We start from the raw sequence: 126,817 nt of genomic DNA, 5'->3' as shown, positions 1-126,817 counted from the left end.
TTGTGCCCGTAAAAATACTCTAATACCATTGCTCTCTATGGGCCCAATTCTTTCCTACGTATGCTTTTCTTATGCACTTCCTATGCAGGTGCTTTACTGGCTTTGCAGGTGTAGTTCCATTGCATGCGCTGAATAAATGGAATTCAACCTCCCACTTGCTGGTCAACAGACTTTCTCATGGAGTTTTAATTTAATAGCATTTTCAGTACATTTATGTAAGATCGTCCCTTTAAATTTGGTGTACATTTAATTAGATTTTTTTTTTGACAGACTCACTAGAATATATGGAGAGAATGTTCAGAATATTAGGGATCAAATGAAAGAAAGCCACAAATACAGGCATATATCTCATTTTCAGCACCAATTGGTAGGTAAGAAAATACTCTGATATTGTATAGTATTTAGGATTAGGAAAGTATTTGAAAAACATTAAAACATTAAACAGGTTTGGAGAGCCTTTATGCACAATATATATAAAGTACCAGTCAAAGGTTTGAACACACCTACTCATTACTATTTTCTACATTGTGGAATAACAGTGAAGACATCAAAACTATGAAACAGTTAGTTAAATGGTTACCAGGACAATTTACATTGACCCCCTTCATTATTTATTTATTTATCTTAATTGTTTTTCACTAACACCCTTGCACTGGCTCTATTTACACTCACTAGACTCTACCCACACACTCAAAAATATTACACACACACACACACACACACACACACACACACACACACACACACACACACACACACACGCCACACACTCACACATAGACATACTTTCACACTTGACATATGGTGCTAGTTGTCATGAACCCGTGCACTTGGTTTAAACTGCTATGTATGGTCTGTGTTCCATAATGATTCAAATAGACAACATGTCCCAAATTATTACACAACTTATAATACGTTAGCCTAATACACTATTGCTAGCATTTTACAGCTGCACTATCGAGAGCATGGTCGCATCACCGCCTGGTTTGGTCGCATCACCGCCTGGTGGTCGCATCACCGCCTGGTTTGGCAGCTGCTCAGCATTTGACCATAAGACGATACAGAGGGTGGTGTGTACAGCCCAGTACATCACTGGGCCAAGCTTGCTACCATCCAGGACCTATCTACTAGGCGATGTCAGAGGAAGGCACAAAAAATTGTCAAAGACTTCAGTCACCCAAGTCATAGACTGTTCTCTCTGCTACCGCACGGCAAGCGATACAAGAATGCCAAGTCTAGGTCCAAAAGGCTCCTTAACAGCTTCTATCCCCAAGCCTGCTGAACAATGAATCAAATAGCCACCCGGACTATTTGCATTGAACCCCCCACCATTTGTTTTTACACTGCTGCTACTCGCTGTTTATTATCTATGCATAGTCACTTTACCCCTGCCTACATGTACAAACTACCTCGACTAACCTGAACCCCCGCACATTGACTCGGTACCGGTACCCCTGCATATAGCCTCATTGTTGTTATTTTATGTTTTTTTTTAAAACTTTAGTTTATTTATTAAAGATTTTCTTAACTCTATTTTCTTAAAATTGCATTGAAAGTAAGCATTTCACAGTAAGTTATTGTCACGCTCTGATGTGTTTCACCTGTTCTTGTTATCGTCGCCAACCCCTCCAGGTGTCGCTTGTTTTCCCCAGTGTATTTATCCCTGTGTTTCCCGTCTCTCTGTGCCAGTTTGTGTTGTATGTTTTCAAGTCAACCAGCATGTTTTTCCTGTGCTCCTGTTTTCTATTCTCTTTTTCTAGTCTTCCCGGGTTTTGAACCTTACCTGTTTTTTCTGGACTCCGTTCCCGCGTGCCTGACCCTTCTGCCTGCCCTGACATTGAGTCTGTCTGCCAAGCTTTACCTCTTGTACTCAGTACTGGTTTTGACCTTTTTCCTGTCCACGACCATTCTCTTGTCTACTCTTTTTGGATTGTAACTAAACAACAAAGACTCTAACCATCTGCCTCCTGTGTCTGCATCTGGGTCTTGCCTTGTGTCCTTATAGTACGAACTGGCCATGACAGACCCAGCAGACTTGGACCAGCTCCGCCACGCTGTCTCCCTGCAAGGAGCCACTATGAGGAGCTGTTACAGGACCATCTGGATGGGCTCCGTTCCTTGACGGAACGACACGAGCAAGGGTTTAAGGAGATTATGGAGCAAATCAGGGAGTTACCCCGGCTCCCGGAGAACCCCGTTTACCTCCTCCGGAGCGATATTCTGGGAATCCTGGTATCATCTGGGGTTTTCTGTCTCAGTGCTCTCTCATTTTTGAGCTACAGCCATCTTCCTTCAGACCGATCTAAGATAGCATATGTTATTACGCTAATGTCGGGAAGGGCTCTTTCCTGGGCTACGGTAGTTTGGGAGTAACAATCCGCCATTGGTTGTCATCTGGAGGATTTCATGGCAGAAGTGAGGAAGGTATTCGATTCTCCGGCATCGGGGAGAGAGGCGGCCAGTAAACTTCTTGAATTACATCAAGACTCCCATAGTGTGGCAGACTACACGGTTGATTTTCGCACGTTGGCCGCCGAGAGTGCCTGGAATCCAGAGTCTCTTTTCAATACTTTTCTTCACGGATTATCTGAGGTGGTAAAAGATGAGCTAGCTGCTCGGGAAGTACCGGTGGACCTCGACTCCCTCATCGCCCCCACCATTAGAATTGATGGATGCCTAAGGGAATGCAGGAGTGAGAGGAGGTCTGGTCTCGGGCACACTCGTTCATCCGCAGTGGCTTGCACACCTTCGAGAGGACCCGAAGCCACCCGAGCTCCCCCGAGAATCATCGACGACAGGTGACACCAGAACCTATGGAACTGGGAAGAGCTAGATTATCACCTAGGGAACGTTCACATAGGCTAAGCTCCAACAGTTGTCTGTATTGCGGTGCTGCAGGGCATTTCATTGCTACCTGTCCAGTGAGGAGACCTAGATCATTAGCAGGTATAAATACTCTAGTGAGTCACACTGGGAATTCCCTAATTCCTATTACCTGTACCCCTTTTGCTGTTATTCTGCAGTGGGGAGACCAGTCAAAGTCTTTTCGCTTGCTCATTGACTCTGGGGCTGATGAAAGTTTAATGACGCTACCCTGGTATCTGAACTAGGTATTCCCACTCAACCCATTTCCATTACCATGGATGCCAGAGCACTGGACGGCTGTTCCATTGGCAGAGTCACTCACAGCACTGTTCCCATGACTCTGTGGATATCTGGTAATCACAGCAAGTCAATACAGCTGCTTCTCATTGAGTCTCCTCACATCCCTGTGATTTGGGCACCACACCGCCTTGAGTCCGGATTTATTCCCTGTCTGGCTCTGAGACCAAGGCCATGGAGGAGTACATTGATACATTTCTGGCGGCTGTAAGTATTCGCCCTTTGGCCTCTCCTCCCGGCGCAAGGTTCTTCTTTGTGGGAAAGAAGGACAAGAGCCTGTGTCCATGTATTGATCACCGGGGTCTCAATGACATCACGATCAAGAACCGGTACCACTCCTCTCCTCCGCTTTCAAACCTCTCCAGGGGGCAACCATCTTTTCTAAACTGGACCTCCAGAATGCATACGACCTTGTTCGGATACGCGAAGGAGACAAGTGGAAGACTGCTTTCAATACAGCAAGTGGACACTATAAGTACCTGGTCATGCCGTTTGGACTCACTAACGCTCCTGCTGTGTTCCACGATGTGCTCCAGGACATGTTGAATCAGTTTGTTTTTGTATACTTCGATGACATTCTAGTTTTCTCCCGTTCTGCCCAGGAACACGTTCTCTTTGACAAGTTCTTCAGTGCATTCTGTTAAAATGGAGAAGTGAGAGTTCCACCGTTCCACAATCACTTTTCTGGGATACATCATCTCTGAAGGGAATGTTCAGATGTATCTGGAAAAAGTGAGAGCGGTGGTGGATTGGCCCCAACCCACATCCAGGGTGCAGCTACAGCAGTTTTTGGGGTTTGTTCATTTTTACCTCCATTTCATTCGGGGCTACAGCAACCTGGTGATGGCCCCCTCTTCACTCACCTCTCCCAAGGTACCGTTCACATGGTCACCAGCAGCAAACAAGGCTTTTTGGGATTTGAAGCAACCACTGCCCCCATCCTCATCCATCCAAATCCGACTCGTCAGTTTGTGGTGGAGGTTGACGCTTCCGACGTGGGAGTAGGGTCCATTCTTTCCCAGAGATCTGTCTAGGACCATAAGCTTCATCCCTGTGCCTTCATGTCCCGTCGTCTCAACTCAGCGGAGAGGAACTATGACATTGGCAACTGGGAATTCCTAACAGTAAAGATGGCCCTGGAGGAGTGAAGGCATTTGCTGGAAGGGGCGGAGCATCCATTTTTGGTTTGGACCGACCACAAGAATTTGGAATATCTCCGCACAGCTAAGCGCCTTAACTCTAGGCAGGCCCGGTGGGCTCTGTCTTTGACTAGGTTTAATTTCACCATCTCCTACCGCCCAGGGTCCAAAAATGTGAATCCGGACACCCTTTCCCGCCTGTGCAGTTCCGCTGCCACACCCTCGGAATCAGAGACCATTCTCCCTGCCTCATGTTTGGCAGCTGCGGTTGTCTGGGGTATTGAGTCTCTGGTTCGCAAAGCACAATGTTACCAGACGAACCCTGGGGAAGGCCTGGCTAACCTGGCTGTTCGCTCCTGATTCGGTTTGGTCCCAAGTCCTGGAATGTGCTCATTCCTCCAGGCTTACCTGTCACCCTGGTGCTCGTCGTACCCTGGCTTTCCTCCAACAGCGCTTCTGGTGGCCAACCATGGCTCCTAATGTCTCGGCCTTTGTCGCTGCATGCATGGTGTGTGCTCAAAGCAAGACTCCACGGCAAGCTCCGTCTGGTCTCCTTCAGCCATTTCTTGTTCCTCATCGCCCCTGGTCCCATATTTCCCTAGATTTCGTCACTGGGCCTCCTCCGTCAAATGGCAACACCACCATCCTGATGGTGGTTGACAGGTTTTCTTTTTCTAGTCTTCTCAGTTTTGACCCTTGCCTGTTTTTTCTGGACTCCGTACTCACCTGCCTGACCCTTCTGCCTGCCCTGACATCGAGCCTGTCTGCCACTCTTTACCTCTTGGACTCAGTACTGTTTTTAAAATGTTTATTTAATCTTTATTTGACTAGGCAAGTCAGTTAAGAACAAATTCTTATTTTCAATGACGGCCTACCAAAAGGCAAAAGGCCTCCTGCGGGGACAGGAGGCTGGGATTCAAAATTTAAAATAAATTCAATAAAAATATAGGACAAAACACACATTACGAAGAGACAACACAACACTACATAAAAAGCATGATAACAACACAACATCACAACAACATGGTAGCAACACAACATGGCAGAAGCACAACATGGTGGCAACACAAAACAGGGTACTGTCAAGTCTGCTCCTGCTCCTCCCCTCCGGCGTACAACGTCCAGAGTACTAACCACCGGTCCTGGGATTCATCATTACGCACACCTGGCACTCATTACGCGCACCTGTAAATCTTTATGATTCACGTCTGGACTCCATTACTTTCACAATTTCCATTCTCCCATGTTCACTCACCAGTTGGTATTGTTCTTGTGTATCGGCGGTCTACCTTATGTTAATGTTGTGTTCTTTGTTTTGTTGTTTAATTAAAACGTTTCACCTGCTTCTGACTCACTCAACTGTCCAGTTTGAGTATTTGTTGCAGCTCGTTCCAGTCGCTAGCTGCAGTGAACAGGGATGTGTGTGCTTTGGGGACCTTTAACAGAATGGGTGTTGAATGTGGAGGATGAGGGCTGCAGTAGATATCTCAGATAGGGGGGAGTGAGGCCTAAGAGGGTTTTATAAATAAGCATTAACCAGTGGGTCTTGTGATGGGTATACAGAGATGACCAGTTTACAGAAGAGTATAGAGAGCAATGGTCTGTCCTATAAGGAGCATTGGTGGCAAATCTGATGGCCGACTGGTAAAGGACGTCTAGCCGCTCGAGCACTCTTACCTGCCGATCTATAAATTACATCTCCGTAATCTAGCATGGGTAGAATGGTCATATAAATCAGGGTTAGTTTGGTAGCTGGGGTGAAAAAGGAGCGATTACAATAGAGGAAATAAATTCTAGATTTAAATTTAACCTACAGCTTTGATATGTGCTGAGAGAAGGACAGTGCACCGTCTAGCCATACTCCCAAGTACTTCTATGAGGTGACCTCATTGTTTTGGAGGTGTTCGGAACAAGGTTAAGGGGCAGAGATAGATTGTTGGACACTAAGAAAGTTTTGTTGTAGAGTGTTTAACACAAAATCCGGGGAGGGGTCAGTGGAGTATAAGGCTGTATCATCCACAATGGGGGAGAGAGCTTCCTACTTCCTGAGCTATGTTGTTGATGTAAACTGACAAGAGTGTGGGGCCTAGGATCGAGCTTTGTTGTACACCCTTGGTGACAGGCAGTGGCTGAGACAGCAGATGTTCTGACTTTATACACTTCACTCTTTGAGAGAGGTAGTTAGCAAACCAGGCCAAAGACCCCTCCCCAGCCAAGCATACGCCTGTTGTATTCGGAGCATGTGATAAATGAAATTTGATTTTGATCCTTAGAAACAACCACACAGAGGAAAGAAAGGCAAACCAACGATGTAATGTAATGATGCAAAACATAGGGAAACTAACGCTAAGGGGATAGACTATTGATATTCTTCAGTTTGCTGCCATTTTTTCTGGTTTCACATTTGTCTTCAGTGATCATAAGGTAAAATGTATCTAAAACAATTGTAATTTATATTTACAATACCCTTATCCAAAGGTTTTGGATAAGGGTATTGTACCTAGCTCTATCAATAGCTCTTCTCAATTTGTAAATTACAGTACATGGATAATGGTGTTATTTCATTGGAAAAAAGAAATATGTTGTTCCACTTGCAACCAACAGTTTGCTAGACCTTATTGAACGTTTCATCTCACATAAAGATAGTGGAATTATGATAGAAATAAATCAAGTCAGAATACAACATATCTGTAGACACACCTCCACCACACCTCCATTTCTATGATCTCCACCCGCTACGAGTAGCAGGTGAATGGCATGCTATTCTCATGTTAAAATTCATGGTCAGAATAGGAGTAGAGAGAAGTGCACAAAAAGGGAATTGCGTTCAATTTACGCGCGTTTAACTCGGGTCAGAATTCCCCCCACGTGCTCTCTTGACTCGCTTTGGAATTTATCACGTGACCGTACTGTTCGTTTCAGACCTGGACAAAGCAGTCACATGAGCGCCGTACTTCCCGTTTGAATCAGCTGAGAAAACGTCAATGATATATCCAAACAACTGCAATTTGTCTCACTGTTTTTTGTTTGTTTAATGTGACAATATGGGGGTCGTGTCCAATCTTCTATTTGGGCTGCTGTCCAACGTGCTGCTGATTTACGCGGCGCCACTTTCACCTGTAAATAGCATTCACCTGACAAGCATAGGTAAGTTGTTTATAGCGTTGATTGCACCCGTGGATTATGTTGAGTTGTCAAAAAAAAATTGCTTAGAAAATGAAAGCGCATGCTGGTGTTTGCTGTTTGTGTTGTATTACATGCCCGTGTATTCTTGTGTTTAACGTTTAAACCAGGTTTTATTTCAGAAAAGTTTTATAACCCAACCTACTAAAATTACATATTTTCTGGGGAAAAAATAAATAGTTACCTAGAGTTCATACGTCCTGGTCATTTGATGTGACTAGCATGATTTACATCATCCCCTACAAGTTATAAAGTAGATTGATATAACATGCCCAATAATATTTCAATTTCAGGGAGATTCTGGCACATCTCTGATCTGCATTTGGACCCCACGTACCATGTGACTGATGACCACACCAAAGTGTGTTTCTCCTCTAAGGGTGTCCCAGCCTCAAACCCTGGTCTGTTTGGAGATTTCATGTGTGATTCTCCCTACCAGCTCATCCTGTCAGCCTTTCAGCACATGAAACAAGTGGCCCCACAGCCGGAGTTTATGATCTGGACAGGGTTTGTAACTTTATATGTTATGAAGAGCCATATGTAGTGTGCCTGTGGATTCGTATCCCTATTTCACATACAACAACATTGCAGAAGTACAGTTTGAGAGGGTTAAAAAAAAAACAATAGTAAATAGCTTCCTCTTTCCTTTCATTGGATAACAAAAAATGATCTTGTCACAGATGGAATTGTTGTAACATAAGCAACAAATCAGTGATCTTTTGGAGTTAAGTTAAACGTAATCAATGTCTGTATAGCAGGGCTGCCCAATTCTGGTCCTGGGCGGCCTCTCCTTCCAAACGGGGACACCATGGGAGTGCAATTAACTACCAGGTAGAAACAAAAACCAGAAGTGTTTTGGCCCTCCAGGACTGGTATTGGGCAGCCATTGTATAGTCATTCAGCTGGAACATTGGTGTAGCACACACTGCCGCAGTATACGTAAGGCGGGCCCACGATAGAATATGAACACGTCATAAGCCATGATTTTTTTTGGAGGGGGGACTACAGGAAATTAGCTTTAAAACTGGAGAAAAAAATCTCAGCCTCATGGCGAAATGTATAGAATAGCAGAAAATGAGCTCTAAAACAGCACAATTTTCTCTCAGCCTCATGGAAAATGTGTAAAATATGCTTGGACCTTACATTACGCCACTGGTCTTGAATCAGCTCAGTGCGTCGCTATCCAAAATAAAATAAGTAATTTGCACATGCAGCCAAATAAACCATAAATCTTCAATACAAGACTTTCTGCTGATATGAAAATCAAGTGCTATAAAGTCATTAAAGCCAACGTGCAACCAGTGGGGGGGAAGGACGACTCAGCATCAGATAGGTGTGCATACAGTATGAATAGAGTGAAGAGCGATGCATACGGAAGACTATTAAACATGAAGTAAATGCTAAGCTAATGCCTGAAAATATGAATTATACATCACATGAAGGGTTATGTACTGCATGTGTATGGTGCTTTGTCATTCCAACTCATAAATCTCCAGTTAATCAGTTAAGCCTGACATTGTATTGGCATGTATAATGTGTGTTAAGCTGAATTAATATGCTTTGGTGAAAGGCCCCTGTCACTGCACCTATATTAAAATGTGTGTTTAAAAAGCCAACCCCTGGATTACAAGGATTTAGGGGTAATACATGAGCACATATTTGTTTTACCTTATAAATTATGTCCTGGGCTCTAATAAGTTATTAAAACGGGCTTACCCCCCCCCCCCAGAGACAGCCCTCCACATGTCCCTCCAGGGGAGCTGTCCACAGACGTGGTAATCCAAGTCATCAGCAACATGACTCAAACCATCAGGGAGTTCTTTCCAGACATGCTAGTGTACCCCGCCCTTGGGAATCATGACTACTGGCCACAGGTATTTTATTTACAGTATTCCACTTATGGGGAGGTGATTTGGTGGAGAAGTACCTGTGATGTATAGTCATCTGGCCAAATGCCGATTGTGGTAGACTCTGGGTCAAACCAGAGATTGAGTCTGTACATCTGAAAGATGAATGTTTTTGGAAATAAAGGAATTTTTTGCATAAATGAAAGATGAGCACAGCAGTTTGTCATTTTCTCTCATCAGAATGTTTGTTTCATTTTTGTCAGTCTATATGCCTACTCTATTTCCATGACACAGTGGTCATTCTTTTCAGGATCAACTTCCGACATCCACTAATGATATTTACCAGGCTGCAGCCAAACTGTGGGAGCCTTGGTTAAAGCCAGAAGCCCTTGTAACTCTCAGAGAAGGTAAGCTGATTGTGTTTAGAACATGGGAACTAGTGTTAGGCCTGCTGATCAGGCCTCTTGGTGCCTGGTATTACTATGCATTTGCTTTTTGCATTGTTTTTAATCTACATACACATGTACATATTGATAACCCTTTCAGAACTCACAATAACTTGATACAATAACCTTACTTGATCCTGAATTTGTGAAGGTGGATTTTACTCTCAGATGGTACAGCCCAAGCTGCGACTGATAAGCCTGAACACTATCCTATACTATAGCCCTAATAAAGTGACAGTGAATATGAGTGACCCGGCTGGACAGTTCCGGTGGCTGCAGGACACCCTGGAAGCATCTGCTCAGAGCAGGGAGAAGGTAAATAGGTCATCGCTACATTACTCTGTAGAAGGAATATCTCTGTCTATCCAGGTGAGGATGGCTTCTGAATAGTCCTGCATGGATCCTAAGCAGCCTTATACGGAAGACAGGATAATATACAGCAAATAACATGGAAGACTGATTATATCTTTTTAAAAGCAATATTTTTCTCTTCTGGTGCCTTAACATGCTGTTCCTCTTGTCGTCCCTCTGTAGGTCATTGTAATTGCTCATGTTCCAGTGGGTTACTTGCCCTTTGCCAGGAACACCACCGCCGTCAGAGAAGCCTACAATGAGAGACTTGTGAAGATCTTTCGTGACTACAGTGACATCATCTCAGGGCATTTCTATGGCCACACTCACAGAGACAGCATAATGGTCTTGCAGGACCAACAAGGTGAGTCACTGGCTAGTGTCAAAGCTCTGTGTTACTGTCATCAAGGGATTACTGACTGGGTCAGGATGAGGTTTGAACATTATTTTGTATTATCTGAGATCAAATTATTACATCTCCATCCTACATATCAGTTGCCTGACGACTCATACTGAATTTAATTCCACTGCTCTATCACAACATGCATTCAGTCTGAGACTGCCATCATAGAAATCCTTTCTGCTGACATCAAATTGAGGGGCATTGTACAAAACAAGTTATCAGCGATTGGATCATCTCTAACCAATCAAAATAAACACTGTTGAAAGTTAAAATAGTGGAATTCACAAGGTGCAATTTCGAAAACATTTTTAGATTTGTTAAATTAGTCTAGCTAGCTCTCTTATTTTGTAGTATTCATGGCCGAATTACCTCCAATTACCTTGCTTTCAGGTGGCCCCTATTGATTTTGATAGTCACACTCACTCCGATATCATATTAACATGGCATAAATCATGGCCAAATTTGTAGAATTGCAGGGAATTAGCTTTTAAAACTTCTCTCTACCCCATGGCAAAATGTGTAGAATTTCAGAAAATTGGCTATAAAACTGCAACAATAAAAAAGTTACACGTGGATTTGTATACCTTTTTGTTAATAAAATATTTTTTCTCTTACAGATCCCTCTGTACGTTTTAAATGCTAGGTTTTAATCCTGGTTCTGAGTTAATGTGTAGCGGCTAATTGTATAGCTTATAGGCTATGTGTGTGTAGATTAACTGAGGTGAATGAAGCTACAGCCTCTAATGGGTTAATGGCTGGGGTCATTTTTACTTGTTTTTGCTGTTCTCCATAGCATTTTTGACCTCAGTATAACTCGGATCCTGGCTCCAGCCCTGGGCCCAACCCATCGGTTTCTGGGACCAATCAGATCGGCTTGAATGTGTTCGCATTCGAGAAGTCATCAAGGAGGAGAACAAATTTAGAATCATTCTAGAGAAGAAATGTTAATGGGCGTGGCGTTTGGCCGGAGCGATGTGGATTGGTAGCCAGACAAACACATCAGGGTGTGAACGAGGCATCATACACTGAGTAATCTTTTGTACCTTTCCAGATATAATGACGCATTTAGATCATGTTCAACACTGCCTCAAGTTAATCAGACAATTCAAATCCACCTTTCATCTCCTATGGGTTCAGTGTTACAATGACTGCCAGTGTTGGCTAGAATCCCCACGGCCACGAAAGTACATGTTTGTCTTAACTAGTTTAACTCAATGGAGGAGGAACTGAGGAATGAATGCTTTTAGCCATTTATTTATTTACCCAAATCATCCTCATTTGTTTGCTTTGAAGGGGAACCGGTTAATTCCCTGTTTGTCACACCGGCTGTTACTCCAATCAAGAGTGCAGAAGAGCCATACTCCAACAACCCAGCCTTCCGCATGTACCACTATGACCCGCAGGACTACAGGCTGCTGGTAAGTACAACCACCATTATCCAGTGGTTTTGGACAGGCCCCTTTCATTTGAACATGTTTGGAAATATCCATTGATATAATGTATTATCATCCTCATGTCTAACCTTATTAACTCTCAAGGGGATGTAGGTAGCCAGAACTATTTCATCATTCCCACGCAGAGGCCGATTTCAGTTCTGCATTTTCATTTTCCCTCTTATCATTAAGGTCTGCACTGATCTGTCCTTGTCTTGGTTTATCAAAGTACAGAAATCCCCATGTGATTCTCGCTTATACAACATAGAGCTCAGAGTAGCTTACAGGTGATTTCAGTATCCCCCTTAGAGCTAGAACATGTTAGTACTGCAGTAAGCTCCACTGTCAACATTGGGGAGGGCATAGCCCTTAAATATCTAGTAGCTCTACTTTCTGGGGTAATCTGTTAAGAAAAGGCCAGGCGGAAAATAAGAGTCAGAAACATCTTGACTAAACTTATTAAAATTGGGACCATTCAGATCAACGTCATTTAGGTAAATTAGCTCTCAACAGCTTAACCAGCCCCTAGACCCACAGCAATGATGTTCCTTCATGATTAATGGTGCTGTTACACATCACTACTTCAAATCAAGGTACTTTCTCAGAGTGGGGGTTTTACATGGCTTTTCATGGTTTTGAAATAGTCTTTCTCTCTCTGAAGGATATTTGGCAGTACTACTTGAATCTCACCGAAGCCAACCAAGAAAAAAGATCTGACTGGAAACTTGAATATGTAATGACTGAAGCGTTTGGATTAAAGGACATTCAACCACACAGCCTGTTTAAACTTGTCTTGAGTTTTGAAATGCAGCAAAGCAAAGCATTTCAAAAGTATTTTAGCCATTTTATGGTGAGCTATGATGATACCATTGTGTGTGATGGGGCCTGCAAGCTGACTCAGATCTGTGCGGTGCAGTCCTTAGACCGTGCCTCCTATTCCAAATGTATTGAAAAGGGACATTAAAACAATTATCTTCTTTTTTTTGTGAGTTAATCTGAAAATTCAGGGATTTTATACGTGTAGAGATATTTCTTATGTTTTCACATGACCATGAAATGTAAATGTATTTTTTGTAATACTCTCGATTGAATAATTACAAATCAAATCAAAGTTTTTGTCACGTGCACCAAATACAACAGCTGTAGTAGACCTTACAGTGAAATGCTTACTTACAGGCTCCAACCAATAGTGCAAAAAAGGTGAACAATAGGTAAGTAAGGAAATACAACAACCGTAAAAAAGACAGGCTATATACAGTAGTGAGGCTACATACAGACACTGGTTAGTCAGGCTGATTGAGGTAGTAGGTAGATATGGTTGAAGTGACTATGCATATATGATGAACAGAGAGTAGCAGTAGCGTAAAAGAGGGGTTGGTGGGACACAATGCAGATAGCCCGGTTAGCCAATGTGCGGGAGCACTGGTTGATCGGCCCAATTGAGGTAGTATGTACATGAATGTATGTATAGTTAAAGTGACTATGCATATGATAAACAGAGTAGCAGCAGTGTAAAAAGAGGGGTTGGAGGTGGGGCACACAATGCAAATAGTCCGGGTAGCCATTTGATTACCTGTTCAGGAGTCTTATGGCTTTGGGGTAAAAACTGTTGAAGCCTTTTTGTCCTAGACTTGGCACTCCTGTACCGCTTGCCATGTGGTAGTAGAGAGAACAGTCTATGGCTGGTGTCTGACAATTTTGAAGCAAATCTGAAGTCGAAATATGTATATGATACCTTGAAATGTTGATTATATAATTGCAAAAGGCAAGATATTTTGACAAACTTTCTCTCTGTGAAATGTTATAATCAAAGGGAAATGAATAACTAACTCCTATGCACATTGTCTGTTTATTGTTTGAAAATATCTGGCAGTTATTGAATAAACTCTAAACTGAATTGCTTTGCTTGCAGTACAAAGCAAATTAGCTCTAAGTGAAACTGTTGCACAGAAAGTGAGGGCATTCATGAGAAAGATGTTTTTATTTTATTTCAATGAACAGCTTGTTTATTTTTTTACAAATAAAAGATGGCACAACAATTTACTCTGCATTTGTAAGTTGTTCTGATATTATTTCTCTCAGACACCTATCTGTTTTCTGATGTTACTGAGATCAAGCTCTCTGGATCAAAGGGGCCCAAGTTTTCCCAGCTTTAATGCTGCACTTCTCTTCATGTGCTCCCCAGCCCCTTATATAGCTGTACTGTGAGAGAGGTTAACGCATGACCTCAGAAATGCCAGACCAAACCACTCTGTAGGGGAGATGGGGGTTGAGCGGATGGGAATCAGACAGCCCCAACCCCATTTGACCCCCTCTTCTCCTCTCCATCTCTTCCCCCCTCTCTCCTCTCCATCTCTTCCCCCATCTCCTCTTCCCCCTCTTCTCCTCTCCCTCTTCCCCCTCTCCATCTCTTCCCCCATCTCCTCTTCCCCCTTCTTCTCTCCTCCTCTTCCCTCTATCTCTCTCCTCTCCTTCTCTTCCCCCTCTCTCCACCTCTTCCCCTTCTCCTCCCTCTCTTCCCCCACTCTCTTTCTTCTACCCCCCTTCCCTTCTCTCCCTCTCTTCCCCCTCTCTCCTATTCTCCCCTCTCCCTCTCGATCTACGCCAGGATGACTATCTGCCCTTGCCTTTTGGAATTGGGGACAAAATCTTTCCACTCATATGCCCTCAACTGGGTTTAGTCATTAGCATTCAGGGGCAGAGAGTATGGAGGAGCCACAATACCCGGTGGAAGGGACTGTGGAAATGAAGTTAGCGGTTGACATGGTGATAAAGACTACTCCGGGGTAACTGCAGCAGAACTCTGGCAGGCCTCATTAATGACTGAGATCCACTAATGAGCGTGAATCCCTGGCCTGCCAATCATATAAGCTGTTTCATCTCAAAGAAATAGCCACTGATGGAGTGAAAAAGAGAGAGATGGGTCAATATTTTCCCTGTCGCTGTGACTCCATTTGAGAATAGAATGGGTCTCCTGCTCTTCAGTCTTCACTACCCCGCTAGCCACCCAGGGTTGTCCTGAGTTCAGGCCAGGTTTTAAACAACAGTATAAATCTAGTAGGAGACAGTGACTGAGGGCCCCTCCTACGGTGGGCAGTAGTAGTGAATGCCTGGATTGGCGGCCTCTACACTGAAAGAGAGGCAATAATACCAGTTCTTATACACCCTCTGAACAAGGATTTGGGTAGGGTGGAACTGAGGAGAGAGCGGGATATGGCTGAGCCCAGGAAAGACACTTCAACTGTCAGCAGCATTCTAGGCATCTTATGAGAAGGGAGGCACGCTTTCTCAGGAATCCTCCAAGCCTCTACATTTCAAACCAAGAATCCACTCAGACAATAGTGACAGAAGGCTGAGTTCTTAAGCCTCGGTGGACTTAATGCCGTTATATGCCTCTGACCTTCATATCGCCTTAGAGATACAAGGAACTCAACAGCCTGCCTTGCTTATATAATGGAGAGTAATTGCTTCACATCTTTTCAGTAATGTAAATAGTCTATGCTATAAAATGTACAAATCCAGAATAGAACACAAGTTCTATACGTCCATGTTTCTCTATCTGAATTGGATTCTATTTTGTACCTGTAGCCAATTAAGAAAGTAATAAGGCATGGTTAATGCTGTCACGTATGCTTAGACGTGTAGAGTGCTCTTTGCTTCCTGAAAAACATTTAATCTGTGGGATTACTGTCAAAATTGTGTACCTGGGCAGGCCCTTGGGGAACTGGAATCTTTGGAATATGACTGTTAATTTCAGGGAATGGAGGCAGAGCACAGAACCCACTCAACACAGAATACACTGTGCCACTTTGATCAGGGAGACTGTTGTTACTTTAGAGGCTTTTATTCAACACGGAGAGCAATGACACAATGTTAGGTAATGGTGTCGTACCCAGTCTTAATATCACTTAGAGCATCTGTTCAGTTATTGAGGAGTCCCTATGGATTATTAAAAACTATTTAACATCCAAACATCCTCATGTCTCTTATAATAATAATACATGAGATTTTAAGTGCCTTTCAAAAAACAACAACAAGGAAGATCAACAGCAAAGAGTATAGAATAAGACAATTATATAAAAGCTGCTTAGCTAGGGCTGAGTAAGGGGGGAGCTAAAATTAGGGGAAAGACAGACTGAAACGGTGGGTTTTGAGATTGTTTACGTTAGATTACCTCACCCTCTCCACAGTCTTTCCATCTATGGCCATGGTGACTGAAGTGTTATGTGTTAGAGCCAGCTTGCATTGTTTTGTTGTCCCATTTATCTTGGCTGTGTCTCCAAGACGCTCCGGGGTTGCGGAGGAGGAGGCGTAGTAGCCAGTAATGAACTTGTTCAGGCATTAAAACTGCCACTGGGTGTCTAGTAACAATTGCAGCTCGTGGTTGTAGTGTGCATGGTTATTATGTGGAGGTGGCGTGTGAACGGGTCTCATACCCCAGGTCAATATTTCACACCCTCAGTCTAATGAAGAGACAAGCCATAAGCCATCTTGGTGAAGACTAGTGCTTATCAGTGACCTGTCCTCACTTACCCTCCTCTCTATCACTTGATTTCAATGTAAGAGATTCTGATCCCATTTTAAAAGGACTTATTTTGCATGCAGCGACTAAAACGTAAAAGGGTGCCATTTAAAGTACAAAATAGCCTAAAAACCCGTGGGTCTATTCCAGCAACAAGTACTTTGTGCTTGTAGACAATAAATTATGTTTCAAATCAATGTTGCAAGTTGCAACTCAGATTTGACTTTACCACAAAATACCAGCCACATCCAGTAGGGTCCCATTACAGATAGTATAGATGCAGAGCCAGTTGAAGACCAATACAAACCCCTTGAATCATGAGAAGTATTTTTATTTCATCGTAATTTAACGAGACAAGTCAGTTAAGAACAAATTCTTATTTACAACGACGGCCTACACCGGCCAAACCCGGACGACGCCGGGCCAATTGTGTGCCGCCCTATAGGACTCCCAATCACGGCCGGTTGTGATACGGCCTGGATTCGAACCAAGGTGTCTGTAGTGATGTGTCTAGCACTGAGACGCAGTGCCTTAGACCCGCTGCGCCACTCGGGAGCCCAAGTGTTGTATGACCTACTGAGAGTGAGAGATGGTCTGGATAGACGGTCAGACCTTTTCATAGTCACACCTCTATTGGGGCTCATCTTCAGGAGCTCTGTCAACAATGCATAACCTTGGTGTTGAATCTGTGTCAGCAAGGACAAGAGGGGTCTGGTCTGTGACTGCTAAGTAACCTCTCTCTCCCCAGCCTGGCAATCCTCCTGTGGGAAATTCCTGTGGTTTGTAAATACTGCTTACTGTTCTGCTTATTGGCCAGTTCACTGTCTCGTTCCCAGCTTTGTGTTTTATTCACCGGAAAGTAATTGAGACTAGTATTGTTGGCCTTCAACAAGGCTCAACCCTATGTAAGTGTTGCTTTGTTCCATTCAGGTTTTATTTTATTCATCAAGTATGGACATTGATTAATCACTTTTTACCTTAACTCACAGAAAGGTGAAGCATGGTCGTCTAATGATTTTTTACAATACAGGAGGTTGAAAATGTTTGTAAATTCACAGGAATGGCAAGTGTTTTATTGTTTTTAAGTGGTGAAATGCAAGTTAGCCATTGCCACTTCTATAAGCATTTAGTAAATCAAAAGTAAATCTAAAGTCTAATATAACTCTTTGTATAGCCAAATTCCCCTGTGGACCAACACAATGTTCTATTCATAGAGTTAACCTCATGTGATGCTAGCTCTCACACCCTACTCCTTCTCCTACGAAATATAAAGAGATTTTCAAAGCCAAACTTGGCACAGACCAGCCATTGAGAGGGAGGCATGGTGATTGTGCAATCCAGCCTATTTCCCCAACGATGGGGGTAAGAGGGGGGGTCTTGAAGGGGGAAAGGGCCAGGGGTGAGAGAGAGAAGGGGAGCAGGCAGAAACCCGACCAGGGGGGTTCCTTTCGTCTCATGCTTCAGTGGCAATTTGTCAGCCAGCATGAATGGCTGTCTTTATGAACCCACAAGACAGCAGTCGGGGTTCAGATCTGATTGAGCTCTAAGCCGATTGTACCCCGTTCCTTTGTGGGCCGAGCATAGCCCGTTCCCCCTCAGCCAATCGGCATCCAGCTAGGGCATTACCTCATGATCATATGATGTCTATGCCAATCACCCAGAAAAACACTCCCTCTTTTCCCCTTTGAGAGGAAGAAAGGCACTCTGGGAAAATAATGAAACTCCATCAGGCCTTCCATGAGAACCACTCTCTCCAGGAATACATTGACAACGGAGTGTAGAGAGAACAAAAGACAGATTTCTGCAGGGAAATATTTTACAAAGTGGCGTGTAGGCAGTCATGATTGAGGGAGTGTTTGGAAGTAGGCCAAACATACAGGGAAGATCACCATTATGGAGACTACTGCCAATTAACATGTTCCCCACTGGGCTCGGGCTGGAGATTCCCATGATACACTAGGGTTAAGCTATTGTCTTCAGACACAAAGCTCTGATTATGGAAGTGGGAGCTGTAGGTATGCGTGCAAGAGACAGTGGTCTGCAAGAATGTACAGAAGTACACTGATGTGAATTTAAGTTGTTTCATTTGGAAAGAATAAAACTGACATTCTTTTTTGCATGACAGAGTGAATAAAACTTCGAGCTATGACTAGTTCTCGACCAATTTGTGGATTGTTTCTTGCTTCATTAACAGTAGGGTTTACACAAAGGTGAATAAATGACATGACACTTACTACAGTATTTTCCCAAAATATTTTGTGAGACTATGGACAGTAGCTTGAATAGTTTTCAGCCTAACATCATCTGAGAACAACATGGTAGATGTTAATTAATACATGACCTACAACCCATAGTAGGAATGACCAAATTCTTGATAAATCTATTCCTTGTGAGTTACATCTGTTTGGCATCCTATGTTTATTTCCCTCATCAGAGGTGACTTACCTAACAGACTAACATCCCAAAGGATCATGTTCTACCTACCCCCGCCCTGTAGCTTAATCTAAAAACAGTTCCTTCAGAAAGTTTTTACAGCCCTTTACCTTTTTTTGTTTTTTTTTGTGTTACAGCCTGAATTTAAAATGGATTAAACTGAGATTTTCTGTCACTGGCCTACACACAATAGCCCATAATTAGATTTTTTTTTTTTTTTTAACAAATTAATAAAAAATTAAAAGCTGAAATGTCTTGACTCAAGTATTCAACCCCTTTGTTATGGCAAGCCAAAAAATGTTCAGGAGTAAACATTTGCTTAACAAGTCACATAATAAGTTGCATGGACTCACTCTGTGTTAATTAATAGTGTTTAACACAGGGTTTCCCAAACTTGGTCCTTGGGACAAATAATCAACTAATCATCCAGCTTTGAAAATGTTAATCAGCTGTGTAGTGTTAGGGCAAAACCAAAACATGCACCCCTTGGGATCCCGAGGACAGAGTTTGGGAAACACTAGTTTAACATGATTTTTGAATGACTACCTCATCTCTGTACCCCACACATACAATTATCTATAAGGTCCCTCAGTTGACCGGCGAATTTCAAACACAGATTCAACCACAAAGACCAGGGAGGTTTTCTAATGACTCGCAAAGGGCATCTATTGGTAAAAAAGCTGAGATTTGAATGTCCCTTTCATCATGGCAAAGTTATTAATTACAATTTGGATGGTGTATCAATACCACCAGTCACTACAAAGATACAGGGATCCTTCCTAACTCAGTTGCTGGAGAGGAAGGAAACCGCTCAGGGATTTCACCATGAGGTCAATGGTGACTTTAAAACAGTTACAGAGTTTAATGGCTGTGGTAGGAGTAAACTGAGGATGGATCAACAATTGTAGTTACTCCACAATACTAACCTAATTGACAGAGTGAAAAGAAGGAAGCCTGTACAGAATACAAATATTCCAAGACATGCATCTTGTTTGCAAAAAGGCACTAAAGTAATACTCCAAAACAATGTGGCATAGCAATGATTTTTTTTGTCCTGAATAAAAAGCGTTATGTTTAGGGCAAATCTAATAGAATACAATACTGAGTACCACTCTCCATATCTTCAAGCATAGTGGTGCCTGCGTCATGTTATGGTTATGCTTGTAAATAGTTAAGGACTGGGGAGTTTTTCAGGATGAAAAGAAACAGAATGGAGCTAAAACAGGCTAAATCCTCGAGGAAAACCTGGTTCAATCTGCTTTCCACCAGCCACTGGGAGATTAATTCACCTTTCAGCAGGACAATAACCTAAAACACAAGGTGAAATCTACACTGGAGTTGCTTACCAAGAAGACAGTGAATGTTCCTGAGTTACAGTTTTGACTTAAATCTACTTGAAAATCTATGGCAGGACCTGAAAATGTTTGTCTAGCAATGATCAACAACGAATTTGATAGAACTTGAAGCATTTAAAAAATAATAAAGGTCACATTTTCCAGGTCTGGAAAGATCTTAGAAACTAATCCAGAAATACTCACAGCTGTAATCGCTGCCAAATGTGTTTTTACAAAGTATTGACTCGGGTGTGAATAGTTATGTAAATTAATTGTTTCTGTATTTAATTTTCCAAACATTTGCAAAAATGTCTGAAAACATTATTTCACTTTGTCGTTATGGAGTATTTCGTGTAGATATGTGAGAAAAAACAGATAGTTCATCCATTTTGAATTCATGCTGTAACACAACAAAATGTGGAAAACGTCAAGGGGTATAAATACATTCTAAAGTCACTGTATGTGGACAGAAGGACATATTTCCAAGTCAGTAATGATTTTCTAAAGACAGGCCTAAACCGATTGTGTGCCTTTGCTGCAGGTTTCCTTCCTTGGCTTTATCCTTGGTTTGTAGTGGGGCAGAGCCTCAGTAGGCAGCATTGAGTAGTTCAGGGTCAATGGTTTTGCCCAGGATGGAACATGTTGGCCAAGGTCTTTGATCACGGTGGAGCCCGGGGGTCGTGACCCCTTTTATTCCACATGATAACAACTTTACTGACCCATGATACTATGTCTGTGTCCCTAATGGCACCGTATTCCCTATGTAGGGCAATATGTTTGACCAGGGCCTGCACTATGTAGGGAATAGGGTGCCATTAGGAACGCACAAAGCCCAACAGATGACCCCGACTGCAGTTTAGGGGCACAGAGCTGGTTAATTTCTAAAGGCAGGTTTCCTCATTACATTTAGCCCCTGCTAACTGCCTTTTGAACTCTTGATGTTCACCATTGTTACATGCATTAACCAGGCTAGTTTGATATGGATATGAACAATTGCTCTGAGAAACACTGTACAAATAGTACTTGAAATGATTCACAGTAGAAACACTATTCTGACAACCTCAATATTGTCAATTTGACTTTGAATTCCCAAGATATTGTTTCTCCGCCCTTAGTTTACACAGTCCACTGTTGTATGCATGATACAGTATATTGCCATCTTCATTGCAATGGCCTGATGTTCTACAACACAATGGATGGAGATGATGTGGTGTGGGAAGGTTGCCAGGACATACTTTAACACAATCAGACCTGACTTATGCATTCTGCTCATGTGGAAAATTGATGTTTAGGTTTAGTTTTAAACTGGCTATTCAATTGTTTAAAAGTACTCATTATGATCATCTTCTGTGTTATCATATTAGCATTAAAACTGTGCAAGCTATCTGTAGTTGCTGACCAAAATGGAATACACTACTCTGTGACAAAGGGGTCTGAAAAGGTGGTAGACTGCAGATTAACTTCTACAACAGTGCCATCATGTGACATTATATGTTCATTGCATCCTTCTGAATAAAATCCTGCCAACAGTTTTGTACTTTTGTTGGTGGAGTGCATTGGTCATCTGTAAATATGGGGGTGTGCTTTTTACTTAATCAGGTCATTTACAATTGGAAACTTGTGATGTGAACATTTAAATGAATGGAATCATAAGAATAACAATAAACATGTCAGAACCTTAATATAATTCAATTACATTCCTGATATCATATGAATGAAGTGGTATGATTTATTCTCTTATAGTTAATGTGACAAAGGAGGTAATAACAAAGGCAAGGGCTTTTTCAATTAAATATATTAAAATAACTCATTGAAAAGCACTTGCCTCCCACATAAGATTATACAAGTGATTCTGGGATAAATGTAGACAAAGTGACATATAACCTAATTTTTCCCCCTAATGTTCCACAGAAAAAAACAAGGTGTAGGAACAGATTGTAATATTTTGTAACATAATCAGTGAACATGACATTATTGGTCTCCTGGGACCTCATTTATCATTCATGCATAGGCACAAATCTGTGTGTAAACCATGCGTGGGATCATTTCCACGCAAAATGCGAGATGTATCAATATGAACGTTGGCTTGAGAGTGTGCCATGACCATGCGTACACACAGTGCCAAGTGGTAGAATAAGGGAACTGTTTGTCAAGCGTAGTATGGGGAAAATATACTGTATGTTGAAAATGTGTGAACCTGTGAGAGTAATCATGAAATCGTTTTTAAACGTAATCGTATTTCCATTTCCAAAACCCATTTTTATATGATTTTTGCGAGGATTTAAGACGAACCTTAAAAAGGCATGCCATTCCGGTGCACATCCAAGTGCTATCCACTCTCCGGGTTTTGGCAACCGGTACTTTACAGCGGGAGCTTGCCAATTCGCATCTCACAGACCTCGATGAGCCAATGTTTTGAATGCAATCATCAGCAAAATGAACAGTAACACATACCATTTCCATAAACCATCGCACAACAGGTTGACGTCAACAGGGGTTTCTTTGCCATGATGCCATCAATGGGTTCCCAAATACGAACGGATCAATAGATGGCACCCACCACATCGCCATAAAATCACCATCACAAAACGAATTCAACTATGTGAACAGAAAAGGCTTCCACTCTTTATATGATGCGCAAAAGACGCTGCTGAATGTTGTGGCAAGATGGCCAGGTGGAATGCACGACATGTTTATTATGCAAAACAGCATTGTTGGCCTGTATGCCTGCAGAACAGCATTATTTGCATATATGCCGACAGAAGGGAGCAGTTGAGGATGGATGGCTTATTGGTGAGTGTTGCTTACTCAGTACCTATATTTTGCCATTGCTAAAGCAACTTGACTTGTCCTAATGGTCCTCTCTTTGTAGCTATGTTTTTATTTTTACTGGGCAAGCCACAACTGAGCAAGACAAATAAAACATTTTGGTTGTACTCACTCTCTGACACTAGCACCTCTATTTAATGTATTATTATTTTTTCTTAGCTTTTTTTGGGTGCGCGGTTGTATTTCATGGTATGGCGTCTTGCAATCCCCACGGTTTAAATGTACCACGTGGTTAATTAGGGCCGTTTCGAAAAGCAAACGGCTACAGTCGTGCATGAGCACTGATGCTGGGAACAGTTGGTATTTGTTTATCAATGGTTATCTCCTAACCGTGTGCATATGACGCTCATAGGTTTGTTTGACAAATTACACTTTTTCTATGCATAAGACAATTCTAAATTCCGTTCGTAAGTGGTATGCTATGACAACATCCCTCAACCCCCAGACTATTAATTGAACCTGTCGCCACTAATAACACCATGTAGGCTGCGTCTGACAAGATGCCAGATAGTGAGATTGGTTCAGGCCTTAAACACGGGCCGGTGCGCCATATGGCGTGTAATTTATCATGAGTTATACCCTACAGCAGCTCAAGCATATTGCTCCATCTGAACATTAGCGGACACGCGGCGACCATATTGGCAAAGGCCCTGGGCAAGCCTCCGATAAACCACTAGTCCATTAGGTGGCATCTGAATCTCTGTCTGACTGTACGAGCGAGCACACCCGGCCTGGCAGCACTGATGCTACTTAGCACTGGGCGCCATGTTGAACCCACTCACCCATTTCTCTGAACTTGCTGGGAAGGGGAACTGGAAGGCTAAGAAAAACGTTTTAATGAAAATTCTTCATGACAGTTCTCGAGAATGTTTAATTAAACGGCAATTCGGGTAATTTGTTAACATTTCTGTTGTAGGCCTAATAGGCTACGTGCTTCCATTCCCCCCATAGATTGTTCAGAGATCCACCATTCCCTCCACCATCTGGCTATTGAGATAAGCTCCTGGGCATTGGCTTGATGGGCGCCTGCCCCATCTAATATTGAAGCAGTACCAGACCAGGTTTTCACACAACCACGCTTATGGACCAGCCAAGGTCAGAGGCAGAGGCCCCGGGCCTATAATTATTAACATGACTGTAGAAAATCAAAACTCAAGCTAAAAGCACTGTCTTTCCATTAAGATGTGCAATTGAATCATCATTTTTTTTTAGCTCATGCACTTTACAAAATAGCAACTCATGGCATCTTTCCATGCACTGAAGTACTGAGTGTTCTGGACTATATGGTCCCGTGTTGTTTAGTAAGTAGCCTGTTTTGTCTCACTACTGTATATTTGGGATGTTTTAAACTTGACATCTATACCCCAATCTAAACATTTAAAATAATGTTACATCGCCGTCATTTAAACCAGCGACACCAGTTTCCAAATACCTCGCAGAGCTAGAGCATATTCAACAAGGCGCTGTCCACTCACCTGGTGCTGAAACGGCCACCGGGCAGCACTGGAGTGACTGGACGCGTGAGTTTGGTCAAGGTCACTAATTTTATGACACCTTTGTGATCTGGCTCTGTAATATTAACCATTTTGTAAACATCCAACCTGTCTTACCGGGTAGCTGCTGAAGCCTACATCTCCAGTTTTTTGTAGATAGGGGTAATTGTCATCGAGCATAGATAGCCAAATGCCATTCTGAATGCCATCATGCACTAATACAAATACTGAAAACTGAGTTCTAACATCTTAAGCTACGATTATTTTTTTTAATAATCAAGGAATCAACCATCGAAAGACCAAATGGCCTCTTCACAGAGCAACGTGAGAGAACACTTCAAAATGACAGCTGCGCCTTCACAACAAAGGTAATTTGCTATGCAGGTCCGTCCATTCAATTCATTTCCTCTACACACCCGTCAGAACAGAGTGTAATTATCGTCTGCCCATTTCCCTCTCCCTCGGGAGTCTATTTTTCCACCCTGTCACTGCTCAGATGTCAGTCCTGTGCTCCCTCTGGCCCCTCACGCTACATAAAATTAACCACGCGCTGCGGCTTATCTCCGGCTACATCCTCACCAGTGTCGCGCTCGAGCTGGGGGAGCGGTTGAGTGATGTCCAGAATATCTGATGTCTAACTAACACTATGAATCAGTTAACGAAATAACCAATTAATAAACCCCACACAAGCTCTGCAGAATAAGTGACTCCAGAGGAGATTCACAAGGAACAATGCATAATTGGTTCGACTTTGAGTGAGTGGGAGGACATTTCCTTTGTTGCACTAGGTTGATAAGCTCTGAAAATGGAGCCTTTTATATCTATAAGACTTTGAACTGAATGTCTCATCATCGCACATTGCACAAGGAAGTGTATGTGCATCTCAGTCTGACTCAGACAACAGCACCCATTAGATTATTATCCAGGTTGGCAATTAGAATATAGGCCTACACAGGTTTGCGCACCATTATAAGGGCTCAAATCAGCAGCCGTAATGCGGATGGTACCTCAAAAAATCACATTGATTGGACCCCTGTCAAGTCAAGGGGTCCCCGGCTGTGTGCGCGCGCGTGTGCACCGGTGCGCATGCCAAGTCCTCCTCAACAGTGTGCGCCGTTGATCCTCGCTCTCAGAGCTTGGAAGCAATTTGGGCAACCTTTGTATCACAACTTGTACTCACATTTGTTTGTACATGGGGAGAGAGCAACAAACGCAACAAATGCTGGAACATACAGGTTGGTATTTATTATTCAATTGAGCGGCCACTGGCCCCGCCCTGAGAGGGAGGACCAGGAGGACAGTGTGCAGCCGTAGACTACCACAATACATAATTAATTGCCTTACTGAAACAAAGCCCATGTCGGGATACTGCTGCAATCAATTAAATAGATACATCAAACCAATTGTGTTGCCTGTTTGATGTAACATTGTAAACAATTTGATGTAAAGTGTCACAATAATGAAAGGGAGGGCCATAGGAATAAACTATTTAATAAACTAAAGAGAATGAAAATTACCCAAAACACGTGCATTTTTTTCGGTTGTAATTGTAGGCTATAGCCATATGACCTAATGCATTTATAGCCTAACGCAAAATGGGTTCCACAATGCAATGCTAAATGACATAAACATGGTTGAATGGTTGGAGGTCGTTTCAAAAATATTATTTATACAGCACTAGAATAGCCTATACGCTAAAATAAAATAAATAATTCATGACCCACAAATTGATGACAGACTGAGATTGAGACGACGATAGAAGAGGAATCAGCATAAATTCGAATGTAAAATCAGAGTGGGCAGCCTATGTCTGGTCTGGTCGCAGCCAATGAGCAGGTGGTGTTTGGGTGCGATGAATAGAGAGTGAAGAGAGGGTTATTCTCCCTCCTACACCATGTGATGACGGCCAGAGTGACTATAACACTGGAGCGATGGTTTTTAGTCACTTTCAACAGCAACAAAACGGCAACAGCATCACTGACGTAAAGCAACCACAAAAAGAACCGGAGCAGCACCGCGCTCAGAACAACGGGAATTGGACTTGGTCACCCAATATTGGGACCAAACACACAGAATGGAAATAGACAGCATACTGGATGGAGTGAGGATGTCGACGGAATATGTCGCCTTGAGTCTTTGACTGTAATATCTAGCAGTCGGCGACAGCATCTTTCTGATTCTGAATTGCAATGCATTCGGTAAGGAGAGTTATGACAGGAGTTGCTGCAGGCTGCCGCATTGCCTGACCGCTTCAAGGTAGCATAGTGTAATGATTTTATGGTAATTGTAATGTTAGATTATTTTGGGTGGGGATGGATGATAACGGTTGTCTCACAATTGTGTGTTTAGGCTTCCAACATAGCCAGGTTAGAGATGCAATCGGTGACTGAACATAGGCTATTCATAGACCTAATTGGGAAGTCAGCAACAGTCAGTATTGCGACTGATTTGAGAGCTATAAATGTCAACATATGAGAAGAAAGTTGGAAACAGAAGTCAAATGTTAGATAGGTACAGGTGGAAACATAATGGCGCTGTCCAAAAAGTGAATGCAGCCAATGTTGCACCTTCTATCACAGGCCTACTCAGGAGGACCCAGGACGATATCTGAAGTCAGGCTTTGATTTTAGGGAACTGATTGAGAGGGTCCAATAGGCATATACGTGACGCATTCATTGTTGGAGGTTTTGGCTCCATCGACGGTAATATTTTACCAACCATTCAATATTGGCCGTGGAAGCAAGGACGATGGCTCACTTGCAAGCGGGCTTGTCTCCAGAAACCCTGGAGAAAGCCAAGGTGGAGTTAAAGGAGAACCCCGACACTCTACATCAGGACATTCAGGAGGTGAGGGACATGATCATCACCCGCCCAGACATTGGCTTTCTTAGGACAGAAGATGCTTTCATCCTGCGCTTTCTCCGAGCGCGGAAATTTAATCATTTCGAATCGTTTCGTCTCTTGGCCCAGTATTTCGAATATCGTCAGCAAAATCTGGATATGTTTAAAAATCTCAAAGCAACCGACCCGGGAATCAAGCAAGCTCTCAAAGACGGATTTCCGGGGGTGCTGACCAACTTGGACAGATATGGCAGGAAAATACTGATTCTCTTTGCTGCTAACTGGGACCAGAGCAGGTAATGTCCGTTTGATATTTGGGAGCTGTCTTTTCAGAACTACTGTAACGCCACTTGACAGTTTGCTTTTAGTCGACCATCTATATATTTTCCCACAACTCTGTGGCATTGGCTTTGTTATAGCCTAGTCTCATGAATTTAACCAAAACATAAATTGAACTATTAACCAAAAGGCGAGCCCTGTCAGTGTCTCATTGATGTAGGCCAGGGAATGGGCATAGACTAGGCTGCACAGGTCAGTAAAAATGCTAGCACCCCACTAGTGAATGAGGACTGTAAGTGTTGAACCAGATACAATCAAATTACGTTTCACCACATTACTTTAGAGATTTGAGTTTGTGATTTCCTTTACTTTAAGGGCCCACTCATGTGATCTCCATAGTCACAATGAAAATACATTAGTAATTTCACACAATAGTGGGATGTGATAAACACACAAAAGGTCATCAGGAGTGTCCATTAACTTAATGACAGCACTCATTCAAGTCAAGTTGTCTCTGCAATCTGGATCTCTGTGTATTACTCTCCTGAATTAAAAGGTTAAAGAGTCACATTCTGCATTTACTGCCAAACAAGGGTATGCTGGTTACATTTCATTTTTACAGTTAACTATTTAACTGGGATTACAGTACTAGAATAGTCTCCTAATGCTTTTGCTCACCTCTATAGGTATACATTTGTGGATATACTGCGATCTATTCTGTTGTCGCTGGAGTCCATGATAGAAGATCCAGAGCTACAGGTGAATGGATTTGTCCTGATCATCGACTGGAGCAACTTCACATTCAAACAAGCCTCCAAACTAACACCGAGTATGCTGAGACTGGCCATAGAAGGTCTACAGGTAACAGTCTCAACATTCTTATAAACCTTCTCTTTGCTGGGCTCCACATCACTCAGATTAATAATAAGTTCCTAGCTACTTTTGACAATAAACTCCAATTTACTGAGATTACCCAGATTAGAGGGGTTCGCTACATTTACTGATTTTAGTCAAGCCTGAAACAATAACGTTTTTGGGGGATTTTGAATACACCAGACACTTGTCACTCTTGCAGTGTGGAAGTGCAGATCTTCGTTGTTGTCATGGTCGGTTATAGAAATATACCACTACTGCTACTAGTTTATATGGGGGGAACATTAGCGACAAGCTATATATAACCACACATGGTTCTGCACACCTGGGATGCTTGCTGGAGTAATGGGACAAGTCACCGGATCTTAATGAAAAACAGTTTCTGACCAACTTTCTTATCATTCTCTTGGTGATGTGACAAGCTGTTATAATGTAAATGCACATCCACTCAATAATCACTCCTCTGTACTCTCAGAAATTACTTTACAATCAAAGACTTGCATAAGAAATTAATTACGACGTTTCCATTTTGATTTCTGAGCCTATGATTGCAATCTTCAGCAGGTGATGCAGAGACTCAAATTTGAACAACATTCCTTTGACCCTGTTCAATATTTTCTAATGGAATACAAAAGACAAGGTCTCTGTCCAAGTGCATCCTTTGGGAGGTGGCCAACCAAATTATAAATATGATGTGTAGCCTAATAACAAAATGCATACAGCAATTGCAAATTACATTTTTGACATTTAGCAGACACTCTTATCCAGAACGACTTATAGGAGCAATTAGGGTTAAGTGCCAAGCTCAAAGGCATAGAATGATTTTTCACATAGTCGGATCTGTGATTCAAATCAGCAACCTTTTGTTTATTGGCTCAATGCTCTTAACCGCTAGGCTATCTGCCAACCAATTCCTCTGTAGTCCATCATTCAAATGTTAATGTATGGAAAGTTAAGATAGGCTAGTTCCGTAGATATGTAGCCATGTAATATGTAGCCATGTTATCACCAGAAAGGTTCCTTGACTGAATATCGATGGAGGACCATGATGAGGCCATTGCACATTCCACTGCCTCTCCAGACACAGATTAGACTGTGAATAATTGATCACTACTATTAGTATCTCTGCCTCCCAATGTGCCGCTATCAAATCATGCGGGAACACTGTTGTCATCCTTTGAATGAAAAATAAAATACAACCCAACAGAAACATTGTACTTACTAATGGAATCAGCCACATAATCAACAGTTACTGGCTAAACATTTCTCCCTGTCTGAGTCGGAGACGAACAGCTCCAACAGAAACCCATTTCAATCTGAGCAAGTTTATATCGACAATACATAATATATGATCATCGGTTCTACAATAGTAGATACTTCATAAGGTATATATGCTATTTATTATATGGTATGGTATCTTCAACTATTGATTTTCCACCTCAGACACAAAATGTGTTGTCCAGTGCCTGACCCTTCTCCTCATAATGCTTCTCTCCAGTGTAATGGATAGTGGTGACATCCTATCTGTGAGCCCGCTTGACACTGAACACTGAGAGCATCTCAGGGTGTTGTGGCCCTCTGGTGGGTTGTGTAATGACATTGAAGGGCTCATGTGTGCCAGCCCGCCTCATGATTCACTATGACTGTCAAGAAGGGCCTGATCTGCTAAAGAAATCACACACAAAGAAAAGCACATTCAAGACATCACCATTAGGTTTTCATCCTCAGCTGAGGTTAACACTCGTTGCCTCTACGGGTATTGATTTTTGAAATTGCCAAGACGTCAAGACGTTGTTGTTTTTTGTTGTGAAGGACATGGTATAGCTAATGATTTATCCATATTACATATCATTTGTACTTGCATCAGGTGCAGCTCACTGTTTGCTGCCCACCAGTGTGTTTGTGTGTTTGTATTCCGGATCTCGGTTCAGCTTCTTTATCATTTTCTGACAGTACATTTGTTAATGCACGTGGGTGGTGTGTTCAGAATAACATGATGAAATTCAACATTACTAACAATGACATTTTTTTTAACACTTCCACTGGCAACAATGAAAGCACTCTGCTTACAGAATTTGAAAAAGATTATGGAAGATTATGAAGCTTAACAGAAAAATGAAAATTAACCGAAAATCTGAACATACCCCCATAAGGATATTTCAAAATGCATCTCCAACTGTGTCTGCTAAATAACTAAATTGTAATTGTCAATGTGTGATAATTCAGTTTCCTATTCCCAAACTGACAGTCACATCTATTATTGTTGGAATAGCTAATACACAGAGCACAGCTCTAGTACAGATTTCATTGCATATTGCAAAACAAAGAGAAAGAAATTAACACTTGTTTAGAGTGTGGGTATTCTTGGCAAATCAATATCAAGAGAAACAAATGGTTGAAATGAGTAGAACACTCCATGCTGGCCTTGGTTTCCCCAAGCTATGCTTTGTTATCTTAGAGCCTCTGTTGTTTCCTCTTGCTCGCCCGCCCGCCCGCTCCCTCTCTCTCTCTCTCTCTCTCTCTCTCTCTCTCTCTCTCTCTCTCTTCTCTCTCTCTCTCTCTCTCTCTCTCTCTCTCTCTCTCTCTCTCTCTCTCTCTCTCTCTCTCTCTCTCTCTCTCTCTCTGTCTCTCTCTCTCTCTCTCTCTCTCTCTCTCTCTCTCTGTCTTAGCCATGCCTTTTGTCCCTCTTAGTCTAGAGAATAACCTGTGTTCGGCAGCCAATCACAAAAGACCAGTCTTCCCCATCCCATCCCACAAGTTTCCGTGGCAACCTGTCCAACCGCCATGCTATGTACTATCCAGATGGACTGTGCTGCTAGATGAGAGAAACACACTTCTGCCATTCTCTTTCAGAGTGGGTGATGATGTGTGCATTATTTCGGTGGTTTTAAGACAGATTGGGGGACAAATGTTTTACATTAACATAATTCTGCAGACGTAGGGCTGTAGTCAGTCCCTCTCTTCATATGGTCTGCTTCTCCATAATTATGTAATTTGGTGCAATGGTGTTAATTCACATCTTAAAAGGTGACAGTTTAAAACCCATTTAGCCAGGCTCAATCAATTAGTTATATATGATCAATAAATTGTATATGAGTGCAACACATTTTTTAAATGCTCTTACATTTTTATATTTGAGCCATTTAGCAGACGCTCTTATACAGAGCAATTTACAAGAGCAATTAGGTAAAAATAAGAGCAAGAGCAATTAAGCTCCTTGCTCAAGGGCACATCGACAGATTTTCACCTTGTCGGCTTGGATTTGCACCAGCGACCTTTCGGTTACTGGCACAATGCTCTTTAACCGCTAGGCTACCTGCCGCCAAATCTTCATCACTATTATTAATGATTGTGGGAGATCGTCAGTGAAATAATTGGAACTGCGAGAGGTTCATGCTTGGAGCTATTTTTAGAGCTCATTTTTTGAGCACTCTATAAAGTATTTATATTGCATTGCCATTTTTTTCTAAGTGTATAGTGGTGAAAAACTACATTTTGTTCATTCACAAACAAATGTGTTTTTTCCCCCTGCATATGGCTAATAGACTTATTTCAGTAGCAGCAGATAATGCCGTGTTGTGCTTTGAGGACAGTGGCTGTAGTTATACAGTATATGATGTTCTGTCTGAGGCTTGGGAGAAGGAAAGTCTACTTTTGTGAAGAGGTGTAGTATAAATATGATTTATGGCTTTATCCTTTACAATTAAAGTGCTAGATAATTTGATGGAATAGTTATTTTTTTGCTGTGCGTTAACTTGGGCTTTGCCTGAGCTTGGTGTGCCCTTGAGAGTGGTTCAATTGATTGAAAGCTGTTATCTCTGTCTGTGTCTTTTCCCTTTGTTATCTAACATCTCATCCCTGAGATTGTATATCTATTAGATGCCCAGTCAGTCTCTCACCCATCAATACTCTTCTACATACTGTAGCTACATATTGTATATACACTACATGACCAAAAGTATGTGAACACCTGCTCGTCGAACATCTCACGCCAAAATCATCTGCATTAATGTGGAGTTGGTCCCCCCTTTGCTGCTACAATAGTCACCACTCTTCTGTGAATTCTTTCCGCTAGAAATTGGAACATTTCTGCTGGGACTTGCTTCCATTCAGCCACAAGAGCATTAGTGAGGTTGGGCACTGATGTTGGGCGATTGGACCTGGCTCACAGTCGCCATTCCAATTCATCCCAAAGGTGTTCGATGGGGTTGAGGTCATGACTGTGCAGGCCAGTCAATATATTCCTCACCGATCTCGACAAACCATTTTTGTATGGACGTCGCTTTATGCACGGGGGCATTTTCATGCTGAAACAGGAAAGGGCCTTCCAGAAACTGTTGCTACAAAGTTAGAAGCACAGAATAATCTAGAATGTCATTATATGCATCATGTTAAGATTTCCCTTCTCTGGAACTAAGGGGCCTAGTCCTTGGAACTCGGTAGTGAGTGTTGCAACTGAGAACAGACAATTTTTACGGGATACACGCTTCAGCACTCGGCGGTCCCGTTCTGTGAGCTTGTGGGGCCTAGCACTTTGCGGCTGAGCTGTTGTTTCTTCTACACATTTCCACTTCACAATAACAGCACTTACAGTTGACTGGGGCAGCTCTATCAGGGCAGAAATTTGACGAACTGACTTATAGGAAAGGTGGCATCCTATGAAGGCTCTTCAGTAAGGCCATTCTACTGCCAATGTTTGTCTATGGAGATTGCATGGCGGTGTACTCAATTTTATACACCTGTCAGCTACGGGTGTGGCTGAAATAGCCGGATCTACTAATTTGAAGGGGTGTCCACATACTTTGTATGTATTGTATATGTGTCAGGGTTAGGGTCAATTCAGGATGTACACTGAAATTCCAATTCCAATTATCCTCAATGATTTTCAGTGAGGGAAAATGTGAATTTTCATTTACTTTCTGAATTGACGGGAATGGAAATGGAATTGACCCCAACCCGTTATGTAGTAATGAAGGGAGAAAACCCTATTCCCAGACAGATACCTCTTACAAGTTCAAACCCCCGAGCTGACAAGGTACAAATCTGTTGTTCTGCCCCTGAACAGGCAGTTTTCCCGCTGTTCCTAGGCAGTCATTGAAAATAAGAATTTGTTCTTAACTGACTTGCCTGGTCAAATAAAGGTAAAATAAAAATAAAATAAATAAAAATTACAGGTGGATAAAATAGCCATTGAGCTTTGAGGGGATTATACAAAGTGTTTTTCCTTTCCTACTTGTAGTGAAAACTCCAGGAGAAGAACACAGATCAGATCCTAATGCCATTCCATTAATAACTTGTTGAGCTATGATAAATTCCCATCGATCGCATGTTTTATTAAGCCCACCCACAGGATGGATGAATTGAAAGCAGCAAACCGCTCGACATGGTCCTCTAAGCTTGCCGATAACGCAGTGGACTTGCTCCATTCTATTCAAATTGTATTTATGAATTTAGTCCTGAACTAGAACCTTTTCAATGTGTTTATCGCCAAAGTATACCCAAAAGCTGTGAAATATGGATTTGACCTTCCCTCAGTCGAGTCTAGACTTTTATCAAGGGCGAGTCTGTATAATATTTATAGATTCGACCTGTTAAAACATTTTGAGTGATTCAGAAGAACAGAGCCTTTCCTCAGTGAGAGGTCAGGAATTATGCTGTGCTGTGCTCAATAGTGCAGTATGCACATGTAACAAGTTCAACCAAAGTGCTCCCTCCATCTCTCTGTCTGATTGGGAGTCTCCCATCTGAATGTTCAGCTCCACTGCCTCGTATCCCACAGCCCCGTCCAGGGGACTCTCAGCTGGCTGAGGAATCAGCAGCAGACATACAGTATTTTGGACCGAGGGGCAGAGGAAAACCAATTGTTAGTTTGCTTGCCTCAGATTCCGATTCCGCCTGGCACTCTGGAGTTGTAATGTTGTTTCTCCTGCAGAAGAACTGTGCTGGTCTGGTCTGTAACGGAATGTGGTTTTGCCGATAAGTGGAGCTTCATCCCTCACAATGAACTTTCCCCCAACTTTTTCACTTTACTTTTTCCCAAATTAACAGGCCGGATCTGGCAGGTGCAGATAAAGTGTCTCCTGTGGTGCGTACGTTATTGACGTGACCTATCGTTTGTAACTGTCTCTCTTCTCTCTCCTTTCTCCTCTCTCTATTTCCATGGCTACATATTAATCCAGGGTCTGTCTCTTCAAAGAAAGCAGAGAATGGCTTTATGTCATTTTCAGTTTTCACTTAATGTAGCTCTCAATCAAAAGCCTTCCCCAGATAGCCTACTACAAAGTGCTGTGGGCCTGTTTATATTGTAGTCTGCTGTTAAACTAGTGCATATGAAGAGGCCCGATTCCAGCACTGGCAGATCCGTGGGAAGAAAGGGTGCTGAGGGGGCTGCAGAACCCCCTGAAAAATCATAATAATAATAATATATATATATATAAATGGCGGAAAAAATATTAAAATCCACAAAAGTGGGCCTTTAATAGTGCTGTATTAGCGGACCAATATAGCGTCTGTTGCATGGGCCAAAATATTTTTTAAGCGCCCTCTCCCTTGAAAATAAATAATGATAAAACGCAACATCCCCACCCCCAAACTACTTCCAGTGGCTGTAAGTAAAGGTATATAACAAAGTAGCATCTTCACTTTTAGGCTACATTTTCTTTTTGAAAAGGACTCCACTAAATTGATGTTTTCTTTTTTCATTTTCACAGCAGGATTAATTCACTCCATCCTTTATCAATGACTCCTGAAAAGACCAGAGCTGAATTTAGAGAGCTCGTCAAGCCTATCCTATGAAAAGAAAAATGAATCCAGGAAAAGATGGGCTCATCAGCTTCACAAAAAATTATGTGAAAACATGGGAGTCCTTTCCAGAATTTTCAACATCAACAGTAGTGAAAAACGCACAGATTGACAATTCATGTAATCAGATTTACATATTATAGGCTATAACTTTTAGTACACCATCTCATCTCTTGGGTTTGCATGCATATACCCTTTTGTCATGTTTACGAATCAGTTGCCAAATTCATTCCAGACCATGAAGCTCAACTTCAAATGAGATTCATTCAAAATGGGGATAGTGCATTCACTGTTGCAATCGGGCTAATCAGCATTTTCTGGTTGACAAATCACATGTCATCAGTGTATACCATTGAGTCCTTGTGGAACAACACATTCTGGGATTTTGCCAGTATGTGTTCATCAGTGTTCACTGAGGGGTTTGACAGCTTGGCTTTATAGGCTTCTATTGCCATCAGTGCCTTTCTGCAATGCAAGGAAAGTCTCATCAGCAATCTCTGCCTTGTTAGGTGGGCTGCCCTTGAATCTCTGCCCTAGTTTCTTGCTTTTGTTGCTTGGGAAAATCTATGAGGTAACATCAGGCAACCTATATGTTTTCAACAAAAGGACAAGCATATCAGGAGGCTAAACTGTGACATAACAGTCACCAAGAGATAAAAAAAATATATATGTTTGGTTATTAACTAAAACATCTAAACAGAAGCTAATAAATCAATTGAACTGATCTTGTGATAAAAGATCTTTGGAGCCCTGCAAAATGGCCTACGTATGCCCACATCCATCTGATCATGTTCCATGTTGCTGGCTTCTGATGATGCTTGGATGTCATTTGCCTTTTTAGTTGCTCACAGTTAAAGATGCATATGCATAAATCGCTCCGGCATTTCCTGGTTGCTAAAATTCTTATAGTTCGCCTAATTTCAGTTTATGTGACAAAACAATCAAATATAGTATAGAGAATCATTGTACCATCTAAAGCGCTGTGAAAGGTATTGTCCATAATCAAAAATGTTGTATTTTCAGCTGTTTGAAGCTGGTGTACAAAACAGAAAGTAAAAGACACAAAAATGAATCTTAAAAACAGGTTGCATAGAAATAGCACACATATAACAGATCTATCCCTTCTTAGACTTGCTTTCAATAACAATGACAGATGTTTAACACACATTTCTATGTGAATTTGGTCTGGTCACCCAAAAAGTTACATATTGCAGCTTTAAGCTTCATGCTCTCTCAATTATGGAAGTTTTCCTCTCCAAATGAAACTGTAGCAGAAGTAGCTTGTAGCTAGAATACATCAAAGAGGGCAGCAGTGGTTTTCTATTCTTCCCCTTTCCCTCCTTCCTCCAACATCGTACTAGAGGTACAGACCAACAACAACAACCAGTCTCCATCCTGCATTCTATTTTGTGTTTCTTATATATTCAGTGTACAAAACATTAAGAACAGCTGTTATTTCCATGACATAGACTGACCAGGCGAATCAAATCAAATCAAATCAAATGTTATTTGTCACCTGTGCTGAATACAGGTGTAGAACTTACAGTGAAATACTTACTTGCAAGTCCTTAACCAACAATGCAGGTTTAAGAAAATACCTAAAAAAAAGAAGTATGAGATAAGAATAACAAATAATTAAAGAGCAGCAGTAAATAACAATAGCGGGGCTAAATACAGGAGGTACCAGTACAGAGTCAATGTGCAGGGGCACCGGTGTTGTACTGTTTTTTTCCAGGTGAAAGCTATTATCTCTTATTGGTGTTACTTGTTAAATTCACTTCAATCAGTGTAGATCAAGGGGAGGAGACAGGATAAAGAAGGATTTTTAAACTTTGAGACAATTGAGACATGTATTGTGTATATGTGCCATTCAGATGGTGAATGGGCAAGACAAAAAAATGTAAGTGCCTTTGAACGGGGTATGATAGTAGGTGTCGGGCACACCGGTTTGTTTCATGAACTGCAACGCTGCTGGGGTTTTCACACTCAACAGTTTCTCGTGTGTATCAAGAATGGTCCACCCTAGTGGTTAGAGTGTTGGACTAGTAACTGGAAGGTTGCAAGTTCAAACCCCCAAGCTGACAAGGTACAAATCTGTCGTTCTGCCCCTGAACAGGCAGTTAACCCGCTGTTCCTAGGCCGTCATTGAAAATAAGAATTTGTTCTTAACTGACTTGCCTAGTTAAATAAAGGTAAAATAAAAAAAATTAAAAGGACATCCAGCCGACTGTGGGAAGCATTGGAGTCAACATGGGCCAGCATCCCTGTGGATGCACATTGTAGAGTCCATTCCCCCAAAGAATTGAGGCTTTTCTGAAGGCAAAAGGAAGTTGTTAGGAAGGTGTTCCTAATGTTTGGTATACTCAGTGAATAATGCAGATGGCACCTTCATCCTAGTCAAAGCTGTCGGATGTATCACTCTCCCTGTCCACTATCAGCTGTTCCTTATGATGTTGTGCCTGAAAAATGTCTCAGCCTGTGAGCAGCTCTACTGGTGCCAGTCGCTGGACCGCCCAGTGTCCTTGCAGCCAGGCCAAGGGATGCTAACCCAGCTGTCCAGCATCACCGTGGCAACAGGGGCTGTCCTTCCTGAGATAGACAGAGCCCTTAAAGCTCAGTTCTGTCGTCTTCACCATCAAAGCACATGGCTCTTTTCTCTCTCAGTCCAGGCAGGGCAAGAGCAAACACATGCTAGCCCCACTGAGGGTGATGAGGAGTATCCTGAACAAATTATGGACTGATCCCTGTGATGTAAAGGGATTAAGGTGTATGGATCCTTCTGTTTGGCGTCTAGGCCTAGACGTGCACAAGAAGCCATTAGTGCCCTGTTTTAAAAATTAACAGGTATCTGGTTATCTGCAAACTATGCATAGCCAAGAGGCAAGATCTATCACACTGCAAGGATACCCTCTGACACTTCATTTTTTTGTCTGAAAGTGTGATAGAGAGAATTAGTGTTGTGAGTTGATTACCATGCTTAGTAGAAGTATGCATCCAGCTGGGTAGATAGGTATAGCACAGCTTGTGTTATTGAAGAATTCTCAGTGTTGGTTCTCTGAGCTGGGAGGAAAAAACTCAATAATAGCAGTCTGAGACAGATTTAAGAGGGAAACCCTACTGGAAAAAAAACATAATAGCCTAATTTTCAAGCTGGTCCACACTGGGCTATGTTGTCCATGCAGATCGGATTGCTGGTCAAGATGGTCTGACCAGCATGGTCTAGCTGGTTAGGCTGGCGATGCTGGTGAACAGCTCATGCTGGTATGCCAGTGATTCTGGTATGCAGGTGACCAGCTCATGCTGATGTGCTGGTGATGGTGTTATGCTGGTGACCAAGCTGGTCCATGCTGGTCTATGCTAGTCCAGCATGGTCTAGCTGGTGAAGCTAGTCTGCAAAACCACGCCCATCATTATCATATTTCCCAGCATGCTCGTTGCAGTTTGATTTTTGGAATTGTTTTTTTCAATATCAGTATTTTTGCAAGTACTTGATTGATTAATCGATTAAATTATCTTATGCTACACAAAGATAAATAACATTTTCTAAACTAATCCAATCTGTTAGTTGGAGTTATTGCACCTGTTACCGAAATGGTTGTTCCAGTTTAGGTGGTTACAGTGCATTTGGAAATTATTCAGACCTCTTTTCCACGTTTTCTTGCAATACAGCCTTGTTCTAAAATGGATGAAATTACTTTTTTTTCCATCAATCAACACACAATACCACACAATGACAAAGCGAAAACAGGTTCTTAGACAATTTAGCAACATTTTTATTTATTTAAATACCCTATTTATGTAAGTACTCAGACCTTTTACTATGGGACTCGAAATTGAGCTCAGGTGCATCCTGTTTTCATTGATCATCCTTGAGATGTTAAACAACTTTATTGGAGTCCACCTGTGGTAAATTCAATTGATTGGACATGCTAAAATGTCCAATGACCTGTTTTTGCTTTGTCATTATGGGGTATTGTGTGTATATTGATGAGGGGGAAAAACTGTTAAATACATTTTAGAATAAGGCTGTAATTTAACATCCCTTGGGGCGTCAGGTAGCCTAGTGGTTAGAGCATTGTACTTGTAACTGAAAGGTTGCAAGATCGAATCCCTGAGCTGACAAGGTAAAAATCTATCATTCTGCCCCTGAACAAGGCGGTTAACCCACTGTTCCTAGTCCGTCATTGAAAATAAGAATTTGTTCTTAACTGACTTGCCTGTTAAATAAAGGTACAATCTAATAAATTACAACATTTGGAAAAATTCAAGGTGTCTGAATACACTGTAGGTAGTAATTTATTAATATTTCTAACCCGGGCAGTCATTCTGAATGCAGATTTTAGGTGAATGAAAGTTCCAATTGTTGGATATCCCCAATCTGTCAGGATTCCAATAGGAATTAAACATTACTTTGCAAGCCAGCATAATGTGACTTGATGCTGGTGATGTTGGTCACTAGTGTCCAAAACACAGTGAAGGCTGGTCAGCAGCAAAACACAGCAAAAGGCTGATCACCAGTGAAAACTAAGCAAAACACCAGCAAAAACATGGGGAAGAGACCAGCAAAAACCAAGCGAATGCACCAGCAAAAGAACAACGAAGGCACCAGCAGAAACACAGCGCATAGCTGATGACCAGAAAAAAAACACAGCAAAGGTTGATCACCAGCAAAAACACAGCGAAGGCACCAGAAAACACAGCGCATGGCGGATGACCAGAAAAAAACACAGCAAAGGTTGATCACCAGCAAAAACACAGCGAAGGCTGGAAGGCTGGTGACCAGCATGACCAGCTTTTCTATGCAGTTTTTTTTCAGCAGGGAAGCTACAGTGAGCTAGCAACACCATTGTCAACTACCTCCATTAGCTAATTCAATTAATACAGGTAGCCATTACACCAGTCTTAAACTTCAGTAAAGTCTGCAGAACAGATGGGAACCAGACTTACACATGAAACTGAGGCATTACCAACTTGTTAAATGTTGTGAGACTATTGTGTATTTTGAGCTTTCCTGGTGATTGTCCTCCCACGGGTTTGACTGTAGCTGTGATGTTGCTCTGCTGCGGTGCCTGTGTGAGATGACTTTACCCTAGATTGTGTCACTAGATTACAGGGTGCACTCTGGGTGTTCCTCCTGCGTCCTCCTCACAAACTATTCCCTAAATCATCAGATTGCTCCTTTACATGAACTTCTCCCCAGGGACACAGTTCTGCTGCTCGTCAGCCAACCCTGTTATATCAGTGTATAATCTCAGAATACTCCCTGTGTCCAAATTATAACAGACCATTATGATAATAATGTTCAATCTACAGTGCCTTCGGAAAGTATTCAGACCCCTTGACTTTTTCCACATTTTGTTTAGTTACAGCCTTATTCTAAAATGGATGAAACATTTTTTTCAGCAATCTAGACACAATATCCCATAATGACAAAGTGAAAACAGGTTTTTAGAATTCTTTGCAAATGTATTCAAAATAAAAACAGAAATACCCTATTTACATAAGTATTCAGACCATTTGCTATGAGACTCGAAATTAAGGTCAGGTGCATCCTGTTTCCATTGATCATCCTTTCGATGTTTCTACACCTGTGATAAATTAAATTGATTGGACATGATTTGGAAAGGCACACACCTGTCTAGATAAGGCCCCACAGTTGACAGTGCATGTCAGAGCAAAAAACTAAGCCACGATGTTGAAGGAATTGTCCGTATAGCTCTGAGACAGGATTGTGTCGAGGCACAGATCTGGGGAAGGGTACCAAAACATTTCTGCAGATATGAAGGTCCCCAAGAACACAGTGGCCTCCATCATTCTTAAATGGAAGAAGTTTGGAACCACCAAGACTCTTCCTAGAGCTGGCCGCCCGGCCAAACTGAGCAAACGGGGGAGAAGGGCCTTGATCAGGGAGGTGACCATGAACCTGATGGTCACTCTGACAGAGCAGAATGGGAGAAACTCCCCAAATACAAGCTTGTAGCGTCATACCCAAGAAGACTTGAGGCTGTAATCACTGCCCAATTTGCTTCAACAAAGTACTGAGTAAAATGTCTGAATACTTACAGTGTGTGTTTCTATTTTTTTCATATACATTTTCTAAAATTTCTAAAAACCTGTTTTTGCTTTGTCATTATGGGGTATTGTGTGAAGACTGGTGAGAGGAAAAAACTATTTAATCAATTTTAGAATAAGCCTGTAATGTAACAAAATGTGGAAAAAGTCAAGGGGTCTGAATACTTTCCGAATGCACTGTATGTCTCAAACCTGCATGGTAATGTAACAGCATGGAAAAAGCCAATGTAAGTGCAATATTGTAACATAAATGGACTGGGTGATTTTCAATGCGCAACATTAACATAAAGCCAATAATGCCTTTATGCAAACCCATCAAGATAAATCTGTGACGTTGGACAAGGAAATGAAAAAGAACAGAATTACCTTTTATTTACATTCTACAAAACAATGTTCAAATCCACTCTCATTAGCCAACATACCCTCCTCATAATGTAGTTTGATAGAATAAAACAATATATACTCTTAGCAAAAACACAGCAAAAGTGGATTACCATACCAACAGGTAGAATAGTGAGTGTGTTTGTGTTTTGTATTGCCCACAGGACAGCTTTCCTGCCAGGTTTGGAGGAATCCATTTTGTGAACCAGCCGTGGTACATCCACGCCCTGTACACTGTCATACGACCCTTTCTGAAGGACAAGACAAGAAAAAGGGTAAGATGTGAGGAAGTTGTTGACTGAACATTCTGAAAAATCACTTTGACAGAGACCAACAAGTCAACTGTGTTGCTGTAACCAATGAATGTCAGGTCATTCTATTCAACATATATCATCGGTTATCATACTTTCTGAATAGCTGCTGTCATAAACATTGTTCAGGTCAGGACTTTTGCTTTTCAAAAGGGCAAATCTATCCACTCCAACAAACTGTAGACTTTTATAGCGTGCTCTAAGACAGTATATACTCATTATCTATCTGTGTCAATGTTGTTGTTTTGTCCAGTGCTTGACTTGGAATAAAACAGAGGCTCCACAATACTTTTGAGCTATTATTCTGTAAGAGGAACATGATCTAAAATAGTAGAATGTTCGAGGTGCCGGTACTCAGTTCCGGTGAGCTCCTGCCCAAGTCAACCACTGGTTTTGCCCATCCCGCTCTAGATCTTCATGCATGGGAACAACCTGAACAGCCTTCACCAGCTCATGCACCCTGAGATCCTGCCCTCTGAGCTGGGTGGGATGATGCCCCCCTACGACATGGGCACCTGGGCCCGCACCCTCCTGGACCACGCCTATGATGAGGAGACTGAGTACTGCCCCGAGTCCTACTCCCTGTCTGTCAAAGACCTGGAGAAAGACCTGTCTCCCAAAACCATGAAGAGGTCAGTCTAGACTCTGGACAGTCATGTTATTCACGTGTGTCAATGTGATAGATTGTGTATTGTGTGTCTTCATACAAGATAAGGTGGAGGTGTCTTCTGAGAAAGCGATATGTTAGTCTGTCAGATATGTCATAACTGATGTATTGTTTCCATTTATAAACCGGATGGTTCCAGCCCTGAATGCTGATAGGCTAAAAGTTGTGGTATATTTAAGAAATAATTAGAGCGTAATTAGAGATTAAAAAGAAGTGTTTTGTCATACACGTGGTATACGGTCTGATATACCACGGCTGTCAGCCAATCAGCATTCAGGGCTCGAACCACCCAGTTTATAATAGACCATATTCCACTGCTATGACAAAAAAATACTATTTACTGGTCTAATTTCGTTGGTAACCAGTTTATGCGTCGTGTCGTGCATAAGAACAGCCCTTAGCCGTGTAATATTGGTCATTTACCACACCCCCTCGGGTCTTATTGCTTAAATATATCATAAAGTATATGGTTCATGTAATAGGGCAGATATGGAATATACTGTACGTAGGGCTTCCTAAAGCTAGAAGAGTAAGTAGAGCTTCCTAGGGCTTCCTAAAGCTAGAAGAGTAAGTAGGGCTTCCTAGAGCTAGAAGAGTAAGTAGGGCTTCCTAGAGCTATTAGAGTAAGTAGGGCTTCTAGAGCTAGAAGAGTAAGTAGGGCTTCCTAGAGCTAGAAGAGTAAGTAGGGCTTCCTAGAGCTAGAAGAGTAAGTAGGGCTTCCTAGAGCTAGAAGAGTAAGTAGGGCTTCCTAGAGCTAGAAGCGTAAGTAGGGCTTCCTAGAGCTAGAAGAGTAAGTAGGGCTTCCTAGAGCTAGAAGAGTAAGTAGGGCTTCCTAGAGCTATTAGAGTATGTAGGGCTTCTAGAGCTAGAAGAGTAAGTAGGGCTTCCTAGAGCTAGAAGAGTGGGTAGGGCTTCCTAGAGCTAGAAGAGTAAGTAGGGCTTCCTAGAGCTATACAATCTATGGAAAACACATCCTACAGTAAGAACAATCCTTTATTAAATTGCACTACACGTGTAGTTTGGTGGAAATTATCCAACCATTATGTAGAAATTATGTTGAATATAATAATAAATTACATTTATCAATCTGACTCCATTATTCTGTGAGAAAATTCAACAGGCCCTGTACGTCTCTGGAGGAATCTAGTCAAGGTAGCGAGCCTTACATCTCCTCTCAGTATGACTATAATGATCATGTGTCTAACTTGCAACATTATGCAATTATTAAGAGACTAGATACGAATAGCTAATCCTGGCAACCAATGTTCTAGCATTAATTTATTCAGACAAGCAGATCAGAGATGTCAACGTGTTACCCAAACGTGTAGTGTAAATAACAACTACAAATAGACCTACTAAATGATGAACATAGTAGTCAATCAAGGAATTACTCTGTAAAACGAGGAATGTATTTACTCAATTCAGCTAATATAATATATTAGTCACAAAATAACTAATGCTCAAACAATTACATGAAATACATGATCCATTGCAGACTAGCACAGTAAATTACTACAACCAATAGGATAAGACTTAACGTGGTTATACGTCTTCAATTCAGAATAATCTCTAAACAAATCAACTCAATTTAAATGATTGGAGCCCACCCCTGTGTCACACCCTCTTTGAACTACCCGTTGTCCGATGAACAAAATAACAGTTTCCCAGTAACAATAAATCCATAGCACTTACAGTACAATAAAACATATATATGGTATCAAAATTCATAGCTCTTTACGATCTCTTGAACAATCCAAACATGACAATTTAATTAACACAGGAACATTAATTTATTCGATTTCACATTTTCATCTAACTTCACATCTCCAAAGGTGTCTGTGCTCTCAGGGTTCTGTGGGAACGTCCCTCCCCACAGAAAACCACAGATAATGTGTTTTTGGGCCCTGTAATAGCCCACAGATGCTCATTCATCCAAACAATGTCATAAATCGTGATTGAGTCATCATGCTGGGCCTCGGCGCCTTCAAGTCGCCAGTCCCGAGTATCACCTTCTCTCATTCTTCTACTACACATGGTAGTGCAGAGCACAAAAATCCATATGCTTGTTTGTGTGTGTGGTGTATTAATGCCCTCTCACTGGCATAATTTAGTTGAATTGCTCTGAGAGATAAGCATTGAAAATTGTATACTTGGAGATTATCTTATTTATTCACTATTCAATATGCTAAATATTGTTCTGTGTGTTTCATTCAGGTGAGTAGTTTAGGAAATCCTCCTTGACATATACACTACCGGTCAAAAGTTTTAGAACACCTACTCAGGGTTTTTCTTTATTTTGACTATTTTCTACTTTGTAGAATAATAGTGAAGACATCAAAACTATGAAATATCACATATGGAATCATGTAGTAACCAAAAACGTGTTATACAATATATTTAATATTTGAGATTCTTCAAAGTAGCCACCCTTTGCCGTGATGATAGCTCTGCACACTCTTGGCATTCTCTCAACCAGCTGCATGAGGTAGTCACCTGGAATGCATTTAAATTAACAGTTGTACCTTCTTAAAAGTTATTTTGTGGAATTTCTTAATTCTTAATGTGTTTGAGCCAATCAGTTGTGTTGTGACAATGTAGGGGTGGTATGCAGAAGATAGACCTTTTTGGTAAAGACTAAGTCCATATTATGGCAAGAACAGCTCAAATAAGCAAAGAGAATCAACAGTCCATCATTACTTTAAGACTTGAAGTTCAGTCAACATGGAAAATTTCAAGAACTTTGAATGTTTCTTCAAGTGCAGTCGCAAAAACCATCAAGCATTTAATGAAACTGGTTCTCATGAGGACCGCCTCAGGAATGGAAGACCCAGAGGTACCTTTTCTGCAGAGGATAAGTTCATTAGTTACCAGTCTCAGAAATTGCAGCCCAAATTAAATGCTTCACGGAGTTCAAGTAACAGACACATCATAACATCAGCTGTTCAGAGGAGACTGTGAATCAGGCTTTCATGGTCAAATTGCTGCAAAGAAACCACTACTAAAGGACACCAAAAATAAGAAGAGACTTGCTTGGGCCAAGAAACATGAGCAATGGTCATTAGACCAGTGATACGCCATCCCATCTGGTTTGGGCTTAGTGGGACTATCATTTGTCTTTCAACAGGCTATTTGATGAAGAAGGAGAGTGATGGAGTGCTGCATCAGATGTCCTGTCCTCCACAATCCCCCGACCTCAACCCAATTGAGATGGTTTGGGATGAGTTGGACCGAAGAGTGAAGGAAAAGCAGCCAACAAGTGCTCAGCATATGTGGGAACTCCTTCAAGACTGTTAGAAAAGCATTCCAGGTGAAGCTGGTTGAGAGAATGCCAAGTGTGTGCAAAGCTGTCATTAAGGCAAAGGGTGGCTATTTGAAGAATCTCAAATATAAAATACACTGCTCAAAAAAATAAAGGGAACACTAAAATAACACATCCTAGATCTGAATGAATGGAATATTCTTATTAAATACTTTTTTCTTTACATAGTTGAATGTGCTGACAACAAAATCACACAAAAATGATCAATGGAAATCAAATTTATCAACCCATGGAGGTCTGGATTTGGAGTCACACTCAAAATTAAAGTGGGAAAACCACACTACAGGCTGATCCAACTTTGATGTAATGTCCTTAAAACAAGTTAAAATGAGGCTCAGTAGTGTGTGTGGCCTCCACGTGCCTGTATGACCTCCCTACAACGCCTGGGCATGCTCCTGATGAGGTGGCGGATGGTCTCCTGAGGGATCTCCTCCCAGACCTGGACTAAACCATCCGCCAAATCCTGGACAGTCTGTGGTGGATGGAACGAGACATGATGTCCCAGATGTGCTCATTTGGATTCAGGTCTGGGGAATGGGTGGGCCAGTCCATAGCATCAATGCCTTCCTCTTGCAGGAACTGCTGACATACTCCATCCACATGAGGTCTAGCATTGTCTTGCATTAGGAGGAACCCAGGGCCAACCGCACCAGCATATGGTCTCACAAGGGGTCTGAGGATCTCATCTCGGTACCCAATGGCAGTCAGGCTACCTCTGGCGAGCACATGGAGGGCTGTGCGGGCCCCCAAAGAAATGCCACCCCACACCATGACTGACCCACCACCAAACCGGTCATGCTGGAGGATGTTGCAGGCAGCAGAATGTTCTCCACGGCGTCTCCAGACTCTGTCACGCCTGTCACATGTGCTCAGTGTGAACCTGCTTTCATCTGTGAAGAGCACAGGGCGCCAGTGGTGAATTTGCCAATCTTGGTGTTCTCTGGCAAATGCCAAACGTCCTGCACGGTGTTGGGCTGTAAGCACAACCCCCACCTGTGGACATCGGGCCCTCATACCACCCTCATGGAGTCTGTTTCTGACCGTTTGAGCAGACACATGCACATTTGTGGCCTGTTGGAGGTCATTTTGCAGGGCTCTGGCAGTGCTCCTCCTTGCACAAAGGCGGAGGTAGCGGTCCTGCTGCTGGGTTGTTGCCCTCCTACGGCCTCCTCCACATCTCCTAATGTACTGGCCTGTCTCCTGGTAGCGCCTCCATGCTCTGGACACTACGCTGACAGACACAGCAAACCTTCTTGCCACAGCTCGCATTGATGTGCCATCCTGGATGAGCTGCACTACCTGAGCCACTTGTGTGGGTTGTAGACTCCGTCTCATGCTACCACTAGAGTGAAAGCACCGCCAGCATTCAAAAGTGACCAAAACATCAGCCAGGAAGCATAGGAACTGAGAAGTGGTCTGGGGTCCCCACCTACAGAACCACTCCTTTATTGGGGGTGTCTGCTAATTGCCTATAATGTCCACCTGTTGTCTATTCCATTTGCACAACAACAACAAATTTATTGTCAATCAGTGTTGCTTCCTAAGTGGACAGTTTGATTTCACAGAAGTGTGATTGACTTGGAGTTACATTGTGTTGTTTAAGTGTTCCCTTTATTTTTTTGAGCAGTGTATATTTTATTTGTTTAATACTTTGGTTACTACATGATTCCATATGTGTTATTTCATAGTTTTGATGTCTTCACTATTATTCTACAAAGTAGAAAATAGTCCAAATATAGAAAAACCCTTGAATGAGTAGGTTTTGTAAAACTTTTGACTGGAAGTGTATCTTTTTTTGACAGTCTATTGTCTCCGTGAGTTTTTTCAGGGCTGTGTCTCTTACGACTTACTGGGTCATGAAATGAGCATTAGGCAAAAAAATGAAATGATGCACTGATCTGCACACAATTGACGGAGCTCTGACTTCTTCTGAGTGCGCTAGCTACTGTAGCTACCTTCTGGAGCATGAACAGAAGTGATGGAGTTTTACCTTCGGCAATAAGCTCAGTTCCACTCCTGCTGCCTCACAAAACCCTCTGACTAAACCTTTACAGACATATGACATTGTCATGAAGGCAGTCCTTCTTGCCTTGGGGAAATTGGCCTCTCTAATGTCCTTTTTTTGAGAGCCATCTCAATTTGTCAAGTGTGTTTGTGTCTGTGCATGCATGCATCTACGTGTGTATGTGTGTCTACCTGAAAGGAAATACATGCACTTCCACCGTTCATAGCACAGACTCTTTAGTGAAAACATGTCTGGATTCAGCAGATTTGAATCAGTGAAATTAATTCTCATTGACATTTCTGCTTACCAAGACAGTAGACCGACACAGCAGGCAAAGCAATGAGAGATACAGCACAGTATGGGATGTTCATAAAGAACATAAAAGCATTGAATAATGTCTTTATTCCTATTGTTAAGCACTCTGTTGCTCTGCACTGCCCCGTATCTGTGACAGAAGAGCATTTGATTGGTGAATCATAGCATCCTGGCCAGGGTCCTGATGTATGGTGAACTAAAGGCTGTAATCACCAGCAGCCATATGATCTGAAGTGACTTCTTTAGTCAGTGCTATTATCTCCCCACTGTACACTGCCATTCATACACTCCACAAAGTTCAAGGAAACATTACCTCATCAATTACTTGATTAAAATAGCAAAATTGTGTATGAGATGAGTCACTGTTAGAGAAGTATATGTTTTGTATGATGAGCCACTCTGTCATGGGGACCCCATAATGACGAAGCCATACTGTACTGTGTGACTATGATGTCTGTGAGTGGAGGCAGATCTGTTTTACTTTACTGCTGCAGTAATGACATAGCTCCCCGCTAGCAGCAGTAGCTGTATGAACTTCTAAATGTTAACCTCACTGAGGCTGACGTGATTGAGTTCTACTATTCATTCCTATGGTAATTTAGCCCCTGTGTTAATTTAGCCCCTGTGTTCATACATTTTATTTTGTTTTGGGGTGTTTTTTTGCCACAGGTGAATGAAGCTCTGGTTGTTGACTTAGTTATCATCATCGGTCATATGAATCTTTCTCTGTCACGGTAGACACAGGAGACCAACCTGTCCCAGATTTCTGCATGATGAATGATAGCTCCCGTTCCCCAAAGCAGCTTAGGCTTTTATTAGAGAAATACATCAAAAATAGGTCAGATCAGTGTCTGAGGGTGACATTTTGTGATCAACTTTTCGGGCTCATGTACTAGACAAGATAACACCATTTATTTTTCTAGGAGAAGATAATTTTATTGATGGTTTTGTGTGCTTGTGCATGTGTGTGCATTTGTGTGTTTGCATGTAACCCAAGGCTTCTTCTAAAACAATTCATGCGGAGGGATTTTGGGATGCATTTATGAAACCCATCTTATATGACCCCCATGTGTGCTACCTGCTCTGCAGGAGGCAAGGGGGCTCTGGGGCTCACACCTTTTCATCCCACTCCTTTGTACTTGAGTAGGTGAGAAGTCATCAGTGATAATGCTTCACTGAGCACAGGCCTCTCGGATGCCAGTCATCTTTTATTTATATCCACAGGTCTCAGTCGGTGGTGGAGCCCGGAGTTCTTAAACGGCCAGAAAAGGTGAAGAGTGAGGAGGAGAACATGCAGCCACTGCTCTCGCTGGACTAATGTAGAGTCTGACACAACACAAACAGCCTAGAAAACATTGACCCTCAGACAGACAGAGACAGACACAGACAGACACAGACAGACACAGACAGAATGACGGGAAAGAATGCCCTTGTTCCCCTGAAACAAAAAAAAAACACAGGTATAAAAAGGAGGTGAGGAGCAGGGAAGAGATTGGAGAACGAGAAGAGCCTGTTCTGGCATCATAAAGATGGCCCGACCCACCATTTTGAGGGATATTTCTAAAAAAATAAATTTAAAAAAAGGAATGAGTTACTAGCAGAGTTCCATTTGTTATTGTTAAGTGCCAATTCAAAACTGTAAATACATTTCTGATCTAAACCCCAGGAGAATGGGGAACTCATTGTGACAGAAACACATCTAGAGACTGCTGTTAATATTCTGTATGTGCTTGTGAAATATTTTGTGAAAAAATGGTACCTTAGGAGGTTGATGGAAAATCATGCATAAAGAGGATTGGGAGCTGGGGACTTTCGGTACAGTTTCTAAAATGTCCAAACCGGCAAGTGCAGCTCAGGATTAGTTCTAATAATGATGAGGTTCTCTTTAAATGTGAAGCAGAAAGTGTCTGACTGCTTGCACAGCAAGGCATGTGGCTCTTTCATTTGAGGAATTCAAACAGACGTTCAGGTTTCTCTATCTAAAAGCAAACTCCCCTTTACTGTTCAAGGCTCAATGAATTATGTGTTTTTGTCAGAGACCACATTTTTTGTTTGGTCTGAATCTTGCTATTGGAATACTTTCATCCAGAATGGCTTCTTATCTATGGTTATCTATGGTTAAATTTGGCTAAACAGTGTCTTCAAACCATTACATTTTTCAACATTTATGAAACATGTGTCAAGGTTAGGTATTTCATATTGCATTTGAGACAAGATACACAGTAAGAAGTGCGTACAGTACCATGAAACAATTCTGCAACAGCAAGGTCACATGACAATTGTTTTATATTTTGAGATTATTTAGTATTAGCTATTGGTTCAGCTCAGAAGTGTTAAGAATGTTTTCTCTGTGTCATGTGATTCCAGAAATGAGTTATTGTTTAAGATGTATTAACTACACTTGCTTTGAGGATTATTTTGAAACTATTTGTTTCAATAGGAGTGAAGCTGTCCACAACAGCATGGCTACACCTACTTGAAAAACAATTTAGATACAGTATTTAAAATATATAGACATTATTTTCTTATATCTTATTTTATGATGGTGGAAGTTAAGATATAATGTAGACTTATATACCGTGTGATAACAGGCTTTTGTAATGGCTGCAAGGGTACAGTCAGTGTATGCCACTGTGTGATCATCCGTTGCGAGCTCCTTTGTTTCTCCCTGCATGGTGGTGAAGCTTGAGGCCATGTTCAGCTCTGGAGCCCCTGAGCCCTGACACAGTGCTGCCTTCCTGTTATGACACTAACATGGGATGAGTTTGTAAATTCACTCTGGAGTGGCTGCCTGCTGCCCAGAACTAGGCCAGGCAGACAGACATTCTTAATACCCAGTGAACACAGTACCGTAAACCGTACAGGAAATGTCAGCTCCAGCTCAATGACTGAGTGACTCGGGCTTTCAACTGCTGCAGACCCAGGGACCTTTTTGGTTGCTTTGGTGAAGAAAGGGTGCCATAAGAGCTTGTCAGTGTTACCCAATCTGTCTGTAGTAACCGTATGTGTGAGATGTTACAATAACTTGATAGCTGAACAATGTAATTTTTTAAATCTAAAGCCTCATTATCAGATGGTGCTGTCTGTGTGCATCACCCTGGTATATTTTTGTGTGATGTTCATCAGTATTTTAAGGCATTCATGGTGCTTGTTTGTCCTGTGCACTATTCAGATCATGCAACAAGAGCAGCAGCGTTTTTGAGAATTGAATATGCTTGTTTAGCATTTGGAATGTTCTTCCAACTCTTTTCATGTATCCAGCCTTGCCATTTCAACCAAAGCCACCCATTGACAAAACAAAGATTTTATTGTATTATGCTTTACTTAACAATAATCCATGGCTTGAAGGTAAAGCAACGACTTATTACGACAATGTATTATTTTTCATGAAATGAATGCATATTATTGCTTTGAGTTAAGTCTTTGGTGTCATGTTTTCATGTCACTTTGATTGTATATACATGTAGGAACAGATGGCAGAGAAACTCAATTTAGAGGTCTAGTCAAATCTCAGATTATTCAAAGAGGACGTGTTGGGCAGAGTGTTTTAATGTTTAAATGTCCTTAAAGAGAACTTGCTGATTTAAATTATGTAACTGAATCAAACATGTCCTGAGCAAAAAACAACCAATAAATATGGACACACTTGGATTGGTATCGCTCTGCTCTCTTATTTACTGTTCTGCACTCCTGTATGCTGCAGAGTATGTTTACATCGAATGAATGTCCTAAAGTGGAAGCCATACTCCTGAGCGCACACCAATTTCACCTATAGGCAGTAAGGCATGCGAGTGAACTAAACAGTGTTACGACCAAGGTAATACTGAAGGTATTTACAGGCACTTTTGTTAATAAGGGGACCTCTGCTGTTGAAGTATGATTTGCACACCACTGAATAGAATACAATAAGATTACAGCGGGTAATTGAGAGACCCTCAAAGCTTTCAGTAAGCAGGTCGCATTCAAACGAGAGCGCCTAAACACGTGTATTGGCAAAGGGACCAATGAATACATTAAAACCTCTGAAAGATATCAAAAGCTGTCTGCTCAGGGTAATTGGTTGGGTGGAAAATTACTTCGGAATGAATACCTCTAGGTCGCGTTTCAGAAAAATGCAAGCATCTGGTGTGCGTGTAGAGAGCTAATATGAGGAATTGTCGCAGCAGGATGATTTTTCCGTCCCTGCCTATACTGAGTGTCTACCAGCCACACTGGGTTTACCCCCCACTGAATACACACAGCAGCAAATCCACCAGCTTTCTGAATTATTCATTGAAAAAGCCAGCGTTGCTCCCTCCCACATGACCATCACAGTGCTGTCTGTTTGGCTAGTTGGCTCACCCAGTCAGAGCCCATACTGACTGAGACAACAGATGTGGTTTGATTTATAATTTAGCATGGGATCCTCCACTTTCAGAGATTGGTCAGAATGATGGATGGACTTGACTGTGTATGAGTCTTCTGCTCATCCCTAATTGAGTTCAATGTGATAGCGTAGCTAAAGCTATGTTTTTCCTGTGGGGGAGGCGTTTCACTGTCTGTTGAGAGAGTGAGGGGCCAGGGCTATTACAGGAGTCGTCATCACACTGCACAGTGGAACCAGCAGCTTCCATATTGCCTTGCTTTGCCCTGGTCCACTCCCATACAGCCTCTTATGGAGATGGAGCTCTGATCCTGGCCTGAGGTGGATTCTGGGGGCTGCCTGCGTGTTTAGGATGTTGATGCTGGAGGGAGTTGTGTTGTGGAGGGTGCTGTGGCCAGACAGGCAGAGATGAATCACACCTCTTTACCTCATGACTCTTACCATCACACACATGCTGCTCTGGGTACGTGGGAAGGAGCAACGTTCTCTCTAATGTCTCTGTCTGCACAGTGGTTATATCAGAAATTCAAACAACCCCCACAGCGTCATTCATTTCAATCGGTTTTCAACATAAACTCCACGGTAGCTTCAAACCAAAGACAAGTGGCAGCATTACTGAGCATGTGGCACATTGTACTAATTTAGTGCTCTGGCTGACCTAGATCTCCTGGCTCATCAGTTGATGATGTGGCCTAGCTAGCTAGCTTGTGCTTCTCTCTATCTATCTCTCACTGCTACTGTAGCTCAGGCTGCATGGGGCCCCACACCTCTGCTCAGATTATTGCGGCTGTAGAGCCATGGAGAATTAAGCCTTTAAATAGTGTACTGCTTTAAGATGACAGATTAGAAAATATGTGTTCAAGTAGCACCATTTTATCGTGAATTAACCCAATGTAAGAGAGGAATTCACTGGATTCTATTTTTGTTCCCTGCCCTGTTCGGAGCAGATTTGATTCAATTCCTTTTATGAATGGCTCAGGCGTGGGCTGGGCTGTCTGACTCCTCTTGTTGGGCCAGATTGTGAGGAGTCTTGAGAGAAAATGGTAAGCACAAACCCACAAATCAAATTATACAGTACCACTAAAGTACTTTGGCATACAGTAGCAGATACTCATACTGTATCTGTGGAACTGACTCAATTTGATCTGCACTGCATGCTATTTAGGCAATTACACCTCAAGTACAGATGGCATATCTTAATTAGATCATCCTGTTGTTGCAGGAATTTTCCTGCACGGCAGGGATGCCAACTTGTACTGTATTCAAGGTTTAACATTTTTTCTAAAGTTAGTACATTTCAGACTTGACTTGCCCTAATGAAAAATGTAGAAACCACTACAAAAAATGGCTATTAATTATAATCCACATAACAATTCACATTTCCTGTTGCTGCAGGAGTATTTTCCTGCTGTGAGAAACTGGGTCAAATTAAGATACGGCATTTGGACTCTATTATTGCCTTGTTTTTATTTCCTCTCAGGCCTGGGAATGGACTATGTATCCTGGGAGTCGTAAAGGCTGCTTGTGTGGTAAAGTTTCAGATAAACAACACATCTGCAATTGAGGGAAGCACTCGATAGCAGAACATAAGGTTGCCTTCCTCGTAACTGTGGTAACAAAAGCAATGAAAACGTCAAGTATGATTATCCCTCTGTTGCAGAAACAGTATTACCGCTGCTGTTTTAGCCCCTCCAATATTAGTCCCTGTCTATAAGGACTGCTGTTACACAGGGGAAAATGGACATAAGAGGATTTGACGTGATGAACAGTCTTTATACCCACTGTTGGGCCTCAGAATTTGATAACATTGGGTCATATGATGTACCCAGTGACTAATGAAAACTTGCTATGTCCTTATTCAGATTTTACAGACGTGTTTAATACACCTTGTCTATACACTTTTGTAATATTTATGAAATGCATATTGTTATATTTGGTAGCACTTATTTATTTTTCCTTTGCCTCCAGCCCCCTTTGATGTGTAGAACAGATGTGGGAGGGGCCAGGTCCACATAATGGTGCAACTTTCAAAAAATCCCAAAAGCTCTGACGAAGGCCGTGTGGCCGACACGTAAGCTTATTAAAGATCGATGATACTATCAAGAGCAGTGTGCGGTTTCCTTTTTCCTTCAAAGATGGTACAAAAAAAATATGGTTGTTTTTTTCTTTGTATTATCTTTTACCAGATCTATTGTGTTATATTCTACTACATTCCTTTCACATTTCTACAAACTTCAAAGTGTTTCCTTTCAAATGGTACCAAGAATATGCATATCCTTGCTTCAGGGCCTGAGCTATAGGCATTTAGATTTAGGTATGTAATTTTAAGTCAAAAGTTAGGCTAATCCTTAAGAGGTTTTAAGTGGTTAACACAAAAAGAAATCTTCCATGACTAGAAGACTTGGATGATTGGAGGATTGGAGGATTGGAGGGTTGGAGGATTGGAGGATTGGAGGGTTGGAGGATTGGAGGATTGGAGGGTTGGAGGTTGGAGGATTGGAGGATTGGAGGGTTGGAGGGAGGGTTGGAGGATTGGAGGATTGGAGGGTTGGAGGTTGGAGGATTGGAGGGTTGGAGGGTTGGAGGATTGGAGGGTTGGAGGATTGGAGGATTGGAGGATTGGAGGTTGGAGGTTGGAGGATTGGAGGGTTGGAGGGTTGGAGGATTGGAGGATTGGAGGGTTGGAGGATTGGAGGATTGGAGGGTTGGAGGGTTGGAGGATTGGAGGATTGGAGGATTGGAGGAAAGCCCATAACAAAATCAAACAGACTTATTGTTTATTTTTTTGACATGTTTACTCGATTTGTAACGCTAACATTGCATTGCCATGTGCAGTCCACGTTTTGCTAAATGTATACCCAAAAATGAGGTTAACAAAAAATAAGTCAAGAGCACATTGTTCTGAAAACAAAAAAAAAACAATACATTCTTATAAATACTGCAACAATTGATAAATGCTTTAAAAAAAATCAGTTATCAGTTGTTTTATGCACCATGTACAACATACTTTAAATATATATTTCTGGGCATTGATTGATGTGTTGTTGCGTTGCTGTTTAAATAATGGTTTGAACTTTGTTAAAACTGCAACAACAACAACAAACTACAACTTAAGAACAGCATCAGTGGCATCATGTTGTGATCAATTACAGAACATACAGTAACTACAGAAGGCAAACATAGTTTAGAAATAGTCTCAGAATCTACTAATGGAGCATTGACAAGATAAATATCTATAAAAAGGAATAGCTCAAAATAAAGTATGTATTTTTGGCAAGACAATTAATCTGGGATGTAATTAGTCTTTGGGAACATATCTGATATTTAAGGCTGAGAGTTTGTTTCCTCCGTGCATGTTAGGAAACTCTTCTGTATTAATGGGAAGTCTCAAATCAACAGAGCGTACACATCTCATAGTAAAGCTATCTATTCCATCCTTTACAGCTCAACTGATGTCTGACTGAGATATGATTAAAGCTAATATTTCAAGTCCTACAGTGCTCACCAGAGTGTAACTGAGACATAGAACCAGAGACAATAACTGACAAATGTTTTGTCTTTTTTTAAATAATAGTCATGCATAATACACAGGAAATTACCAAAAATGAATCGTCCAAAAGAACAAAACAACCCAAAATATATTTCGTTTGTGAATAATTGTCTTTAAAATGACATTGTTACAGCTAACATAATCAGCACAGAATCCGTGCTTATTAATCATGTATATCTGAGGTCTGTATTCTGTCAAGACATTCCACAATGTGCCAGGGGCAATGTTGTAAATCAAGTAAACATCAGGTATTTAAACATCATACTGTACGGTTGTCTAGTCAATGCTTTGTTATACTTAATGACTGGGAAGGTATGATGGTATGACCGAGCTCATAATGAAAGAGCAGTCAACCAACAAGTCCATTCTGCCAAGAGTAAATACGTTTCTCTGACAAAAGAATAGAAAGGTAAGACATAATTATAATTATAAAAATATATAATTAGTATAATCTCTGTTGTTGCATTGTAGATAAGTGTGGAGGACTCTGCCTCCATCAGTCAGATCCACAGAAAACAACACACAGCAGACAGACAGCAGCATTTCCCCTGGTGGTACAGGAAATGGTGCACTGGAACTTCAAAGTCAAGATTTTTTCCTTTGGCCTACTTCACAATACTTTGTTGAGCTGTTGTTGCGGACTCTGGATGCATGTGACATTGCAAAATGTATGGATAGATAGTAGATACCATACAACAGGCTGAGACAGCTACAGTCAAAACAAAGTAGAGTTTCTCGGCCTTCCCTCTCATGCATTCAATAGTCTGGCTACCAGTCTTTTTAGCTAACATTCCACTCCTTGCCACTCCTGTCATTTATCAAAGCTGGCAAATGACAGGAGTGGCAGAGATTGGAATGTAATAGCTGAATAGAGAAGGTAACCAGGCTTTCACAGTATGGGCTCTCAAGCCACCACTTACTGAGCATTCTTATTTTCCCTTCTACTGTATAAAGAACATCTGATCTCAGGCCCAATAGTTTCTTTCACATGGTGTTGAAACATGGACTCCTGACACCAGTCTTTAGTTGAGTAAGACAACAATGGATACGCTGGACTCAGCACAGCAGCACCATTATCAGAATAAATGCACTCCTACTTGAACATGATTCAGCAGTAGGCTGCTGTGCATGGCAGCAAGCGCCATGATAGTAACATGACAGCGATGATAAAGTCATCCACACCTATATATCACAGGATGACATCATAACACCATCTCATGAGAATCATTGTCAGTTGTAAAAAATTTTAAAAAATCAAGTGTGGACAGTCATTGACTTGACCTCTAGTGTTGCATTCTCAGTACACACACACACTCCTCAGGAGAGAGAGAGAGAGAAGAGGTTATTCTGGTTAACAACGGGAGCTTCCATGAGAAATGGTACCATAGTCATCTTCCCACAATTCTTTACCAACATGCCAAGCAGCAAGATACAAGCTGATGCAGTTATTTACATGGAAGTAGCATATCAAACAAAAATGACAACATAACATCACCTTGCTTTACAGTGTGTGTAATGAGTGATAAGGCAGTGTTCTTAAGCTATGTGTTTTATGCAGATCTGGTCAGATAACTACAGTTAGTGTTAACATACCTTATCTAATAACATCTGACAAGGAGTAGAAACGTTTACTGTAGGTGAAAACTTCTTGTCATCTTTGGCAGGCAAACTAATTTGATGAATATTAAAAATAAAAAAATTCTTTCTAAATACAGATATACTCAAATCTAAAATAGCAATTTCAGCAATTTTTATACAAATACAAATATCGATCCTCTTTCATGATCAAACTGTGATGCACACAATTTCTAAAATGATTATGAAGATTGTCACTGTTTATTTGATGCTCAACTATTACCATAGTCTTAAAAAATGGACAGGGTATGTCACACATCAACAGAAGCATACAGACATGGACATGTTCGGAGAAAGTGAGCTATATTGTTCATTTGTTATTGTATAGCATGTTCAATTTGTTTCCTTAATAAGATAGAATCAAAACATGAAATAAAAACTAAACTCAATTTTAATCACAGTGCCATTGATAATGTATGACCCTAAAATCAATTTACAGATGTTTTGCCATTCTGAACTCATTATGAATGTCATTATGAATGTTGTGATAAAAGTAACAAATGAAAAAATTATAACGTGAAGTAATTATTCAACAAATGAAAATGGCAAGATGTTGATATCACATGTACATTATATACATTGAACTTGAGCCTAATTACAATTTATATGCATATGTACATTGAATTTGGTTGAAATTTACAGAAATGATCAATTCCATTTGCTTCCTAAGGTAATACATAGGCATAACATTTCTTATAAATAAATCTGTTGAAAAACATAGATCACAAAGGACTCAGCACTGAGCGCTATCAAAAGCGGCAAAGCCACAGGTAAAAGAAAATAGTTCATTGACTTAACTCACGGGAGCTCGACCGGTCATAGAAAAATAAATAATACTGTACTGTCCATCCATCCTTCCTCTTTAGTCCCTGATTATCCTGGTTAAGGCTGTCGTGCAGACTGACTAGAGGGAGCAGCATGGAGGTGAGGAGCTAGTCTACTGTCCCGCCGCTCTGGCTTTCTGCTGCTGCGCCTGCTGCAACATCATGGACCGCATGGCTGGGCTCATCGACACAGGGGTCATACCAGGGGTGGAAGGTCGCAAAGGGTAGTGGGCATTCTTTCCAACCATTAAAACACACTGCAATACTTTCTGACCTGTAAGATACAGTGTGGAAATAAGGAATCAATTAAGGATTTTTTATAAAGTAGCATTTTTGCATGTTTATCACAGTAAGAAAAAGTTAAGACAGAAATTCATCTAACCTGGCTTCTTCTTGTCCATGGCATTATCGTCAGTCTGAGATTCTTCTGATGAGGGCAGGAAAAACAGGGAATGAGAGATAGACATGTGTGAGAGGGAGAGAGGAGAAAGACTCCTGGTACCCAATGTATATATTATCCTTATATAAATACACAATGTGATGGCTCTCTCTAGATTTCCTCTGTCCAGGGCTCCCGAGTGGTGCAGCGGTCTAAGGCACTGCATCTAAGTGCTAGAGGCATCACTACAGACCCTGGTATGATTCTAGGCTGTATCACAACGGGCTGTGATTGGGAGTCTCATAGGGCAGTGCACAATTGGCCCAGCGTCATCCGGGTTAGCGTTTGGCTGGGGAAGGCCGTTATTGTAAATAAGAATTTGTTCTTAACTGATTTGCCTAGTTAAATAAAGTTAAATAAGGTTAAATAAAATAAGGTTATAATAAGGTTAAATAAAAATAAGGTTAAATAAAAATAAAATGTATAAATAAATTACCAAAGGATATGAAGGGTCTTTCAGAGTAGACCCTTTCAATCCCAATGGGACTTCTCCAGCCCTGTGAGAACTACCGGGATTTGGGGAATATGTACTGCTGTGCTGACAAGGAATTCTGATCAGGAAGTCTATTATAATCCACTGGGGAAAATGGGCTCTGTATTTCAATGATACAGGTGACCTTAAAAAATACTGTGATGGATATAGGAATGAAAGAGTATTATTTCCCCATTAGAAAGAGGTGTTTCTTTCTAATCTATTTGTTTGGTCGCCAAAAATAGTCCTCTATCCATAGTTTCTGCAATTTTCGAGGATCCCTGAAGAAAAAAGAAACTATGAATATAGGTCCATTTTCTGTGCACAGTGATTATTAGCCAGCTGGACAGTCAAGAAACTGTGTGAATATGCTTCCATTATCATTTCTACACAGCTTTGATTTGTTTTTAGTCATTTTAAAGTATATTAAGATTGTTTTTTTATGCATCAACAGTTACTTTAGAGAGAAGAGTTAGAATGTACTTACTATGTTTAACTAACTTTAAGTGCAGAGAGTGGGAAGGCCATGGCAGTGAACACAAGCATGACTACAACCCTTATTTCAAATGAAGTAATTGCAGCTCAGGTCTCAAAAGACATGTAAATCACTTTTGCCTTAATGTAATACATACAGTAGATAGTCATCATATTGAGGATAGTGATTGAGTATTGCTTGATGTCCCTTCACTGTGAGACAAATCACACAGGACGTGAGGAGAGAGTGACTGGGAATATGGGTAAGGAAGAGATGGGACTAGAATATCAAGACTCCACAAGTTCAGTCAATAGAACATCACCCTAATGTCTTTGAAGCTTCTGGCTTTAACTTAAATCAATCCAATAAGTGTTGTTACTATTTATCACTAGGGATAATCTATTTTAATAACTAAATGTTTCTCCTTGAACAATTAACATGGTTCATTTACTCCCCAAAACCCCCCAGAGAGCAATATCAGCAAAGAGTCATTGAATCCTAGTTTTATTGTGTTGGCCAGTGGAGGGGAAGGTATAGCTACTACCTTAGTCATGAATAGGAGCTAAAGAAGATTCTGCCCCAATCTCTGGAAACATATAATAATTTTAATGGAAAATTGCAAGGGAAACATTTGCTACAGTAATTAATTCCGATCATATTGATTATTATCAAGGCGATATCACTTGTATAAATGAGGTATAAATATGCAGTTATTTCAAAAAAATGATACAAATCATATGATTCCACCTTCCAGAACACTGTAGCAGTGAACGTTTTTACACAATACATTTAGATTTTACTAGTGCAGGATCACACATTGAGATAATCCTCAATAGTAAGTGCAGCAGACAACCAAAACAATCATTGGGTTAGACAGAGCACCACCATGTGGGGCCTAGTGAACATGGCTGCACTAAATCTAACAGCACCCACTGCTACATCCCTATCTCTTATTTGAAGCACAGACACAAGGCATTGGTGTTTACTCACTTGCTATACCAGGAGGCTTCACTTCTTTCTCTGAAATCAGAGGCGGGGAAAATCATCAAGCATAAATAACCAATGGAGATCAATAGTAATGTATCAACCATTTATGAGGAAAGGTACCAGTAATAAGAGTTATTTGATACTTTGAGCCGACGTACCTTTAGCCTCCTTCACAGCTTTCTTCTCAGTCTTCTCAGCTTTATCTGTGAGAGGAGAAAAATACATTTGTCTACATGCCATTTCACCCGTTCTTCAAACTCTGTTTATAATCTCAATCGTATTCTCTTCAAACTAACACAAAGTGACATGGCTGTAATTGCAGTTTTACCATGCATACATTTCAGCTCTAACCATGTTACGAGTGACTGGTTTCATTTTTCATGGGTTGTGAATTTTTCCCAACCAATGTATATAATAAGTGATGTGAAAGGGAATCATAGGAACGCTTATTCAGAACTGATCTGCCTAGTAAACAAAGTCATTCTGCCTGGCCTTTGTCTAAAGCTATGCCATTTGACAGATCCAATTTCCAGTTGTCAACTAGTGTTTTGTGTTGATGAAGCATGAGAAAGATAACTGATGCTGGCATGTAATCAACCAATCACTATCATAATATATTATTATGCACGATATACTATTCACAAAAAAAACCGTGCAGCTTTACAGGACACTAACAGAGGAAAAGAGAGTGTCCAGTCATTAAGAACATGACATTCACAAGGTTGATCCATGGACAAGGAGCATCTTAACAAAACAATGAATAAATAAAAAGACATTTGATGGCTATTTAGCATGACAAATGTATTCAAAACCTTGAAACCACTCACTCTTATCTACTCAAGTTTTAGGCAAATAAATAATTCATTAAGTCCTATATATACACATTTCTGTTAAAAAAAGAAACTGACCTACTTATCAATACAAACAAGATTTCTTGCTCAGCGATTGATTGAATATGGTCCCTATGGTTTTGATTTAGTTTTCTGTTTACTTACGTGGTTGAGTGGGCTGGGCTGTCTTCACAGAGAGTGTGGTTTTAGCTTTGGCTACAAGACAAAATAAACCAAAGTACTTTTACAATAACCTTAGTACCAGGTTGAGGGAGCATTTAGTACTATATACGCTGGGATAAAGCTTTTGCACCAACTACATTATTCAGTAAGAATGCATTATTCAACTTTAATTATCTAAACAGCTTTGAATTAGTTTTAATGGGAACAAATCGTACGCAAAAAGCATTTAACCAATTTAATGACCAACGATAAGTCAATCTGTGTATAAAATCGGGTTTATAACACTTCCTGTCTACAAAACTTGAGAAATTAACTATGCATACACTAAACAGTGCTAGTGCTTCCACACATACAGTATGTCAAGGAAGGACTGAAATAACACAGAAAAAACTCAATGCTGCACCACAATCTGTTGATTGATCACTCTAGTTGGCCGGGGGTGATTAATAGTTCAATTGAGCATTTGCCTCAGGTTTATTGATTAAAAGTGTTCTCCAGCCACACTTTGTGATAGGCTACATTTCAAATGGTCAATACCAGATTTTACTTTTATTCAGCCTAGTTCATTACTGGAATCTAGTGCTGTTGGCCCGTGCAGTAAAAGGCTGGAGCCCATCTCAAATACCCATTAGTCAGAGGATGAGGCATAGTCAAGCAAGGACTGCAATATCTTATCACTCAATTGGAGAAAAAAAGGAGAAGCTGTTTGCAGTTGTGTAAACAGACATACTGCAAAGACACTGCTATGGTAGCTAAGTTTGATCAAACCTAATCCTTTTTTTATTCAATAGCAGCATCTATTCAATTCATACTAGAGCAATGTATTTGCATATTGTTATATGAACCGAACTCACCATCTGATGTCTTCACATCCTTTACCTTGTCTTCTTCTCATGCAAGAAGGAGGAAAAATGTATATGAGTGGTATGTATTCCTCTTATCTAGCTGGAAGGTTTACACATCAAACAGTAGAAGCATGAACATCTTAGCAGTCATTCAGGTCAATCTATGTTACAAACCCAAATAGATTATTGTCTCTTTTAAAACTGGATGAAGATTATATTACACATACTCTACTCATATTTTCATACCCTTGTGTGGAAACGTATACATCAGGTTCAGTGTTGTACACTGGGTTGCCTGCAGTCCTGCCTGCAATGCCTTTATTAGTATGGCATGTTCAATAGAAACAAAGTTTTTTTAAACCGACGCGTTTCGGCTGCGTTTCGGCTACGTTTCGGCTACATGGCCTTCGTCAGGGAGTACTCTCCGAGACTTACCCAGTCAATGACATGTATTTTTTTGATTATTTATTTTAATCAATTTTGAGTACTCCCTGACGAAGGCCATGTAGCCGGAACGCGTCGGTTTATTAAAACATTGTTTCTATTGAACATGTCATACTAATAAAGGCATTTTAATTCATTCTATGAAGAGTGCCTTGGTAAAATCTTTTCCTCTACGATTTTGCCTGTGCTTAGCTCTATTCCGTTTGTTTTTATCCTAAAAAAAACTCCCTAGTCCTTGCCGATGACAACAATACCCATAACATGATGCAGCCACCACTATGCTTGAAAATATGAAGAGTGATGTGCTGTGTTGGACATGCCCCAAACATAACGCTTTGTATTCAGGAAATAAAGTTTATTTCTTTGCCACATTTTTTGTAGTTTTACTTTAGTGCCTTATTGCAAATATAATGCATGTTATGGAATATATGTATTATGTACAGGCTTACTTCTTTTCACTCTGTCATTTAGGTTAGTATTGTGTAGTAACTACAAGATTGTTGATTCATCCTCCATTTACTCCTATCACAGCCATTAAACTCTGTAACTGTTTTAAAGTCACCATTGGCCTCATGGTGAAATCCCTTTCCTTACTCTCCGGTAACTGAGTTAGGAAGGACGCCTGTATCTTTGTAGTGGCTGGGTGTATTGATACACCATCTATAGTGTAATTAATAACTTCACGATGCTCAAAGGGATATTCAATGTCAGCCAAAAAGAGTAGAACCTGCTCACCTGATTTTACACTTTGATTTGACTAGATGTTAAATGTCTCTTTGAAAAAATATTTCAAAAAGGAGTTCAGTTCACGTAACAGGGTTGACCTTAAAATGAGGGATAGTTATTTTAAATGAATCACTAACAACATGAAATAAAAATCATCTTCAGAAATAACTTTAAATCTTCCTAGAAATCACAGAGGATGCATGGAGGGACAGGTCAAAATGCTGAATTTTGGCACTTTAACATGTCTTTATTCATATAACAAAAACAGATTTATTGAATTTTCCATGTGGTCTATATGAAAGGGAACTTCATTTAATATACCAGGCTTTTAAAATTCAATGTGTGCGTACAATTTCTCTTAATATCAATATCAAAGGGCACTCATTTCGTCAAACGACCCTTATATTGTTAACCATATTTGTTTTGTTAACACAGATGTGCCAGTGTTTGTGTTTTATTTTAGGGTTCAAGTCCTTGAAGGGAATTACATCTGAATGTTGTTTTTCCAAACACATTACCCAGTTAAATAAAACACCACTTTGCTCTACCATGCAGACACACCGCAGGCGATATAGAGAAGGAACCCACTGTAATGGTCTAGATACAGGGAGGAAACGAGGCGTTGGGGTGGGTGGAGCAGAACATATGTTGAATGGAGACTGAGAAGAACTGCCAGGTTAAAACTTGAACTCTACATATAACTAGTCAGGAGAGTGTTGACAGTCAGGAAGCCCATATGACAGATTCCAGCCTGCACTAACCTGATTGCCCCATGCTCCGCAGAATATGAAGACAATGTATCATGTGTTTTAATATGTGTGTGTAACCTTTATTTATCTCGGCAAATCAATTCTTATTTACAATGATGGCCTACACCGGCCAAACCCGGACCGCACTATGGGACTCCCAATCCCAGTCAGATGTGATGCAGCCTGGATTCAAACCAAGGACAGCAGTGGCGCTTCTTGCACTGAGACACAGTGCCTTAGACCGCTGCGCCACTCGGGAACAGTACAAATGTAGCATGTTAATTTGAGCCAGTTTGCTAGAGCAGGAAAATAATTCTGCAGCAACAGGAAATGTGAATTATTATTATTAATTGACATTTTGGTAGGGGTTGATACATCTTTATAAGGGAAAATCCTGTTTGAAAATGCAAAGTGGCAATTACAAACATCAGACGCTTTTACAAACATCAAATACATGTCTACAAGTTGTTACAAGTTTAAAATGTCCTGCCTCTGAACATGGCAGTTAACCCACTGTTCGTAGGCTGCCATTGTAAATAAGATTTTGTTCTTAACTGACTTGCCTAGTTAAATAAAGCTAAAATATAAAATAATTAAACCTATCTATGTTATGGGGTTTTCACTAGCTTCTATAGCCACAAAGTCAGATTCCACTGCCACAAAGTCCAAAATGTGTTTTCTGGTCTTTATTTAAGGTTAGGGTTAGGCATAAGGTTAGCAGTGTGGTTAAGGTTAGGAATAGGTTTAAAATCATATTTTAAGAAGATAAATTGATGAAATGGACAGGGTTATGACTTTGTGGGTATAGAAACTAGTGATGACCATGTTATGGGCTTCTCTGGGGGTTGCTATAGTAACATGAAGGAGGCTTGTTTATGTGATAACAGTTATCACCAACATGGGAATTTGAACAGCACAATCTTATTAACATCCAACAATAGAAGGAAGAAATACTGGATGTATTACAGATGTTGCAGCATCGTTCTGAAGGACTGTGTCAATGAAACATGCATACTATACAGTAATCAAAATAAATAGCTACCATCAGTAAAATAGTGAGATATTATATATTATGTACAAAACAGAGCTCCCACTCCACTAATAGGAGTCATCCTTCAGGGTTGAATCGCCATTATGTACATCACGGGAGAGAACTGATTAACTGCTGTAGGTCACATGTTTAACACTACTGTTTGAAGTGTTAACCTGTTTGACTCAGCTGGCAGGACATGAGTTGATCCACTCAAAACACAGGCAAATCATTCTTACCTTTTTTCTCTGCCGCTTTTGGTTTCTCTTTTGCTGATGGAAAACGTTTTGATTAAGTTAGTGTTCAGTAAATTGCATTCAAAAGAAAAATAATGAAAGACGATATACTGTTTGTACAATACTGTTAATGCTGAGTTTCTGCCCAACACACCGTTACGACGGATACATTTTACCTGTCTCAGGTTCTTTGGATAGCTTCTCCTCTGTCACTGCAGGAGATAAAAGTGTTAAAACAGTTAAACAGCATGTTTACAATCGTCATTGTATCTAACTGAAAATAATCTATATTTAGTTTGATGAACTTTTGCATTGCTGTTTGGTTACCTTTTGTTGTAGGGATGGGTCTCATAGCGACAACTCTAGCCATGGCTTTTACCATTGGCACCACTACATTAGTGTGGTTCCCTTTCCTCATAGTGGGGACTCTCGGAGTGGCTTTCTCCTTTAGGGGCTCGGGTTCTGAAACAACTGGTGCAGAGACAAATTAAATTATTACATTATGTACTCATAAAGCATACCAATAATAATCTCCTTGATTGAAAAAGTTAATTATGCCAAGTTGGGATTAAGAAGCGCTATACCATTCTTTACAAGCAACCATTCAGCTTTGGCTTTTGCAGCACGAAGTTCTGAGATAAACAAGACATGTGAGAAGCGTTTCACTACAACTAATAGTAAGCATCTACTCAAGTTAACATTTGTGAAATACAATATTACCTTTCTTGGAAGCGCTTGTGGTTGTCTTGGTAGAGTTTGTCTTCACTTTTTCTTTGGAGATTGCAGGCTCTAAAACCATAATATATCCACAGTTAGAATATATGTTAATTCATCAACTGGAATAACTTGATGTAAGTTCTTGTTACCTTTCTTCGTAGGAGTTATTTTGCCCTTTCCCACAGGCTCTGAAACAATGAAAATACAAAACATGCTCATCATTCAAAATACAGTATTCATACAACTCAATGTTGCATTGTGAATCCCATAGCAACTATATCCGTTACCTTTCTTAGCAGTTGTTGTTTTACCTTTATCTTTGGAAACAACAACCTCTGAAACGAAGAACACAGACCAAACACGTAATTTCACCAACTGAACAACTCTGAATTTACCAAAGGTGGACTCCAATGAAGTTGTAGAAACATCTGAAGGCTAATCAATGGAAACATGTAGCACCTGAGCTCAACTTCAAGTCTCATAGCAAAGGGTCTGAATACTTATGTAAATAAGGTATTTCTGTTTTTTAATTTTTAGAAATTTGCTTAAATTTCTAACAACCTGTTTTAGCTTTGTCATTATGGGGTTTTGTGTGTAGATTGCTGAGGATTTGTATTTATTTAATACATTTTTGAGCAAGGCTGTAACATAAGAAAATGTGGAAAAAAGTAAAGGGGTCTGAATACTTTCCAAAGGCAGTGTATAAAATAAACGGTGCCTAGGCGTAAGTTCGCGTCATTACTTCACAGGCGAGCCATTTGAATGTAAACTTTAAAAATAAAAAAATCTAAATATGTTTTTTGGCAGAAATGCCTTCTGGAACGTGTGGACTTTCATGTGCCTTTATAACAAACTTGTATGCCATCTGTAAATACAAATACAATTGTTAATTAAGAGCCTAGTTGGTTTAGCCATGAAAAAAAGATAGGAACCTTCCTGTTAGGCATGTTTGGCTGAGATAATGGGTGGACTGGACATGCCGAGAGATGAGTTCGGATTGGTCTGCCATGTAGCACGCTCCTGTCTATAACAGAAGCTGGTCAGTATGTGTAGGTAATCCTTTCTAACGCGTCTTTTTTTCAAAAGATATCACAAAGTGGAATTGAAAAGGTGTTGCTCTCCACTTTCTGGAGGACCGAGTTTTGAAATCAGTGGAATGCCCGGTGGAATTGGAGTATGATGGCTAAGGATATGGAGAAATTTCTGCCGTTTGAAAAGGAGTTGAAAAATGGAAAGGGAGTTGAAAAGAGAACACAGAAGACTGTTGCATAAAACACCTTTCTCTGGATTACATCTTCAAACTAAGGGCAACCATGGCATCTGTGACAGAGAGGGAGAAACGTCCATCCATGTATACAACGGGTAAGATAGTCTAGCTAGCTAAGTTTTCAGATATTGCACGTTTCTCATTTTGTCAGAAAGTTATTTCATTTCAAGTTAAAGTATATTATTAGCTAGCTAACATTAGCTCGCTAGCTAATGTTAGGTGTAATATTATTACAACACGCAATAAAGTACCTTTCTTCATTGTGGCAGGTTTTGTATTTTCTTTGGAGACAACAGCTTCTGGAATGACAACATCATGCTCAATATTTTCCAATAAAAGTCAAGCATGCAGTTAAGTTATTAATAATGCACTACAAAACCACAAGCTTTTAACTACAACTAATAGTAAGCATCTACTCAAGTTAACATTTGTGAAAAATAGTATTACCTTTTCTGGAAGTGCTTGTGGTTGTCTTGGTAGTGATTGTCTTGGGTTTTTCTTTGAAGATTGAAGGCTCTAAAACCATGATATATCCACAGTTAGAATATATGTTAATTCATCAAATTAAAAAACTTGATCTAAGTTCTTGTTACCTTTCTTCGTAGGAGTTATTTGGTCCTTTTCCACAGGCCCTGAAACATTGAAAAAACAAAATATGTTCATAATTAAAAATACAGTATTCATACAACTCAGTCTTGCAACTAAATATATTCGTTACCTTTCTTGGCAGCTGTTGTTTTAGCTTTATCTTTGGAAACAACAACCTCTGAAACAAAGAACACAGACCAAACACGTAATTTCACCCACTGAACAACTCTAAAAGGAAAACGTATGTAACATGTCTGGAAATAAATCCACTCAAAACACTGAAATTATTCACACCTTTTTTCTCTGCCGCTTTTGTTTTCTCTTTTGGTGATGGAAAACATTTTGATTAATTTATTATTCAGTAAATTACATGCAAGATTTTAAAAATGAAAGACGATATCCTTGTTTGTATAATATTTCTAATGGCCGGTTTCTGCCCTACACACCGTTACGACGGATACATTTTACCTGTCTCAGGTTCTTTGGATAGCTTCTCCTCTGTCACTGCAGGAGATAAAAGTGTTAAAACAGTTAAACAGCTTGTTTCCAATCGTAATGGTATCTAACTGAAAATAATCTATATTTAGTTTGATGAACTTTTGCGTTGCTGTTTGGTTACCTTTTGTTGTAGGGATGGGTCTTATAGCGACAACTCTAGCCATGGCTTTTACCATTGGCACCACTACATTAGTGTGGTTCCCTTTCCTCATAGTGGGGACTCTCGGAGTGGCTTTCTCTTTTAGGGTCTCGGGTTCTGAAACAACTAGTGCAAAAACAAATTAATTTATTACATTATGTACTCATAAAGCATACCAATAATAATCACCTTGATTGAAAAAGTTAATTAAGACAAGTTGGGATTAAGAAGCGCTATACCATTCTTTACAAGCGACCATTCAGCTTTGGCTTTTGCAGCACGAAGTTCTGAGATAAACAAGACATGTGAGAAGCGTTTCACTACAACTAATAGTAAGCATCTACTCAAGTTAACATCTGTGAAACACAATATTACCTTTCTTGGAAGCGCTTGTGGTTGTCTTGGTAGTGCTTGTCTTGACTTTTTCTTTGAAGATTGCAGGCTCTAAAACCATAATATATCCACAGTTAGAATATATGTTAATTCATCAAATGAAATTACTTGATCTAAGTTCTTGTTACCTTTCTTCGTAGGAGTTATTTTGTCCTTTTCCACAGGCTCTGAAACAATGAAAATACATAATATGCTCATCATTCAAAATACATTATTCATACAGCTCAATGTTACATTGTGAATCCCATAGCAACTATATTCGTTACCTTTCTTGGTAGCTGTTGTTTTAGCTTTATCTTTGGAAACAACAACCTCTGAAACAAAGAACACAGACCAAACACGTAATTTCACCAACTGAACAACTCTAAAAGGAAAATGTATACAGTGACTAAGGAAATAATTCTGACCTCTTCACTATTTCCACATTTTACTAATTAAGTTATAGGCTTATTCTAAAATTGATTCAATTATTTTTTTCCCCCCTCATCAGTCTACACGCAATGACAAATCAAAAATAGGTTTTTAGAATTTATTGCCAATTTATATAAAAAGTAAATGTAATATCACATTTACATAAGTATTGAGACCCTTTACTCAGTACTTTGTTGAAGCACATTTGGCAGTGTTTACAGCCTTGATTGTTGGGTATGACTCTACAAGCTTGGCACACCTGTAGTTGGGGAGTTTCTCCCATTCTTCTCTGCCAGGTTGGATGGGGAGTGTCGGTGCACAGCTATTTTCAAGTCTCTCCAGAGATGTTCGATCAGGTTCATGTCCGGTCTCTGGCGGGGCCACTCATGGACATTCAGAGACTTGTCATGAAGCCACTTCATGTTGTCTTGGCTGTTTGTTTAGGGACGTTGTAATGTCGGAAGTTGAACCTTTACACCAGTTGGAGGTCCTGAGCGCTCTGGAGTAGGGTTTCATCATGGATCTCTCTGTACTTTTCTCTGTTCATCTTTCCCTCGATCAGGACTAGTTTCCCAGTCCCTGCCGCTGATCAAAGTCCCCACAGCATGATGCTGCCACCACCGTGCTTCACCGTAGGGATGGTGCCAGGTTTCCTCCAGATGTGACGCTTGGCATTCAGGTCAAAGAGTTCAATCTTGGTTTCATCAGACCAGATAATCTTGTTTCTCATGGTCTGGCAGTCTTTAGGTGCCTTTTGGCAAACTACAAGCAGCTGTCATATGCCTTTTATTGAAGAGTGACTTCAGTCTGGCCACTCTACCATAAAGGTATGATTGGTGGAGTTCTGCCGAGATGGTTGTCCTTCTAGAAGGTTCTCCCTTCGCCACGGTAACTCTAGAGCTCAATCAGAGTGACCATTGGGTTCTTGTTCACCTCCCTGACCAAGGCCCATCTCCCCTGATTTCTCAGTTTGGCCAGGCGACCAGCTCTAGGAAGAGTCTTGGTGGTTCCATACTTCTTCCATTCAAGAATGATGGAGGCCGCTGTGTTCTTGGGGACGTTCAATCCTGCAGAAATGTTTTCGTACCCTTCCCCAGATCGGAGCCTCAACACAATTCTATCTTGGAGCTCTTCGACCTCATGGCTTGTTTTTTGCTCTGACGTGCACTGTCAACTGTGGGACCTTATATAGACAGGTGTGTGCCTTTTCAAATCATGTCCAATCAATTGAATTTACCAAAAGGTGAAATCCAATGAAGTTGTAGAAACATCTGAAGGCTGATCAATGGAAACATGATGTACCTGAGCTCAACTTCGAGTCTCATAGCAAAGGGTCTGAATACTTATGTAAATAAGGTATTTCTGTTATTTAGATTTTAAAAATTTGCTAACATTTCTGACAACCTGTTTTAGCTCTGCCATTATGGGGTTTTGTGTGTAGATTGCTGAGGATTTTTATTTATTTAATACATTTTTTAATAAAGCTGTAACGTAAGAAACTGTGGAAAAAGGTCAAGGGGTCTGAATACTTTCCTAAGGCAGTGTATAAAATAAACGGTGCCTAGGCGTAAGTTGCGCGTCATTACTTCACAGGAGAGCCATTTGAATGTACACTTAAAAAAAAAATCTAAATATGTTTTTTGGCAGAAATGCCTTCTGGATCATGTGGACTTTTATGTGCCTTTCTAACAAACTTGTATGCCATCTGTAAATACAAATACAATTGTTAATTAAGAGCCTAGTTGGTTTAGCCATGAAATAAAGATAGGAACCTTCCCGTTGGGCATGTTTGGCTGAGTTAATGGGTGGGCTGGACATGCCGAGAGATGAGTTCGGATCGGTCTGCCATGTAGCACGCTCCTGTCTATAACAGAAGCTGGTCAGTATGTGTAGGTAATCCTTTCTAACGCTGCTTTTTTCAAAAGATATCACAAAGTGGAATTGAAAAGGTGTTGCTCTCCACTTTCTGGAGGACCGAGTTTTGAAATCAGTGGAATGCCCGGTGGAATTGGAGTATGATGTCTAAGGATATGGAGAAATTTCTGCCGTTTGATTGCAAATATGGAAAGGAAGTTGAAAAGAGAACACAGAAGACTGCTGCATAAACACCTGTCTCCGGATTACATCTTCAAACTAAGGGCAACCATGGCATCCGTGACAGAGAGGGAGAAACATCCATCCATGTATACGACGGGTAAGATAGTCTAGCTAGCTACATTTTCAGATATTGCATGTTTCTAATTTGTTTTCATTTCAAGTTAAAGTATATTATTAGCTAGCTAACATTAGCTCGCTAGCTAACGTTAGGTGTAATATTATTACAACATGCAATAAAGTACCTTTCTTCATTGTGATAGGTTTTGTCTTTTCTTTGGAGACAACAGCTTCTGGAATGAAAACATCATGCTCAATATTTTCCAATAAAAGTCAAGCATGCAGTTAAGTTATTAATAATGTACTACAAAACCACAAGCTTTTAACTACAACTAATAGTAATCATCTACTCAAGTTAACATTTGTGAAAAACAGTATTACCATTCTTGGAAGTGCTTGTGGTTGTCTTGGTAGTGCTTGTCTTGTCTTTTTCTTTGGAGATTGCAGGCTCTAAAACCATAATACATCCACAGTTAGAATATATGTTAATTCATCAAATTAAATAACTTGATCTAAGTTCTTGTTACCTTTCTTTGTAGGAGTTATTTTGCCCTTTTCCACAGGCTCTGAAACAATGAAAATGCAAAATATGCTCATCATTCAAAATACAGTATTCATACAACTCAATGTTGCATTGTGAATCCCATAGCAACTATATTTGTTACCTTTCTTGGCAGCTGTTGTTTTACCATTATCTTCGGAAACAACAACCTCTGAAACAAAGAACACAGACCAAACACGTAATTTCACCCACTGAACAACTCTAAAAGGAAAACGTATGTAACATGTCTGGAAATAAATCCACTCAAAACACTGAAATTATTCACACCTTTTTTCTCTGCCGCTTTTGTTTTCTCTTTTGGTGATGGAAAACATTTTGATTTATTTATTATTCAGTAAATTACATGCAAGATTTTAAAAATGAAAGACGATATCCTTGTTTGTATAATATTTCTGCCCTACACACCATTACGACGGATACATTTTACCTGTCTCAGGTTCTTTGGATAGCTTCTCCTCTGTCACTGCAGGAGATAAAAGTGTTAAAACAGTTAAACAGCATGTTTACAATTGTCATTGTATCTAACTGAAAATAATCTATATTTAGTTTGATGAACTTTTGCATTGCTGTTTGGTTACCTTTTGTTGTAGGGATGGGTCTTATAGCGACAACTCTAGCCATGGCTTTTACCATTGGCACCACTACATTAGTGTGGTTCCCTTTCCTCATAGTGGGGACTCTCGGAGTGGCTTTCTCCTTTAGGGGCTCAGGTTCTGAAACAACTGGTGCAGAGACAAATTAAATTATTACATTATGTACTCATAAAGCATAACAATAATAATCACCTTGATTGAAAAAGTTAATTAAGACAAGTGGGGATTAAGAAGCGCTATACCATTCTTTACAAGCGACCGAGATAAACAAGACATGTGAGAAGCGTTTCACTACAACTAATAGTAAGCATCTACTCAAGTTAACATCTGTGAAATACAATATTACCTTTCTTGGAAGTGCTTGTGGTTGTCTTGGTAGTGTTTGTCTTCACTTTTTCTTTGGAGATTGCAGGCTCTAAAACCATAATATATCCACAGTTAGAATATATGTTAATTCATCAACTGGAATAACTTGATGTAAGTTCTTGTTACCTTTCTTCGTAGGAGTTATTTTGTCCTTTCCCACAGGCTCTGAAACAATGAAAATACATAATATGCTCATCATTCAAAATACAGTATTTATACAACTCAATGTTGCATTGTGAATCCCATAGCAACTAAATATATTTGTTACCTTTCTTGGCAGCTGTTGTTTTAGCTTTATCTTTGGAAACAACAACCTCTGAAACAAAGAACACAGACCAAACATGTCATTTCACCAAGTGAACAACCTTTAAAGGAAAATGTATACAGTGCCTTAGGAAAGTATTTAGACCCCTTCACTATTTACAAATGTTTTACGTTACAGCCTTATTCTAAAATTGATTAAATAGTTTTTTCCCTCATCAATCTACACACAATACCACAAAATTACAAATCAAAAACTGTTTAAAAAAGAATTGTTGCCATTTTATGAAAAAAAATAAGAAATATCACATTTACATAAGTATTCAGACCCTTTACTCAGTACTTTGTTGAAGCACCTTTGGCCATGATTACAGCCTCAAGTCTTCTTGGGTATGACGGTACAAGCTTTGCACAAGCTGTAGTTGGAGAGTTACTCGAATTCTTCTCTGCCAGGTTGGATGGGGAGTGTCGCTGAACAGCTATTTTCAGTTCTCTCCAGAGATGTTTGATCGGGTTCATGTCCACTCAAGGACATTCAGAGACTTGTCCCGAAGCCACTCTTGTGTTGTCTTGGCTGTTTGCTTTGGGTCGTTGTCCTGTTGGAAGGTGAACCTTTACCACAGGTTGAGGTCCTGAGCTCTCTGGAGCGGGGTTTCATCAAGGATCTCTCTGTTCTTTGCTCCGTTCATCTTTCCCTTGATCCTGATTAGTCTCCCAGTCCCTGCCAATAAACAATGTCCCCACAGCATGATGCTGCCACCACCGTGCTTTATTTATTTTTTATTTTTTTATTTCACCTTTAACCAGGTAGGCAAGTTGAGAACAAGTTCTCATTTACAATTGCGACCTGGCCAAGATAAAGCAAAGCAGTTTGACACATACAACGACACAGAGTTACACATGGAGTAAAACAAACATACAGTCAATAATACAGTATAAACAAGTCTATATACGATGTGAGCAAATGAGGTGAAATAAGGGAGGTTAAGGCAAAAAAAAGGCCATGGTGGCAAAGTAAATACAATATAGCAAGTAAAACACTGGAATGTTAGATTTGCAGTGGAATAATGTGCAAAGTAGAAATACAAATAATGGGGTGCAAAGGAGCAAAATGAATAAATCAATCAAATAAATACAGTATGGAAAGAGGTAGTTGTTTGGGCTAAATTATAGGTGGGCTATGTACAGGTGCAGGAATCTGTGAGCTGCTCTGACAGTTGGTGCTTAAAGCTAGTGAGGGAGATAAGTGTTTCCAGTTTCAGAGATTATTGTAGTTCGTTCCAGTCATTGGCAGCAGAGAACTGGAAGGAGAGGCGGCCAAAGAAAGAATTGGTTTTGGGGGTGACCAGAGAGATATACCTGCTGGAGCGCGTGCTACAGGTGGGTGATGCTATGGTGACCAGCGAGCTGAGATAAGGGGGGACTTTACCTAGCAGGGTCTTGTAGATGACATGGAGCCAGTGGGTTTGGCGATGAGTATGAAGCGAGGGCCAGCCAACGAGAGCGTACAGGTCGCAATGGTGGGTAGTATATGGGGCTTTGGTGACAAAACGGATTGCACTGTGATAGACTGCATCCAATTGGTTGAGTAGGGTATTGGAGGCTATTTTGTAAATGACATCGCCAAAGTCAAGGATTAGTAGGATGGTCAGCTTTACAAGGGTATGTTTGGCAGCATGAGTGAAGGATGCTTTGTTGCGAAATAGGAAGCCAATTTTAGATTTAACTTTGGATTGGAGATGTTTGATGTGGGTCTGGAAGGAGAGTTTACAGTCTAACCAGACACCTAGGTATTTGTAGTTGTCCACGTATTCTAAGTCAGAGCCATCCAGAGTAGTAATGTTGGACAGGCGAGCAGGTGCAGGCAGCGATCGGTTGAAGAGCATGCATTTAGTTTGACTTGTATTTAAGAGCAATTGGAGGCCACGGAAGGAGAGTTGTATGCCATTGAAGCTTGCCTGGAGGGTTGTTAACACAGTGTCCAAAGAAGGGCCAGAAGTATACAGAATGGTGTCGTCTGCGTAGAGGTGGATCAAAGACTCACCAGCAGCAAGAGCGACATCATTGATGTATACAGAGAGGAGAGTCGGTCCAAGAATTGAACCCTGTGGCACCCCCATAGAGACAGCAGACCCTCCGATTTGACACACTGAACTCTATCAGAGAAGTAGTTGGTGAACCAGGCGAGGCAATCATTTGAGAAACCAAGGCTGTCGAGTCTGCCGATGAGGATGTGGTGATTGACAGAGTCGAAAGCCTTGGCCAGATCAATGAATACGGCTGCACAGTAATGTTTCTTATCGATGGCGGTTAAGATGTCGTTTAGGACCTTGAGCGTGGCTGAGGTGCACCCATGACCAGCTCTGAAACCAGATTGCATAGCAGAGAAGGTATGGTGAGATTCGAAATGGTCGGTAATCTGTTTGTTGACTTGGCTTTCGAAGACCTTAGAAAGGCAGGGTAGGATAGATATAGGTCTGTAGCAGTTTGGGTCAAGAGTGTCCCCCCCTTTGAAGGGGGAAGACCGCAGCTGCTTTCCAATCTTTGGGAATCTCAGATGACACGAAAGAGAGGTTGAACAGGCTAGTAATAGGGGTGGCAACAATTTCGGAGGATCATTTTAGAAAGAAAGGGTCCAGATTGTCTAGCCCGGCTGATTTGTAGGGGTCCAGATTTTGCAGCTCTTTCAGAACATCAGCTGACTGGATTTGGGAGAAGGAGAAATGGGGAAGGCTTGGGCGAGTTGCTGGGGGAGGTGCAGTGCTGTTGACCGGGGTAGGGGTAGCCAGGTGGAAAGCATGGCCAGCCGTAGAAAAATGCTTTTTGAAATTCTCAATTATAGTGGATTTATCAGTGGTGACAGTGTTTCCTATCTTCAGTGCAGTGGGCAGCTAGGAGGAGGTGTTCTTATTCTCTATGGACTTTACAGTGTCCCAGAACTTTTTTGAGTTAGTGTTGCAGGAAGCAAATTTCTGCTTGAAAAAGCTAGCCTTGGCTTTTCTAACTGCCTGTGTATAATGGTTTCTAGCTTCCCTGAACAGCTGCATATCACGGGGGCTGTTCGATGCTAATGCAGAATGCCATAGGATGTTTTTGTGTTGGTTAAGGGCAGTCAGGTCTGGGGAGAACCAAGGGCTATATCTGTTCCTGGTTCTAAATTTCTTGAATGGGGCATGCTTATTTAAGATGGTTAGGAAGGCATTTGACAGTGATGAGTGGAGGTCGTTTGACCGCTGACCCATTACGGATGCAGGCAATGAGGCAGTGATCGCTGAGATCTTGGTTGAAGACAGCAGAGGTTTATTTAGAGGGCAAGTTGGTTAGAATGATATCTATGAGGGTGCCCGTGTTTAAGGCTTTGGGGAGGTACCTGGTAGGTTCATTGATAATTTGTGTGAGATTGAGGGCATCAAGCTTAGATTGTAGGATGGCTGGGGTGTTAAGCATGTTCTAGTTTAGGTCGCCTAGCAGCACAAGCTCTGAAGATAGATGGGGGGCAATCAGTTCACATATGGTGTCCAGAGCACAGCTGGGGGCAGAGGGTGGTCTATAGCAGGTGGCAACGGTGAGAGACTTGTTTTTAGAGAGGTGGATTTTTAAAAGTAGAAGTTCAAATTGTTTGGGTACAGACCTGGATAGTAGGACAGAACTCTGCAGGCTATCTTTGCAGTAGATTACAACACCGCCCCCTTTGGCAGTTCTATCTTGTCTGAAAATGTTGTAGTTTGGAATGAAAATTTCAGAATTTTTGGTGGTCTTCCTAAGCCAGGATTCAGACACAGCTAGAACATCCGGGTTGGCAGAGTGTGCTAAAGCAGTGAATAAAACAAACGTAGGGAGGAGGCTTCTAATGTTAACATGCATGAAACCAAGGCTATTACGGTTACAGAAGTCATCAAAAGAGAGCACCTGGGGAATAGGAGTGGAGCTAGGCACTGCAGGGCCTGAATTCACCTCTACATCGCCAGAGGAACAGAGGAGGAGTAGGACAAGGGTACAGCTAAAAGCAATGAGAATTGGTCATCTAGAACGTCTGGAACAGAGAGTAAAAGGAGGTTTCTGGGGGCGATAAAATAGCTTCAAGGTATAATGTACAGACAAAGGTATGGTAGGATGTGAATACAGTGGAGGTAAACATAGGTATTAAGTGATGATGAGAGAGATATTGTTTCTAGAAACATCATTGAAACCAGGAGATGTCATTGCATGTGTGGGTGGTGGAACTAATAGGTTGGATAAGGTATAGTGAGCAGGACTAGAGGCTCTACAGTGAAATAAGCCAATAAATACTAACCAGAACAGCAATGGATAAGGCATATTGACATTAAGGAGAGGCATGCTTGGTCGAGTGATCAAAAGGGTCCAGTGAGTAGTGAGGTTGGTTGGGGTCACGGCGATTCAGACAGCTAGCCGGGCCATCGGTAGCAAGCTAGCATAGGATGGAGGTTAGCCACCTCGTGTGTTTCCATCGGTAGGATTAGTGGGGTTCCGTGTGGTAGAGGGGATCAATCCAATTCGCAAAAAAACAAACAATAGATATAGTTATAGAGGCCCAAGAAAAAATAAAAAATAAAAAATAAAATAAATATTCCGATAGGTCTATTCAGATAGCAGCCGATAAGACAGCTAACGATTAGCGGACCGAAGATGGGCGTTCAGGTAACGTCGCGACACAGGAGCCAGCCGGATAACTCCCTCGGGCAGATAACGTCGGTAGTCCAGTTGTAAAGGCTTCACCGTTGGGATGGTGCCAGGTTTCCTCCAGACGTGACGCTTGGCATTCATCGTCAAAGAGTTCAATCTTGGTTTCATCAGACCAGAGAATCTTGTTTCTCATGGTCTGAGAGTCTTTAGGTGCCTTTTGGCATACTCCAAGCCGGCTGTCATGTGCCTTTTACTGAAGAGTGGCTTCAGTCTGGCCACTCTACCATAAAGCTCTGATTGGTGGAGTGCTGCTGAGATGGTTGTCCTTCTGGAAGGTTCTCCCATCGCCAAATAGGTACTCTAGAGCTCTGTCAGAGTGATCATCAGGTTCTTGCTTACCCCCCTGACCAGTTTTGCTGGGCGGCCAGCTCTAGGAAGAGTCTTGGTGGTTCCAAACTTCTTCCATTTAAGAATGATGGAGGCCACTGGGTTCTTTGGGATGTTCAATGCTGCAGAAATGTTTTTGTACCCTTCCCCAGATCTGTGCCTCGACACAATCCTATCTCGGAGCTCTTTGACCTCATGGCTTAGTTTTTGTTCGGACTTGTTTTGAAATCAGTAGAATGCCCGGTGGAATTGGTTAATGATAGCTAAGGATATGGATAAAATTCTGCCGTTTGATTGCAAATATGCAAAGTGAGTCAAAAAGAGAAAACACAGAAGGCTGTTGTATAAAACACCTGTCTCGAAATTACATCTTCAAACTAAGGGCAACCATGGCTTACATCTTCAAACTAAGGGCAACCATGGCATCTGTGACAGAGAGGGAGAAATGTCCATCCATGTATACGGGCAAGATAGTCTAGCTAGCTACATTTTCAGATATTACACGTTTCTAATTTTGTCAGAAAATAATTTTCATTTCAAGTTAAAGTATACTATTAGCTAGCTAACATTAGCTCGCTAGCTAACGTTAGGTGTAATATTATTACAACATGCAATAAAGTACCTTTCTTCACTGTGGTAGGTTTTGTCTTTTCTTTGGAGACAACAGCTTCTGGAATGACAACATCATCAAATGCTCAATATTTTTCAATAAAAGTCAAGCATGCAGTATGATATTAATAATGCACTACAAAATCTGTACCTTTCTTTACAACAGCTGGTTTGACCTTCTCTTTGGACACCACAGCGTCTAGAATACAAGGCAAGAGATATAAACTATGTAACTGTATTCAAATACAGAAAGCAATGATGCAGTTCAACTGTACAAATTGTTACCTTGCTTCTTAACTTTTTCTTTAGGGAGCTCTGGCTCTGGAAAAAATACATTATTGACAAAATATCAGTAGAAAATCTTATTGATGTGTGTATGCTTTGGTGTAACACTTCTAAGCAGCTATATTACCTTTACCTTAGGTAACTTCTAACACTGAAACCCTTACCGTTGAGTGCATTTACATTTCAAGTTAAAGTATACTATTAGCTAGCTAACATTAGCTCGCTAGCTAATGTTAGGTGTAATATTATTACAACATGCAATAAAGTACCTTTCTTCATTGTGGTAGGTTTTGTCTTTTCTTTGGAGACAACAGCTTCTGGAATGACAATATCATGCTCAATATCTTCCAATAAAAGTCAAGCATGCAGTATGATATTAATAATGCACTACGAAATCTGTACCTTTCTTTACAACAGCTGGTTTGACCTTCTCTTTGGACACCACAGCGTCTAGAATACAAGGCAAGAGATAATAACTGTATTCAAATACAGAAAGTAATGATACAGTTCAACTGTACAAATTGTTACCTTGCTTCTTAACTTTTTCTTTAGGGGGCTCTGGCTCTGGAAAAAATACATTATTGACAAAATATCAGTAGAAAATCTTATTGATGTGTGTATGCTTTGGTGTAACACTTCTAAGCAGCTATATTACCTTTACCTTAGGTAACTTCTAACACTGAAACCCTTACTGTTGAGTGCATTTGCATAATAGTATATATTCAGTACATGTTTTCAGTAAGTGTGAAGGATGATTTGGTATGTAGAGAGTCTCTTACCCTTCTTTGGGGCAGCTGCCTTGGTCTTTTCCTTTGGAACTGAGGGTTAAAAAATAATGTGTTCAGATCAAACAAGAACAAGTTATGTAAGTGTATCCCTTTGAATCAATACAATATGTCCATACCCTTCTTTATGGTGCCAGCCTTCTGCTTTTCTTTGGGAGCCTGTGGTTCTTCAATGACAAAACAACATCTGTTAAGAGTATCCTTTCAAGTACAGTATCAAGGGTCAATAAATCGAAATAGGACATCAGATATGAGCATTTTCATTTACATGGAGAGAACAGAAGATTACTGTTTTCCTCACAAGGTATTATGTCTATCTGCGTGGAAAAGCAATATACATACATTTTATTATATTTTATTTTATAATATACATTTGATTTGCAAGCACTCTGTCCCTTTAGTGAAAATTACCTTGTAGTTCAAATATTACCAACTAAGTTAGAGCTTAAGTTCTGAGAGAATAACTACCTTGAGTCCATGAAGCTGGTTGAGTTGTCGGTGCAAGTCCAGGTGCTGGTGCTGGTTCAGTTGGTTGAGTTGCTGGTTCAGCTGGTGCAGGTGCTGGTTCAGCTGGTTGAGTAGCTGGTGCAGGTGCTGGTTCAGCTGGTTGAGTAGCTGGTGCAGGTGCTGGTTCAGCTGGTTGAGTAGCTGGTGCAGGTGCTGGTTCTGCTGGTTGAACTAGAGCTGCTGGTTGAGCTGGAGGAGCTTGATAAACTTGATACGCTGGAGGAGCTTGATAAAATGACTGAGTTGGATGAGCTGTTGGAATATGCAGTGGAGATGCTGAAAAAAGTTGTACATTCGTGTATAATGCAACTTAGGATAAAACATGTGAATCAAACATATTAGCCAATTAAAATGGCATCTGATGACAAGGAGAAAAAAGTATCTGAGGTGTTGAGCCACAAGGAAAAAAACAAGGTGTGTTAAATAAGGTTAAACAGCAGGAAGACAGATCAATTAACTTCCCATTACAGTGTCTTTTCATTGCACACTTGGTAAAGTTATAAAAGTCATTAATAAGACAGAATGTATTTTAAAATAATATAGGGCATATTGTTGATATTTATTTAGAAAATGTACAGTATATGTCTACTGTTTGTTTTAAGTTGTAATCACAAGACCTTTTTGGTGAGACACACCAGGAAACTGCTGGGAAATGTAACCAGAGGAGCTACTGACACAATAGGACAATAAAGGAACATTGGGCAGAGCAACTTAAAGATGGAGATCTTTAGTATTTTCAAAATGGTTATTGTTAACAATACATCCATGTTTACCAAGAGATAATAATTAGAAACCTATACAAGGACATAAAGACATACAGATGTAGAATCTTAATTTGATCACCCTGTTGCAGGAGAACATTGTTGCAATGAAGGACATTTCAAACTTGTAGTTTATTGTTTTTTGGTTTAAAAAAAGGCTTCTGAAGTTTGCAATTTCCACTTTGAAATTTCAGTGGATTTTCCCTTATGTAAAGGCACCAACCCTTACAAAAATGTACATGAATTGTAATCTATATAATAACTCTAATTTCCTGTTACTGCAATATTATTTTCCTGCTATAGAACATTGGCTCAAATTAAGATCCTAAATCTGTACAGTAAATGGTGGGTGTGGAAAAGGCTGTGAAGTAGGGTCGGAGGTTTTATTGGTCTAGTTATATGCTCAGGATGAACTCCTGGCCATAATTACAACACAGAGCTCTGCAGACATGTCAGACACATTTAAATAGTGTTAATGTTAGCAATTAATTACCTAATTGGAAATAATTAAAATAATACCAAATACCTGTCATAGTTGTAGGTGGGAATGGATTGTCTGTGAATATGTGATGCACTGGAAGATAAATGGATTATTTTCAGTCAGGTTTGAGAAGGACATACTATACTGGACATATACAGGACATATTATACTGGACATATTCAGGATATATTATACTGGACATATACAGGACATATTATACTGGACATAAACAGGACATATTATACTGGACATATTATAGTAGACATATTATACTGGACATATTATACTGGACATATACAGGACATATTATAGTAGACATATTATACTGGACATATACAGGACATATTATACTGGACATATTCAGGATATATTATACTGGACATATACAGGACATATTATACTGGACATATACAGGACATATTATACTGGACATAAACAGGACATATTATACTGGACATAAACAGGATATATTAACCTGGACATATTATACTGGACATATTATAGTAGACATATTATACTGGACATATTATACTGGACATATACAGGACATATTATAGTAGACATATTATACTGGACATATTATACTGGACATATACAGGACATATTATACTGGACATATTATACTGGACATATTATACTGGACATATACAGGACATATTATACTGGACATATTATACTGGACATATTATACTGGACATATACAGGACATATTATACTGGACATATTATACTGGACATATTATACTGGACATATTATACTGGACATATTATACTGCACATATACAGGACATATTATACTGGAAATATACAGGATATATTATACTGGACATATACAGGATATATTATACTGGACATATTATACTGGACATATTATACTGGACATATTATACTGGAAATATACTGGACATATTATACTGGACATATACAGGACATATTATACTGGAAATATACTGGACATATTATACTGGAAATATACTGGACATATTATACTGGACATATACAGGACATATTATACTGGACATATTATACAGGACATATTATACTGGAAATATACAGGATATATTATACTGGACATATACAGGATATATTATACTGGACATATTATACTGGACATATTATACTGGACATATTATACTGGAAATATACTGGACATATTATACTGGACATATACAGGACATATTATACTGGAAATATACTGGACATATTTTACTGGAAATATACTGGACATATACATGATATTTACAGGACATTTTATACTGGACATATACAGGATATATACAGGACATATTATACTGGATATATACAGGACATATTATACTGGATATATACAGGACATATTATACTGGACATATACAGGACATATTATACTGGATATATACAGGACATATTATACTGGACATATACAGGACATATTATACTGGATATATACAGGACATATTATACTGGAAATATACTGGACATATTATACTGGAAATATACTGGACATATTATACTGGAAATATACTGGACATATTATACTGGAAATATACTGGACATATTATACTGGAAATATACTGGACATATTATACTGGACATATACAGGACATATTATACTGATATATACAGGACATATTATACTGGAAATATACTGGACATATTATACTGGACATATACAGGACATATTATACTGGATATATACAGGACATATTATACTGGACATATACAGGACATATTATACTGGATATATACAGGACATATTATACTGGAAATATACTGGACATATTATACTGGAAATATACTGGACATATTATACTGGAAATATACAGGACATATTATACTGGAAATATACTGGACATATTATACTGGAAATATACTGGACATATTATACTGAAATATACTGGACATATTATACTGAAATATACTGGACATATTATACTGGAAATATACTGGACATATTATACTGGACATATACAGGACATATTATACTGGAAATATACTGGACATATTTTACTGGAAATATACTGGACATATACATGATATTTACAGGACATTTTACACGGGACATATACAGAACATAAACAGGAGAAATTATACAGAACATGTACAGGACATATTTTACTGGACAAATGCAGGATATTTACAGGACATTTTATACTGGACATATACAGGATATATACAGGACATATTATACTGGATATATACAGGACATATACGGAACATACACACAACGTATTATAGTAGACATATACAGGACATATTAAGGAATGTATGAAGGATGGTATTATTACTGTAATAGAAGAGTGACATGCAGTATACAGAACAACAATTACCACCGATGTGAATATGTATGAAGCAAATAATAAAGTTATTATTATTATTACTATTGTTATACAGTATATTTAGGAGGTGCTTCAGAGCGTTAGTGCATACTTACGATACCAGCCAGGAGGTGATGATGGCCAGTAGACTGGTGTGGGTTGACAGGTGGGAACTACAACATACAACATCACACATTCATACAGAACATGCATGCTATGAAATGTCAATGTATTGAATAATCTGTGGCTTGAAATAGTGTTTCAATGTACATGATAGAAAGACAACATACTCAAAATGTGGATTGATTCTTGTCTACTGGATGTTCCCTCGTATTGCAATGTGTCCTGAGATGAGACAGTGCTATCTGAACGGTATCATGAAGAAGACACATTTACCTGGTGCAGGTGCAGGTACCCCCGCATCTACATGTTGAGAATCTGATAATATGATGAAAAGAGGACAGAAATAAAGACATGAGGTGTTGGACAAACATGACACAAGTCCTGGTACAGACTCTGACTCTTAAAAAAAGCTTTAATTAATGCATGACAGAGTTACCTTTCTTTGTGGACTTCTCCTTCTCTTCCTTTTTAAGTCTGAGTTCTAAAGAGGGAAAGGGAATGGCACAGCGGGGTTACATCTGATAGGTGACTTTGAAGTATTTTTCCACCTCAGCCACTCTAAAGACCTTACTCTCCCTACTAGGAGAACTGACGAGAAGAGGGTGATCCTCACACATATTTGACTGATTTGAATTCAATAAAACTGGGCAGTTTAAAACCGGACGATTTACTTTCTTTAAGCAGTGAGTGCTATGTGTGTCTTTTCATGAATTGTAAGACACTGGGAAAATAATACCTTTTATCACTGAGTATTTTGTTCTGTATCCATCAAACTATATCGAAGTCTGTACTGTTCTGCACTGTACTGCTCAGGGGCATTGACAAATCATTGAATATATAGTTTATATATCCTTTATACATATATACAGCTAAGTCATTCAACTTGGGCCTGTACTGTATTTAAAAATACTGTACCTCTCTTTCTGATCGCCTCTTCCAACTCCAATTGCCTTGCAACCTCTGGTTCAGTGACATTGTTAGAGGGGTTACAGAGAGATGTTCAACCACACATTCAAAGGGGCAAAGCAATCTTAGAATATTTTTTATTTATTCATTGTTGCGTTTTGTTTTATTCAAATAACTTGCAAACAGCATTTCACTTGTGTGTAAATCTGTTCTTCATTTCAAATACAAACAATATAGCAGGCTATTGACATTCAACTTGTACTGTACTTGCCATTCAACTTAAAGAAATATTTAAAAATTGCAACCATCTCCTCAAGATGAAGCATTTGCCTTTCAGAGATGTGATAATAAGCTGAAGAGGAAGATTAGTCCTACCTCTCCTTTTTGTGTTCTCAACTGGTTTGCACATGTCTCGTTCTTTATAATAGAAAAAAAAATCACAGAACAATATGACTGTATATCAATAAGATTGATAAATAGAGCAACTACTACCTTCAGCATGTTTCTGCATGACCTAATATGAGGTATTATCAACATTGAAATACACAGTAAATGTACAGAAAATACATTGTTTTCCAACAGTACCTCTCTTAGTTCTCACCGCTGGTTCTTTTTTAGGGGCCTCTGAAAATGAACACAGAATACATGACACAAGAGAACATTGAATTCACATTCTTGCTTAGTGCTGTAGTTGTATGCCAAAGCTGAATGCCAAACGTTTAGAGAACACGTTCAGGAATCATTGGCCACTTTAATAAATGGATCACTAGTCACTTTAATACATATCTTACCGACTCATCTCATATGTATATACTGTATTTTATACCATCTATTGCATCTTGCCTATGTCTCTCGGTCATCGCTCATCCATATATTTATATGTACATAATCTTATTCCACCCCTTTAGATGTGTGTGATTAGGTAGTTGTTGTGGAATTGTTAGATTACTTGTTAGATATTACTACACTGTCGGAACTACACTGTTCGCTACACTCGCATTAACATCTGCTAACCATGTGTATGTGACCAATAACATTTGATTTGATTTTGATTTGATTTGAATGTATAGCTGTTTTAAAATAAAACCATATTACAGAAAAATGACTGAAAATGTCAAATGTTTGAAAATTGCAATAGCTAAGATTATAAATGGCATAATAATACTGTACAGCTAACTACTTCTGACAAATGTGGCTAAACGGTGAAGCGGATAAACCATCAAGAATCTACAATTCAATCTCTGTTTCATCTTTAACTTTAAAAAGATTTCTGATCAAACTGGAAGTGAATTAAAGACTCTACCCCTTTAAAGATGAACAGCTTTGCACTAAGATTGAAGTGGTTCATCAAACCTCTCTAGTCTCTAAGCTACTTTCAAAGCTACATTCAAAGCAACATGAAATATCAGCTTCACAACACATACTCTTCCGGTCAGGAGTGGCCTTTTTAGCTGTGGATGAGGAAATGGTTATGGTCAAACAAGTCAGAAAGTTGTATATGTAAATGTATATTATTCGTTCATTTTAAAATACTCTCAGACTCAACTAATATGAAATTGTTACAGACCAGTGTTCATTTTGATTGCCTAAACCTTTTCTCTTACACCATGCTTGAGACACTACAAAGTCAACAACTCAGAGTGCATACTGTATCATGCAATGCACATGTCATGTGCATATCTAGCATAGAGCTATCAAATAGAAAACACATTGACACATTGTATAGAGATGTATAGATGTAGGATACATACTCTATATCAGGTGCATTCAATTCTTACCCTACGAGGTCTGGAGCCTGCTCGTTTTTTGTTCTACCTGATAATTAAATGAATTGCACCCACCTGGTGTCCCAGGTCTAAATCAGTCTCTGATTAGAGAGGAACAATGAATGCAGTGGAACTGGCTTCAAGGTCCAGAGTTGCATTTGAGGGCTCTATATCTGTTACCAATGTAGATTTGCCCCTTTTCAAACAGCAGGGGCCAGTATTATGCCTATTGAGGCAAGGTTCAATACAGCCATGCTCTCTAAGGTCTCCACATGCTCCTAGTTACAAACATGGTAATACACCAAACCACACTTTATCTGAAAACTTCCACTGAGCATTTTCTCCAAAATTGCAATTAAGATGGTTATGTTAATAGAAGAGCTGCTTCTATAAATATACAGCAGGCAACAAAAGTGAGATCATCATCACTGGCGCAGCAGTATACATGGATTACCACAGTTTACAGTACTTTCTATATGGTGCAGTTACACATTAAGAGTGCTGTTTAGGGCCTGTTAAGGGCTTTTCATTTCTCTACTTCTATATAAGCTCTTACTTCAACAGCAACCAACACCCTCCTTGGGGAGCATGAAGCGATGCACTACTGTGCTGCTATTCCTAACAACATGAAGGATAAAGTGACTCTAACATACCTTGCTTGGCTACTTTCCTCTTCACATGTTTAGCTACATATGACACAGATGTATACCAGCCATTAGAGAATCGCACCCTAATGCATGGCTTATCTAAACTTCTCCACTAGATGGCGACTTTGAGAAGCAAAACCAAAGAAACGCAAACCATAAGTCAAAATTGAGTTACTGGGGAGTTACTCACTACTGAACTTTTATTAACCTATGTTTGGTGGAAACACTGCAACCTTGCAGCACATATGGGTCAAGTTGTAGCAATGGACTTTGGATTACTTGATAGTTAGTATGTCTACAATAACATTTAAGCCATAAATGGAACTTATAACACTGATATCATTAAACCAACGTTTTAAGTGTTGCTAATAGCCCAATAAGTCAGAAGCAGAAAAACCTGTTAAGTCTACTACACATAGGCATCCTCTAAAAGTCACAAGACACTTTTATGTCAGCCAGTTCTACATTCAAGGCTATATTAAGCAGAAAGAATCACTCCAAAAGTTGTCCCATACAAATACATTTGACCCATAGGGGAACACAGCCCTACTCACAGAAATAAGGTCAGCCAAAAGTATGGTAAAGATATGAAGGGTTTAGTTATGAACAGCTCTCACTTCTCCACAACCATGCATGATATTGATCTATTAGCGGTATATCAATACCTTTTTCCTCCGCTGGCTCACTTTCAGGTTCTTTTGGTTTTGATGAATGCATACAAGGGCACACTACTGTAAAATGGAATGCACAGCTTTAAGCTTTACGATAGATCTTTGTATTTACATGTTACTATTTATTCGTTATATTTATTCGATATTCAGATGCAGGGGTGCAACTTTGGTTTTAGAAGTGAATTTTTTAAATAAACACTCCAAACAGCCTACCCGACCGCTTGGAGGCATCCGCATGGTCCTAAAGCACACTTTTGCCTCGTTTTGTATCACATTGCAGTGATAAAACTGGGGGGGACAAAAATGACATTTCAGAATGTGGGGGGAGGGGGGGGGGACATGTCCCCCCTGTCCCCAGTGAAAGTTGCGCCCCTGTTCAGATCAATAACCGACAAGACTGTTGATGTACCTTGATGTGCAGGAGTAGCAGCTTGCTGGACCTTTACCTCTGAAAAAGAAATTGATTCACTGATCAATACAAATAAATATGTAAACAGCCAAATGGTCTGGTATACTAAACCCTCTTCTAAATAATCAATCAACATAAATGTAAGATGGAGCTCTTTTCCTTTGATGTCATACAAATATATCCTCATAAAAGACCTGTAGTGACATGCTTCAATAGCAGGGGGGAGAGAAGTTAGGTGAATCACAAACAAAGAATATAATTAATTCTTCAACCAAGAGGGTGATTTTTCTCCTCGGAAAATCAATATTCAAGCAAAAAGGGGATTTTCTGAACTAACAATACGCATGTTTCCTTCATTAAAAGTCAGATCTCTTGTACTGTAGTGTTTACATTATGCATTCATAAATCAAAAGGTTACGACTGGAATTCATTTGAAAAGTGGCAAGTGTAAGTTACAGGATGCAAATATGACAGCTTTATTAGAAATCTGAATTGCTTGAATTTGTCAGAATTAATGTGACACATTTTGATTAAACAGTAATCTTTCACTTGAGAGATAGGATCTTTACAGCAAACTTATGCAGCTGAATCTAGCATCCATTGACAAAGTTGCAAATAACAGAAAAATAATGGTGGTTGCCATAGTGCTTGAGGCCATAATCAGTGGGGAAATATAATATAAGGATACCACAATACTTCCAATTTGTGTAAATCAAAAGATCCTGCTGCAGAAATCACATTTGGAGCTGCTTCTCTGATGCTTTCGAGGACATTGAGACTGATCTCATTTGAAAGCTTTTAGCCAAAAATGCTAATTCCTTCCTTGATTCTATTCAGCCCTGCGGTCAAGTACATGATCTGTGTTATTAAACAATTATTCCTTTATCTTATTTTTTTCTGTTTGTAATGTATAAGCTGATAAAACAAAGCATTTATCTTTATCCTGATTGAAATCATCAGGGATTCCAAGAGAAATATATTTCAAAAGATGGAGGTTTAATTGTTTCAGTCTTATCCTCCTTTTGCAGTTTGAACACGAATGCTGGAGAATAAATGTCAACATGTAAAGCATGCTTTAGGGCTGTAGGACAAAACAGGACAATAAAACTAGAAGATCATGATGTCATGATCAGCTCCCTTTCTGGATCCTTTCTGGAATATATCACTGATCGATCCATTAGTAAATATATCACTGATCCATTAGTAAACATATCACTGATCCATTAGTAAATATATCACTGATCGATCCATTAGTAAATATATCACTGACCGATCCATTAGTAAATATATCACTGATCCATTAGTAAATATATCACTGATCCATTAGTAAATATATCACTGATCCATTAGTATATATATCACTGATCCATTAGTAAATATATCACTGATCCATTAGTAAATATATCACTGATCCATTAGTAAATATAAAAGTCTAGAGTAAATATATATATATCAATATATCAATATATATATATATATATATATATATATATATATATATCAATATATAGTGTAGTTTCCCATTCTATCAAATTAAAATATATGTTATTACTCATACTGTAGTCTGAACAGTGTTCTTCTTTCTCAGCCAGATACAAACACAAAATAACATATACAATAGATGCTCAGGTGGACACCATTCAGCTTGAGGAGAGACAAAGATTGTGCAAGACATGAGAAAAAGAAACAGTTGTCAACCAATCCTGCTCCGAGGCTTAAGGCCAAACCGCTTCACGAGACAGACGAAAAATCTGTTCCACAGACTTTAACATAATACTTTTTGCTGTGGCAAGGTGTCCTCGGATTCTGAAGAGAATTAATAACTCTTACAGTACACTGTAAGTGGCCAGCTGCACTTAGTGTATAAGAGTATTGCCAACAGGAGTGATTGATATACAGAGGGGTTCGAAATTATTGACATATTTTATGCAAAAACAATGAGAAATTATGTTACTTTATACTAATGCAATTGCTCAGAGAAAAATATTTTGTTTAATAAGTAATGCTTTTTTGCCTCAAAAAGTTAGGGGTCAGAAATATTCTGTAGGATTCTCTGTGTTCAATACCTCACCTTATGAGGATAACGGCACTGAGCCTTTTCTAAAATGTTTTATGAGTTGGAGAACACATTGGGAGGGATTTTAGACCATTCCTCCATGCAGAATCATTCCAGATCCTTGATATCCTTCATCTGCGCTTATGGACTGCCCTCTTCAATTCAAACCACATGTTTTCAGTCCAGAGACTGAGATGGCCATTGCAAAATGTTGATTTTGTGGCCAATTAACCATTTCTTTATGGATTTTGGCAACCTGGAAACAAGGTTTTTGGATACAATATCCTGGAACTGGGTAAAATTCATGATGCCGTTGACCTTAACAAGGGCCCCAGGACCGGTGGAAGCAAAATAGCCCGATAACACCAAAGATCCTCCACCGTATTTTACAGTAGGTGTGGGGTTATTTTCTGCTCATGCCATTCTCATTTAGACACCAAACCCATCACTGGTGTGTGTGACCAAAGAGATCTATTGTCACGTCATTTGGCCAAAACACTGGTTCCAATCCAAGTGCCAGTGCAGTTTAGCAAACCCCAATGCTTTTACATTTTTTGGATGACAGGAAAATAGATCTCTTTGGTCACACACACCAGTGGTGGGTTTGGTGTCTAAATGAGAATGGCATGAGCAGAAAATAACCCCACACCTACTGTAAAATATTGTGGTGGATCTTTGGTGTTATCGGGCTATTTTGCTTCCACTAGTCCCTCGTTAAATGATAGGGCAATGAGATGGCCATGAGATGGCCATAAACAATGACTGGTAATGTTGCATAGTTTTAGAAAGGTCTGGAACACACCTAAAAATAGATTTCTAATCTAAAATCTAATATAATTTTTTTCCTATTCAAGAAAAGTGGGGCAATAGGGCTTGACATATCTGAAATGCTTTTTAAATATAGTAACATTTAAATTATAAATAACATTAAGATTTCACCTTTCTTATAAATGGAAAATAAATATGATAATTCTTAGTGACGTACAATATTGGCAAGATTTCATACACAAACAACAGAGAATTTATTAAGATCAAAAGCATCATGAACTTTAGCCAGTACCAGGATATTTTAACCAAAAACCTGGGTGCCTCTGCCAAGAGGCTGAAACTTTGCTGCAGGTGGATCTTCCAGCAAGACAATAACCACATTCAAATCCACAAAGAAATGGTTCATTGGCCACAAAATCTACATTTTCCAATGGCCATCTCAGTCTCCGGACTTGAAACCTATTGGAAGCCTGTGGTTTGAATTGAGGAGGTCAGTCCATAAGTGCAGACGAAAGGATATCAAGGATCTAGAAAGATTCTGTATGGAGGAATGGTCTAAGATCCCTCCCAATGTGATCTCTAAACTCATAAAACATTTGAGAAAACATTTCCTTGCAAGGTCAGGTATTTAAAGCTATTGAAAACAGGGTTGTCAATCCTTTTGACCCCTACTTTTGAGAAAAAATAATTACTTGTTAAACATCATCTCTTTCTCTGAGAAATTGTATTAGTTTAACATAATTTAATTTCCCATTTTGTTTGCACACAACATAGCTCAACATTTGAATAAATTATTTTATACATTACAGTCATTCTTGTTCATCTTTATCAAGGGTGTCAATCATTTCAGCCCTACACGATCTAAATGTATACATGTATGGAAGCTAAGTCCATCTCTATGTTGGCATGTGAGAATGGACAGTAAATCTGCATCAGTGTTATGATGTCATGTTTCTAAGACAGCAGCAGGAGCAAAGGGGAGTGGTTCCTCTCAGGCTAGCCTACAGGAAGTTCCTGTTAGGATGTTCACTGTGTAGATTCAGAACCTAGGCTCCCATCTAGTGCATCATGGGGGCAATAGGGCAGGAGTTCCCAGCCTTTTTCTACTCTCCAAATTAACAGGAAAGAATCGCTATGTGATTATATTTACAAAATTCCACCCTACCCCAGGTTGCCTCAACACATAATAATGAAATCCATGTGTATTCTAACAGTGTAAAATACCCTATGTTGAATTGATTGCATATATTGTACCAATGCACCAAGTAAAACATTTTAAAATGATAGATTTTCTCAAGGGACCACATTTCAATAGCAGCCACGTTTGGGAAATGCTGACATAGTGTATTTCTGTATTTGTGCCTCACTGACAATAACAAATACTGTGGTGGTATGGATGATTTTCTATGGCTTATAAATGATGCAAATGTTTCTAAACTAAAAATATCTTTAACAATTGCTAGAATTTGGCACTTACACATCCTACTTGACTTGATCATTCAAAATAGCTTGAGAGGCAATACCATTGACCTTAAATATAATGAAAGTCATGCCATCAGATCATCATCCAGTAGCATGCAACAAGTGTTTGCATCAAAGGCCATCATTACTCGGAATCTCTCTCATACTATTGATCCTGTTTTGCCTTTGCATACTGTAGGGACTTTGACTGTGCAGACTGCGTCCTCTTCCTCTCCCACAGGAGGATTGGCTCCTGTGGATTTGTCTCCAGCCTCTATGGTGTGTACATCTAGACCTCAGAGCTCACTACAGCCCTAAGCCTTGTGGGAGCTACACTGTCATTTAGAGACCTTGGGACAATAAGGTTCTATTTGACAAGACGTCACAAAACAGCTCTAAGATCTGGGACGTGAAAAATACAAATTATTTTAAAACCATACATTTTGCAGATAGAACCTTATAGTCCCAAGTCCTTGATTATTCACAACATAGGCTAACGTTTCTTTCGCAATCGCTTAGATTTTTTTCACCACTTTTTCAAAAGATTAGCCACCACTTAAGCTCTCTATGGTAAAAACAAATACATACAGGAGCCTTAGAGCATGTTTAAGGTGCATTGGAAACATACCGCAATTGACTGATAATTATCAAGTAGTTTACTGACTTCAGGTGTCAGAGACCAGAAAAATATATCAGTTTACTCATCCAGAGCTAAGCTTTAGCAACATTGCTAGTTCTCCATAGGATATTGTGTATTTGTCATTTTAGTGAACTATCGCTTTAACAAATGTGCGATAAAAATGAATTAATATATTTGATGATGTGATTAGAAAGAAGGAAAGATATTATCTTTATTACATCATTAAATGTCTGTACTTTTCTATTGAAATATAAATAATTGTAACATTCTGTGCCAGATGGAATCTTATGGCTGAACCCAGATTTCAGAACCATAAGGTTCTATCTGTGTTTGCACCCCCCTAAAAAAACGGATTTACAAATGTCTACGAATTTTGATACTCTGCACTTGAGGTACCTTTAAGGTGAGGACCTTAATGTTTTATGAAAGAAGAATTCACTACAATACAGTTTAAAGATCTGGGATGTGGAAAAGTTAATGCTCATTGTCTCAGAACTATGCTTTGCTCAGATAGATCCTTGTCATCCCAAGGTCACAATTTCCAATTGCACTTCTGTATGCTACTCTGGGGCATTATCTTACGTAAGATAGCGCGTCAATTCCGCCTGCAGTGACGTAAAACAATGACTCTGGGGTAATCTGGGTATATTGTTTTGCTCTTAAAACCCACAGGAATCTACATACTTTGCCACAATGGCAGTTATTTCAACTTCTGTCATGTCACATTTCCCTAACCATTGCAGATTAGATAATGATAATCGATAACTTCAACAAGCAATTCTCAATGGCTGGTCATGCCTTCCTCCTGGCTACTCCTACCTCGGCCAACAGCTCCTCCCCCCGCAGCTACTCGCCCAAGCCTCCCCAGCTTCTCCTTTACCCAAATCCAGATAGTAGATGTTCTGAAAGAGCTGCAAAACCTGGATCCGTACAAATCAGCTGGTCTTGACAATCTGGACCCTCTATTTCTGAATCTATCTGCCGCCATTGTCGCAACCCCTATTACCAGCCTGTTCAACCTCTCTTTCATATCGTCTGAGATCCCCAAGGATTGGAAAGCTGCCGCAGTCATCCCCCTCTTCAAAGGGGGAGACACCCTGGACCCAAACTGCTACAGACCTATATCCATTCTGCCCTGCCTATCTAAGGTCTTCGAAAGCCTAGTCAACAAACAGATCACTGACCATCTCGAATCCCACCGTACCTTCTCCGCTGTGCAATTTGGTTTCCGAGCCGGTCATGGGTGCACCTCAGCCACGCTCAAGGTACTAAACGATATCATAACCGCCATCGATAAAAGACAGTATTGTGCAGCCGTCTTCATCGACCTGGCCAAGGCTTTCGACTCTTTCAATCACCATATTCTTATCGGCAGACTTAGTAGCCTCGGTTTTTCTAATGACTGCCTTGCCTGGTTCACCAACTACTTTGCAGACAGAGTTCAGTGTGTCAAATCGGAGGGCATGTTGTCCGGTCCTCTGGCAGTCTCTATGGGGGTGCCACAGGGTTCAATTCTCGGACCGACTCTTTTCTCTGTATATATCAATGATGTTGCTCTTGCTGCGGGCGATTCCCTGATCCACCTCTACGCAGACGACACCATTCTGTATACTTCTGGCCCTTCCTTGGACACTGTGCTATCTAACCTCCAAACAAGCTTCAATGCCATACAACACTCCTTCCGTGGCCTCCAACTGCTCTTAAACGCTAGTAAAACCAAATGCATGCTTTTCAACCGTTCGCTGCCTGCACCCGCACGCCCGACTAGCATCACCACCCTGGATGGTTCCGACCTATAATATGTGGACATCTATAAGTACCTAGGTGTCTGGCTAGACTGTAAACTCTCATATCAAACATCTCCAATCTAAAATCAAATCTAGAGTCGGCTTTCTATTCCGCAACAAAGCCTCCTTCACTCACGCCGCCAAACTTACCCTAGTTAAACTGACTATCCTACCGATCCTCGACTTCGGCGATGTCATCTACAAAATAGCTTCCAATACTATACTCAGCAAACTGGATGCAATTTATCACAGTGCCATCCGTTTTGTTACTAAAGCACCTTATACCACCCACCACTGCGACCTGTATGCGCTAGTCGGCTGGTCCTCGCTACATATTCATCGCCAGACCCACTAGCTCCAGGTCATCTACAAGTCCATGCTAGGTAAAGCTCCGCCTTATCTCAGTTCACTGGTCACGATGGCAACACCCACCTGTAGCACGCGCTCCAGCAGGTGTATCTCACTGACCATCCCTAAAGCCAACACCTCATTTGGCCGCCTTTCCTTCCAGTTCTCTGCTGCCTGTGACTGGAACGAATTGCAAAAATCGCTGAAGTTGGATACTTTTACCTCCCTCACCAACTTTAAACATCTGCTATCTGAGCAGCTAACCGATCGCTGCAGCTGTACATAGTCCATCGGTAAATAGCCCACCCAATTTACCTACCTCATCCCCATACTGTTTTTATTTATTTACTTTTCTGCTCTTTTGCACACCAGTATCTCTACCTGCACATGACCATTTGATCATTTATCACTCCACTATTAATCTGCTAAATTGTAATTATTCGTCTACCTCCTCATGCCTTTTGCACACAATGTATATAGACTCTAAAAAAAAATTATACTGTGTTATTGACTTGTTTATTGTTTACTCCATGTGTAACTTTGTGTTGTTGTCAGTTCACACTGCTATGCTTTATCTTGGCCAGGTCACAGTTGTAAATGAGAACTTGTTCTCAACTAGCCTACCTGGTTAAATAAAGGTGAAATAAAAAAATAAAAAAATAAAAAGATCATTCACAGCATGTCTCCAAACGTAAACACAATTGGCAATGGCAATTCCAAAACATTGAGGATGGAATGATATCTTGACCATGTGAAGAGTTAAATAAAGGCTAAATAAAAAGAAAGAAATCCAATAAAAATGAGTGTCCTGAATGTTAAAACAGAATACAACAAATATGCTCTAGTAGTTGGATGCTTCAGCTGTTCTGTTTAAATGTGACCATGACCATTCTGTATAATGCACAATATCACTGGAGGGAAAAACATGTGCCAAGCCTCTTAGAGTAAACATGGCACATCAAGCAGCAATAACATTCCTTTGATCACAACTCAGCCATATAAAAATGATTATATTTTTATCTACCAGAGCAGATAATAAGGAATTTCAAGCTGAGGTACCTCAACGGAATGCATACATACTGTACATAGCTTTTATATAATTCTGACAAATGTTTGATTCACGTATTTGTGAGGGGATCATTTTTTTGTCATATTTTCATTAGCCTATTCGAATGATGTTGACCTTTAGCTTTCGCGGTGAACTAAAGCTGAAAGGGTAAAGAAATAGACTCCAAAACCAGACCATTGTTAATGAACATTCTCTATGGTACACTCTTAGAAAAAAAAGGTTCCAGAAGGGTTCTTTGGCTGTCTCCATAGGATAACCCTTTTGGGTTCCATGTAAAACCCTCCGTGGAAAGGTTCTACCTGGAACCAAAAATGGTTCTTCAAAGGGTTCTCCTATGGGGACAGCCAAGGAACTCTAGAGTATAGTGAGTGGCACAGTCTGAGATAGTCTCATGCAGGCATGCCAGCCACCGAGACATATACTTAATATTGATAAAAAGGAACAGATGGGAAAATGAGTAATGGAGAAGACGGAGAGAGATCAAAGAATTAGCCTAAGGCTTTCCTCTCCTCTCCCACCTCCCTGCTCCTCATACTCTACTCTCTCTCTCCTTATCCTTACCTTACCTCACCCACATCTATTCAAACACTCAGACTGTGTCTAGCATCGTCCCACTCTTTTTATTTACCTTTGACTGCAGGTTCTACCTCCTCCTTGGGCTCAGGGGCTACCTCATCTTCCTCCTCGGCTTCAGGCAATGCTGCTACCACCACCTCCCCAAGTTCATGCTCTGGTGCTACCTCCTCCTCCTCTTCCTTGGTATCAGTGATGGATTCTACCTCCTCCTTGGATTCGGGCTCTGCTGTCTCTTCCCCCACTACCTCTTCTTCCAAAGCTTCCTCTATTGTCAGCTCTGGTTCAGCAGATGGTTCCTCAGTCTCCTCCTCCTCCTCTTCTGGTGCTTCTGGAGGGATGATCTCTGTGAATATACTCACAGCTGCAACTGAATAGCTTTGCCAGGTTTCAATACATCAATGAGGAACCTAACTTTGCATTAGGGGATATTACCCAATCATTGTAAGGGTCATGCTGACTTTCAATGGATTAATTTGGTACTAACATCAATATGTTACACAACATTTGGTACCCATTTGAACTCTAAGAGTGAGAGAAGCATGGCATGATGGGAAGTTTTCACCTTGGATCTCTTCTGTCTTTTCCTCTACTTCAGTCTCTTTAGCCTCTTCAGAAAGTGGGGTTATTGTTTCTTCAACAGGTGGCGTTACTGTAATGCATGCAATTAGTTATATCAGAAAATCAAATGTTGGCAGCATATTATGAAGGCATATTGATCGGATGAATGGCATCTTTTGCCATTCAAATAATGAGAGCTTCAATATGAACAGACTTACCTTTGAGCGCTGGTACATTGAATGATAACGTTTAAGTTTAGCCAATTATATTTTACGTTTTAGTAGACACTCTTATTCAGAGCGACTTAGTGAGTGCATACATTTCATGAAATGTTTCTCCACACTGGTCCCCCATGGGAATTGAACCCACAATCCTGGCGTTGCAACCACCATGCTCTATTAACTAAGCAACACAAAATCTGTAAATTCTCTGTAAAGTATTTACATAACAAATTCAAGATTCAACAGATTTACAAAGAAGGCAGAAACTAAGTATCTTTAATCAAGCCGGCACCATTAGTAATCTACTGATGCGATAGTACTACTAACTATTAAACTATTACTAACTATCAAAGCAAGGCTATGGTGACATATTAGTGAAAGCTGTGCATGTGGTGAGTAATGTGGTGGTATACAAACATGATATAAGATGACGAATGATAAATGCATTTCAATATCATAAAAAAACAGTGTCAATACTATTGTTTCTACATCACTTCCTACATAAACCACCACTATTTCAACTGCTGATGGAAAAAAAGATGGACTGTAGCCAAAACTGAACTGTGAGAAATCACAAGCCTTGACCTCCCGGAGGATGTAACTAGCTACAGGAGCTTGATGAGTGTCAAGTTCACACATGAAAACTGCCTCTGGTACCCCCTGCCTTACAGAGGTACTGGGCTGGCAACCCTACAGAGCAACAGCAGATGCTACCTTCTGATCTACCCAGTATGAAGATGGGGATCTTCATCACAACCCCCAGAACATGCACGGCCACACACACCTCCTCGCCTGATTTCATCAATATTCATGTCTAGGTTGGTCCGTTGCCAAACCTAACCAGTGTATCATCTGGAAATAAGACCAACATTATTCTAAAAGTCATTTTTTCTAAACTAGAACATTAAACAATGTGTGTCATGAAAACAGTAATGTCTTGTAATTTTTCCTGGTTTGTTGTGGAGGCACCATACTGGATCAAATTCCATCCACACAGGCCTTGCTACAGAGGGCAAACAAATCCTGTCACCCCGTAACCACCATCTTCTTTGTACTGGAGTGTCATTGAAAAGTGTCATTTCATTGTGTAATTGAGGAACAGAAGTATTTACTGTCTACCTGGGCCACTCTGGTTGACAATTACAAAACCAATATACAAATCAAGTGTACTATTACATCACTCTATTCATGCGTCTTCCATCCTTCCATCATTGGGCTTCCTTACATGCTGTACTGTATATTATCTTTGCCAAATATCATAATTTATGCCATTAAGAATATCATGGGCAGTCGTAAGGTAATAATTCCTACTGAATGTATCAATATGATTTAAGGCCTTGTTACAAGGAACAATACATCCGGTACTGTGTTAAGTACATCACCAACCATCACTCATGGGTAAAAAAAAGGTATCTTTGTGATTCTGTATAATGTGACTCAGAGAAAGCTTTAGTTTCAAGGCAGATCGTTCTATTATGGATCTGCAAAAAGTGTAGACTATCCAGACTCATTTGATCTCTTATCTATACTGTATATCAGATTTGAGTGCAGTATAAATAATGAATGGTAAAATCAATAACGTACCATCTGAAACATACAGCTAGTTTTAATTCTGACCAGTTAGTTGATAATGTATGAATGTTATTACCTTCTCATGGACAGTACTACACATGATGATGAAACATCAGCGGAATGAAAGTTACTGCTCAATACCTGTCAAAAGAAGGTCATCAATGCTATCATCATCATCCTCTTCTTCATCCTTGGATAGATCATCTTCCTCAGGAGCAGAACTATCAAAGGCTTCTGGTGTGATGTCATCATCTTTGCCGATCACTTCAGCTGCATCCTTCCCCTCATCATCATCATATGCTGTGTCACCAGAAATGTCTGCGACATCACAAACAGTCTCACCTGAATCCTCCAGTGTTTTGTCAACTGAATCAACGATGGCACCACTGTCCTCATTGACAATGTCGTCGTCGTCGTCATCATCAGTGTCCTCTAAACTATCTGTAGAGTCATCAGTTGTATCCTCAGCTAATGTGTCTGAGATATCAATACCCTCACTATCAGCAAGATTGACCTTGATATCATCATCGTCATCATCGTCATCTTCTAGATCAATGGGTTTAGCATCATCATCTGTTTTGTCATCATCTATGCTATCATCTTCCTCATCATCTTCATCCTCATCATCATCATCTGCAGAAGAGGCAACAGCATCTACTTGTTCTGCAACAATGTCAATGTCATCGTCCTGGATGTCATAAACAACATCTTCTGTGACATCAATTTCCTCCTCTTTACCATAATCATCATCATCGTTGTCATTTGCAGTAGAAGCAGGAGCATCCTCTGTGACTTCAGCACTGGCATCATTGGTTTCATCCTCTTCATTATGGTCATCATCACTGGAAGCAACAGCAGTATCACTGACATCCTCATCTGTAATTGCTTCAGTTTCAGCTTCAGCTGTGGTGTCATCCTCCTCTCTGTCATCATCTCCAGCAGAAGCTTCTGTCTCTGTGTCATCAACATCAATCAGAATGGGAGCCTCATACTCTTCATCATCATCATCATCCTCATCCTCATCTATCTCAACCTCTGCTGCTGCTTCCTTGTCCTCTTCTTCATCTTCTTCCTCATCCTCATCATCAGCTTCTTCTTCATCCTCATCTTCTCCCCCTTCAACCTCATCCTCATTCTCCTCTTCTTCTTCATCCTCATCCTCATCATAATCTTCCACTTCTACCTCATCCTCCTCATCCTCGTCTTCATCTTCTTCTTCGTCCTCTACTTTAGCAACTGGTTCTTTTTCCTCTGCAAACATCCCTGCAACTACAGAATTAACTGTGTATCTTAACATGGTGAGAAAAACTTGAATGATAAGTGACATTCAGTGCACTGAGCCATAACCAAAGAGACCCATAATGCATTGAGAGTTTTCAAGACAACACAACACACTGCACAATATCTTTATTGTGTACTCATCATGCTTACACCTGACAAGCTGCTCTCTGCTCACCTAAACCACATACATCTAGTGGTGTGTATGTATACTACCATGATCCTTATTCCATACCATCGATATGTCGATATGTCCAACATAATGCTTTCTCTATATTACATTGCAGCATGTGGTATAAACATAATGACAGTGCTCCATGCTGCAAGACACCACAAAGACTGACTCACACAGGTTGACTTGTTTGAGGAGAAGTATAGGTTAGAAATGGTCAATCCACAAACAGTCTGTCAGTGAAGAGTTGTTATTTTCTGTGGTAGTGAAATGGAGACTCGTAGTATCAACAGTCTCCCCTTTAAGAATCCTCTCATTCTCTCATGGTTATGATGATGCTGGGTATGAACAGCAATTCAAAACCGTTAAAACCCCAGACCGAAAAGAAGACGGAACCGATCAAAACAAAACCCTCAAGACAACAACTCACACTTACTGTATAAACAGTATGCACATGGAAACACATGCTAGAAGATGCAGTACTGGTGAATTCATGTCCATAAAAAATATGTCTGTTCTTAATTAAAGGTCCAATGCAGCCGTTTTCATCTGAATATCAAATAATTTCTGAATAACAATTTAGTTCCTTACTGTGATTGTTTTCAAGTAAAATGGTTAAAAAACAACAACATTTTCTTCTGAGCAAAATGCAATTTCTCAAGCAAGAATTTAGCTAAGACTGTCTGGGAGTGTTCAGAGAGAATGGCCTAATTGTAGGAGCCTAATGGGAGGGATGTGTCACCTGAAAACGATCTGTTATTGCCAGAGAGGGCAAACTCTCCTTGTTATTGGTCTATTAATTTATACCGCCTGGTATGAGTAAAAAAATCCCACCCAGCCAAACAAGCTGACATTTCAGGCAGTCTACTCAAACAGCTCTTACACTAGGGGCTCTATTTTCGGCTGGCTTTAAGGTGGTGCTAGTGTCAAATGCACGTTAGTTTGCTATTTTGTCATGTAAAAACTGTCGCACTGGCATTTTCCAGCCCTAAAGCCAGGTTCAGCAATTTACCTGTCTTATATCAGCTCGCTTGCGCTCAGATGGGAGGGATGGAAATATTTGAGGTGTGTCCTTAAAAACATGATCCGAAGTGCTAATTTCAGGCAGCGCTGAGAGGGATATTTAAGAACAACCAAAAGCTGGTTTTGGTAACGCAGTTAGTTATGGCATGAATTTTGACAATGGAAACACACTGCCGGTATGGGCATGGAACAATAGTAGACTATCTGCTTTCTTACTATGTATTTAGCAAAATAAAAAACTAATGTTTTTTCCCATTTTGTTTTATTTGATTAAAAGCATAGCCTCCCCTCCTCTGTATGAAGCCTTTTTTTTGACTGTTCAATGCAGTTGCAAAGTAGTCAAGACTGTTGATAAAGGGTTTGACTCCTGTGACCACTTGGAAATAAAGGGTTTGACTCCTGAGGCCACTTGGAAATAAATCTTAATCACCAAAGCTTTATGGAAATATTCAGTTTGAGAGGAGCAAAACAGTGAGGAGACATTCCCTTTTTATCTATGCATTGTAAGCAGGCCCACATTATTTTAGCCATGCAGGTCCCTTGTTTAGGCTACAAAGTCCATGCCCATCATGAAATGAGAGATGAGAACCTCTGTACCGGTGAATCTCGTATTTAGAAGTCATTTTCCTGTGACAATTGATTGTTTTCTGTTTCATATGTTCAAAACCCAAGCCCTCCCTTACCCTGGGCCCAACGAAGGCTGGTTCAACAGCAATGCCTGTCTTTTTCATCCAGACGTCTTTATGATATAATTACCTTTTACATTTATTTATTGTTGTTGTTGTTAAAACCATGTTAAAATGTTTAATCTTATTACAACTAAACTTATTGGAATTATTCACCTTCCTGGTTTTATGGAGACAACTCCGTGGCACACCTGCAATGCAACTCCTGTAGATGTGTGAATAAGATCTGATCTGTAAGATGGTTCTGATTATGTTCAGAAAACATATTTGGTCGCCGTATAAGATAAGTCTACATTTGCCAAATTATAACGGACTAACATTGGAATTGTTGTTGATTCCAAGGCAATACATAAATGACCCTAAATACACAACTTGAAGCAACCACGTATTTGGCCATGGAGCACGTTCTGATTGGCCAGTGAGGGGCCAAGCCTCGATATACCGACAACTTGTTTATTCATCAAAACCCAGCCTTTTCACGTCAAGGCTAGCAAGTGCACCAATAGTTGTAATAGTGAAAATAGCAAAAATATGAACCTATAGCGCTACTGCATGCGCTTAGATTTACCATTGTGTTAGGTTTGTTAAAATAGAGCCCCTATATTTACCATTGTGTTAGGTTTGTTAAAATAGAGCCCCTAGATTTACCATTGTGTTAGGTTAGTTAAAATAGAGCCCCTAGATTTACCATTGTGTTAGGTTTGTTAAAATAGAGCCCCTAGATGTACCATTGTGTTAGGTTAGTTAAAATAGAGCCCCTAGATGTACCATTGTGTTAGGTTAGTTAAAATAGAGCACCTAGATGTACCATTGTGTTAGGTTAGTTAAAATAGAGCCCCTAGATGTACCATTGTGTTAGGTTAGTTAAAATAGAGCCCCTAGATTTACCACATGTTAGGTTTGTTAAAATAGAGCCCCTAGATTTACCACATGTTAGGTTTGTTAAAATAGAGCCCCTAGATTTACCATTGTGTTAGGTTAGTTAAAATAGAGCCCCTAGATTTACCATTGTGTTAGGTTAGTTAAAATAGAGCCCCTAGATTTACCATTGTGTTAGGTTTGTTAAAATAGAGCCTTTAGATTTACCATTGTGTTAGGTTTGTTAAAATAGAGCACTAGAAGTGCATTATCATAATTTTCACAATTTTACAGTATCATTTCAATCTATGGTGTGGAAATATATATAAAACACAGAAAAATCTTATTTTTGTCTGAACTGCCCCTTTAAGAGTACTTGTACCATAGTACTACCAAATAATAAGTCACACTGAGATAAACTGTAATGGTCTATTTATAACTGCAAACAACTATGACATTTGAAATTCGAATTCACTGAAATTAATGGTACTATTATATTTTATCCTACTACAATATCAACAACCAGAAGACGTGTAATGACCATGTATTACAGCGATCCATAATTAAGGTAAATGGACCAGTTGTCTGTAGTAGCTTCTGGGAGTATAATTACGGTGTCTGGGAACAAATTGAGCAAGTAATCACAAACAGGTACAGGCTAGTAATATCACATTATATAGCAATTCATGACAGCAGAACACACATTTGCCATAAATTACTCTGGCAACAGTGCAAATTACCACTTATAGACATCATGCAGCAAAATGCCTCACTCCCATGTATCAATCATCAATACATGTCTAATGTTATTTCATATCTGATTCATTTTCTATATGAGCGTATTAAGAACAGGAAGGCACAGACCTTGTTTTCTGGATGGTAGGAATGCAGCTATGAGGTAGGAAGGAAGGTGATTTCAGTAGCAAGAGGTTAAACACAAAGAGTGATCCATGTCCCTTGACAAGTACACAATGTGTGACTATGGATAAGAAGTTAGTAAGAGTACTGCAAGTAACCAAGTTAATACGATGGTTATGTTAATAAAATGTAAGCATTTTAGCAAAGCCACAAAACAACAAACCATTTAATAGCGCTGCTGAATAGCTTGGTTAGAGTGATATACATTGATTTTGCTTACTAGCATGTGCATTTGTTATGTGCCATTCTAGTTTAACTACATTAGATCTAATGTAGTTTAAATATAGTAAACATCGCATGTTTACCTATAAACCTGGAAAGCATGGCCATGGTGCCTTCTGTTCCCCCCTTCTCACTTTCAGCATGATGATCCTCTTCAACGTACCATCCTATATCTTTTGGGGGCGGTTTTACTGTTACGTGCCAAGGTGAACATCCACAAAATCAACCCCCATTAACCTCAGCTTATGTAATCTTTTCAAATCATTGGGACAGCCTACCTACATTAATTAAATGTTTGGCCCTAAAAAAAACTAAAACAAGCATAATTTCATCTTGTGTCAAGGTTTAATTTTGCTCATCTGTTTTGTCACTGATGTGAGGCTCCTAAAGAGTGAGGGGAATTGCATAGTGGAGATAGGTGGTGGAAAACTATGTAGTGGAATGGTTTCAAAATGCCATCTAGAGAGATAGCGGGGCAGAATCCTTAGGTATTAGACAGCTGTGTGTTAGATTTAGAGATTTGGAGAGTTTATTAGTCACATGCACGTGGTTGCAGATGTAAACGCAGGGTACAATGAATATCTTACGCTCCGAGCTACAACAGTGCAAGTCAAAGGGAAGTGAATGAAACAATAGTATTTCTCAGTATAAGAGAGATTTAGGCCTATGTTATGAGGTCATTCTGTTAGGGTCTCTGGCACAGCCAAGCATGTATAGCTACTAGATAGAGCTAAACCATCGTATAGTACATCTTACACTACAGTCGATTACAAATGCTGTAGGTCTTGTAGGTAACTCCATGCAGTGACCTGCATTTCAGCAGCAGGTTTGGAGTGACTAAGCGGCACGTCTAAGCTCTTGCTGAAGGAAACAAGGCTTTGACGAGTGAGATTGTTATCTCAGGCCTGCTAAGCTGTAAAGCCAAGCTCGCGTCCCTCACAGTAACCTGTAGCTGAGTCCTTTAAGGGCACAGGAAGTAGCAGGCAGAAGAGCTAGCATTCACATTGACTGGCAATAGCGCTATTGCCAGGAAGCATTTCTCAACAAATATGTTTTTTTTCCCTTTCACAAACATCTATGTTATAAAGAGTATGAAGGAAACAGCTATTATAAAACATTGACGAATAATTAAAAAAGTAAATAAGTCAATTAATAGATACATGAAAACAAACCTTTTTTCTTCACCGGATGTAGCTCACCTAAAAACAGATTGGGGGGGATATGTTATTGTAAGAAAGGAACCAACGAAGTAGATCTAGTGAAACATTGATGAAGGCAGAATAAATTATGAATGTGGATCAGAGTGGGAGTAATGCTCTTCTCCAGCTGCAGGCACCTTACTTTTACCTCTTAAAAATCACTAAAGGCGCTAAAGAGTATAAGTCAACTCAATGAGAGGCAGTAGGCTACACAACAACAGCAACAACAGCTCGTACATTTGTTTACTATGAATCTCAGAGCAAAGGTGGACGATTTAGTGAAATGTATTCCTGTGAAAGAGCCTGGGAGTGGTAGCAGAATTATGTCTAACATGTCAGCTGTGTTATGCTAAGTTTGTGTTATGCTAAGTTTTTGAGGAAAACAAGTGTGAACTCCACAGAAGTCAGTAGACAGGTTTAGTTTCTGTAGAGCAGTTTGATTTGACGAGTCAGCCGTTCTTCAAGGGAGATGTGAAAATACACCCACCTCGTTTGTGCTAAACTGGCTCCAGCTATGAATAGCAGATATTCACATTTGGGATTTATTTTTTCTCTCAGGAGTTAAATGAGAGGAAAATGCTAATTCTGAAGGGTGTGTTTGATGTTGTGGGGTGCGTTTTGAAATATACTGTATCTCTAACTGCAGAGAGAAGGAGGTCCTTTCAAACCACATTAGCCTAAGAGATAACGTTAGCAGGTTGTATAAATGCATTAAAGCAACAAATAACGTTTAAAGCTTATTTATTTAATAATTTGTTATTTAATGCTATGAATCTGAAGTATTAAGAAGGTGCCAATGCCATGGAGTCACAAAACCTGGACACTATGTTGTGCCTGTATGAGTGGTTAAAGTGTCTACCCTACAGTAAGACAGAAATAGTCTCTGCCCTTTGAGGCGTAACTCACAGACAGCTGTCAGACAGCCAGGCAGGTCAGCATCTATCTGCATTTCGTCCAGTGAGCTATGCATAGCCACCGTGGGACTACCCTTTCTTCTTACTTTCTCTGTCCCTATAATCTCCATTTGTCTTGCCGTCCATCCCTCCATAGACTCACTCTCTCCATCATTTAACAGGGAGCAGAGGTCACTGTTACTGTCACTGTCACTATTACCATATGTGTGTGTGTGTGTGTGTGTGTGTGTGTGTGTGTGTGTGTGTGTGTGTGTGTGTGTGTGTGTGTGTGTGTGTGTGTGTGTGTGTGTGTGTGTGTGTGTGTGTGTGTGTGTGTGTGTGTGTGTGTGCGCGTGTGTGTGTGCACGCGTGCGTGCGTGCGTGTGTGTGCGTGTGTGTGCGCGCGTGTGTGTGTGTATGCGTGTCAAGAAGGGATGTAGTGGGTTCAGTTAAACTTTAGTCTGTATGACAAAGACTTCTGTACCTTTGGATGATATTGTAGATGTGTTTGGAGGTATTCCCATGCTGCCATAATGAATGTCTATATGCATTTTGTATTGATAACTAAAATGTGTGCATAATGTGCCTGTCTCATAATAAATGTTTTTAACCACTACTGTACCTTGTAATTCACTCTTTCAGCCTAGGCATAAAGTATTGCTGATCACCAGATAGCAAATACATTTACATTTTAGCAGACTCTCTTATCCAGATTAAGTGCCTACATTTTCAGATTATTTATTATTATTATTATTATTTTTGTCCTCTGTGGCAATCGAACCCATAACCCTGGCGATGCTCTCCCAACTAAGCCATACTATCATCTGAAATACCTGCCTTATCAAAGTTACCTATAATATTGTATGCATCCTGATGATGCATAGCACATTATATGTTTTATAAATACAACAATATTACATCAGAAGCTGCCTGGATGACAACTATAAAGTTAATCCATCTGTATGTTTTCATTGATTCACTCCAGCTCTAATTGTGAGTGTGTGTACGTGTGTTTGTGTGTGTGTGTGTGTGTGTGTGTGTGTGTGTGTGTGTGTGTGTGTGTGTGTGTGTGTGTGTGTGTGTGTGTGTGTGTGTGTGTGTGTGTGTGTGTGTGTGTGTGTGTGTACATAATACAACTACATTGCTTTCTTCAGTGAGTTACTATTGGGACTGACATTCGTGCTACTCTCCTGCATTCACTTTATTGCACAGCAAAACTATTAGTCACATCTAAGTGAGGTTTGCTTACATTATTTTGTTGTACTGTAATTCAATAACAGCTGCTGAACTGTACGTGTGGTGCTGCTGTTAAATTAACTATACACATTTGCTTTCCCAAATCACACTGATGTGTGTTCACTTCTCTGCCACAAATCATTACTGTTCCGCAGGAAGTTTGTCCCTGAACTGTGGTACTGTAGTTATCATCCACACAGGGGTATACTTAGAGCTCCTGTTATAAGAGCTGGTAAATCGCTAGGTTGCCATTGGAAAGGACTATTGATATCAAGTTCCTTCCTGGTTCAATAAGGCTGGTAGAAATATATCTTAATACCCAGCTGAATCACAGGCTAAGCTACGGAATGGAGACTAGCTCCTTGGCTGTTTTAGATGTCCTTTAGCTAACTGTAAACTGTATGTGCTGATGTTGTTGTGAGGGAACATACACTGCTGAGTGTGTTGTAGTGGTGAGTGTGGAGCAAGCCTGGAGATGAGATCTGAGAGAGAGAGAGAGAGAGAGAGAGAGAGAGAGAGAGAGAGAGAGAGAGAGAGAGAGAGAGAGAGAGAAGAGAGAGAGAGAGAGAGAGAGAGAGAGAGAGAGAGAGAGAGAGAGAGAGAGAGAGAGAGAGAGAGAGAGAGAGAGAGAGAGAGAGAGAGAGAGAGAGAGAGAGAGAGAGAGAGAGAGAGAGAGAGAGAGAGAGAGAGAGAGAGGCAGAGAAGATGTGTGGTTGAATTCAATTTCTTTTTTCACACAGATGTGGTACAAGAGGTATCACAAAGGTATCACACTGCAGGTCGAGAGCATTGTTCTTCCGTTTCAAAATTCTTCTGTGTGAAAGGCTGGAAAAAAGTGTCCCATTCTTTAGTTTGAAGTTTGGAATGTTGTTATTAGCTCTATGTGGATGGAGCTCTGTATTTAATATGACAATACATCATGTAATATGAGATTTGATAAACAGGCTCAGGTTGATATGTATGGACCTTCTTTCAACATACTGTGATTTACAGTATATATAGTATTGTGTAGTGTTTAGAGGACCACAGGCTAGCCTTGGAGATAAGCCCGTGGCTGCGCTATGGTTCACAGGTTCTCAGTCTGACAGATTTATCCTGCATCCATGAAGTTGAATGAGGCATGACCTGCCAGGTGACTCATCAAATCAAAGTGGGCTGGCCCTTTTTCTTTTAGAAATACCACGGTGTTCTGTTTGTTATGTTACTGTTGTTGCTGTTATTTGGTCTATTAGTAGGGTAGTATGTGTGAAGTATACCTTCGATTTCCTCCTCCTCCTCAGGTGCTACCAGGTTGGAGGCAAAGGTCAGAAGCAGGTTGCCCCAGCCAGTGGACTCCTCCACCGCCTCGTTCACCACTTTCATGGGATCTGAGCTGATATGCTGAATGCTTCCTGAGAGTGTGGTGAACAGGCTGTGTGAGTTAAGACCCCGCAAAACATAGCTACCTTACATTTACACACTCACTTCTAGAAACACTCCACTCAAAACTAGACTAAGGAATATTTAAAGAATACTTAGTTACCAATGTATAGAACTGCATTCTGTTATAGACAATAAAATATTAATTTAACAATATGCTGTGCTTAATCTGTCAAATGGAATCCTACACCGTTCAAATGTTCTGTATGTTGGTAAATGCATGAGAACAAGCAAATCCCAGCAACGGAATTCATACCCAGAAACAAACAGAGAAATTATATGAAGATGAATGTGTACATGACTGTAAACAATAGCTTGTAACTAAATGACTATAAAAATGTGATGTAGTATAACATTCCATCCATGGTCCAATGGGTTACTTCTAACTTCTGCTGGCGTATACACTGTGGAGATGACCACCTGTCTGTCTGTCTGTCTGTCTGTCTGTCTGTCTGTCTGTCTGTCTGTCTGTCTGTCTGTCTGTCTGTCTGTCTGTCTGTCTGTCTGTCTGTCTGTCTGTCTGTCTGTCTGTCTGTCTGTCTGTCTGTCTGTCTGTCTGTCTGTCTGTCTGTCTGTCTGTCTGTCTGTCTGTCCATCAGTGCAGGCAAACAGCATGAGACATACATTTCCATTTAGTCGTAGGTAGAGACACACAGTAGGAATGACATGCAAACATGCTACAGTACAGACTACAGGACATGTCAGACACCCCTGCCAGCATATTGTGTTAGTGACAACTCTCAGGAGAATCTGACTGACTGGTCTTTAGAGATTGCTCTATAGACTATTTAGTGCTCATTAGCGAGCAATTACCAAAGCAGTATAATGGATATTCAGAAGAGAGTGGTTATTAGTTATATAATCTATAGTAGTGCTGAATTAGCATGAGTAGGTTAAGGAAACATGGTTAATATAGCCATATTCAAGAAGGACTTTTTGTTTCCTGGACTTGAAAATATTTAAGTGGGAATTTATTTTCTATGCAATTCTGAACAAATGGACGTTACAGCTATCGACAATATCAAAATGCTTATATCAAAGGTATTGAAAGGTACACAATATTGCTGAAGGTATGTGGACACCCCTTCAAATTAGTGGATTCGGCTATTTCAGCCACACCCGTTGCTGACAGGTGTATAAAATTGAGCACACTGCCCTGTAATCTCCATAGACAAACATTGACAGTAAAATGGCCCATACTGAAGAGCACAGTGACTTTCAACGTGACACAGTCATAGGATGCCACCTTTCCAACAGGTCAGTTCGTCAAATTTCTGCCCTGCTACAGCTGCCCCGGTCAACTGTATGTGCTGTTATTGTGATGTGGAAATGTCTAGGAGCAACAACAGCTTAGCTGTGGTAGTCCACACAAGCTCACAGAATGGAACTGGCGAGTGCTGAAGCAAGTAGCGCTTAAAAATGTCTGTCCTCGGTTGCAACACTCACTACCGAGTTCCAAACTGCCTCTGGAAGCAAAGTCAGCACAAGAACTGTTCGTCTGGAGCTTCATGAAATAGGTTTCCATGGGCAAGCACACAAGCCTAAGATCACCATGTGCAATGCCAAGCAATGGCTGGAGTGGTGTAAAGCTCGCTGCCATTGGACTCTGGAGCAGTGGAAACGCGTTCTCTGGAGTGATGAATCACACTTCACCATCTGGCAGTCCGATAGACAAATCTGGGTTTGGCAGATGCCAGGACAACGATACCCGCTCAAATGCATAGTGCCAACTGTAAATTTTGTTGGAGGACGAAAAATGGTCAGTGGCTGTTTTTCATGGTTCTGGCCCCTTGGTTCCAGTGAAGGGAAATCTTAACGCTACAGGATACAATGACATTCTAGATGATTCTGTGCTTCCAAATTTGTGGCAACAGTTTGGGGAAGGCCCTTTCCTGTTTCAGCATGACAATGCCCCATGCACAAAGCGAGTAGCATAGAGAAATGGTTTGTCGAGATCAGTGTGGAAGAACTTGACTGGCCTGTACAGAGCCCTGATCTCAACCCCATCAAACATTTTTTGGATAAAATGGAACGCCGACTGCGAGCCAGGCCTAATCGCCCAATATTAGTGTCCGACCTACTGTAACTAATGTGTTTGTGGCTGAATGGAAGCATGGCCCCGCAGCAATGTTCCAACATCTAGTGGAAAGCCTTCCAAGAAGAATGGAGGCTGTTATAGCAACAAAGGGGGACCAACTCCATATTAATGCCCATGATTTTGGAATAAGATGTTTGACCAGCAGGTGTCCACATACCTTTGTCCATGTTGTGTATTTATCATGACATGAGTTAATGGACTAATTAGTTGCTATATTAGTTGTTAATAGTAAATTGTATTATATTTAAATATGTATTTTTTGAACAAATATATGAATTTGTTTGATCTACTCCTCTAAAGTTAGTTGCAACGTTAAGTCAACTCAAACTCACTAAGGGCCTCAAAGGCCTCTAATCATCACAACAAAGTTAAAAGCATATTATAATAGCTTGCCTCTAGACCTCCCTGCCTCCTTAATTGCTTTCCTGACAGCGGGAGGTGGGGGGACCCCTGTTAGAAGCAGAGATATATAAGCAGTGACACAGGGACAGGGACAGTGAACAGTCTCCATCACATGCACATGATCAATGTGGGGAGAAGAACAAACTCCAGAGTGATGCGTTCTGGGAGGAGGAAACGGACTGTCTTACCACAACAACCAATGGCACAGAGACACAATTACTCACAATTCACAATCAAAGTATGGTGACAGAAGAAATAAAGGTCATCACAAAGACATTCATCACAATGGAAACAAAGATCGACATGACCATAGTGTAGAGGACACATCAACATACAAAAAGTAAACACCCACAATGCAATAGGTGTGAAAAACGGGAGAGAACAACAAATGCTGTGCCGTAACTATAACGAGCACAGTATGTCGTTCACTCTTTATTGAATCTGACCTACTGTAGCAACACTTGGTTTGACTTGTTTTTTACATTTTTATTTAATCCCAATGACTTGATTGATTTGTTCCAAAAGCTAATGTGCAGTTATGACATACTGCTGTGGTTTGTATGATTTGAAGCATACCAATGAAATACTGATTATTCAGTGACATTTGCTTGATTGGCACTTCAACCTACGTCATGTAAATGAACAAATATCCCTAAACACTGTTGCATTTCAACCCCTCTATCTCTATTCTCTGTCGACACTGATTCCTGGAAGGATGACTTCAACTAAATACATAGAAATAAATAACATATTACCCTAAAAGAAGTGGTAAGAAGGCAAGGGACTTGGGAGTGGAGTGGAATCAACCATCCAAACTAAGTCTCTCATTATGGGAAGACTCTGTGGTTTGTTCTAAAACACATTGGAAGGTTTAGGTCTCTCTCTCTCTCTCTCTCTCTCTCTCTCTCTCTCTCTCTCTCTCTCTCTCTCTCTCTCTCTCTCTTTCGCTCTCTCTCTATCTCACACACACTATATCTCTCTGTAAAGGAAGCAGTGGTGGCATGACAATAGACTTCGTTCAACTCCAATTGGTCGCCTCCCGGGCTATGTGGTGCACATCAAGGGGAATAAAATGTCCTCACAGTCAACACACTCTGCTCATTGTTACAAAATGTCGGCTAAGTATTTAATTTACTGAGTGTTGCCCTTTATTGAAATGTCATGGTGGGACAAATTCCTATTAAAAATGCAGTCATACCCAATTGCTGTCCACTAAATGGCTGTGTTATGGCTAGGTTCATAATTTCCAAGGCCAGCAAAACAAATCCAGTGCCTTCAGAAAGTGGTCTTTTCTCATTTTGTTGTGTTACAGCCTGAATTTCACATGATCAAATGCAGATGTTTTGTCACTGGCCTACACACAATACCCCATAATTTCAACATTTTTATTTTTTGCAAAAAAAATAAAATAAATGAAAAGCTGAAATATCTTGAGTTAATAAGTATTTAACTCCTTTGTTAAGGCTTAACAAGTCACGTAATAAGTTGCAGGGACTCACTCTGTGTGCAATAATAGAGTTGAACATTATTTTTTTGTACTATCTCATCTCTGTAACCCACACATACAATTATCTGAAAGCCCCTCATTCGGGCGGTGAATGGATTCAACCACAAAGACCCAGGAGGTTTTCCAATACCTTGCAAAAAAAGGGCACCTATTGGTTGACGGGTAAAAATAAAAGTTATAAATTGCACTTTGGATGGTGTATCAATACATCCAGTCACTACAAAGACACAGGCGTCCTTCCTACCTCAGTTGCCGGAGAGAAAGGAAACCCCTCAGGGATTTCACAATGAGGTCAATAGTGACTTTAAAACAGTTAGGGAGTTCAATGGCTGTAATAGGAGAAAACTGAGGATGGATCAGCAACATTGTACTTACTCCACAATAATAACCCAATTGACAGAGTGAAAAGAAAGAAGCTTGTACAGAATAAAAATATTCCAAATCATGCATCCTGTTTGCAACAAGGCGCTAAAGTAATACTGCAAAGAATTTGGCAAAGCAACTAACTTTTTGTCCTGAATACAAATTCTAATATATATTTTCAAGCATAGTGGTGGCTGCATCATGTTATGGGCATGCTTGTAATCGTTACGGACTGGGGAGTTTTTCAGAATAAAAAATAAACACAGGCAAAATCCTAGAAGAAAACCTGTTTCAATTTTCTTTCCACCAAACACTGGGAGATGAATTCACCTTTCAGCAGGACAAGGCCAAATCTACACTGGAGTTGCTTACCAAGAAGACAGTAAATGTGCCTGAATGGCCGAGTTACAGTTTTCACTTAATGGCCAAGTTACTATTTTCACTTAAAACTATGGCAAGACCTGAAAATGGTTGTCTAGGAATGATCAACAACCAATTTGACAGAGCTTGAAGAATTTCAAAAATAATAATCTGAAAATGTTGCACATCCAGGTGTGGAAAGCTCTTAGAGGCATACCCAGTATGACTCACAGCTGTAATTGCTGCCAAGTGTGCTTCTACAAAGTATTGACCCAGGGTTGTGAATACTTATGTACATGAGATATTTCTGTGTTTTATTTTCAATAAATTTGCAAACATTTCTAAAAACATGTTTTCACTTTGTCATGATGGGGTATTGTGTGTAAATGGGTGAGAGAAACAATTTGTCACGAATGTCGTCAGGGAAATGACCGGACCAAGGTGCAGCGTGGTGAGCGTACATTATACTTTATTTTAAATGTCGCCAACAAAACAAGAAACAACCAAAAACTAACGTGAAGCTTACTAGGGCTATACAGGCCACTAACAAAGTCAACTACCCACAACTAAGGTGGAAAAACAGGCTGCCTAAGTATGTTTCCCAATCAGAGACAACGATAGACAGTTGTCCCTGATTGAGAACCATACCCGGCTACAACATAGAAACAGAAAACAGAGAAATAAAGAAACTAGAATGCCCACCCTAGTCACGTGACACAATTTAATAAATTTTGAATTCAGGCTGTAACACAACAAAACATGGAATAAGTCAAGGGGTATGAATACTTTCTCATCACACTGCATTCTGTCTCAGGGCACACAGCATTTTGTTTTACATATCGATTAGTTTGTGACCTTGTTGAAATTAATTTAGCATGTTTCCCTGTTACTGTATGTCTCGGTGTCAAAAATGGAAAGTACTGAATGTGTATATGGGCGATGAAATTAGTATGACACTTATCACTGTCTTCAAAATAAAATAATAATTCCAAAACTCTATTGGATATCCAGTTGGGTCCACTAGCATACATATTTGGTATGAAATTATGAGTGGCATGTACTCATAGCTATTCCCCTAAATTCCAATGTCTCTGGCAGTCTCTTTTCTGACAGTGAGGGGTTCAAATGAACAAAGAGGACCAGTCTATGAGGGAGTCTAGTGACACAGAGATGATACCTGTCCTACCTGTCCTGACAGACGGTTCTTAAAAGCAAGGACATGAGACTTGCTTTCAGTATTACTGTGATTCAGCATGTCGTCAAAGATTGTGGCTTCAAAGGCACTTTTTTAAAAGGTTTATATGATATGGGTACATTTACATTTACATTATACTGTATGTGTACAAATTCTACTCTCGCCAAAAAGTGTTAAGAATTGATATTTGTTATTTTTGGTCCTCTAGTAATTGTCTATTTTTGTTCTTTCATGGGTTAATCGATGGTGCCATGGTTTGTGTGGTGATTATCACCCTCCCATTCCACGTGTTGTCCTGGTGCCATACAGTATCACCTGGGATAATTTTTACCAACCTTAACCCCCCTTCCCTAATCGAATTTAGGGATGTGTGACCCCAATGTAGCCCCTTTGTTTTCATTAATAAGGCTACTGTTTAAGAAATTGGTTTAGGGTATAGTTTAGCTGTAGTTTGACTACTAACACCTAATAAATACAATTTTTATACTTATGCCAAGGCTGAGAGGCTTCGGTAGAAATAGCCACAGCCTCAATTTCTTCCCATTATTTCACATGGAATGGTTTAGGAGGTCATTCCTCCATAGATGACCATCAGTATTGGCCACATTCAATGCTCGTTATTATGCATTGTAGATGAAATCTATATCTCTCCTTGCAGGCTTATCTGCAACATACAATATTGAATCAGAAATATTAAAACACATCAGATTGGTCTCTCCTTCTCAACAGCAGCACTGATGTGGTTTCAATGTACGACTATTTTTTATTAATTTATTTTATTTCACATTTATTTAACCAGGTAGCCCTGTTGAGAAGAAGTTTACAACTGCGACCTGGCCAAGATAAGCAAAGCAGTGCGACAAAAACAACAACACAGAGTTACACATGGGATAAACAAACATACAGTCAATAATACAATAGAAAAATCTGTATACAGTGTGTGCAAATGAAGTAAGGAGGTAAGGCAATAAATAGGCCAATAGTGGCAAAGTAATTGCAATTTAGCAATTTACACTGGATTGATATATGTGCAGATGAGGATGTGTAAGTAGAAATACTGGTGTGCAGAAGAGCAGAAAAACAAATGTGGGGATGAGGTAGGTAGTTGGTTGGATGGGCTATTTACAGATGGGCTATTTACAGCTGCTGCGATTGGTAATCTGCTCTGACAGCTGACGCTTAAAGTTAGTGAGGGAGATATAAGTCTCCAACTTCAGTGATTTTTGCAATTCGTTCCAGTCATTGGCAGCAGAGAACTGGAAGGAAAGGCAGCCAAATGAGGTGTTGGCTTTGGGGATGACCAGTGAAATATACCTGCTGGAGCGCACGCTACGGGTGGGTGTTGCTATGGTGACCAGTGAGCTGAGGTAAGGCGGAGCTTTACCTAGCAAAGACCTATAGATGGCCTGGAGCCAGTAGGTTTGGCAACAAAAATGTGGCGAGGACCAGCCAACAAGAGCATACAGATTGCAGTGGTGCGTAGTATATGGGGCTTTTGGGACAAAACGGATGGCACTGTGATAGACTGAATACAATTTGCTGAGTAGAGTGTTGTAGTTAGTGAACCAGGTGAAGCAGTCATTAGAGAAACCAAGGCTGTTGAGTCTGCCGATAAGAATACGGTGATTGACATAGTCAAAAGCCTTGGCCAGGTCGATGAAGACGGCTGCACAGTACTGTCTTTTATCGATGGCGGTTATGCTATCATTTAGGACCTTGAGCGAGGCTGAGGTGCACCCGTGACCAGCTCAGAAACCAGATTACATAGTGGAGAAGGTGTTAGCATGAAGGCAATTGTGTATAAATTGAGACAGAAAAGTCAACTGAATTGACAGTTGTAAGTTATCATAGGCCGGATGCATGAGAGCAATTGTCACACAATTTAATGGGATGATTTTGCCTGGAAATAAGCCCTTAAAAACACTGTCAAATAAATCACTTAAGACTTAAGCTCATGTCAAGACTAATAGTGAATTCAGGTGAAAATATTGTTTTTTTGTCCTTTAATTGTGGTCTATTTTGCTCTATTACTTAAGCTGCACAAAAAAACAATCAAAACTCAAATTGTTTTATTGTTGAGATTGAGCAATTGAAGACATTTAAACTATTTATGGAAAGATTAAGAAATATTTACAGCTTTCTATTCAATAGCACCGACAAGCGTTTGCAACTGTAATGAACTATATTAATCACAAGTCTGTGGTACAATAACATCCCTACTGACTGAAGCAAAGCATCTCAAATCGTATCTACCAGTACATATTTTGACTCATCCAAAAGTAAGCTATTTCACTCAAAGCTGTTTGACTGGGACAGAGGCATGGCTATTTCTGCTCACCCTCTCTCAGATAACTGTTGACTGTAACCGAACACAGCTGCTGCTGATAGTTCCCAGGCCCAGTAAACTGCAATGCTACACCCTATCTGTCTTTGTCACTGTCGGTCCTATCAGTAACCAGCCAATGAGCTCCCGGCTACCCTGAGAGCCCGCACACCGTTGGTAGGGCAGTGGCACTTCAGATAAAGTAGTGCCAGCCTGGAAACAACAAGCTACTGGGCCTTATCATGCTCCCTGAGCTCACTGCATCCCACATCGGCTGTTTTAGCCATTATCCATGACCTTGTTTCACCCACCTAAATGTTAAGGCTAAATTAATGAACAAACCTGAGTAGAGGGGCTGTTTATAATTGGACCAAATCTATATCCACATCATTAAAAACCAAAGCCTAAATGACCAAGATGGATGATAACTCAATGCATGATGCATCACATAAACTATTGAGCAGCACTAGCCCCTTTTCATCCTAATTAGTACAAAGGAAAGAGGAAGTCTAGCTCTAACCTATAGAGGCCTTTGAGGAATAAGGTAGAATCCTAATGCAAAGAGTAAGTCTAAACTTGAACCTAACACAGACCTAGAAGTAGCATCCCAATGCATGATGGGTGGGAGCAGTAGGGTGACAGGTTCAGGACCTACCTGTGATGCCCTTGTAGTCCATCAGGTCAAACATGATGATGGCCACGCAGGACCAGGTGATGACCAGGGCTAGGACCAGGATCCAGGCCATGGGGGAACTGAAGGTGGTGTACAGGTCGTCAGTCACGGTCCTCTTAGACACCCTGACTAGGGGCTGTCCTGCCTCCCCGTTTTTGCTCTCTATGACCATGGTTGTGGTGGAGGATCGCGCTGGAAGAAAATAACCAAAGATAGGTTGGTGGCCTGATGCTGAACCAACCACGAAGACCAAGTGATTGGTTGAGTTTGTTTGTGATTAAACTGCACCGAGACAAGTTTCTGTCAGGTGAATAGCTAGACTGTGAAGGTACTGTATTGTAGTATACATGGTGCACAGTGTCAAAGTAATCTAATGTCTTGTATGGAATGTGTTGTCTCTGTGATCTTTGACTTAGCCATAAAAAAACATCTCTACAAATGACTATAAATCTCTGTAAAGTGGTGGATTTGGTGTTAAATGGAGAGAGCTTCCTTACAAACAAAATATATGACCTTTATGTGCACCATTCATTTGACAAGGCTACTCATCGATTTACCCGAATGTGGCAGACTAGGTCAGAACAAGCCATTGATTGTTGTGCAGCTGCAGTAGTTAGAATGCAGTGTTCATTTTCTCAAATTTGATATGCTGCTGTAAAATCAGGTCGGTGCAAATCAGAGAGAAGCCCTGGCTTGCGATATGGTCTCTGGTGTTTTCTCTGAATTGGCCCATGACAACGATAGTATCCGACTGAAATGCTGCTCCAGCCATCATGATTTGTGTGCATGCATGTGTATGAATGCATGTACAGTACCAGTCAAAGTTAGGACACACCTACTAATTCAAGGGTTTTTCTGTATTTTTACTATTTTCTACATCGTAGAATAGTAGTGAAGACATCAAAACAATGAAATAATACACATGGAATCATGTAGTAATCAAGTGTTAAACACATAAAAATATATTTTATATTTGAAGTTCTTCAAAGTAGCCACCCTTTGCCTTGATGACAGCTTTGCACACTCTTGGCATTCTCTCAATCAGCTTCATGAGGAATGTTTTTCTAACAGTCTTGAAGGTGTTCCCACATGCTGAGCACATGTTGGCTGCTTTTCCTTCACTCTGCGGTCCAACTCATCCCAAACACTCTCAATTGGGTTGAGGTCAGGTGATTGTAGAGGCCAGGTGATCTGATGCAGCACTCCATCACTTTCCTTCTTGGTCAAATAGCCCTTACATAGCCTGGAGGTGTGTTGGGTCATTGTCCAGTTGAAAAACAAATGATAGTCCTACTAAGCGCAAACTAGATGGGATGATGTATCACTACAGAATGATGTGGCAGCCATGCTGGTTAAGTGTGCCTTGAATTCAAAATAAATGACAGTGTCACCAGCAAAGCACCCCCACGCCATCACACCTCCTCCATGGAGATAATCACATACTCTGTGTCTGATGAGTCAAAATTGCAAATTTGGACTCATCAGACCAAAGGACAGATTTCCACCGGTCAATGTCCATTGCTTGTGTTTCTTGGCCCAAGCAAGTCTCTTCTTCTTATTGGTGTCCTTTAGTAGTGGTTTCTTTGCAGCAATTCGACCATGAAGGCCAAATTCACACAGTGTACTCTGAACAGTTGATGCTCTGGGTCTTCCTTTCCTGTGGCGGCCCTTATGAGAGCCAGTTTCATCACAGCACTTGATGGTTTTTTGCGTCTGCACTGGAAGAAACTTTCAAAGTTCTTGAAAATGTCTGTATTGGCTGACCTTCATGTCTTAAAGGACTGTCATTTCTGTTTGCTTATTTGAGCTGTTCTTGCCATAATATGGACTTTGTCTTTTACCAAATAGAGTTACCACCCCTACCTTGTCACAACACAACAGATTGGCTCAAACGCTTTAAGAAGGAAAGAAATTCCACAAATTAATTTTTTACAAGGCACACCTGTTAATTGAAATGCATTCCAAATGACTACCTCATGAATCTGGTTGAGAGAATGCCAAGAGCGTGCAAAGCTGTCATCAAGGCAAAGGGTGGCTACTTTGAAGAATCTCAAATATGACTTTTTTGGTTACTACATGATTCCATATTTGTTATTTCATAGTTTTGATGTTTTCAATATTATTCTACCATGTAGAAAATAGTAAAAACAAAGAAAAGTAGGTGATGAGTAGGTGTGTCCAAAAGTTTGACTGGTACTGTAGGTCAGTGAGTATGAAAGAACGAAAGAGAAAGAGAGAGAGAGTACGTGTGCTTGTGCTTGTGCATGTGCTTGTGCTTGTGTATTTGTCCAGCCTGGCCCAGTGTGGGATCAGGCCACCTGTTGGGTCTCTTCACCATTGCCTGCACCCCGTTGTCAGCCAAGGGGGATTATTGGGTACCCATGTCCCCTCAAACTGCTGACTCAAGAGGCTCTGCAGACAGACACCATATGTCCGGCTTCCTCTCACTTTGATTCAACAAAAAACAATACACAAGTCATACTGTGACTTGAACAGTGTGTGTGTGTGTGTGTGTGTGTGTGTGTGTGTGTGTGTGTGTGTGTGTGTGTGTGTGTGTGTGTGTGTGTGTGTGTGTGTGTGTGTGTGTGTGTGTGTGTGTGTGTGTCTAATATGTGCACTTGAGTGTGTTTGTCAGGTTTACAGTAATGGTATTCACAGTATGGTATTATCCTGGACTCCAGGATTAGTGTGGAGGGGATAGTGATGGAATACATCACACAAATATGCTGTGCTGTTAAACATGTATGAAGCTCCAACACATCTACCTTCCCTCTCTCATGACCCATCACTGCCTGAAGTTGACGTTGACGTCTTGGGAACCCTTAGTAGATATCCATGACAACTAATCTCAGGACAGTAATAGAGTCAGATAGAGTCAGCCAACAAAACTGATCTGATTTATCCTCTCCTGGGTGCTCTCAAAATAGTCCCTTCTAGGTCAATTTTAAGTTTTGTCACCCTGGCTCAGGTTAAATAAAATCTGAGCCAGGTACTCGAACTGACTGAGGGAAAACAAGGTTCACCAGAAATAATTATTAGTTTGATTCCCAAAAGTCAGATGACGTCTGTAACAGTAATAATGGAGGTGGATTATGCACCTTAAGTGCAAGACACTTAAAGCCGTGCTATCGTCATAACTGTTTCAAGGCTGCAGAGCAAATAGCCAGTATGATATGCTACATGATATCCAGTATTTTTAGAAGCCGCCAATCATGAGATTCCTTTACAGAGCAGGTTCCAAAATGTCTACTGAGCTATGTTACACATCTGCTTTTAACATTTCAAATAACAAATTAAGTTACCCATAATAAGGAAGTAAAATGTAAAGACATACTTAGACTTGTGTAGATACTGTACCTTCGACTCCCTCAGTCATGCTGGTTTGAATATGTTATTTCAGCAATTAATCCCTTAAGGCAACAACAACAAAAACGTTGTAGAGAAAAAAAAGAACATGGACTGCCACCTCCCTAATCCTGTTTGAGTCCTGATCGTCAAGGATGAGTCCCTGCACAGAGCCCCTACAAGGAAGAACAGCCACAACCAAAAGATATTACAACTGGTGTCTGGACTGGATGTTCAATTCCCCTGAAGATGAAAAAGGATAAATATACCAAAGGGTCACCGTGACGGTGACCTAAGGTTCTCTGAAGAGGGTCAATTAAAGTCCAGGAGGGAGAGAGCAAAAGTTGAGGAGGAAAAAAGTTCCAGGGCTGACCAGAGGAGAGGTGCAGATGCAGCCTAAAAGTTTTCCCTGCCCATGATGGGTGTAGATCAGGAAGCATATAGGACAGGAGGGGGGCTTCAATGTAACCGTAGCCCAGGCTATTCTGCCCTGCCTGGGTTATTTTTAGAGCTAGCCACACCAGCTGTATTCTGCTTTGCCTTTTTAGGCTAGGGGCGTGACCCCCTCCAACAGACCTGTACTGTCATGGAGTGGGGAGCAGAAGGGGCATAAGTATTCCTCTCCTGAACAGCCCCCTCCCTCTGCTGGCCTGGGAATGGGACTGGCAGACACGCAAGTCACGTCACTCACAGTGGAGTGTCCACAGGCAGGAAACTGAGGAAGATGTTTTTAAAGCTGATCTTGATTTAAAAAATAATAATACAAATTAAATAATAATAAAAGTCACAGTCCGGAGCTGTTCATCTGTCACAGGATGCCAGGCTGATTGCAGCCAAAGTGCTTTGTTTACCTTTGTGAACATGAAATAAAAGATACAGACTGGATTTACTGCCCTTTGGGACTGCATTACCTGTGAAGCGCTGTGCCCACATTATTATCTGTGTGCCAGCTGGGTCAGTCACTGCCCACTCAACAGACTGGCACCTGGCAGCCTGATTTAGGCATGGTTAGTCCAATTATTCATAGATTATCTTTACAACTGTAAGACCAAAGCATATCTGATATGATGGTTGGAATATAACCACTGACATTGTATGATTCCCAGATTCATGTACATCTCAAAACATGAATCAAAGTCACAACAGAAATCCACGACAACGGATGCTGCTGTTTGATTTTATCTGTCAAATGCCCCACAAATCTGGAGGAAAAATGTTGCAAATGTAAAATGTAATGCACTTGATCTTTCGGGAAGAAATGTCATTCATTTTAACCTCCCTCCTCTCTTGGCAACCACACACCTCTGCTGAGAAGCCTTTTTGACAAGCTAAAGCAGTTTAACTGCTGCCTGATCCCTGAGCCCACATAAAGGGCTGAAAAGACACATTACATATGAGGATGTTGAGTATAGTATCCTATGAGATTTTTTTACAAAGAGATGGACATACGGCTGGATGTGTGTGTGATCTACACAGCAATCTGTCTTTTGATTCAAATGTGCAGACATTCAGACTAGAGACAAATAAAAAATAGAATTTTGTCTTAACATGTCGTTATTCCTCCACAACTAGTGACAGTCATTATATTGACAGCATTGCACAGTCAGCTACCACTGTTGAGATAAAACAGAGAGGCCTGCTGATGAAATCGTGTGCAATCAGGGGGAAAAACATCTCACCATGCAGAGTGACGCACTGTAGTGCTGGGCACACACTGATGTTTACAACCACTGCCTTTCTTACAGATCTACTATGACACCTTCAGGCACACTTCAGGCACACTTCAAAACCTCAAAAGTGTTTTGAGAACTTTCGAGAACTATAAATCATGTCCTGGCAGTGATAGACCCAAATGTGTGACCACTATAACCACCTCTCAATCAGTCTTACAGCATAATACTCTCAATGCAACTCTATCTCCATTGCTGCCTATGTCATACATTAGTTTTAAAAAAGCTGGGACTTCCACAAAATTGATGAAATAAATGCAAACATTGCAAACATGTAATGACAGAAGTTAGGCTAAAACTAGAAAAGTATATTTCCTGAACAAAATAGGGTGTGGATTTATGCTTTTGAAACAAGTTATTGTAGTGATATTGACTGCAGTAGTAATGGTAGTGACTTGAAAAAGATTGATTGATCAGTTGTTTAATTGGATAGAATACGGAAGGATAGCCTGAACATATGAAATTTGGTTTGGTGTCTCTAGCTTGAACAGTTCATTAGTTACTACTAGTGTGTTATTTTATGCTAATGTATGCACATTTCTACAGTTATAGTTTATACTTTATAAAGTAAAAAAATAAATCAAGTTAGGATAGCCTGAACATTATAAAGTTGGACTTGTAGCCTAAATGGAAAACAATATTGATGGAAATATTGATTGATTGGAGTGATTGATCAATTGGTTGATTGATGAGATGGAATATCCTGAACATGAGAAAGTTGGTCTGGTGTCTCTAGCTTGAAAGGTTCATGAGTTACTTAAGCTTATAAGAAATCCCGCTATGTCCTCCGACGAACCATCAAATAGGCAAAGCGTCAATACAGGAATAAGATTGAATCGTACTACACCGGCTCAGACTCTCGTCGGATGTGGCAGGGCTTGCAAACTATTACAGACTACTACTACAGCTGTCCAGTGACATGAGCCTACCAGACGAGCTAAAGTACTTCTATGCTCACTTCGAGGCAAGTAACACTGAAACATGCATGAGAGCATCAGCTGTTCCGGACAACTGTGTGATCACGCTCTCCGCAGCCGATGTGAGTAAGACCTTTAAACAGGTCAACATTCACAAGACCACAGGGCCAGACGGATTACCAGGACGTGTACTCTCAGCATGCGCTGACCAAGTGGCAAGTGTCTTCACTGACATTTTCAACCTCTCCCTGAGTCTGTAATACCAACATGTTTCAAGCAGACCACCATAGTCCCTATGCCCAAGAACGCTAAGGTAACCTGCAAAAATTACTACCGACCCGTAGCACTCACGTCTGTAGCCATGAAGTGCTTTGAAAGGCTGGTCATGGCTCACATCAACACCATCATCCCAGAAACAGATCCACAGGTGATGCAATCTCTATTGCACTCCACACTGCCCTTTCCCAAAAGGACAAAAGGAATACCTACGTGAGAATGCTATTCATTGACTACAGCTCAGCGTTCATCACCATAGTGCCCTCAAAGATCATCACTAAGCTATGGACCCTGGGACTAACACCTCCCTCTGCAATTGGATCCTGGACTTCCTGACAGGCCGCCACCAGGTGGTAAGGGTCGGTAACAACACATGCGACACGCTGCTCCTCAACACGGGGGCCCCTCAGGGGTGCGTGCTCAGTCCACCTCCTGTACTCCCTGTTCACTCATGACTCTAGGGACAGGCACGACTCCAACACCATCATTAAGTATGCCTATGACACAACAGTGATAGGCCTGATCACCGATAACGATGAGACATCTTATAGGGAGGAGGTCAGAGACCTGGCCGTCTAGTGCCAGGACAACAACCTCTCCCTCAACGTGATCAAGACAAAGGAGATGACTGTGGACTACAGGAAAAGGAGGACCAACGGGGATGTAGTGAAGCAGGTTGAGAACTTCAAGTTCCTTGGTGTCCACATCACCAAACTAAAATGGTCCAAGCCCACCAAGACAATCGTGAAGAGGGCACAACAAAACCTATTCCCCCTCAGGATTGGCATGGGTCCTCAGATCCTCAAAAGGTTCTACAGCTGCACCATCGAGAGCATCTGGTTGCATCACTGCCTGGTACTACTCGGCCTCCGACTGCAAGGCACTACAGAGATGTAGTGTGTACGGCCCAGTACATCACTGGCGCCAAGCTACCTGCCATTCAGGACCTCTATACCAGGTGGTGTCAGATGAAGGCCCTAAAAATTGTTAAAGACTCCAGCCACCATAGTCTTAGACTGTTCTCTCTGCTACCATATGGCAAGCTGTACCGGAGCACCAAGTCTAGGTCCAAGAGGCTTCTAAACAGCTTCCACGCCCAATCCATAAGACTCCTGAACATCTAATCAAATGGCTACCCAGACTATTTGCATTGCCCCCCCCCCCCATTACACTGCTGCTACTCTCTGTTATTATTTATGCATAGTCACTTTAATA

At 40.4% G+C, this 126,817-nt stretch overlaps 3 protein-coding genes across 33 annotated transcripts; 2 read left to right on the top strand and 1 right to left on the bottom strand.

Moving 5' to 3' along the window:
* The first annotated feature begins 7,191 nt into the window (after window positions 1–7,191).
* Window positions 7,192–13,128, top strand: LOC112250133 (sphingomyelin phosphodiesterase acid like 3A). Its single transcript, XM_024420020.2, has 8 exons — window positions 7,192–7,448; window positions 7,778–7,991; window positions 9,214–9,358; window positions 9,642–9,738; window positions 9,929–10,092; window positions 10,312–10,492; window positions 11,825–11,949; window positions 12,626–13,128. The coding sequence occupies exons 1-8, from the start codon at window positions 7,346–7,348 to the stop codon at window positions 12,926–12,928; spliced, it is 1,332 nt and encodes a 443-aa protein (XP_024275788.1). The 5' UTR covers window positions 7,192–7,345; the 3' UTR covers window positions 12,929–13,128.
* Window positions 13,129–26,393: 13,265 nt separating this feature from the next.
* On the top strand, window positions 26,394–52,090 carry LOC112250132 (clavesin-2). The gene is made up of 5 exons (XM_024420019.2): window positions 26,394–27,712; window positions 28,382–28,556; window positions 41,987–42,097; window positions 42,545–42,765; window positions 49,664–52,090. Exons 1-5 carry the CDS (start codon window positions 27,324–27,326, stop codon window positions 49,755–49,757), a joined length of 990 nt encoding a protein of 329 aa, XP_024275787.1. The 5' UTR covers window positions 26,394–27,323; the 3' UTR covers window positions 49,758–52,090.
* Window positions 52,091–55,565: 3,475 nt separating this feature from the next.
* LOC112250130 (triadin) lies at window positions 55,566–123,145 on the bottom strand. 31 transcript variants are annotated; one of them, XM_042321661.1, is made up of 61 exons: window positions 122,669–123,136; window positions 119,317–119,526; window positions 112,905–112,961; window positions 110,251–110,385; window positions 106,839–106,865; window positions 105,750–105,857; window positions 105,391–105,417; window positions 100,651–101,778; window positions 98,721–98,807; window positions 98,211–98,501; window positions 89,454–89,492; window positions 89,039–89,104; window positions 88,380–88,412; window positions 86,546–86,584; window positions 86,336–86,377; window positions 85,970–86,014; window positions 85,491–85,535; window positions 85,328–85,369; window positions 85,048–85,104; window positions 82,681–82,728; window positions 81,355–81,669; window positions 81,006–81,053; window positions 80,881–80,919; window positions 80,630–80,665; window positions 80,504–80,551; window positions 80,371–80,418; window positions 80,102–80,137; window positions 79,968–80,015; window positions 79,830–79,877; window positions 74,184–74,231; window positions 74,042–74,080; window positions 73,896–73,964; window positions 73,535–73,678; window positions 73,384–73,419; window positions 73,224–73,250; window positions 73,060–73,107; window positions 72,922–72,960; window positions 72,776–72,844; window positions 72,580–72,627; window positions 70,096–70,143; window positions 69,958–69,996; window positions 69,812–69,880; window positions 69,419–69,562; window positions 69,268–69,303; window positions 69,094–69,120; window positions 68,930–68,977; window positions 68,805–68,843; window positions 68,659–68,727; window positions 68,463–68,510; window positions 67,232–67,279; window positions 67,094–67,132; window positions 66,948–67,016; window positions 66,555–66,698; window positions 66,404–66,439; window positions 66,231–66,263; window positions 63,052–63,084; window positions 62,180–62,230; window positions 61,343–61,387; window positions 61,188–61,217; window positions 59,194–59,238; window positions 55,566–59,085 (listed from the first exon to the last, which is right to left on the bottom strand). In XM_042321661.1, the coding sequence occupies exons 2-61, from the start codon at window positions 119,504–119,506 to the stop codon at window positions 58,925–58,927; spliced, it is 5,040 nt and encodes a 1,679-aa protein (XP_042177595.1). In that variant the 5' UTR covers window positions 119,507–119,526; window positions 122,669–123,136; the 3' UTR covers window positions 55,566–58,924. The 31 variants fall into 31 exon arrangements, 29 of the variants coding, with proteins under 29 accessions (XP_042177595.1, XP_042177586.1, XP_042177591.1 ...); XM_042321652.1 differs by having other exon boundaries at window positions 122,692–123,136; XM_042321657.1 differs by having other exon boundaries at window positions 67,256–67,279; window positions 122,692–123,136.
* Window positions 123,146–126,817: the final 3,672 nt, after the last annotated feature.

This window comes from Oncorhynchus tshawytscha, linkage group LG05 (assembly GCF_018296145.1).
Source record: "Oncorhynchus tshawytscha isolate Ot180627B linkage group LG05, Otsh_v2.0, whole genome shotgun sequence".
Taxonomy (NCBI): domain Eukaryota; kingdom Metazoa; phylum Chordata; class Actinopteri; order Salmoniformes; family Salmonidae; genus Oncorhynchus; species Oncorhynchus tshawytscha.
Note: the sequence above shows the minus strand (reverse complement) of the source record. Positions and strands in the feature narration are given on the sequence as shown.

Coding starts and splice junctions, on each gene's coding strand:
- LOC112250133 (XM_024420020.2), top strand. CDS start 7,346: ATGGGGGTCGTGTCCAATCTTCTATTTGGGCTGCTGTCCAACGTGCTG. Junction 10,493..11,824: donor GGTCTTGCAGGACCAACAAG/GTGAGTCACTGG, acceptor TTTGCTTTGAAG/GGGAACCGGTTAATTCCCTG. Junction 11,950..12,625: donor CGCAGGACTACAGGCTGCTG/GTAAGTACAACC, acceptor CTCTCTCTGAAG/GATATTTGGCAGTACTACTT.
- LOC112250132 (XM_024420019.2), top strand. CDS start 27,324: ATGGCTCACTTGCAAGCGGGCTTGTCTCCAGAAACCCTGGAGAAAGCC. Junction 27,713..28,381: donor GCTAACTGGGACCAGAGCAG/GTAATGTCCGTT, acceptor TCACCTCTATAG/GTATACATTTGTGGATATAC. Junction 42,766..49,663: donor TCTCCCAAAACCATGAAGAG/GTCAGTCTAGAC, acceptor TTATATCCACAG/GTCTCAGTCGGTGGTGGAGC.
- LOC112250130 (XM_042321652.1), bottom strand. Junction 86,015..86,335: donor TGAGAACACAAAAAGGAGAG/GTAGGACTAATC, acceptor TCACTGAACCAG/AGGTTGCAAGGCAATTGGAG. Junction 70,144..72,579: donor ACCTATCACAATGAAGAAAG/GTACTTTATTGC, acceptor TCTTTGTTTCAG/AGGTTGTTGTTTCCAAAGAT.